Source organism: Phodopus roborovskii, unplaced genomic scaffold (assembly GCF_943737965.1).
Source record: "Phodopus roborovskii unplaced genomic scaffold, PHOROB, whole genome shotgun sequence".
NCBI classification, from domain to species: domain Eukaryota; kingdom Metazoa; phylum Chordata; class Mammalia; order Rodentia; family Cricetidae; genus Phodopus; species Phodopus roborovskii.
The window spans coordinates 5707832-5852010 of record NW_026126689.1 but is presented as its reverse complement, the minus strand read 5'-3'; the positions used below and the strand labels follow the sequence as shown (position 1 = coordinate 5852010).

Here is a 144179-nt window from a genome sequence, read left to right as displayed (position 1 = left end):
GAGGTCAGGTAATAGAGAAAAGGGTTTGCTACTGTGCCTGGCCCAGTGTGAGAGAATTCCCTTGGTGTCATGCCTCGCGCGCGCGCGCGTGTGTGTGTGTGTGTGTGTGTGTGTGTGTGTGTGTGTGTGTGTGTGAGAGAGAGAGAGAGAGAGAGAGAGAGAGCAATCAGGAGGAAGGTTTGGAATGTGTGTGGGTGTCCCAAAGGCCAGAGGAGGGTGTGGTGTGTGGTGTCCTCCTCCATCAGGCTCCACATTTCCCCTTTGAGGCAGGGTCTCTCCCTGAACCCGGAGCTCACATTTTTCCCATTTTGTTTTTGTTTTTGGCCAGGGTAGCTGCCAACAAGTCCCAGTGAGCTCGCGTCTCTGCCTTCCCCAAACAGGGACACGCCCACCCCCCACCCCACCCCCCCGCCGCCCGCTTTCTTTTCTCAGCATGAACCAGGCAGTTTTTCTTCTCTCCCATCAGAGCCTTGTAGCAAAGAGTGGTAAGCAGCCAAAAGTCCACGCGCTCCCGCTGTCAGCCGTCAGTTGGGAGATGAGGGAGAACTCCGTGGTTAGTTCCCATGAGAAGCCGGATGTCACCCAAGGCACAAACCTCTGGACATCACCCTCACGTCTTCCCGTTTCTAGCAAGCATGTTTTTGCCCTGAGCACTGTTGCCTGTCATGTCACTATGTGTCCCGCTGGAGAGCACACAGGCCTAGGCCGGTCCTCTCTGCCACACCGCGTGGCTCCGCTGGCCAGCACCGCCTCCTTTTCCAGCCCTCCGGGTCAGCATCCAACCCAAGCTTCTGCTACAGCGCCTCCTAGTGGAAGGTGCAGGCCGCGCAGCCAATTAGTACACACGGGTAAAAAAACCGTATACCCAGAGTCAATAACGGTCAAGACAGCTGGTTAGCTGTTCTCTGGAAAGCTGGTGTGGGGAGAAGAAACTTGTACAGAAGGGTGAGAAGGACCAGGGGCAGGGAAACTCTTTGACACACTCTTTATCATGGCTCGTCCCACCTGGAGACCACATGTACCCAGGAGACTCTGAGCCTGTGGAAACACCCGGGAGAGCCTTGTCTACTCTTCCTTCCTTGGGCACCTGCCCCTTTGCTCCTTAGGAGGTCACCTCCTCAGGCCTGTCCTCTTCCCACGGCCAGGACCATCCTTGGCTCTGTCTCTCTCGGTGTTAGCAGAATTCCTCGCCAAAAAAAAAAAAAAAAAAAAAAAAAAAAAGCGTGGTACAGGCTTTTAACCTCAGCACTTAGGAAGCAGAGGCAGGCGAACCTCTGTGAATTTGAAGGCAGCCTGGTCTATATAGCTAGGTCTAAGACAGCCAAGGTTGTTACACAGAGAAATCCTGTTGGCTTTGAGTCCAATGCTGGCCTACATTCAGAGAAAAAGATATATATGGAAAAATTAATTTACTCAAAATTTTGGCTAGAACTGGGGATTCTCTCCCTCCCCCTTGTTTCTGGCTATCTTCTCTGCTCTAGTCTTCATATTTTGGAGGAACAGGGAGGCAAGAATCCTCAGGAAAGAGTTTAATAACACAAGGACATGAGTTAGCACTGGACTCAGAGAAGCAAGCCCTATCATCTTGTCCTCCCCCAGCTAAAGCTCACCCGGCACCCAGACCTCAGCTTTGAGGTAACACTGTGTCCCCAGAGGTCACACCTGGCTAGGAGAGAGCACTTCTGGAAAACCCTAGTATCTGATGGCTTCTTACATTGCCCAGGTCACTAATCAATGTAAAAGGGGCTGGGTGGCGTTACGTGTTCACTGCCAGGCTGGCGATGTGGCCTGAGGTGAGTCCGCCCTTCCCTCTTCTCAGCCCTGCCCAGATGGGGTCAGATGGGTCCTTGGGAACGCCAACTCTATCTGCAGCCTCCTCAGGTTGAATTCTGCGTTTCCCTTCAGTAGGTGTCAGGTGGTATGAATGCTCAGAGCTTGCCTGGAAGGGAGGTTCCCAAACTAGCTTCTCATTTAGGTGAAGAGATGATCAGCCAGAAGTTAGCTAGGTGGCTGCTCTACCAAGGCAAAGCCATCACAGCTGGAATGCCATGGCTACTGGGCAGGGTTCCTGTTGTTGTTGGATTTTGTTTTGTTTTAATATTTTTATTTGTGTGTGCACGTACATGCCTGCAGGTACCTACGGAGGTCAAAAGGGGCCGTCGGGGTTACAGGCCTTTGGAAGACATCAGACATGGGTCCTTTGAAAGAGAAGCAAGTGCTGAGCCATTTATCCGGCTTTTGATTTGTTTTTGAGAGCAGGTATCACACTGTAGCCCAGGCTAGCCTGAAACTCATGATAGTCCCCTTGCCTCCAGCCTCCCCTGAGTACTGGAATGAAGGCAGGAGTCACCAGGTTCGGCCTGCCCAGGTCTCAGCAGATAGGCACAGGCCTCCAGGTCAGCTGAACTAGTGGGAATAGCTCATGTGGGGTGTCGTGATCTCAGAGACAGGTGCACCCAATCCTCCCCAAACAGAGGAGAAGGGACTCTTGGTGTTAGCACGAGTTCAGAGCCTGGGGAGGGCCAGCAGGGTGCTTGAGCAAAACGGGAAGGTGGAACCGGAGCAGGAGACGCTCTCGAGAGAAGAGTGACAGGAAGGGGCAGAAAAGACAAGGAGCAGTGGGCCGAGCCAGCCTTCCCTAGGGCGCTCGGCTGACAAAGTCTTTCTCCTCTCTTGCGTGCTGAGATCTTTTTCCTGTGTTTGGGGGTGGCTGGCAATGTACATAAGTAACGTTCAAATGATGATGTATACTCGATACACATTAATATAATATACACACACCTTTAATATAAACACAAACCCTCACACACACCAGGCAAGTGCTCTGCTAATCCACAGCTCCTTCCCATAGCCAGGGTTTTTTCACCAAGCTCCAACTTTGTTAGGGGCCAACTGCAGGCCAGATTTACCACTAAGGACTTGGAGCGGGGTCAAAGGCTGACCTCAAACGTTTCTGGTTTTGTTTGTTTGTTTGCTTTTTTGGAGACAGGGTTTCTTTCTGTATTGCTTTGGAGCCTGTCCTGGAACTAGCTTTTGTAGACCAGGCTGGACTCGAACTCACAGAGATCCGCCTGCCTCTGCCTCCCAAGTGCTGGGATCAAAGGTGAGCGCTGCCAAAACCAAACAACAAAGGTTTGTGATTGTGGAAAAAGAAGAGATGGAAAAAGACAAATTCTAGCTTCTCATCAGCCAGTTTTTGAACATGCTGCCAGTTAAGCTGTTTTATTAATGTGGCCCAGAAAGACCTGTAGGACTGGGGATGTTTCTGATACTGTGGGGAAGCAGCTAAATATATCCTCCAGTTATAGGACCCCTCCCCAACACACACACACACACACACACACACACACACACACGAAATGCACACATACACTAACACACACACAACGCACACATGCACTAACACACACAAATCAGAGAATCATCCTGCCCGGAATGTCAAAATGTCAAAAATGCATACAGAAATTAGGGTAGAGAGCTGGTTCAGCATTTAAGAGCACTGGCTGCACCCACATGGCAGGCCACTGTACCCTCAGGCCCAGGGTTCCACGGGCCTCTTGATTTCCACCAGGTATACATGTGATGCATAGATATGCATGCAAGCAAAATACCCATACACATAAAATAAGAAAACAAACCTCCTCCTCCTTCTCCAGGGCATTGGATCTGCTCTGTCTCACATGTAAACATGTCCCATTGGAGACGCTGACATGATAGGTTCCCCTGCAAAGAGACATCTAGACAGGTCTGGAGTCCTAGGGGAAGCTTGGCTGCACTTCAAAGTGAGTAGTGCCACCTAGTGGAAGTAGAGTGAACTACGCCAGCAGGGACACTACCAAGAACTGGTAGTTGGTTGCCTTTTGCTTTTGAGCAATGGGCTGTTCACTCACCTTTGTCTGTAGGGAGGAAGCCAACCGCTAGGCGTTGTTGGGGGTGGTGGTAAAGGGAGAGGTGTTGTTGTAGATTTATCTCTGTTGCTGTGATAAGAAGCCCCTATGACTGACAATTTAGGGGAGGAATGGGTTATTTTGGTGTATAAATTTGCTTATTAAAAAAAATAATTTGAGACAGGGTCTCACTATGCAGCTCTGGCTGTCCTGAAACTCACTACGTAGATCAGGCTGACCCTGAACTCACAGAGATCCATCTACTTCTGCTTCCCAAGGGCTGGGATTAAAGGCGCACTCCACCATGCCTGACTATTTTGGTTTACATTTCAAGTTACCACCCATCATTTGAACGGATGTCAAGGCAGGAACTTAGTCACATCACGTGAACTTGCTCTCATCTGGCTTTCTCCTGTCTTATGTGGTCCAGGATCCCCTGCCTAGGGAACGGTGCCTCCCACAATGGGCTGGGTCCTTCCTACATCAGTTAACAGTCAAGACAGTCCATCACAGACATGACTACAGGCCAGCCTGCTCTAGGCAATCTTTCACTGGCTTTCTCACTAGGTGACTGCAGCTTGTGGAGATAAACCTCACAGCTTTGCAGGAGAGGAGATAGAAGATCCCTGTAGTTAGAGGCTGCGGCTGACTCCCGGGAAACTGAGTCCTCCAGACACAGCAAGAATGATGCACACAGGAGCGCAACGAGACAGCACACACAGGACCCACACATTCAAACCACACAAATCTGCAGCACTCAGGAGGGGAGTGGGCCCTGTACGGGCTCAGGCACTACGCTGCCCTGGTCAAGTGGCAGAATGAGTGTGCTCAGTCAGTGCCCAGGGTTCCAAGGCTCTTAGTCTGCACGCAGGTGCTAAGGACCACTTTAAAGGAAAGACCCCTGCCCCCTTAGACTCTCTTTCCTGCCGTTCCCCTAGGGCAGACAGGACTTTTCCTGTCTCCCTTTTCTGTCCCCTCTCTGGGTCTCTTTACCTCTTTTCTCTTTCCTTTTCCCTTCCCTCCCCTTTCTAATAAAACAGCTCTGCCTGGCATGTTTGTCCCTCCTCCTCACCTGCCATGGAACTCACCAAGGCACCCACAAGCTTTATCTTAACAGACACTAAGTCCCATCTCTAACCAAGAAGCTATTTGCAACTGATACCTACTGGGAAAGGGAAGATCAGGGTTTTGTGTTTGTTTTTTTGTTTTGTTTTGTTTGTTTATTTTGTTTTTCGAGATAGGGTTTCTCTGTGTAGCTTTGGAGCCTGTCCTGGGACTTGCTCTGTAGACCAGGCTGACCTCGAACTCACTGAGATGCGCCTGCCTCTGTCTCTCGAGTGCTGGGATTAAAATCATCAGCCACCACTGCCCGGTGTCTGTTTGATTTTCATTTTTTCTTTCTTTTTTTCTTTTTGAGAGAGAGCAGGATGAGTTGGGGGGGTGAAGTTGTGTGGGTAGGGAGGTGGGGAGGATCTGGGTGAGTTGGGGGAGAGGAAAGATTATGATAAAAATATATTGTATAAAAAAGTTTTTAGACATTTATTTTATGTATATGGTGTTCCATCTACATATAGAGCCTACAGGCCAGAATCATTTTCCCACTACAGATGGCCTTGAGCCGTGTGGTTGCTGGGAACTGAGCTCAGCACCTCTGGAAGAATTGCCCATGTTCCTAACCATTGAGCCGTCTCCCCAGCCCCTCCCCCAGCCCCAGTTTCTAAATTAAAAACTTTAAAAACAAAAATCATGGGCATGCTATGAGCTGGTTCTGAGTTGGATGCAGGGAGAGACCAGGGCAGCTGGCAATCTTAACAAGGTGAGCTTTCCTTGTAAGCCTGTAGCTGTCGCAGGGGTCGGCCAGAGTTCCACTGTGAGACATGGTCTGGGAAACTGTAGTGAGATAGTCCTTCTGTGGCACTGACCACGCCCATTGGGGGTGGAGCCATGGGCGGAAGTGACCTGGGGAAGGAGGTCTGGAGTGGGCCAGGAAAGGCGCTCTCTTTCTGGGGTCACGAACTGCACTTACGAGTTTCTCTCCTTAATCCTCCCCTTCTACAATTACACGTTCTCCTGATGGTTATGATACACACTAGGGTTTGAGACAGATGTCATAGGTAAACTTCTAGGAGGCCACAAAGGTGCCCACTCCCATGCCTTAGGCCCAGCACTTGGGAGACTGAGGAGGAATGGTTGCCTCAAGTTCAAGGCCATCTTGGCTCTATAGTGAGATCCAGACCAGCCTGGGTTATGGAGTAAGACTTTGTAACAGGGATAGTACTGCGAGATCTCCCACAATGCATCTTCCATGCCCGTTGTGTAACTCAGCAGAAACAGAACTACTTGCACTTTTATTTTAGATGATAAAAATGATGATGTTTGCTAATTAGGTATGGGGCTAAGCTTAGCACATACATATAGCTTGCCTTTTTTTTAAACCTCCTCCCCCCTCCAGACATGGTTTCTCTGGAGCTTTGGAGCCTGACCTGGAATTTACTCTGTAGACCAGGCTGGCTTCAAAATCACAGAGATCCACCCATCTTTGTCTCCTGAGTGCTAGGATTAAAGGCATGCACCGCTGCCACCACACAGCTAAAAAACTTTTTTGTTTGTTTTTTGAGACAGGGTTTTTCTGTATAATAACTCTGGCTGTCCTAGAACTCCCTTAGTAGACCAGGCTGGCCTTGAACTCACAGAGATCCACCTGCCTCTGCCTCCTGAGTGCTGGGATTAAAGGCATGCGCCACCACCGGACAACTCAGCTTGCTTTTTTTTTTTTTTTAAAAAAGAACTATTAGTTTATTTATGTGTATGGGTGTGTTGCCTGTATTCACAACTATGCATCACTCCCAGAGGTCAGTAGAGGATTTCCGGCCCCCTGGAGCTGGAGTTACACACAGTTGTGGGCAGCCCTGTGGGTGCTGGGAACTAATGTTCTTAACTGGTGAACTTTCCAGCAACCCCTGTCCCTTTTTGAGACAGGGTTTTACCATGTAGCCCTGACTAGCCTGGAGATCCCCATGTAGAACAGGCTGGCATCGAACTCTAATTCCTGCCTGCCTCTAACTCCTGCGTGCTGGGCTCCTATGTCTAGCCTCCTCCTCTCCTTCCTCTTCTTCTTCTTTTCATTTTAAGATTTTAAGATTTAGGTGAGGGGCTGGAGTGATGGCTCAGTGGGTAAGGACACTAAATTGCTCTTCCTCGGGTCCTGAGTTCAATTCCCACCAACCACATGGTGTCTCACAACCATCTGGCGCCCTCTTCTGGCCTGCAGGGACACATGCAGACTGAACACTGTGTATATATAATAAACCAATTTTTAACAACAAAAAATGTACGTGGTGTGTGTGTTTGTGCCCTCAGAAGCCAGGCGTGGGCGTTAGCTTGCCTGGAGTTGGAGTTACAGGGTTTTGAGAGTTGTTAGATGTGGGTATTGGGAACTGAACTCAGGCCCTCTGAAAGAACAATACACACTTTTCACTGCGTTATAGCTCCACCCCCCCACCTCTCCCACACCAAACCCCAGGGCTGTCTGACCGTCCTCTGGCTATTCAAGATTAAACACGCACGTACACACACATCAAAAGTCTTCCCTACTTTGGAGCTTTTTAAAATTTGGCCACTCTCCCTAGACCCCTATTCTACTCCACGGTACCCAACCTGCTCCTCATTGCTTCCACGGCCCTTGCTACATTTACTTTGATCACATTTATCTTACACGTGAGGGACACGACTTAAATAAACCGGGAGCCCCTTCCACCGTGTGGGTTCCACGGATCGAACTCAGTTGTCAGGCTTGACAGCAAGCACCGTTGGCCACCGAGGTATCTCACAGGGACGCGTGCCCGTGTAGGCTCCCCCTCCCCTCCCTGGAATTGGCCCAATGTGTCCTCCACCCAGAGTTCACAGTGATACCTAGCTGAATACAGATTATGATGGCCCAATAAATATTGGATTCAACTCGAGAGCGGGTGACGGGGTTCAGTAAGTACTAGTGAAATGTATACGCCATTCCCTAAGGTCTGAGCACCACGTCTAAGTCAGCCTAGCCCGGGATTCAAGAACCCGGGATGCACGCGAGCGGCTGAAGAGCCCGCAGGAGCCCCTGCAACCCATCGCGCGGTTTCCCACTTGCAGGCTTCTCACCACGGGAAAGCAGAGGTCGGGAGGCAAAAGCGGGTCTCAGAGGGTGCGACTGCGTTTTGCGTTAAATCCCTGCGGGGGCCCCGCGCGTCCCGGCCCGGGTTCGCGTCGCGGTCCCTTTAAGGAGCGTGTCCGGGGCGGAGAGGGCGGACGCAGGTGCCGGAAGCGGCGGGCGGCGGCGCGCTCTCCCGGGCTGGGGCCCCGGCTGCGGCTCGGGCTCGGCGCTGGCCCCGGAGCGGTTGGGTGCGCGGCCCGTGCGCCTGGGCCCCGCCGCCCGCTGCAGGCCGGCCACGGGTCCGGTCTCCACCGCCGGCGCCCTGCGACCTGGAGCCGGACGAGCCTGCGCGTGCTGACCGCACCGCACCCCGCTTAGGCGGCCGCCCACCCCCGCCTCGCCCGGAGCATCTCCGCGAATGGCTGGTCCTTAGGCAGAGCGCAAGCAGCCGAAGCCGGGCGCCGCGGAGCAAGCAGCCGAGGCCGGGCGCCGCGGAGGATGGCGACCCTCTGGCGCCTGTCCCTCCGGGTCTGCTTGCCACACTTCAGGTGCTTTGAGCTCAGGGAGGAACTCGGCCTTGCCAGGCCGCTGCGATGCTCTCGCAGTGCCAGACTATGCTGGTTTCTGCTGGGTACTCTGCCCAGATGTGTCTCAGCCCACGGGGATGCTGGAGAGGGGGCGCCTGGCAGCAGCTTGTGCCGGAGAAAGAGCCGCTGGAGCGACCTGGCTGACAACGGACGGGAGGGAGAGCCCCAAGCCGGGCCTCTGGGCCGCGTCTTCCTGGGCCTCCGCCTAGGGCTCCGCGCTGGCGTCCTCTTGGCCAAGTTCTTCCCCCTGCTCTTGTTGTACCCTCTCACCTACCTGGCTCCCGGCCTCTCCACCCTCTGGTTCCATCTGCTTTTGAAAGCCACGGAGACCTCAGGCCCAACATACATCAAATTGGGCCAATGGGCCAGCACCCGGCACGATCTCTTTTCAGAGGCTTTCTGTGCCCAGTTCTCCAAACTGCATGTCCAGGTGGCCCCCCACCCCTGGGCCCACACGGAGAGCTTACTCCAGCAGGCCTTTGGGGAGGATTGGGGCAGCCTCCTCTCTTTTGATACGCAGGAGCCTGTGGGCTCAGGTTGTGTGGCGCAAGTGTACAAAGCGTTCGCCAGCACTACCTTGCTGGAGAAGGACAGACTCTGGAGACTTGGGGGACCCTCTGTCCCACAGCTGTCCTCAGCAACCCAGGCAGTCCGGATGCAGAGAGCGCCCTTTGCGAAGGAGTGTAAGCCTTCGGAAAACCTTGCCGACGAAGCGTTTCTAGCAAAGCTGCTTTTCCCTAACCCCGTTAGATCAGAAGTGGGCACATCTCAGGTTCCTGGCCGTCCGCCTAAGTCAGACCACCTCATCCCCGTGGCAGTGAAGGTGAGTGCTCTCCGAAACCCAGTCTGGTGCGCCTTACCTTACATGTCCGTAATGAGCTGTGCTGGTGTAGGACCCAAGTGAGATGTGAAATGCATTGACATTGCATACAAACATACCCCTTATTCATGCGGGCTACAAGTGATTTCTTGCAATATCTTTAGTGAAACTTTGCTATGGCAAAAACCCGAGGTTAGGTTTGGAATTTTTCACTTGGATTAAGTCAGTCCTTAAAAAGTTTCAGATTTTGAAGCTTGTTGAGTTATGAATTAGGGCTGCTCACTCAACCTCAGCCAATGCCTGTTAAATGCAGGCTGTTTCATTTCTTTCTCTGTCTTTGTGTGTGTGTTAGTGAAGATCGAACTCAGGGTGGAATCTTCAGGTTTTGTTCACACATGCTAGGCCACTGAGCTATATTGTGCTGCTCTGCTCTTTTCCGATGGAGACGAGGCCTTGCTAAGAGACGAGGCCTTGCTAAGTTAGTTGCCCCAGACAGGTCTTGAACCCATGATTCTCCCCTTCCCAGGTAGAATAAGGGATCACAGGTGCTACTAGGCCTCCAGGCTCAAGTCCTCTCCCCCACCCTTTTGAGGTAGAGTCTTACTAAGTAACCCCCTTGGTGGTCCTGGATCTCTCTGTGGTAGACAGAAGAGATCTGCCTGCCTCTGCCTCCGGTGTGCTGGGATCCAGGGTGTGATCCTCCACAGCTCCGCCTGCTTTCATCCCTTGACTTTAGAGAGTTGTGGTATGAATAGTCCGAGGGAGGGGGAAACTATTTGGATTTTGCTACTTCTGGAGAAGAGGGGCCACCACCCAAGAGCATCGTGGGTATTGGGTTAGTTGGCTTTGTTTTGAGGGGAAGCACTCTGGTCCTTTTGAGGGTGGGAAATGCCGGTAGGGTAAAACGTTTTCTCCTGATTCCCTGTCTTGTCCGTGTTTCTTTCTGGCAGGTGTTACACCCTGGCCTGCTCACTCAGGTGTACATGGATTTACTGCTGATGAAGATGGGCAGCCACACCCTGGGGCTTCTCCCGGGAGTCAAATGGCTTAGCTTGCCTGAGATTGTGGAGGAATTTGAGAAGCTCATGGTCCAACAGGTGTGACTCCTTGTCTCAGTTGTAAATAGCACCTACCATAGTAGTTGCTTGTGAACAGGTAAATAGGTAGGTTATTTCCCAGTATGTCGTCCGGAACATGATCTGTTAGTCAGGGTGGGTAATGCTAGCCGAGGAGACAAAGAATGGCCCAGCGCCACACGGTCAGACTGCTTCCTGCTTATATTCAGGTGACCCCAGGGAAGAGGGACCTCTCCTTTGCAGTAGTTTTAGGACCCGTTCTTTACAAGATTGTCACTGCCGTTACACCTGAGAAACCAGAGCCTGTGCTGCCAGAGACCAGTGCATACAGACAAAAACTGGACCTTGACAGCTTTTGACTTTACATTTGTTTATTCTTGTGTGGGAACGTGGAGGTGGGTAGGCGTGTGCGCGTAGGTCAGAGGACGCTTCCGAGGAGTCGCTTCCCTCCACAGAGTGGGGCCTTGAGACTGGGATTAACCACAGCACCACATGTTTTCCACTGAGCCATTTCACTGGTCCAGAATGGAATAGTTAAGTTGCGCTTTGTTTAGAGAAGGCCGTAGGTTAGCTTCTTTAACAAAGGACCGGCCATACATGCTTTCTGCAGCTATCAGGCTTTATAGGTGGGCCGGGAGTGGGGAAACATTCTGGAATTCAGTCTAGCCCCTCTAGTCAGTCGGTTGGCTGTAGATTTGAGGCTCATGCTCTTCCTCATTCTCTGGGTATGTGAGCTGGGTGGTTCTAGAAACACCATCCATGTAGTGTCCACAGTTATCAACCTCATGCTTCCCCAGGGTCATCTGAGCAGAGTTGGGGAACACGGTATCTCATAGCAAGCAGATGACATGGGTACCTGTTACGCTGTGACTAACTGGACATAGAGATTCCTTTTTGCAATACAGATAGAATACAGGTATGTCTTGTGATACAGAATAAAAATGTCCTTATCCATCCCTCTTGACCCCTATTACCATCTCCAACATGGTCAGTGTGGAATGGAGCCTACGTGGAAGATGTAAGAGATTTTTATGGGCAGGCCAGGAAGTGGGAAGCATTTCTTCCAGCCTGCTAACCAGAACTCCATGGAACTCGGAGAGCTCTTAGGAAATGCAGTCTCCCTTTGTGCCTCAGGGCAAAATGAAACTAAATGGGCCACATTGACTCCCTCACCAGCAGAGGCTGACCTCCAGGGCGAGAAGACTCCTTATCTTTGTCCTGCTTTGTTTTTAGAGCTAATTGAGTAGATACATATCTCTTCCCTGCTGGGGACTCTTGAGGGCATTTGTGTAAGTAGCCAGACTTGGTAAACTTATGTTGAAGGTGCCTAAGTCTTCAAAAGTGTGCTGGCTCCCTACTGAGTGGCTTAGTTTTGGCCAGGGTTTCTGAAGCTATGTACCAAAACTTCATTTATATCTGCTGGTTGAAGATTTTTAAGTCCCAGAACCTCATTTTGATGTTTAGAAAGTATTTGGGTACCTAGCGTGGTGGCTTAGGCCTGTAATCCCAGCACTCAGGAGGTGGAGGCAGAGGGATGTCTGTAAGTTCAAGTCCAGCTGAATCCAAGTAAGTTCCAGGCAGCGAGGTCCTATTTCAAAAAACAAAAAACTGACAATTAAGAAAGTGTCTAGGCTGTTGAGATAACTAGAACATTAGTGAATTTTTACCAGGAGTTCCAAAGACTAAGCCTGGCGTCAAGAGAGATTCTGGTTCCTCGATGTCTTCCATGGTAGGAGGGGCTAGGGTCTCAGGCCTCTTGTATAAAGACAGTATAGAGTTGCAATTTCAGGACCTAATCACTCTGCAAAGTTCCACTTGGTTATCTATACCATTGTTGGCGGCTAGGATTCCAGGTAGGAATTTGTGGAGGACGGAGAGGTGTGTGTGTATGGAGGAGAGGCATGACATTCAGAGCTTGGCTTTCTGCCCTCGAATATTGCAAGTTTGGAGAAAAGGCAACTAAAACAGAAAATAGCTCCTAGTCTAACCACTGTCTTTTCATTTTGGCTTCACCTGCCTTCTGAGCTTCAGCTCCCATTAAAAGCCTGACAGGCAGACGTCAGGGTGGCCTGAAGCTCACACCCCCATATTTTACCCCTTTGCTATAACCGACCTCCCCAGGTAGCCCTGACTGACCGTTGCAGCACATTGCAGGCCAGGTGTGTGCGCCTAAGAGTCCGCGTCTGAGCGTTTGTGAAGTTACGTCACAGTTACTGCTCTCCCGGGGGGGGGGGGGTGGTGTCAGGCCGTATGGGATGGTAGAGGAAGGTAAACTGTGACCCACCTGGATGTCATTCTGAAGAGCAGGGATTCCAGGGCTGGAGAGCCGGCTCAGTGGTTAAGAGCACTGGCTGCTCTTGGAGAGGATCCACCCACAGGCGACCTGTGTAATTCCACCTTCTCTGTGGGCGGCAGGCATGCATGTGGTGAACTTACATATATGCACACAAAATACTTATACATACAAAATAAACGGCCTGGAGTTCACAGAGATCTACCTGTCTCTGCCTCCCAAGTGTTGGGACTAAAAGGTGTGTACCACCACCATCTGGAGATTTTTTTTTTTTTTTTTTTTTTAAGAGTGTGGACGGCAGGCACCATTCACCTGACATGGATATAATCAGACAGATTAGGAGAAAAGTTGGGGAATCTATTACCGTTAAAATGGGGTCAGGCATTCAGCTGTGCAGTTGCGCCAGCGCGTTGGGGGGCCACGGCCATGTGGGCATGGCTGTAACCCATTGATCATAGCGGAAAGAGAAGGCAAGGCAGCTTGGCTTATTGGGCGCTGGGGCACTAAAAGGAGCTATAAGGTCAGATGGGCATCCATTGGCTGCTGGGAAGGGGGCCCAGATCCTACCAGGGGATCCGATGTCTGCCTTAGTGGATGTTTCCGCCCTTTGGGCAGCTTCGAGCTAGCTGGTGTGTCTCCTCTGAGGTCCCTGGTGGCCGGGGACGCTGGTGAGGACAGAGGGAAGGGAACCTTGCTGACCGGGTCCCCTGGGTTCTTAGAGGTGCTCCCCATGCCCACACTGACTCCTCTTTCCTCTCCGTCTCTGCAGACAGACCTGCGTTATGAAGCGCGGAATCTAGAACACTTTCAGCACAACTTCGAGAACATGGCGTCTGTGAAGTTCCCTACCCCGCTGCACCCCCTCGTTTCTCGGGACATACTGGTGGAAACATACGAAGTAAGGACTGGCCATTCCCACAGGGGCTTCGTGCTGGAGAGAGGGTATGGTTTGTGTCTGTAAAACTGGGAGAGGACGGAGAACATTAGAGGGCTTGGCCAGTAGGTGCAAGGCCCTGGGGTCCTTTCCTGGCACTTCAAAAAGCCAACCTGCCATACACACAAACTCTGGGAAAAGCCGGAGGAAGAGATGGAGTGGAGCGGAGCGGTCTGGAGAGCCGCAGGCAGCCTCAGACTTGTTAGAACTGAAAACCCACTTGGCTGACTTGTCCGCCGGTAACCTCATGGCACTGTCCCAGGAGTAAGTGACACATTGAATGAAAACACATGTGACACCCAGGACGTGCTCGGCAAGCTGTCCCTTAGACCTGTCTCACTAGGAAATGGTAATGACATCCAAGGACCTACTTCCTAGCCGGGTCCTCTGAGCCTGTTAGGCTCTGGGCTTTTTTTCTACGCTCCATCTCAGTGGGGCCTTGACACACTGAACCAGGTGTTGACTCGCTGGTTGCTCATTCTCCTTTTTCTGCTCCACTTACCCATGGCTGGGGTCGCAGGCTTGCACCGCCATCATGCCTCGCTCTTGGCTCCCTCTCAGCATCTGCTCCCGCCTTTGCCCGTGGCCTCTCACATCCTTTTCCTGTTAGTGGCAGAGTCAATGGCTGCAAGCCGTTGGGCACTTCTTTTGAGAAGTACATGGAGGGAATAGGAATAGATTAAAAGCAGTGTGTCAGTGACGGGTTTGTGGGGTCCTAGGTGAGCAGCAGGATTGGAGCTGTGCCCCTGCTGTCTTTAAGGAGAGTGTCCCAGTGTCCAGTTACCAGCAGGCAGGAACCCCCGCACACCTGAAGAGGAAGATCGCACAGCTGGGCATCAACATGCTTCTGAAGATGGTGAGCTTGGGGTCCCGGGCGTTGAGGTTCACTCACCACTTGAAAGTGCTGAGACCCATCTGGGTGCCAAGGCTCAGGTCACGAGCAGAGCCGGGAGCTGCAGGTGGAGAGCCTCCGCCTCCCGAGTTCTGGGATTGAAGGTGTGCGCCACCACACCTGCCCCAATTTTTAGTTAGTGTACATGAGTATGCCATGTGGTGTGTGTATGGGAGTCAAAGGACAGACAATTTGTAGGAGTCAGTTCTCTCTGTCCATCAGGTAGATAGATCCTGTGGGTCAAACTCTAGTGGTCAGGCTTGGTGGCAAGCACCTTTACGTACTGAACCATCTCTCTGGCCCCTTAATGGATTTTAAAAGCCACTCTTCAATCCTGGTGCGGGCAGTGGAAAAACGTGAGGCAGAGAGATGAGCTAGTCACGGCCACAGACCTCAGTGTGGAGTTAGGCTGGAGGGATGAGGCGAGGCCGGGGGGTGGGTACTGTTGGGCAGGGGCCCAGAGGCAAATAGGAGTTTCTTTTTTTCTCTTCTGAGGCAGGGTCTCATTTAGCCAGGACTGGGCTTGAACTCGCTATGTAGCCGATCCTACTTTCTCCACCTCCCAGATTCTGGGACTACAGGGCTGCGGCCCAAGTGTAATGCCTCACTGGGCCGATGTCGATTCTGTAATATATTTGGGCCCTCATCTCGGAAGCCCTCGGCGAGCTTTTCTATCTGGCGCCTGGACATCAAGATGAGTGGAGATGAGTAGCAGGCAGTGGCCTCATCAAGAGGCCTGTGTCTTCCTCCAGGCTGCAGCCGGGGTCTCAGTGGCACCTTTAGCCACCAGGGAATGCCTGCTCTGCGTGGTGACACACCTAGCTGTTAGAAACGGGCCTGGGATGTATCTGGTGTGTAAAAAAAAGGCTATGGATGCTCCCAAACACTTGGGGCATATAGGACGGACAGCACAATGCATTGGGAAGCCTGGGGAAGTGAGTGTAGGGGCATCCAGGGTTTGTTGCCTCCTGGCGGGGGTGGGGGAGTGTCAAGAGCTGAGGTGAGGTGGATGCCAGCGAGATGGGGAGGTTTGAAACTGCTGCTGTGGAGCGTGGAAGGGCTGCCCAGGGTATGGAAGCCAAGCTGTCAGACACTTCAGGCATGGGAGGCAGGCGTTTGAGCTGTGTGTGGTCTGCCCAGGTGGGGACAGGGCGGGACAGTTGGGGCAGCACCTTGAGCCTCTGCCCTTGTAATTCTAGCTCTCTAGTGGTGGAGGCAGGAGTATCTTTCAGACGTTGAGGGCCAGGCTGTGCCATAAAATTAAAACCCAAACCAAACAAAAGGAACCCAAACCAAGCCTCTGACTTGGCCAGATTCCTGTCTGGCGGTGGGGCCTTTGTGGGATGGCCACCTCTTCAGCTTGGCCCTGGCAGCCCGCTGTCCCCTAAAACTTTCTGCAGGGGCCCCGGTGGCCCTAGGGTGGCAGGGCTGGCCCAGACCTGACTAGTGCAGTCTCTTCCAGATATTTGTGGATAACTTCGTGCACGGAGACCTTCACCCCGGGAACATCCTGGTCCAGGGTGCTGATGGATTGTCCCCAAGCCTGGAGACTCACCAGCAGCAGGTGAACGTCAGCGACACACTGGTGGCTTCCACGGCACCTGCCCTGTGCCCACTGCGCCTGGTGCTGTTGGATGCTGGCATTGTGGCAGAGTTGCAGGCTTCAGACCTGAGGAATTTCCGGGCAGTTTTCCTGGCTGTAGCCCTGGGGCAGGTGAGACCAACTGGAGTTGGCCCTATTTATTGCTTTTGTGTGTGATGTGTGTGTGGGGTGCAGGTAAGCATAGGCACAGTGTGCAGGGATGGGTGGAGGACATGCTCAGGGCCCTGGGGAGGCGGCTCTGCCCTTTAGCCCTGCTTTCCAGGGACTGAACTCGGGCGGGGCCTCACTCAGGCTTATGCGGCAAGCACCCTTAGCCGCCGAGCTGCTCACTGGCTACACTAGCTTTTTGATCAAACAGTGAGTGTCTCTTTGCTGCAAAGGATAGGAAGGATCTGCAGCATAGAGAGCGTGGAGTCTGTGGTGTGGGGACATCAGTGGCTTCCCCCACACACTCTGGGGCTTCAATTATAGAGAACGCCAACTTTGGCAGTCCAAACGAAGTGGACGGACTGTGTTACGTGGGGTCCAGATGAGGCCTCATAGAAAAGAGGATAGGACGACTCTTGTGACTGCACGGGGAGAGGGGTCTCCTGTGACAAATGCTGAAAAGGGGCCTTTTTATTTGCTTGTTTTTTTGAAACAGGGTCTCAGGGTCTCATTTTATAGCCCTGGCTGGCATGGAAATTGCTATGTAGGCTAGCAGGCTGGTCTGGAAGTCACAGAGACTTCTGCCTCTGCCTCCCGGGTGCTGGGATTAAAGACGTGCAACGCCCGCCCACCCTGAGATGCCGCCCTTGCTTAGCTTTTTGAAGGCGCTCGCTGACGATAGCTGTGGCCTGAACCCAGGGTGAGGTGTGCCACCTGCTTAAACACGGGGATGCAGTGTAGGCGGGGGCCATCTTCCTCTGTCCAGATTGGTGTGAGGGACAAGAGTCACAGCCACGGCAGGGAGAGCTTGGTTGTTGCAGCCACACTGTGGGAGGTGAGGGAGGGAGGGGCTGAGTGCCCCTGGAGACTGTGGGCACTTTGATTGGAGGGGTCTCATGGGCCAGAGAAAAGGCTTCATCACAGGCACTGGGACAGCTCAGCCCCTCCAGCCTAGCTTACCGGAACTTAAGCATCAGAACTCTTTCCTGACTGGAAGTAACCGGTGTGGCCCGGGCGGGGCTGCTGGCTGCCAGTCTTCGGCCTGCTAGCCAGCCCCTAGCGGATAGTAGCCGCTGCAAAGCCACAAGAACGGGGTGGTAGAAAAAGCAGGCGAGAGCACGCGGGGTCTCGCTCTGTCCCAGCAAGCCACTCTTCCGTGCGCCTTCCAGGGTCACAAAGTAGCCGAGCTCATCCTGCACCATGCCCGGGCCAATGAGTGCGAGGATGTGGAGAGGTTCAAAGCTGAGATGGCTACCCTGGTGACCCAGGCCAGGAAGAACACCCTCACACTGGAGAAGGTAGGCAGGCACCGCGGGCATTGGCACAGCTGCGCTTAGTGGAGTGCCCTCTTTGTGGGAAGCTCGCAGAGAGCAGGTATTTTGGGGTTGGCCTCGAGACAGGTCTGTGTATCCCGGGCTGTCCTGGGATTCACTCTGTAGACCAGGCTGGCCTGGAACTCGTAGGTCCGCCTGCCTCTGCCTCCCAAGTACTGGGATGAAAGGCGTGGACCACCACCACCTGGCAGGTTTTAAGGCAGGTTAAAAAAAAGAATCTTTCCTTGTTCTCACATCTTGAGAAACTCAAAGGGCCGACTGACATCACAGGCTCCTTGCTGGCAGAGCCCCTGCTTTAATTAGCAGGGTTGCAGCTGCAGCATGCAGGGGAGGCAGCATCCCAGAGATGTCCCTTGTGTGGCCTGACCCAGAGCCCATGGTGCACTCAGCCTCTGCTAATGCGCCTGTCTGTGTCAAGTTGATGGCCTACATTAGCGGGACTGGCCATGCAGAGTGACTGACTGGTTTTATGCAGACGATCAGGGATCTCACGCACACACCCAGGCGTGGAGTTGCGCCTGCACCAGGCAAGCCTCTGTGTGCTGTTGAGCTACGCCCTAGTCTTTACTTGGGAACAAGTAAGGAGGATGGGGTGGACGTGGCCCTGTGGCTTCTGGTGCAGGCATCTGTGACCTGTATGGGGGTGGGCCTGTATTGTCAAAGGCCTTTTGAGTGTGAGCAGGGGCCAGTGGAGCAGTGGGAAGGGCAGGGCCCTGAAGGGGAAGAAACGCTCCTGGGATTCCACTGGGTTTTTCTGTTTTCCAGCTTCACGTTTCCAGCCTCCTCTCCAGTGTTTTTAAGCTTCTGATGACCCACAAGGTGAGATGCCGTTAGTGTTGGGAAGGGGTGGGTAGGACGCAGGGCAGTGCAGTGGGTAGGCCTGCTTTTCCGAAGCTGCTTTTGCATATCGATTGTAGATTTCTAATCTCGTGACGCAGGCCCAGTGGGTTCGTGGATCTGTCAGTCTGTGTAGTCAGTGCTGTTACCCTTACATAGAGAAAAATGTATTTAAAGACTTGGAAAGGGGTCCAGCCAGACAGCCAGATGTCCCCTGCCTTGCTGTCCCTGGCTTGTGTTAGTGGTGCTTAGGTGGGGTGCCACCAGGAGCCCCAGTGTATCCCCCCGACTGGGGAGAGGGTAGGTAGTACACAGTAGAATCTCATGGGCAGCACAGGAGAGGTCAGGGGTCAGTGACATGGTTGTCCAGGATGCTCAGCTGAATCCCGAGGCCAGGGGAGAACTGCTGTTTTCTGTTCCAGGTAAAGCTCGAGAGCAACTTTGCCTCCATTGTGTTCGCCATCATGGTGCTGGAGGGGCTCGGCCGCTCGCTGGACCCCAAGCTGGACGTCCTGGAGGCAGCAAAGCCCTTTCTCCTCCAAGGGGGAGGGTTCCTGTGACTATGGCGGCGGGCACACGGCGAAGGCAGGTCCTCAGGTCCGTCCTTTGGCAGCTGTGACGTCTAAAGATGGGTTGTGTGGCAGAAACACCCGGAGACCTAGCTTCAGGATCTGTTGAAGAAACTTTGGGTTATTTAGGGTTAAAGGGAGGGAAGCTAGAACTGGTGCCAGAGAGACCATTCCAGGACAAATGTCCTGCAGAAGACGACAAAATACACATACTTATTTTGTTTTTCTGTGTTCCTCCCCACTTAAAAAAAGTGTGTGTGCGTGAGCGTATGCGTGCGCGCAGATGCCAACCGAGGTCCGGAGGGCATTGAATAACCCTCTGTAGTTTTAGGCAGTTGTGGGCATGGGTGTTGGGAACTGAACTTGGGACCTCTGGAAGAGAAGGAAGTGCTCCTAACCACTGAGCTCAGGGCCCTTCTTTCTTTCATTTTAAAATTACCCTTACTTGTGTAAGAGGGAGGGCTGTGGGGGAGTGTGACGGTCAGCTCACGCGCTACAGCATCTGTGTGTGGGTGTACGTGCACGCGCACCCGTGTGCATAGATCTTAGAGCCACAGGGTTTCTAGGGATTGGACTAAGTGCAAGCTGTCCTCAAGCACCTTTGCTGGCCTGCTTTTCTTAACTCTACTCTCTGGTTAGGTGGTTCCTGTTGGTGGCCTCACCTTTGACATAGGTTAGAAAATGACACGAAACCCTGTAGACATCTAAAATTTCTTTTTGGTTTTGAAAATGATGTTTACAGCTGGGTGGTGCACACCTTTAATTCCTGTGATTGGGAGACAGAGGCAGACAGATCTCAGAGTGAGTCCAGGACAGCCAAGACTACACAGGGAAACCCTGTTTTATCCCTGCCCACTCCCCCCAAGAAGAAATAAGTAAAAAGGAAAATGATGTATACATTTGGAAAAAGAAGTTGAAGCTTCACATACAGACACACACACCTTCCACACAACTCATTTTTAAATTTTATATGGGCACTGTCAATAGTGGGAAACTTTTGAAGGCACAGTTTGCAATTTGGGCACATTTTATCAGGTTATCTTCTTGACAATTTTTAACATTTGCCAATTTCTTCCATAACTTATTTTCCCAAGTTTAGAATAAAATAGTGAGGTGGACAGTGGTGACGCACACCTTCAGTCCCAGTGCTTGGGGGCAGGCGTGTATAGGGAGGTTTTCTCCGTCTTCCTCCGTCGATCTTGGTCCCTCTGGACCACCTGGTCCCACAGCCGCTTAATGAAATAACCACTCTGAGACTTAGTATCAGTCACAATGGTTTGGCCAATGGCTCAGGCTTCTTACTGGCTAGCTCTCTCTTAATTATTAACCCATTTCTATCAATCCCTGGCCTCTTAACTCCGCAGCTGCCACACTGCACTGCGTCTCTCCTTTGTTTTTCTTTCCCCTGCCTCTTGTTCACAATTTCTGCCGAGCTAAGCTCTGCCTTTCCATTGGCCAAAACAGCTTTATTCATCAACCAATAAGAGCAACACATATTTGCAGCGTACAGAAGGACCTGCCACATATCAGCAGGTATCTGAGGCCAGCCCGGCCTACAGAGTGAGTTCCAGGGCATCCAAGACTACACAGAGAAACCCTCCTGTCTTGAAAAAAAACTAAAACACCCCCTTCCAAAACAACAACAACAATAAAACCCCAAAACAAAAAGCAACTCCCCTCAAAAAACAAACAAGAAACCAAAACTAACAAAAAAAAAAAAAAAAAAAAACAACAACAACAAAAAACAAAAAAAACAAAAAAACAAAAAAACCAGAGGCTTGTGGTATAGCTCAGTGGTTGAGGCTTACCTACCACATATGTGGTTCTAGGTTCAATCCTCAGCAACCCCCACCCCCCTAAGGGATGGCTGAAGAGCCAACAACTTCCTTTCTTTTTTGTCGGGGAGGGGATGTAGCAAGCCTTTAGGAAGTGAGATTAACTGGAAGTTATATTACCTGTTTTCCCCCCTCAAACACCCCCACAATACTTTTCATACCAGGAAAGGAGAAGGTAAAGAGGGAATAAATTTTTCCTGAAAAGCAGGGATGAGCCTGAGAGCATCTTAAAGGCCTTGTGCAGATGAAGGGCTTTGGTGCCTTGTTCTGGGTCACAAGGTTGATATAGCTGGGGTTTGGACTCCAGATTTCAGCCTCCCGATTTCTAAGCTCTTTTAGAATTTGTTTTCACTGTGTGTGTGATGTGTGTATGTGAGTGTGGAGATCAGAGGATAATGTCAGGAGTGGGTTCTTCCCGTGTTCTGAGGAGGACCCAGCCCAGGTCACCAGGCATGGTCAACCCATTTCCACAGGGAGCATCTCACTGGCCCTCTATGGCCTTCTAGAAATGTAAGCTGTGCTTGTTCTGGGGCCTTGCCTAGAGCTAGACAGCTGTATAGTTTGGGAAGTGAGCTTTCCAGAAAGGCCTGGCAACTTCTGCCCTTTCCATTCACGGACTGGGGTCTCTTCATGTTTGTACACATTGTTAGGAGTGGAAGACGGTAGCCCACAGAAAACCATGCCATCGAATATAAACTAGAAAGTCTTCCAAAGAGAGAATTCTGCAGGTTCGGGGTTCAACCCAAGGCTCGTCTTCGTTTAGCAGACACAGTTTGCCGCTCAAAAGCTAGCATTGGGGAGTCAAGAGTTAGTGGGAAAGAGTGGGGTTTAGAGCATGCTGGGGCCATTTTCTTCAAAGCTTCAGCTTTGGGGAGCTTATCCAGGGTGTGGTCTCCGTTTCTTCCCTGTGGAGACCACCCCAGTCAGTCAACTTCCTGATTAGTTCCTGTGTTTTCTTAAAGAGAGCGAGAGAGCGCTTATATGTACAGGCATGTGAGTGAGTACAGGCACCCATGGAGGCCAGAAGTGGGTATTATCCCTTGGAGCTGGAGTTACCTGTGGCTGTGAGCCATGTGATGTGGGTGCTGAGAACTGAAATCAGATCCCCAGGGAAAGCAGAACAGGCTCATAAGCACTGAGCCATCTCTCCAGCTCTCCTGGATTTTCTTAATACAGCTTATCATCTACAAGTTAAACCCCATAGCAATTTGCACGGTTTGTTTGGTTTATGCACAGAACTAAAACTAAGGAAGGGCACTGACTACTCCTGATGTTCTAGGCTCCTTAAAGCTAAAGAAATACTATTTATATTTGGTAAAGCCAGTGAGGTAGCTTAGCTGGTTCAGTGAGTAAAGGTATGTGCTGCCAAGCCTGCTAGCCCTAGTTCAGTCTCGGGGACCTACCTGACGAAGGAGAACCAGCTTCTGTGGGTTTCCCCTGACCATGTGTGTACCGTGGCTTATTCATACTCATATACACAACAACACACATAGAAATAATAATGTAAGCCTGGGTCCCACATGGTGGAAGAGAATCACCTCCTGAAAGTTGTCCTCTGACCTCCACATGCATGCCACGGTACATGTGTACCCCACACATGACAATACACACACACACACACAATAAGTGATAAAATTTTTTTAGCATACCTCTTTATGTCCTCAGTAGGTCTTGCTTGATTGCCACCCAATATTTGGAGGCTTGGTGGGAAGAAGTCAGGTTTATTCAGGGTCTTGCAATTATGAGTTCTGTTTGGATTTAACTCCTAGGACAGGTTTCTTGTTACATAAAAGGGCAAAGAGCCCCATATGTTGGCACAGAAAGCAAGTTATTAATCATATACAATCCTGTCATGTCACTAAATTCAGTGACACGGTCTATCCTTGGTAAGTATCTATCACATACTTGACTATTTTTTTTTTCTATTTTTTAAGTCAGGGTTTCTCTGTGTAGCTCTGTAGACCAGGCTGGCCTCGAACTCACAGAGATGTGGCTGCCTCTGCCTCCCGAGTGCTGGGATTAAAGCTTGTACCACCACCCAGCCCCATACGTGACTCTTGAATATGGCTGGAACACCACAGTGATTCTCCAAAGTGTTATTTTGGCAGGCTAATGTTACAACTTAAAACTGCTGTTCTGCAAACAAGGGGAGAGACCTTGCTGGAAACAATATTCTCAGTATCAGAAAAACCAAAGCCAGAAAACAAAACAAAGCCAGAAACCCTATAAAACAAACAAACAAACAAACAAAAACGCCCAAACCAAAAACAGCCCACTAGAACATATCAACAGTAACCCTGCAAGGCAATGTCTTTTTGTAACCTAAACTGGCCTTGCATGCACCCTAGGGCAGGTGATGTCTGTGTCTCATCCCAGGGGGGAGAGGTCAATCTCACAGTCTGCCATGGTTGGATAATTCCCAAGAGCTGCAAAGAAAGGAGAGACCGGGTCAGTAGCTGTTATCAAGTTCCCAGGATGAAGGGCCTTTGTGTAAACAGAGGTTTCCAGGTGATTGAGTATTACAAGGTGGAGATTTTTGGCATATTGGCCCTTTGTGTGCTAGCCACCTTTTATAGAAAACAAAACAACAAACCCGGTTTCTCACAGCCTCACCAATGTGGGGGTGAATCAGAGGACTGGAGTCTACCCGGGCGTGAGCAAGGGCGATGCAGGCAGGGGCAGGAGTATTATTTTGTAACAGCAAATGGAGCCTTTCTTTCTTGACGGAAGTCTAGAGTGAAAGAAAAAGTTAACGTTGTTTGGAACGGTGACTGCAGACCGTCCTGTCAGACTTAGTGAAGCATGCAGGGTTGGGCTCCTCGCGTGCTGCTGCAGCCAGCGCCAGTGGTGTGCGCGCCGGGACCCAGCACCGGGGCTGCACGCATGCATGCGTGCATGCATGCCCGCCCGCCCGCCGGGGTCACAGGCGGCAGCGTGGCTCAGAAAGGGCCGGCTCAGGCCTCCCGCGCGGGGCCCACGGCGGGCAAGAACCCGCACGCGGGGAGCCAGCGCACGGAGCAGCGGCCAGGCCAGCCCAGCGCGAGCCGGCCAGGGCTCCGCCGCGTGTCCCTGGCGGCGCTCCGTCGGCCTGCGCCGTGACGTCACGGGGCGGGGCTCGGGGACGCGACGCACCCGGTGGCGGAGGCGGAGGTCGCTCGCTCGGTCCCGGCTCGCGGCGGGCATGTCTGCGCTGACCCGGCTGGCTCCTCTCGGCCGCGTGGGCGGCCGCCTGCTGCGGGGCTGCCGCGCGCGGGCGGCTGGCGACGGCGGAGTCCGCCGGTGAGTGCCGGGCGGGCGGGCGGGCGGGCGCGGGCGGGCGGGCGGCTCCCACGGCCGGGGCCGCCGTCTCCTTGAGGCCGACGCGGGCAGCCGCATGCGCACTCCGCCGCCCCGCCCGCCCCGCCCCGCCCCGCCCCGCCCGCGGGCACGGCGTGCGGGGTTAGGTGCGTAGGGTGTACACAGTGGGGACCTGTTATGTGCGCCGTGAGCACGCTGCCTGCCTCTGCCTCCCCAGTGCTGGGATCCCTGTTTAACGTCCGTCTTTAAACCCCGTATGGGATGCCGTTTCTTACTCATTCTGCCTTCTGCACCGGAGACTTGTAAAACGCATAGAAAGTCTTACTTATTTTGTTGTATTGAACTTTTTTTGTTTTCTTCCTTTTATTTTATTTTATTTTATTTTTTTTTGGCTGACCTCTGTATCACTGCAGGTGTTGAGAGTTCTTTTGAGGTCTTAATTCTCTAATCCTCTTGAGGGAGGATGCCTCAAATTCAAGCTCACGCTAAATCCTTAGCTTGGATTCCCCTCACCTCCCGATTAGGGAGCTGAGAGTCCCCACCCAGCCCTCGGCTTGGGTTTTTGAGCAACACAGGCCCAACCCAGGTAGAGTTTGTGTGCACACCGACCTGAGGGTCTGAGATTGGCCTCTGGTGACATTCCCGTTTCTTTCCCGAGTGTTTATTGCTCTTTCACCTTGACTCAGAGGTCCAATGGTGAGACCACGTGTCTTGGGTGGGAGCCTCAGTCTCCTAGCTGTCTGTCTGCCTGGACTCCCGGAGAATGCCAGCTTCAGTAATTGGTTCCCAGGCATTTCTGCTTGCAAGCAGATCTCTTGAGTTTGAGGACAGTCTGGTCTGCAGAGCGAGTTCCAGGACAGCAGCGCTACACGGAGAAACCCAGTCTCGATAAACAAACGGAACAAAAAGTATTATGTGCCACAATTTGCCAATAAGTGCCTAAGTGAGTCCCCCACACCCTGTTGGTTATTTTATATTCGGATTTACCGTTGCAGGTTTTTGGCTTTGTTTGAGTTATTAGAGTTTTAAAAAGGATTTTCTCAAATTCACGTTTCCACATGGTGGTTTGTCTTGCAGCCCAGGCTGACTTTAATCTCTGTTTGTACATGATGTTGAACTGATCTCCCTGCCCCTAATCCCCAAGTGCTAGATGACAGGCCTGTGCTGAGGTGCTTGGCCTCTGTGTGATCACCTTTGGATAAAGATTGCACTAGAGCCTAGGATGAAGTACATCACTAAATGGAGCAGGACTTCTCATTTCCTTTTGGGGGTAGGGTAAATTAGTGGCCTACTGCTACTTGAGGTTCACAGCCCTTCATACAGACCTTTTGGGTGGCACCCGTAGTCATCAGTTTCTGGTGTCTCATGGTAACTGCCCACGTGTCAACTCAGCCAGTGTCCCTGCTTGCCGTGTTTAAAGCAAGCTACACGGAAAGGCAGTTTGAGGGGCAGGAGCTGGTCAGTCTGTTCCCTGGTGTGGGTGAGAAGTGCTAGCTTCAGTTTAAAAGATGCAGCTGCAGTCGTGGATGACTCTGCTCTGGACACTTCAAAAGTCATTTTTCCCCTTGCTCTTTCTCCTAGTGCTAGCGGTGGCGTGCACATTCCCCCCAAGTACAGGGAGTTTCCCCAGCTTACCCGAAATCAGGTGATCCAGGGTGAGTTCTTAAGCTCACTCATGTGGTTCTGGATTCTTTGGCGCTTTTGGCATGACTCGGACGCTGTGCTGGTAAGTTCTGGAGAATGGTGCTAGTCCTGATTTGAGAGCTGGGGAGGGAGATGGTATGGCTAGCTAGCTTAGGATGCTCCGCTTCTGTCCTCCCTGAACCCTGTGCCCTTGCTTCTCAGGCCACGGAGCTGCTTGGGCTGCACGTTTCCTGCTGGAAGCAGCTGTATTTTACTGTCATCAGGGTTATTAGGCTGTAGGTAGATGATGATACTGCACCCAGGTGTCTCCAGACTGCCTCCACTTGAGGCTCCCAAATCTGACAGTAGTAGTAAAGGGTTTTTAAGCAATTTTGTTTATAACCAGGACTGTGAGGTTTTGATAAGGAGTTACATGGGATCTGTGGCCTCCCCTCCTTCCCACTCCTCATCCTAAACATACTCCATGGCTTCGGCTGCCACCTTAGAAGTTTCAGGCCACTGCGTGTAATGAGCAGATTGACGTAAGCTGAGCCAGTGAAGGTTAAGGAACAATCCGTCTCCTGGGTGGCTGTAGTAACCACCGCTCTGTTTATTATTTCGGAATTTATGTTGGAACTTAGTCTGCTGCATTTATCAGCACAGACTCTTGACTTTGTTTCCTTTTCACTGGTTGTCACCAGGGCCACTTTTCATACCCAGATCCTTCGCAGTGGACAGATGAAGAACTGGGCATCCCTCCTGATGATGAGGACTGAAAAAGTGTAAGCTCAAGTCTGTGCAAGCAGGTATGCTTTTCTCTTGAAAAGGGTATTCAGTCAGAGCTCAAAAAAAAAAAAAAAAAAAAAAAAAAGCCAGTTGAATAATAGGATAAATAAGATCATGGATTTAGATTAATAAATGTAAGAGTTTTAAAATTTACCTATTTTCTTTTCCTACAGGAGCAAGGTGAGAAGTTTCAAGAAATTACAGCCTTCATATTTAAAGTTGCAAATAAAGTGGTTTGCAAGAATGAGTAACTGAGTTATTATTCTGTCCTTTATTCTATTCCCTGCTTGTTGGGCTAAGTGGTTTGTGCTTTCAGCTAATTCTCTTTAGTCCTCTATGAAGTGGGTAGGTGTTATCTGTTTGAGGCTATGAAGGACAAGATAGTGTCTTGCTCAGCATCATACACCGGTGAGTGGTAGGCTGTGTCCGCTCAGCATCATACACCGGTGAGTGGTAGGCTGTGTCCGCTCAGCATCATACACCGGTGAGTGGTAGGCTGTGTCCGCTCAGCATCATACACCGGTGAGTGGTAGGCTGTGTCCGCTCAGCATCATACACCGGTGAGTGGTAGGCTGTGTCCGCTCAGCATCACACACCGGTGAGTGGTAGGCTGTGTCCGCTCAGCATCATACACCGGTGAGTGGTAGGCTGTGTCCGCTCAGCATCATACACCGGTGAGTGGTAGGCTGTGTCCGCTCAGCATCATACACCGGTGAGTGGTAGGCTGTGTCCGCTCAGCATCATACACCGGTGAGTGGTAGGCTGTGTCCGCTCAGCATCATACACCGGTGAGTGGTAGGCTGTGTCCGCTCAGCATCACACACCGGTGAGTGGTAGGCTGTGTCCGCTCAGCATCATACACCGGTGAGTGGTAGGGTATGTCCGCTCAGCATCATACACCGGTGAGTGGTAGGCTGTGTCCGCTCAGCATCATACACCGGTGAGTGGTAGGCTGTGTCCGCTCAGCATCATACACCGGTGAGTGGTAGGCTGTGTCCGCTCAGCATCATACACCGGTGAGTGGTAGGCTGTGTCCGCTCAGCATCACACACCGGTGAGTGGTAGGCTGTGTCCGCTCAGCATCATACACCGGTGAGTGGTAGGGTATGTCCGCTCAGCATCATACACCGGTGAGTGGTAGGCTGTGTCCGCTCAGCATCATACACCGGTGAGTGGTAGGCTGTGTCCGCTCAGCATCATACACCGGTGAGTGGTAGGCTGTGTCCGCTCAGCATCATACACCGGTGAGTGGTAGGCTGTGTCCGCTCAGCATCATACACCGGTGAGTGGTAGGCTGTGTCCGCTCAGCATCACACACCGGTGAGTGGTAGGCTGTGTCCGCTCAGCATCACACACCGGTGAGTGGTAGGCTGTGTCCGCTCAGCATCACACACCGGTGAGTGGTAGGCTGTGTCCGCTCAGCATCATACACCGGTGAGTGGTAGGCTGTGTCCGCTCCGGCTTATGCGTTAACTCACACGTACCATGTCTCCTCCTTGGCTCATGCCTTAGTTGCACGTGTATTGACAGGTGGTGTGAGCATATAGCTGTTGCAGCTTGGTTGTTGTTGCAGAGGTTAGGGATCAGCAGAGTCCATTGTTTCCAGATCTCCTGCAGGACTCACAAACCACGCCCGACTAGGAGTTTCTTAGGACAGGCATAAGATTTTCTACTTTTCCAAAATTTTGTTCCAGGCTATCCCACTTCTGTGGCACTGGAGCAGGCACGAGGCCAGAGTTCCCTGCACCTAGAGAAAAGTCTCCTGTAACACAGCCTGAGGACTTTGTTCTTGGGAGTACAGGGACAAGAGGGAGGTATTGGGAGCTACACACCCGTAACCCTAGTGTTGAGAGTAAGAGCAGGGGACTGTAAGTCACACACCCGTAACCCTAGTGTTGAGAGTAAGAGCAGGGGACTAAGTCACACACCCGTAACCCTAGTGTTGAGAGTAAGAGCAGGGGACTGTAAGTCACACACCCGTAACCCTAGTGTTGAGAGTAAGAGCAGGGGACTAAGTCACACACCCGTAACCCTAGTGTTGAGAGTAAGAGCAGGGGACTGTAAGTCACACACCCGTAACCCTAGTGTTGAGAGTAAGAGCAGGGGACTAAGTCACACACCCGTAACCCTAGTGTTGAGAGTTGGAGACAGCGTGGATACAGAGTGAGAACTATCTTAAAATCATAGACAAAAGGACTTTAAGAAGGAATGACAGACAGGTGGTAAGTCGGTACTCATGGCAGAGATTTGCTCAGAGCTGTGGAAGAAGTGCAGGTTGTTTTGTTTTTTTGAGATGGGGTTTCTCTGTGTAACAGCCCTGATGTCCTGAACTCATCTGTAGACCAGGCTGGCCTTGACCTGACTCGCCTCTGCCTCCTGCGTGCTGGGATTAAAGGACTGAGCCACCACTACTTTGCCAAAACTATGCTCTACAACAAGCTGGCTCTTCTGCTCCCCCCACCCCCATCATGCCACCTGCAGGATACAAGTGTGTCCTGTCCAGGAAATGTCAGTAGTCCCCGTTTTCTGCTGTCTTCAGTGACTTACCTAGTAGGTAAAGACAGCAAGTGCAATTATCTGGTGAGCATCCTTGTCTAAGTGAATTCACTGTGGGAGTTAACACCCACTTCCCTTTAGGGTCAGCACAGCCATTGTGTACTGACCTGGGTTCTGGCTGCACAGACTCAGTGAGGCAAGTCCTTCAGATCATGGGTTGGGAGGTCTCTTAGTATATGACACTAATTTTTTGAGCCTGGGGGATTAGATATAACCCAGACAGTAACATAGTGACCATAGCCCTTTCAGAAGAGGTGGCTTGGGAAAGCTTTGTAAAAGCATTTTGAAATATAAGTAAAACATCCATAATTCCAGGACACATTTTATGGAAAACTTTCATGTGTGATACAGTTGGAAAGTAAAGCAGCAATAACTTGTAATCAGGAATGGTTATTTAGAAAACAATATAACTTTTTTCTTCAGTTGACAAAATTATAGTCCAGAGAAAGCTAAGTCCTCAGAGCATCTTTAGGTTAGACAGGTGCTCAGGGTAGAAAGGTCAGAAACCTCTCATAAAGCCTACATTCATACTGTCCTTAGAGGGTTTTCAGGGGTGGCGTTTTAAAGCCATCATCTTTTTTTTTTTTTTTTTTTTTTTTTCCTGGAGACTATATGGTAGTTTGATATATATTTTGTCTGAAGGTATTTCAGTTGTTTTTCAAAATAAAGGAGATTGTGAAATTAGAAGCACAAGCCAACCCATCTAGGAAACCACTGAAACTGAGTTCAGTGTCATGTGTCTGTTGACAGAATCTGTCACTGTAGAAACTGGATGACAGAAAGTTGTGTCACATTTTTTTGTTTTGTTTCTGAGATGATTTGTACACATCAATTTGTATTTGTGTGTGTGTCTGTTTTGGAGACAGGGCTTCTCTGTGCAGCCCTGGCTGTCCTTGAACTCAGCAATCTGCCTACCTCTGCCTCCCAAGTGATGAGATCAAAGGTATGTGCCGCCACCACCACTTAAAATCTTAAATTATACTTTCAGATATGTAGTTACACAGAGAACAGTCACTTTAAGCCAGAGAAGCAGAAGGTCTCACAACATTGTCAAATATTGAGGGTCATGACCAAAATTTAACAAAAAGACGTATTACCAATTGGCTAGACCATGCAGGAGTCTGGCCAACTAACTTACACCCATCAGAAGGATCAATATTTTGAAAATATATTGTAGCCTGGCCTATCAGTAGCCAGTGATGATTACTACTGAATGTGAACGCTAGAAAAATAACCTTACGGTTTCTCCATGCAGCCAGTCTTTATTATGGCAGTATTCACATATGCACATCAATTACATAGCACTTTTTTTGGCCTTTTTTTTTTATAATACATAATTTTTAAATAACTTTACACAAATAAATTTCTTCAATTTGATTTTCAGCTATCTTTTATTTAATTCTCCATGCTTTCTATCCAAACTGAACAATATTTTCCATTATACAAATTTACATGAGAAAAACTCCAAAGTACAAATGAAGGGACCTGAGCAGGAAATAACTAAAGTAATAGGAAGTGGGTATAGAGAAAGGAAAAAAAAATTCAAGCAAACATTGAGGAGTAAGGGGTAAAAGGGAGACATCATCCATCTGATTGAAAATAAATGTCTTTTTCTTGTGAATTGAAAAATAAGCTTTAAAAATAGTTACTCCATTATAATTTTTGCAAAGCAGGTATAGAGAGGTCTGTGGATAATGAAAAAGTCCCCGCCTTTTCACTGGGCACACCCCAGACTTCAGAGAACCTTTTCAATGCTTGAGTGGAACCGAAGTGATGACAGGAACCCAAACCTTTGGCAGTTGCAGACGAGGAGGGGTGTGAGGTGCCACAGGTTTGGGTGGTGAAACAGGAGCCGTGACTCACCGCGGTTCATGCAGCACCTCCCTCTCTCCCTTATTGGAGACTTGTCCTCAGACCAATGACTGTTTAGGGTGAGGCTTGGTAGATGACTAGGGTTGTCTCCTTTCTTTTTCCCGGTCTATGGTCACAGAGTGGTCTATTTCATAGACTCCCAGGGAGGATGAATGATGAAGTCATCCCCGATGAGTTAGCTGCTTGACTACCTCAGGAGAGGCAAGTGTTGTAGAAGCAACAAAGGGGTTACCATCAATTCTGCTACTGGGACACCTTGAAATAAGGTGACGTGGAAACCAAACCAACGCTCTATTGTGGAACGACAAAGGAAATGACCCAAAATGTTTCTAAATAAAGGAAGAGTAGTACAGCACACACACACACATACCTGGTATGTAAACGAACACCACATGAAGATAAATAAGACATCAAGGTTAGCCACATATTGGTAGTTAACACAAATAAAAAGGCGTAGGTTCACAAGGCTGGTTTTAGTCAGCAATGGAACGTAAAGTATTAATGTATTAGAAAGGAATGATTTAAAAAGTTCACAGCTTAGATAAGAAGCACACTTATTGCACTCTGACACTGTATTTCAGGTGACTATCTAGTTCATCTCCCCCACCTTTAGTTTTTCCCTAAGTCCCAGATTTACGTGTCACCCTGCCTTATTTTGGTCCATTTTCTTCCATTTGTGCCTAGTCTGAGAGCTTTGTTTGCTTATGCCAGTTTGCAGTTTCTTCCTAAGTAACTCACAGCCCAGCCAAACACGCATGGCTTCAAAAGTCTTAAAACAACAGTGATTTACAAGGCAAAAATAGGACTAAGTAACTCGTTCATAATCGCCATTCCAGCTCTGTAAACACACCCTTCACAAGTTTCCCCTGTGTACACTGTAGATAGGAACCAGCAATCATGGGTGCTGGATAATGTACTCAGCCTGCCAGGAAAAGCAATGATTTGCACAAAACATTTTTTGATACTAACAAGAATAAATACATTTCAGTTCTGTTTTCAAAGAGCACTTCAATCTACAGAATTCTTTACAAAAAAAAAATGCACCACAAAAACAACACACTGGCTGTTGTCCTCATGCACAACTGGTCCTATCACTGCAGTTAGAAAAGGGAGTAAAAGCCAACAGTTTGTGATACCGAGTAACCAATAAAGGGACAGTTGGAGTTCGGGAGACTGAACTAAAGGACCCACCCTTACCGCTTTATTAGGTGTCAGAGAGAGGGGGGGAGAAGGGGAGAGAGGGGGAGAGATTTAACTGTTAATATTTTACATACTAGGAAATGTGGCTCAGTGGGTGAACCCTGCCTAGTGCATACCAGACCCTCACTGCAAACCCCAGGGGAAAGAAAAAACAACAAAAACTAGGACTTCAGATTCTACCTCAAAAACATTTCATAGGAACGGTTAATATTTCCTTTCAAATGACAAAAATTTCTGAATTTCAATTTAAATGTCCCTATCCACATGGCAGTAGAAATAAGTTATCTGAAACTATTACAGTTATTGTTTGGTATACTGATAGAATAAACATCTGGCCAGCATCTTTAACTCTACCAGAGCTAGCAGTATGAACTACACACACACTGACCATTTCAGTCTCTTCTGACATCAGTAAAAACTCGTCTTGGAATCTGAGTGAAACAGCTAAAGGACAGTAGGAAAAACATCGAATTTCTTGGCAATAGTGAGGAAGAGGATTCAAGAGCCACAGCATGAAGTGTCCGGTCTACACGCACTGGCCAAGTCTTTCACTATTCCGATGTCCCTTTGCGAAAGACACCTGCAGAAACAGCCCGTTCACCATGCACCAGAGCAGCCAGCAGCGCTAGCCAGCCTACTCTGCAAACAGTGCACACTTCAAGCTCTGCACACTCAGTGTCAAGGCTGGCAGCCTTTCCCTGGAAACGCTGTGTTCTTCTCACTGACTTAGTACACGATTGCTGCCCAGCATACACTACCTCCAAACTAAACTACAGCAGGGTCTTAAAATGCCAAACATTGCATATAAAAGGTCCATGCTTTCAAGAGCCTATGGGAGTAGAAAAAGTTTCTCTAGAAATGTCACTGAACTGTATTTTCAACCTAGTTGCTCTATGTGGTAAATATTTCTGGCTATACTAGGGATTATACGCTTTAAAAAAATAATTTTGTTCATTGAAAATTTACCATTTTCTCACTTTTTTAAATGTGGTTTTGGCTATAAACTCTTTAGTGCATTTATCTTCGCAATCTAAATTGCACTCTAAAAAATATTAACACAGCTGAGTTAAACCCAGACTGGCTGTTCTCTTCATAAATCACTGATTTCTGCTAAAATGTTAGCTTTTTTTTTTTTTATTGCATCGTGAAGGCACAGTAAGATCATTTGGCAAAAGGTCAAGGTATTTTTCTAGAGCCGCCCTACACTGTCCCACTCCTGTAAGCTACCTGGCTGTTTCTGCTCACAGTGAACTTCCCATCTCTGGCTATGGTTTTAAAAATAGCTGACTGGTTGACATCTGCTGGTCAAGGTGCTGATATTATAGCACTAACGATGCCAACTTGGACAAAGAAGAGAATCTTATGAAAAGGGTACCCTCCCACCCTCTGAGCTGGGCAGTCTCTTTAGGTGACTGTCTGTGCATGTGACAAAGCTGTGGCCCACTCACTATGAAGGTGTACTGTTTTGCCAAACCTACTACTGAAAAGTAGAATTTTATCACGGTTAGCAAAGTGTTATCATAACTATTTAACTTCATGTGACTTAAGGTTAAGATTCTGAAATATATTAAACAGACTCTGGCACCTATTCCAACAACAACAGATACTCTGAGCTACACCTTTAAAGAAAAGATTTAAACAGTGTCACTGCTTAAATGTATAATGCCCTTTAGGACATAAAAGTTAAAATCTTCTATCACCTTCATGTTCTACAGCTCCTGACTTTTCATACTTTAAAATAAATAAGTATTCATTACCTCTTTCAGAGGAGGTAGTTTTTAAAGAGATCACCTGATCCCTGCACTGTGTTTCCAACTAAAGCTAGACGCTGAGGTTTGCAAGAGGCGGGAGGTGGATGTGCGGTGAGGGCAGGTGTGATCTGAAGAGGGACACACAGCAGCTCTGACGGCGCCTGACAAGTACAAGACAGTACGTGCTAAGAGAAGTTGTGGCTGCACCAAGACTGAGAAGTATTTACAGGGTTTCTGGTTGACAGTGCTGAAATCTTGAATTACATCTTTACATAATGCTTTCTGCCGTACCAGCATAAATCTAGCACATACTTATATCAGAGTGTCTTTCAGGGTGCCTCATCATGCCCTCTGAGACTTCACATATGCTTCAGAGATGGGCTGTTCAGGAGCCAGACTCTGACAGGTAAACAGGATCCTCGCTGAAGATGCATGTAAGTACAAACGATCACACTGGACATTCAATTCACAAACCCCTTCTATGACCTACATTTTGAGGTTACTAACATCTCAGCGGCAGAAGTTTGGGACCTTAGCTTAGTGGTGAAGAGTCCATCAGGAATAAATACTACATATTTAAAAACAATTCTACATAGTCGTTCTCAAACTTTTCCAAGACTTGACTCTTAACCTAAACAGAACAGACCTCAAGAGACGCTACACTTCACGACCGACAGCTACAGCCTTACAGGACGAGTAAAGCAGCCACACTCGCCTACGCAACTACTCATAAAGTGCTCTGCACAAACAAGGACTTCCTTGTATTCTCTTAGGAGCTCAACAAGATTATCTGCAGTCTAAGCATAAAAAAATAAAGAAAAAAAACTCCACAAAGGAAACCTTTTTTATGTTGTTTGTAAACAAGAAGAAAAAACTATTTGATAGAAAATAAGGAAGGTTTAAATATTTCTATATTCTCTATTTAAAAAAAAAAATCTCTCAATACCCTGAGCCTGGCTTCTGGGCACAGCTTCATTTAATATCTACGCTATTTTCCCTTTTCAGGGAAGATCCCACTCAAACGCTAAGTTCCCTCCTTGAGGTTGCTGAGGCTGCTGCCCTCTTCCAGCAAGGAGGCGGAGGCAATGCCTGGGAGGCTCTAACTCCTCAGCAGGACCTAAATGTGCATCAATGGCCACAGCCCAGCTCTTTCCAGCTAACCCTGCGCAAAGGGAACAAAGCCATACTAAAAAGCATTTAAAAGGGAAGCAAAGCCTTTCCAAACGTGGTGGCACGTCACATGCAAAGGCTATTGTCCCTATCAGAGAGAGTCATTTTCATCTCAGTTTCTATGATTTCTAAGACATTGCTCTACTCACGCAAGACTTAAAAATGTATTGCTGTTAACCGATAACTTCAGAATATTTTCCAATGTATTGGGAATTCATAAAAATTTCAGTAGGTCTTTCTTTGATGACATATTTTAGCAAAAAATCATCTATTTTGAGTGGGCTCAAATATATAGTGGGACCAGTTATGCTTTGAAATTTGAAAATAATTAAAAGTTCCATTTTATTTTAGATTTTATAGCATATTTTTCAAGTTCTTGGCTATAGCATAGTTGCTAAGCACAACTCTTTCCATTTGCATTTCTAGATTCAAGATTCCTGGGTAAGAGAGGCACTGGCCATAAAACATGTAGTCCCTTTCTTTACTACTACGGCGATTTTTTTATTACCCTTAAATAAAGGCCAAGGGAAGTTGTAAATAGGTTATACTTTTGATCTGTGCAAAGGCAAGATTTAGGGTTGTATAAAAACAACTTATGACAGGCCTCATACCTTCCTGCAACTCCAATTCTATGTTCTATGTCTATCTAGGGAACTCAGCTATTAAATTACCCAACCTTTTGAAGACCAGGCTTGGGAAAAAAAGGAAGAAGGAGATGGAGATGCCACCATTTTTATTTTAGGTTGCATATTATAGGTAGAAGAGCAGAAGGAGGATGTAGTGTAGGCATTAAGTTGGAAGAAACAAGGGATTGTTAGCAAAGATGTTAGTGTGGATCCAGCAAGTACCATTATTTTAAAAAGTATAAATAACTGTCATTATGCTAAAACTCCCCATAATTTTAGGTAAAGAAAAGGATAATAATCATTCTTTAAAAGCTGCTTACAATTAACAAAAAATATAATTTTCAGGATATATATATTCTGGTGGGAAGTATTCTTTTATTCCAATTAAACCTGAAAATTATTTTTTTTAAAAAATAAAAGTAGAAGAAACTTAGAAATTAAAACATGTACCTTACATTTAAATTACACCAATTTCTCACATTCAAAACTGTCAGTAAGCAGTTTTGTAGGCTTTTAATTAGATGCTGTCCATGACATTTTGTGTCCTGGACAAGGTGGCCACATAAGTATTTGGTGACTGGAAGAGCTGAGAGGAAGAAATGGACTGTATTTTCCTGAGAATTTGCTACACTGTGGAGGGAAACAAGCCCCCAACCTCACCTCCATTGCTGGACCCAACGAGAAAAGAAGGCAATGTGTGCCAGCAGTGCCCCGCCCGCGTGGTTAGGCAGAGCCCCGCCCGAGTGGGAGGGAGGCGAGGGAGGAGATGCAGCGCCCCCTGTCTGCCCACCGGTGTCTGCTCACCTCTCACCCTCCAGGACTGAGCAGGTGCCACACAAGGGCATGCAGCATTCACTCCATCCCTCAGGAACTAACGGCAGTGGGTAGGGAAAGCAAGCGCTCCACAACATAACCCACAACAGGAACAACGCTTGCTGACTGAAACTGCCCCATCACAGGATCAGCACAGGCTGATCTGCTTAGAGGGGCAGAGTCGACTGGCAGACTTTCCATAGCAAATTTCCCAAGCTGCAGCAGCAAATTCTTTCCGTCATGCCTGACCACCAAAAGGGCAGAATTCAGGGTCTCTCCTCTTTCTTCCTGGGAATGGGCAGGCTTGTATGCAGGTGATATTTGTGTTGAAGAAGAAACACGGGCAGCAGAGAATTCTGGTTCCTAAAATATCTTCCCTCTTTTGTTGAATAGGAAATTCCACTCTGTTCCACACGAGCTTATGCATTGAAAATTTTGTATCTTTAAAAAAAGGATTTGAGGAACAGACTGTGTTTTGATGTTAACAAACTGTGTGAACACAAGACTTAAGAAATGAAGAGTAGATGCTGGCATGATGGGGTGGCTACTTGAAGGCTGCAAATTCTCCTGTAGAGGGAGGACAAGAGCTGATTTTACAGAGTTATCTCAAAAGAACTTCAGACAGTAAAGCCTCATTTTAACTTCACTGAAAGGTGGCTAGTTAAATATATTACAAACTCTGCCAGGCAGTTCAAACCTCAAGCCACTGGTTCCACAAAAGAATGCAAGTGTGTGTGCATGGCATGTGAGGAGCAGCTAAACTGCATCAAGAAAACAAAGGCTGCAAGAGTTTCACAGCATGCAGTTCACGCCTCAGATTCACAGTGCAGCAGGCGGGCCTCAGACACAAGAGCGCCCACCCTGCCCGGCTCTAATCACTGCCTGCGACCTTGCCTTCCTCATGCTGGGATTACAGGAATACCATTTCTCTCAGCTCTGGACTATAGCCACTCTTCATCAAAGGTTCGTTTTAATGAGTAACCAACCAAGGCACTGTTAAGCCTAAAGACAAAGAAGCTACGCATACTGGTTCATACTGTTACCCCAGTGCTTGGCAGATAGTGGTAAGAGAATCTGAAGTTCCAGGCCAGCCAGGGCTGAACAAGGAATATGTTTTTTTTTTTTTTTTTTTTTTTTTTTTTTTCAAGACAGGGTTTCTCTGTACTGTTCTGGAACTAGCTTTGTAGACCAAGCTGGCCTCGAACTTACAGAGAGCCGCCTGCCTCTGCCTCCCAAGTGCTGGGATTAAAGGCAGGCGCCACCAATGCCCGGCTAAAGAATCTGTTTCATAGATGAACAAGTTGGGGTTCAGAATGCTCAGGAAACTTGTCCAAAATCACACAACTTAAAAATTAAAAAAGGCCTAGAAAACAACGTTAGGGTATAATCTTTTATGCATGACAAGACAAACAAAATGGCACCACTAACAACAAAACAAAAACACACAAAGGGAAATTGATTCTAGTGCTTGCTGTTTCTCTATGCTACCTCTACATTTCGCCTCTCATATTTTAATATGCGTGGGTGTCTATGGGTAGGTAGGACATGAGTTCCTGAGCAGCCTGAGAGCTTAGGAAGGCCAATGCTGCTGATAAAGAAAGGAGAAGAGAATCGGGAGAATGGCAGGGAGGAAAGGATGGAGTGTGAGCCAGGAAGATGAAGACGGTAGAGTACTGGTCATGGCAGTGCTGAGCAGAAAGACAGTGGATGGGAAAAGGACCCACTAGTAAAACAGGTAAGCTGGGAGATTATAGAGAGAGCTCCACCAAAAAAAAAAACCTTCCATATACCGTTTCATACGCTCAAAATATTTGCACACCCTATGGACCAAGTAAATTCTGCGAAAACTTTGTTAGCTACAGGCAATGACATCTATCAATAAACTCATCTGCATGTCATTGGAGGATTCAGACTTGGATTGTTTGAACTCATTTCCTTTCCTCATGCTGGTTCTCAAACTCTACCACTGACTATATCCAAGTCCTAGGTTTTGTGAGACAGGGCTGTGATGTATAGCCCAGGCCTGCCTGGAACTTGTCGTGATACTGATTTCATTGTGCTGGCTTTTTTTTTTTTTTTTTTTTTTTTTTGTAATATGAGAAATGTTCTTTTATATTTAGGATCCTGCATCAGTATATAAAATGATGGCATCTCAACTTATTCAAATGAGGGACAAAAAACAATCTATAATAATAGGCAGTTTCCTTATTATGAAATAAAACAATGTAAGGAAAATATCTGTGGTACTTACAAACTCAATTATCATCAAAGTTTTCCCAATTATCTGCTTTATTGTTTTTAAAGGAGGGTGACATGTATGCAAATATGGTCTGTCTGTTGAACGGTTATTTTTCTTTGGGTTGTATTTAAGCATTATCACAAGTCTGAACCGAGTAATTGAGTATCAATAGGCTTTGGCCACTAGGTGTCTATGAAGTAGAGATGGCAGGTTTTTTAGGAGACCACTTGATTCTACTTTTTTGCTTTTAGATTCTCTCCAAATCATGGGAAAATAATACTCCATCATGGTTACATTTTACTCATTTTCTATGCGTAAAAATGTAAACATTAGAAGTACTTCACACTGGAATGCAGGAAGAAGAGAGTCAGGCTTGCATCAGGGTATTGTGGGTCAAAGGATGGTGACATACATCAAAAGGTGAGCACGACCTAACAGTAACTGCAGAAACCCATTACTTGGTTGCTTGGCAACCAATTATATAAAAACCAGATTCTCAGAACTTTGCAAAATTTCTTTTGGGGAAGGGAGTAAGAATAAAGGGCAGGGCATTTGCAAGGAACTCTGACTTTTACACATTTATAAATATCATCTAAAAAAGAACCTTAATTTGTACTCTCCAGTAAAAAATCCAAAGTCAAGTCATATTACCTATGTTAAACGCGCTACTGACTGTTATTTCTGGCTACTCATATCCAAAATTAAAAGAAATTATTTATTGCTTCAAAAAAATAAAGGAGTTCTATACTTTCTAAACCATAGTAAAAAGAAATAGTTATAGGGAAAAGAATAAAATCCAAGATTACTTGGTTCTATAATCTATCGAGTTTGCACAGCTGATAGAGGCTAGCCTACTGTGTTCTTCCCACCTGAGAACGAACACAAAGGGAGAAGCCTTCCTCCGGGTGTCGCATGACAAGGGACAGTTAATAACGGAAGTTGCATGAGCAAACTGAGAGAGAAGCCTAGTGTTTAACAGCAGGAGTAACCAAGGCTGGGAAGTGAAGCCCCTGGAAGAGACACTGCAAATGTGTAGCAGTCTTTGGTATTTTAACCCACTGACACTGGAAATTTCATGTCCACTATGATCTTAAGGATTTGGAAAGCAATTCCTAAATTTTTAAACACAAACATTCTTTGGCTCGCCTGTACATACATAACAGTATCCTAGTTAATTTAGATGTCAGGAAAAGTGTCCGTTTGTTTGTGTTGCTACCTCATTTTAAGGTCTTACTCATCGGGTTTGTTTCAGTGGGCTGCAAACGCACCGTATCCCCCTGCTTGGATGGGCGTCTTAGGAGAAGCACAAGCATACAGGCTAAAGTCTTCCGTTTGGAAACCAGCCCGATTCAAGGAGGGTTCTGATGCACTGCGGTGGATTTTTGGCAATGAGCGGGCCAGCAGCTCAATAGAGGCAAGAATCTGTAAGAAAGAAGGCAGGGGCAGGGAAGGGGACGCACAGTAAAAACAAGAAACAAGAAAAAGCAGAATTAACAGTCTGGGTGGTATAATGACATTTTCACCTGAGACTTTACATTGTTTTCAGTATGACCAATGAACAAAGGGAAACTCGCATTTCCCCACAAACACAAAAGTCAGAAGCTAGCACAGTAACACAGGTTTCTAAACACACACCTGAATGACCAAAGTCACTCAGTGTTTGCTTGTATTTCAGGTCATCCGCCATCCTTGAAATGGTAAGTAAAAATTTAGAATTACAAACCTGAAACTCTGGCTCTAGGGGATCCAATACCACCTTCTCTCCTCCTTGGGAACTCCCACAAATGTCACCCACGCACCCACGCACCCACGCACGCATGCTAGACGCGGCAGTGTACACCACTCCTTTAGTCCCAGCACACCTTGAGGCAGAGGCAGGTGGATATGTCTGAGTTTTAGTCCACCACAGGCTACATAGTGAGTACCAGGTCATGACACCCTGGAGTATCATGAAATAAGATCCCATTATAGTATACAGTTATTTTAAGAATATAATATAAAAATAATAAAATTAATAACAATATCAATATAATAAAAATATGAATATATAATATAAACTTTCTACGCCGGACAGAAAACTTAGAATCTATTTTAGCATCAAGAAAACTCCGGGTCAAAAGTGTCCATAGAATTTTTGAAGTAAATTGTCAGAGACAACATGGTATATGATGCAGAAGCATCACATATGCTGAGGATAAAACAGGATCCAAGTGTGTTAATTACACAAACAGTCTCGGGAAATGAAGTCAACACCATTCCTTTTGTCTATTTCTTTTCATTGTTTATAAACTTGTAATTGCTATTTTTGAAATGAAAGCCCTCTAGAGGTCTTTAACTATTTTAAAATATGAAAGGATGCCAAGATCAAAATGTTTGAGAACTAGGGCTGGAGTGGTGGCTCACAGCTGTTACAGCTCTGCATCTGGGGAGCTGACCTTCTCCAGGCGCAGACGGTACCAGGCACACAAGTGGCTCGTACACAAAGTGAGGTAAAATAAGCCTTGAGCGTTTGAGGACTGCTGGACAAAGGCAAAGTCCTGCTGAGGAGCTGGGACCCCAAGCTCGGCCCGGCCTTCAGGAAGTCACCGCCCGTCTGCTGACCCGGATGTGCACAGGGGACCAACTCAGAGTCCAGACTGTGCCCTCCCTCATGCTAAACGTCGGCTTATGAAGGTTAGTTGGTGCCCTGGGGTGACATGCAGGTTCTCTTACTTGGGGAAAGAGTGGTCTCTCGTCTCTTTTCTTTTTGAGGCATTCGGCCATCAACCTCTTCATGGCTTTTGGACAGTTACTCCGTACCTTACTGAGATCTGGGGATAGATATCCTCGTCCCACCATAAAAATTATCTGAATGGAAATAGGCAAATCATACACTCTTATTAATAAACATATCAGCAATGAGAATGGCATTTGTATTCTCCTATATGTACATTAAACTTTGATAAGCGAAAATAAAAAACGATGCTGGTATCTGGTCTCCTAACCCAGCACAGACTGTGGCAAAGCCCTTCTAATACCTCCTGGTTTTTCCTTGTGTCCCCTCTTATCTAGTGCTGTTCACCAGCGGTAAAAGATTACGGAACACTGTTTACTATTGGGCACTGTGCTTGCTAGGCCCTTTACCCAAGTGCACAGGGAACAACAGTTAGGCACTTTGTAGCAGCCATTTGGCAACTGCAGTTAAGGGCTTTTGTTGTGGCGAGTCTGGGGCCACTGACCTAGCCACCATCAGAAGTACCCTCCAAAGAGAGGAGGTCAGGGCGCCTGAAGCCAAGTACTACAAGGTAAAAAGGCTTTTGAGGGTGGGTTGAGCTAGGGTATTTGAGGGTGAGCACAGCTACTTATTACTTGAGTAATACTTCTCAGTACTCAGCTCTCTGAAAAGAACAAGGAGAAGATTAACACTAAGCCCTAACTCACTCAAAAACAAAGGCTGGCCCTGCACTGGCAGTGGGAGCAGGGTTCATGCCAGCACTTGAACTGGCTTTTGAAGCCCATTCTCTTTGCAGGGCCTTGGTCCTGCCTCAAAGTCATGGGAAGGAGGCCTGACCCTCTCTGAGGAGTGGATGGCAGTGGGGTGGGAGGAAGGAGGGAGGGGAACTGGGGTTGGTATGTAAAATGGCGTGCACTTTTCCTTCCTATGATTAGAGGTAGAGACGGGCTCAGAACCCCAACTCACTGGCCAGCCAGTCTAGCCTGATTACCTGGCTCCAAACCAACAAGTGATCCTGTCTCAACATACAAGGTGAACAGCACCTGAGGGATTGTACCCAAGACTGCCTCTGGCCCCCACACACCAGCCCCCATGCACGTATCTGTTAAGCACGTGTGTGTGTGTGTGTGTGTGTGTGTGTGTGTGTGTGTGTGTGTGTGTGTGTTTGTAATCCCAGTACTGGAGAGCAGAGCCAAGAGAGTCAGGTGTAAGGTCAGGCTGGGCTACACAGCCAGACCTTATTTCTAAAATTAACAAATAAAAAGTCAAAACTACTTACATTCAATAAAAATCTTTACCTTTTATGTGATAAAATTTATCAGTTATACATTAAAAACCATAACAATGGCAGAATTCAGCATTTAAAAATAACCCACCAGAGCTTAAAGTCATCAGAAAAAAATTTAGAACTCCAAATTTAACTTACATTCATATTTTTTATTGCAGATGTATAATACATAATAAAAAAAGCTTAAAGGCTTAAAAGCATGTTATATCAGGACAGAATTCCATAAGGGGTTAGAGAACACTACAAATAGCTCAAAGAGGAAAAAAAGGAACCATGTCAATGTAGAGCTTTCCTATATTTAAACAGGGGCTAGTTTTTAGATTTTACTGGATACATTTCAACAGTATGTAAAACAAAAAAACAAACAAACAAACAAACAAACCAAAAAATCCGCCTGCCTGTCTCCTGAGTGCTGGGATTAAAGGCGTGTATAATCATTCCTCAGCTGAGTATCTTTTAATTTTAGCCAAGTTACACTAAAACAGACATCCTTTGCAATTACTTAGCATATAAAAAAATAAATAAAAAAATTTAGATGCCAACTTAAAAATGTGCACAGAGGTATAATTTTTCAAAATTCTTTCAGAAGGATGTGAAGGAAAAACTGAAGACAATTCACATTTATATGCCCACATACATTAGCTGGGGTAAAGCATAAAGCAAGTGTTGGTTTGCTACTAGATGGAGAGCGGAACGAGGCAAAAACAGCAAGTAAGAGAAAGGACAACCCTGGGCATAACCTGTGGGGAGAAGCCACAGAGCACAAAGGTGACAGGGCCTTGTTCTCAGGGTCTGAGACAAACTCAGAGCTCCTGGCATCTGCTCCTCTGTACTACCAGGGGACATGCGTGCTGCCCATCGTCAATGTCATTCCCTTGCACTGCCTCTGTTTCTGAGTCCCGTTATAGCCCACAGAGCTCTGCATGCAGTACAGATTAGTAACATTAAAAACTTGCGTAGAAATGAGTGTTGTGGAGAACGCAGGTAATCCTAGTACTCTGGGGGTGGAGACAGGAGAAGTTCAAGGCTTAATGGCAAGACAAGATACTTGTTTCTTGAGATTTCACTGATAGAACCGGGCACGGTACCACCAGAGAGACTGTGCTGCCTGAGGAGTCTCACAGACGGGCCCACGTAGAGAAAACCCTGAGGTACGTAGCCAGTGGCCCCAAGTGAGCTTCTAGCTGATGGCATTGACTTGGCAGGTACGTGAATGAGTTACATGGTAAACAGGCATTTTAATACTTACTCAGGTTATTCAAGTCCATACCATATGAAACAGATGTCAATTCTGAGATCAGCTCAAATCACGAATCTTTATTAAAGAATTTTTAGTCTTCATGTTTACATGTATCATACTTTTACCTGCATGGATATCTGGGCCTCGTGTGTGTGCAGTAACCCTCAGCGTGCAGAAAAGCGTTCCCGGGAGTGGTTACAGGTGGTTCTGAGTGGCCATGTGAGGCTGGGAACTGAACCAGACTCATCTGGAAGAGTGGCCAGCCAGGCTCTCAACCACCAAACCATCATCTCCAACACCTCGTATCTGTTTGCTTTTACACAGGGTCTTAGTGTGTAGTCTTGGCTGACCTAAGACTGTGTAGACCAGTCCTAGGACTAAGGGCCTTGCCTTACTTTATTTTTTAAAATGTATGTGTCTGTGTGTATGCCAAGTAAACGAGGATACCCACAGAGGGTAAAGGGAGCTCAAGTTACAGCAGCCATGAACAGTCCTCGGGAAGAAGACAAATGTTCTTGACTTCTAAGCTGTCTCTCTAGCCCTTTAATTTGTTTTAAACCATGTGCCAGGTGGTGGTGGCACACACCTTTAATCCCAGCACTCTGGAGGCAGAGGCAGACAGATCTCTGTGAGTTCGAGGCCAGCATGGTCTACAGAGCAAGTTCCTGGACAGCCTCCAAAACAATACAGAGAAACCCGGTCTCTGGAAAAAAAAAAAAAAAAAAAAAATACCCAAAATAAAAAAAGAAACCCAACCTCTCCCCCCCAAAAAACAAAAAACCCAAACAAAACAAAAACCCCAAAACACCACTATATTTTGGGTGATTTATTATGCAGCAACAGTAACTGCAATATACTTATAAAGTGTAAGAATTTATGCCTCAAGAAAAAAAGCCATGCGGGTATAGTCTATACATGCAGCTTAGGCGAGTACAGCATCAACAGAGAAACCCAGTAGGAGAGGAAGGAAACAGCAGATAGACTGATAAAACGCAAACAAATGGGTGCAGAGACCTGGGTTTGGTTCCCAGCACCTACGGTGGCTCACATCCATCCGTTACTCTAGTTCCAGGGTATCTCATGCCGTTTTCTGACCTTCTTGGATACCACATGGTGCCCATATGTACATGCGGTCAAAATATTCATACACAAAATAAAAAACAAACAAACAAAAAAAAAACCAGTCCCTTTTCCTTTTTCTGCTTTTTTGAGATGGGGTTTCTCTGTGTAGCTCTGGCTGCCCTGGAGCTCACACCACAGGCCAGACTGGCTTTAACTCAGAGATCTGTCTGTCTGCCTCTGCCTCCTGAGTGCCGGAAGCAAAGGTGTGAGCAACAACTTTTTGACCTAAATTTATTTTTGTTTTTGTTTTTTTTTTTTGAGACAGGATTTCTCTGTGTAGCCCTATGAAGTGATCAATCTCAATCTCTTTCTGTCTGTCTTACACACACACACACACACACACACACACACAGAGTTCCCCCATACTTTTCTGTAAAGTAACGCAGAGATGGTTATCCCTTAGAGTCAAAAGACCTATTTTAATACATAATCTGATTTTTATTTATTTTTGAGCCTGTGTGTTTTTGTGTGGTGAATGCACATATGCATGCCGGTGAGAGATTGATGTTGGGTGTTCCCTCATTTGATTTCTGCCTTAATTTTTGAGATAGGGTCTCTTATTGAACCTGGAGATCATTTATGATCTTGCTAGCCTGGCTGGCCAATAAACTCCAGGGATCCTTCTGTCTGTCTCCCAGAGCTAGGATTATAGCCACCTGTCAACATGTAAAGATTTCTGCATGAGTGTTGGAGATCAGAATACAGATTCTTCTTTTTTTTAATTTTTAAAAAAGATTTATTTATTATGTATAGTGTTCTGCCTGCATGTGCCTACTGCACTCCAGCAGAGGGCACCAGACCTCATTACAGATGGCTGTGAGCCACCACGTGGTTGCTGGGAACTGAACTCAGGACCTCTGCAAGAACAGCCAGTGCTCTTAACCTCTGAGCCACCTCTCCAGCCCCTGAATACAGATTCTTATGCTTGCTTGGTAAACACTTCACTGACTAAGCCATCTTCCAGACCCTATGACCTTTAGGACTGAAGTTCTTTAACTCAATCCCCTACATTCATAATTGATTAAAAACAAAACAAAAACCTTAAAATAAGATGATACAGGTCTTGAGCCCAAGGTCTGGCACTGTCTCAATATCTCCCTACCGGAACTTCACACTGAGTTTGCATGCAAAACACCCCCCCCCCAAACTACAGAAGGGCGAACGTGCAGGTGAACAGACCTACACTGTTTACTACAGTACCGCACAGTAAAAAAGCACGTAATTCGTAAATTCTCATGAACAGCAGAATGAAATCTCTGAGCTTGTGAGCCCTTAACAAACCATTACATAGAGTACAGATAGCTTAGAACACACTTTCTTTTTTTTCCATTTGCAAATCATGTCTCTTGAGTGAAGAATACACTAATGATAGTTAAACTCTGCATTTGAAAAACAGTTTTTAAAACCAGCAAATATTTGAGTACAGATTTCTTTATATAAAAACAAAGTGTTTATATACAAGTAACAACAAAACATAAAAGGCCACTCACTCAACTAGTAGTCTCTATGGAGATGAAAAATCTAATGCTAGAACTACTAATATGTCTACAAAAAAACAAAAAAAACAAAAAAAAAAAAAAAAAAAAAACAAAAACAAGCAAAACCAAAAAAACCTCACAAAAACAAAAAAAAAAAAAAACAAGTGGTGACTGATGGAACAATCTAGAATCTCATATGGGGTCCAGGATTGCAAAGTAGTATAGTTTTCTTTGGAAAACCAATAGGAAGTTCTCAAAAAATTAAGTAAGCATCCTTTTACCATTAGAATATACCTTTTTTCATACCATATCATAGCTAAAGTCAGATTATCAGTGGGGGGGGGAGCGGGAGGAGAGGAGGGAGGGGGAACTAGAACTGGAATGTAAAAAGAATAAAAAGTAACATCTGCGGGCTGTGACGTAGAGCGTGTGCTTAACGTACACAAGACCCCATGCTCAACCCCAAGTGCCAATAAATAAATACTTATGAAAATAAATGAATCAGCCGGGCATTGGTGGCGCACGCTGGTCCCAGCACTGGGGAGGCAGAGGCAGGGGTATCTCTGTGAGTCTGAGGCCAGCCTGGTCTTAGTAGCTTACAGTGGGACACAGGAGCAAAGCTTTGTGAGGTGTTGCATGACACTGGCTGGCATCTTTCAGAAGGGACAGAGAATGGGAATGAGAGCATAGGAAAAGAAGAAACTTACCCTCCTGCTAGAACTTTCATTATGGAGAAGACACACCCCTCTGTTGTGGGGTGTGTGTGTGAGTGCACAAGCGTGTGCATGCTCTTGGGTGTACTGGCCTGGATACATGCTGAAGCCAGAAGCGGGAATCAGGACGGCGTCCTCAATCACTCCTCAGAGTGAACATGGGACTTCTGTTCCCACTCCAGCACTGAGGTGACGGCCACGGCCACAGCTTGTTTTTAAGTAAGTGTGCGGGCTTCTGAACCCAGCCCCTCTTGCTTATATAGCAAACAGCTCCAATGAGCCTCTCCCCAGCCCCTCTCCAATGAGCCTCTCCTCTCCCCAGCCCCTCTCCAATGAGCCTCTCCCCAATGAGCCTCTCCAATGAGCCTCTCCAATGAGCCTCTCCTCTCCCCAGCCCCTCTCCAATGAGCCTCTCCCCAATGAGCCTCTCCAATGAGCCTCTCCTCTCCCCAGCCCCTCTCCAATGAGCCCCTCTCCAATGAGCCTCTCCTCTCCCCAGCCCCTCTCCAATGAGCCTCTCCTCTCCCCAGCCCCTCTCCAATGAGCCTCTCCTCTCCCCAGCCCCTCTCCAATGAGCCTCTCCTCTCCCCAGCCCCTCTCCAATGAGCCCCTCTCCAATGAGCCTCTCCCCAATGAGCCTCTCTCCAATGAGCCTCTCCGCTCCCCAGCCCCTCTCCAATGAGCCTCTCCTCTCCCCAGCCCCTCTCTAATGAGCCTCTCCCCAGCCCCTCTCCAATGAGCCTCTCTCCAGCCCCTCATGCTTTTTTTTTTTTTTTTTTAATGTTTTAAACAACAGCTTAATACTTCTGAAAGAACTGGATACAAATATGTTCATAGCTGAGCCCTTGCTCTGACAGTACAAACTGAGACACAATCAAAAGATAAAAGTATACCGGGGACCACAGAAAAGTTCATTCTTTCATCAAAAGTCAGGCTGGCTTGGAACTCTAGACCAGCCTGATCTCAAACTCACAGAGAGATACCCCAGCTCTGTGACTGAGCGCTGGGATTAAAAGCATACACCACCACAGGCTCCAGAGCTCATTCTGTTAGGTCTGCTATAACCAAGAACCAGGCATTAACTCTATTGTTCTACCTGTAATTTCTAGTCACAAAACTGGGGATTTCACATTTCAAGCAAAAGCCTTATAACTGTCAAAAGCACACAACATTTTCTAAAGAGCTCTATCATTCATGTTTGCCTCCATCCCCAGATGTCCTTCCTACAAAGAACCGAAGCCTTAAGAGAAACACTAAAATAAGCCCCAGAGATGATAAATATTTACCTGATCCCTGTTGTTAATGTTCGAGTAAGGTAGCTGGCCAGTCATTAGTTCGTACAGAACAATCCCAAATGCATAAACATCTGACTGAAAGCTATATGGGTTTTTATCTTGCATTCTGATTACTTCTGGTGCCTGTTAAGTAAGAAAGGAAAATTCCAGTTTATTCCTAAGTTCAGCTGAATAAAGACTGAAATACAAACTATGATAATTCCTAGAGCAGCACCTTGTTTAGAGAAACCATCTACTATGTAATTCTCCTATGAATGGTCAAAGAAATAAAAGCCAACTAAGAAAAAGGAGGAAAACCCTGCTTCATAAAATCTGAAAGGTGGTTTCAGAGCCAATGTCCTTGAGGTGTTACTAGGATTTTATAATTTTACCAACAATCCTCTTTCTGAACAAATGTCATCGCTGCCATCTAACCATTTCTCAAGACTATCCTATCAGAGTTCTCGAGACTCTCCTATTAGGGTTAGTCTCCACCTCTTATTTTTGATTAACAAAGAAATACTAGAGCTGCACTTATAAAAAGCTTGGGAGTAGGCACAAACAACTAATGTCCTTCCAAGTTACATCATAAATGTGTGGTATAAAAAATGCTGGTGGCGGTGCATGCCTTTAATCCCAGCACTTGGGCAGACGGAATTCCAGGACAGCCAGGACTGTTACACAGGGAAAATGCCGTCTCAAGAAACCAAGCAAAACAAACAAACAAACCGAAAAAGCTTTACTTACAAGAGTAACATATAACAGGCTGACTTATTAGAAAATTATACCAAGAAATTTAAATGGCAAATAAATTATAGGGCAAATCATATTTACCAAATTTAAACAAGCATTCTACTGTACACTCAGTTTCTTATTGTATGAAACACAATCATAGGTGAAGAAATAGTGGGTTTCTCCTTTCACCTTGCATCTCTTATATGGTTTTGTTAGAAAGGAGTTGAAGAGGCGGTAAATATTATTAATGAAACTGTAAAAATAGCTGATGGACAAAGTTCCTGGTCTTGGCAAGGCACGTATCTCCTGGAGAATAACAGAACTCAACCCCAGCGGCAGTCAGAACTGGCTGTGGGGCCCGCTTCACTATGCTCCCACAGCAGTCTGCGGCCCAGCAGACGGGGCATCTGTGCAGAAGCTGCAGGACAATGTTTTCTCTCTTTGCTGTTGTCAAACATTTTGTTGGCAGCTGCTCTGGAATTGGAGTTTACAGATAGTTGTGAGTTGCTCTGAGGGGGCTGGGAATTAAACCCAAGTCCTCTGAAAGAATAGCGGGAGCTCTTAAGGACTGAACACGCTCCCCATATTCCTTCTGTGAAGGCAGGAACCACCTGGAAAGATTTATTCAACAATGACGTAATGACGTGCATTGTCAGCTACTGGCTCTCTTTAAAATTCAGTATGGCAGAATAAAAGATAAACTCATTGATCCGGGTACCAACAAAAAAAGTAATCGGAATTAAATAGAAACATCTTATATAACTATACAAACCATTAAGAAAAGAACAAACCTAGACTGGACCTAGGACAACTCTTGCTAAGTGCGTCGCTGAAGCGTGTGGTGATCTCTTTTAAATTTTTGCTTGGATAATTTCAGAAGCAAAAATGTTTCTCCCCTTCTCCTTGATGCCTGAAAGTTGCCTGAAAGCCAGGGTACAACCACCAAATAAACTCTTCTAATAAATTAAAACAGTTAATCATATACCAAAGAATTTTGAAAAGAAACTTAGCTAACTGTAATACGGAATCTAAGAAAGGCTCTTGTCGTTGACTAGTCTGTCTAACATTTCGGGTGATGAGACTAGAGGCCGATTAAGGAACTGAAGGGATTGGCCAGAGCACAGCTCCCCTGACTCTCCCATTCTGCTAACTCCATTACCAATCCAAGAAAACAACTCAATGGAACCCTGCACATAGCTCTACAGACTTAGCCACTACTTTGCAGAATCTGCTTCAGTCTGTTCTGGGAATTTAGGCAAATAGACTTTGAAAGCCCTCCTGATTTTTCAGTTTCTAAGAAGGTGACCCAAAAGTATTAGGGCAGATTTATTTACTCAAAGATTAAAACCACACAAAGATATTTAGAACACCTTCATTCCACTTAGAGCTGATGTTTCAAAAGTCTCTGGACTCAGGATTGCTTTTATTCAAATATTATCAAAGGTCCTACAAAGTGTACCTCTAAATATCTAAGATATTAAAACTCGACTATTGAATTATTTACTAATCCACTTACATATAAATAAATGATCACGTATTAGCAGAGAATACCCACTTTTAATGAAAGCTAACTATATTTTCAAAATCTAAGTTTAGTGACAATAGTGTAACAACTCTTTCTAGTGTCTGGCTTAACAACAGCTGGCTGGAATCTTATGTGCTTCTACATCCAGCAGAAGGACAGGAGGAAAACTGGTCTCACAAAGGGAAGAACTTACGGACCTTCTGAAAGGTCACCAGGGACCACTGTGGTTCCCTGAATGTTCCTTGAAATGACGCTTCAACAGCCTGCTGCAGTAACTTGTTCCCAGCTTCCAGACTCTCTTCTGTACAAAGTAGAAAGAAGGAGAGACAGACCTGTGCAGACAGCACAAAGCTGACTAAAAATATCCCGTCTTTTTCTTTTGTCTCTCCTCTTCTAACTGCCCCACGATCATAAAGTTTTTTCTAGGGCGAAGAAGGTCTATTCCCAATTTAGGCTCAAACAGAAGTGTAAAGCAGCCATTTTGTTAAGAATAGGTCTCTTAAGACATGCTTTAAACAGAAGAAGAGAGAAGAGAGAAGCATCATCATCATCATCATCAGCAGCAGCAGCAGGGCATACTGATCATTTAAACATAAAGTTGTTGCTTTCTCTTTTTATTTTTAGACAGGGTCTCACCTAACTCTGGCTGGCCTTGAACTCACAGAGATCCACCTGCCTCTACCTCCAGAGTGCTGGGACTGAAGGGTATGCACGACCAAACCCGACAAAGTATTTTCAATAACATTAAACATATACGAATTTTGTTTAAAATATACTGAAACTTAAAAAAAAATACTGAAACCAGCTTTGCAATACTTTTTTTTAAAAGACAATAAAAAAGGCTAAAGACTATATAAAAAATAAAGTGTTTTTCAGTTTTCCTTTTTTGGAGACAAAGTCTCATCATGTAGCTTTTCTGTCCTGGAACTATGTACACCAGGCTGGCCTCAAACTCACAGATATCCATCCACCTGCCTCCTGAGTGCTGGGATTAAAGGCATATACCACTCTGCCTGACTTACTGTACTGATTTTTGTGAATAGTGGGAACTGTAAAAATACTGTAGTTAAGATCTTCAGTGACTTTCTAGTAACTCGCCACTAGTTTAGGATTAAAGAACGAGATCAATTGAGAAATAGCCTCAATTCTTACCATCCACAAAATAGATCCAGACAACTGTTCAAACTGATGGGACCCACTCCATCGAGATTTCACTGTGGCTAGACCAAAATCACCTATTTTTACCGTGAGGTCTTCATGAAGAAATATATCTGAGGTGTAGTAAGTAAAGGAAAAAAATAGATCTCATTTTCCTCCTAAAGAAAGTGTTTTGAAGATTTCAGGTAATGGAGTAAGTTTCTATAACTCTGTAGAAAAGTTTTCTTTTTAAAATATAGTAATTCATAATTTCCCCTAAAGTCAACAAGCATATTTTAAACAAGAATTAGTTGTCTTCAGCTTTTATGACAAGCTTTTAAGATTTCTCAGGCTTGAAATATGTGAACATAAGGTTATGATGCTTTTTTAAGCCTATAGGAGATCTGGAACTTTCTAATTTGAGCTGGCCCAGATCTCCTTTAACACTGCTGGGGAAGCTGCACGGGTCCTTTATTAGAATAAGGATGACATCAGGAAGGATCTGTCTGGGCTCAGAGAAAAAAAGAAAAATTGTTTTTCTCGTGTCACCGTTACATAATTTTGAACCTTCAGTTTCGTATCTGTTACTACTCAGCAAGATTGGATGAGTTAAAACGGTAGCCACAAAATATCCACTTCATAGGGCACATAAAATGTAAGCAAGCAAGACACAAAGTCCTACTATACTAAAGACTTCCTACAGAGCCCAGTCATATAGAAACACCATCGGGTTGAACCCTGCTCTATTTTACTCCTATGCAAATTGAGTAATTTTCTTTATAGCGTATTACACTTAGCATGAAACTTTTTACATAACACGAAGACAAAATGCAGAAGAAAAAGTCGGGATGCTTTCAGACTTCGCAGACCAGTTTCAGGAAGGATACTATTACTCTTGAGGTCTCTGTGGATGATTGACTTGGCGTGTAAGTAACTGAAAAACAAAACATCAATTTAACCCGAGTAAGACTCTGAGTAGAACTCTGACCTCAAAATCTACATAACATATTTAGGGGTATACAGACTTAGAGTAATGATACAATTGAAATTGGTGTATTGTGATAACCTCTTTACATAATAATTGATTGTAAATTTAAGATTATAGAAATATACCACTATTATATACAGCCCAAATCCTGATGCATGAGGACTCTGCTTTATCTTGTTAGTTACAAACACAAACCTTTCACTCAGTCAAGCCCTGTTTGTCTAAGTCCCTTGAAATACACCTTGATATTTAATCCCTTCTCTTCCAATGTTTCCCTCCTGTATCTGTCCCCAAATCAGCTTTCAATCTATTTCCCACCTATTCCTACTCTAAGATGAACATTCTTACTTTAAAACAAAGGACCCAATGGAAAGTCATCTTTTACTGTTTAATTACGCAGCACTTAATGCAATAGCTTGATCTTTGTTTTGCTTTATTTTTCACGGTCTGTGCCTGCTTCCATTTACAATGCAAATTCCACTAGACAATGACAGTTTAGTGAAGACAACTAATTTTAAAGGAGACATGATATATTTGTAGAACATTAATACTAATAAGAAGGAAAATTTCTCATAATGACCACATTATATTGTTGTTGTTGTTGTTGTTATTGTCTTTTAGAGACAAGGTCTCACTATGCAGCTCTGGCTATGTAGTCCTGGAACTTACTACACAGATCAGGCTGGCCTTGAACTCACAGAGATCCACCTGCCTCCTAAGTGCTGGGACTAAAGGTGCATGGCGCCACACCTGCCAACATATTATTTTGAAGTCAGTAAGTCACCTATCCTCAGTTATCCTAAATTATCCTTAAAAACTACTTTAGTTTTAGATTTTATTTCTACTTCTTTCCAATCATAGAACAGGGCCTGTCAGATGTGCAGCATCAAATACATGCCTGTCAATCAGCTACAACAGATACAGGTCTTATTACTGGAGAATCAGAGATAAGGACTTCTGAAATCTAACAGTGACCACATTAAGTACTGACGTAAAATCAGAGTATACAATCAAAGTCATACATGAGCACTATTAGAAACAGAGCCATAATTAGTTCACACTGATCTTTATTAAATGCCCCTGTTTTCCCACAAGACATCAAGATCTGTACCTGCTCTTTTGAACACAAGTTTCATTTTAAATTAGTCTATCCAGGGTGACCCCTTCCCCCCATTACTCTCTCATTTCACGACAGTCTCTTCACAACACTCATTACAACCTAACGTGAGCTCGCCACGGCGCTGGGCGCTGGGCTCCTGCTATGCCGTTATCACCACTCTTACAGCAAATGCTGTAAGGAGAAGGTCATCATGGATCTCATTTGCTTTAAACCATGTGAAGGCTTATGTACAGTGTATGCACGTGTCTCTCTGCCAGCCACACCCATGCAGCTACAAGCTGCCCAGTGTGGGCTTGGGAACTGAACCTGGGTCTGCTTTGAAACATATGTAGTGCCACAGACAGAAAGGTAAGAGCAGGTGAAGATAAACTCGTCCCCGCCAAGAGCTTTTGTAGGATGGCAAGCTCTTAAGTGAGGAAAAGAAAAGGAGATGGAGTGACATTTCAAAGACTGGAAGCTAAAGCATTCCCGCTTTTGAGGAAGGGTCTTTCTCTTCAGCTCAAGTTTACTTTGAACTCAGAGCAATCTTGCTTCCGCTCCCCGAGGGCTGGAATTATAGACTCAAGCCACCATGCCTAGAAAAATATTTGCCTTCTATTCAGGAAGCTATTGTTTTTCTAAAGGGGCATGATGTATTCACTGAATTGCTTATGGCCAAAGAGAAATACGGACGTTTGCTTTGCTCATAATGTAGTGATCAGTGGTTACTAACTGCAGACTCCTAACTGGTCACAGTGCTGAGAATGACTGCTGGGGTCCAGCCATAAACAGGACACCTCCATCACCCCCACCAAGGGAGAAAAGAATGGAGTCTGGAGAACTGGAGCTCACGCTGTGTGGACACAGTCAGGGCATGACATGGCTGATTATCTGCACAGCATCTGCACCAGACTTGGTCCACACCGGCATCCTGTCATGGAGGTTGAGGGGTCACAGTCCCAACCACCCCAATAATAAATGAGAGGGTTATACAGAAATATGGAGACATGATGAAGAGAACGGTAGGAAAAGGTATAGCAACATTAGATGGATAGCATTAATCACTTCCAGAAATCGGACTGAAAGAAATACAGCAAGAAAAAAGTACATACAATTTAACTGAGGGTTGAAGAGAGAAAATTTAGGGTCAGGAACTCGGTAGTTTTGATCAAGATACATCTGACTGTTAACTTGTGACATACTGGTTACTAGAAGCTAGGTAGGTAAACCTAGCAATGCCCAAAGTTGTAACAGCTGCTTCAGGTTGACTGTGTAATTAATTCTCCATAGCACAAACTGCTTCCCTAATTTTTATCTAGTATTTTCTTTCTGTAACCAAAGTTACAAAAGAGTAGCACAGGTCTGTATAATGGAAGGCTAGAAGGAGAAGGGACTCTGCCCAGCTAGAAAAATGGGGTGAGAATCACACCCCAACCCTACACCACACGATACTTCAAATAATCACTGCACTAAGCAGTTCTACACACATCACTGCTAAAACATAGTTTACCAAGCTTGGACTGGTTACAATGGGAGGTGTCAGTAAGGGCACAGTTGCCTGGAGTAAGGAAGGGAACAACACTACACAAACTATACTCCGACATGACACAGAAGTGCGTCAGTTATTTAAGATAATTAAAACGGATTTCCTTTCTACTTTCTAAAGACATTTACCTAATTTAGTGCCTGCGTATGTTTGCCCACCACTGTATGTGTGGAGGTCAGAGGTCAGCATGGGAGTCAGCTCTCTTCTTCCACTACACTGGTACCAAGCGCTGAACTCAGGCGGTCAGGCTGGGCGGCAAGGGCCTTTACCCACTGAACAATCCTGGTGACACCTCTACTTTTTTAATGTCAGGAGAGCATTACAGTGTGTGTGTGTGTGCGCGCACACACACACAGTACTAGGAAATAGCAAACATGCTATCAATTAAATAAATACTACACTGTCTTGACAGTATTCTCTTGCCAGTCTTCCTTCCTGGGAGAAAGTGTGTGTTTACAGAATCTATTCATACGGTTGTAAAAGCACTTGATAAAATCTGTCTTTGTTCTGCATCTTTCAAAATCTTACACAAGATTTTTCAAGTCTTTGAGGAACAAGATATGCCAAACTTGATCTGACCAATAAAAACTAGGCTAAGAGTCATCTTTATCTCACTTGTGGTGGGCATAAAATTTATAACCAAGAGCCTATTAATTCTAGGAACCCTAGAATTAATTACAACCCTACAATAATTTTTCTTGAATTGCTTCCACAAAATACTTCCTTGGCCCCATATTTGTATATTCTCTTCTTTGTAGCTAGACAGGATTTTGTTTTGAGACATGGTCTAAAATTTTATCTTATTAGATTTGATTTTCAGTTGACACTCAAGACAGTAAGATCACAGCAACTTCAAGGCTAACCTAGGCTACATACATAAGTTCAGTCTGTGGTACAGTATGAAAACAGTTTCAAACAAACAGCAGTAACAACAAAAACATCCAAAACACATCAATTCCCCAAACCCAAACCAAACAAATTTCACTAAAGAGTTTTTTATTGATATTCTGAGACATGATTTTACTTCCTAAGCTGCTCTTGCACTTAAAACAATTCTGCCTCATGTCCTGAGTGCACTACCATGCTAGGTGATAGAAACAAAGCTTTAAAGATCAGAGTTCTAATAACTCATGTCAGCTCCTTTTTAATCCTTTTGATGGGCCGTACCCAGTAGCCCAGGCTGGCCAGGAACTCAGTATGTAGTTCAGGTTGGTCTCAGACCTGTGACGATTCTCCTGTCTCAATGTTCTTAGTGCTGAAGAAACAGGCATGGGTTGCCAGGCTTGGATATCAGTTACTTTTAAGAAGTAACTTTTAACAAGCTCATCACAGGCGCTGAAGACAGAGCTCAGCAGTTAAAAGCACTGGCTGATCTCCCAGGGGACTTAGATTTGATTCCCAGCACCCACCCTGAGGGACACAAGCACCGGTGGCTCCGGTTCCAGAGGACCCAACCCCTCTTCTGGCCTCTGTGGGCACTGTGCACATGTATTGCACTTACATATACACACGAAGACAAAGCACCTATACACACACAATAATAAACATAAGATGTAAAAAGGCTTATCATTTTCAAAGGAACGAAGTCAGAAATATTCTAGCCTGCTATCTTCAGGTACACAATCATCCATCCAGTTTTGACACCAAATAAATTTAGCTGCTTGTGGATCATTTCTTTAATACCACAAAAGACACTGATCAGATATTTTCCGTAAATTAAAATACTAAAATCACTTGGCTTAGAAACCAGTTTAATCAATTAGTCTATTTGGGAAAGTCCCTACTGGTCCATCTAAGTTTGTTAGTTTCTTGAATTTTCTAACTGTTTCTAAAACTCCAGTCCGGGCAAACTCAGATACCTGCATTTCAAGACCTCTTTTCCCTAACTGTGCATCATTCCACAAATATTCATTCGACTTGGAGCAGGGAACTGGAACGTCTCCTCTGACTCCCTGGCTCTCCGTGGAGTTTGGCTCTCCGTGGAGTTTGGCAGCTGTCTGATTGACAGATGTGACAGTGGCGACACAATGTCAGGCCAGTCATGTTTCCATGACGTCAACACAGAGAGAGAACAAGGCTGGAGAATGATGCTCTTCCTGCAAGCTCTGTACTTAGCAACAATTTACCATTTTAAACACAATTTATATTTCTAGTGGGTAGTTTGTGTATTTTTTAGTTGTGTTCTATAGTGGCCTAAATTCTATTTTTATTTTGATTAAATAAACAGTTGCTTTCACTTTTAAGGAATTTAATGAGGGGGTGGGAGACAGCTCAGCGATTAAAGAGCATCATTTGCACTTCTAGAGAACCTGAGTTCAACTCCCAGACTCTTGGGACTTACATTATCTGTACCTCCAGTTCCAGGGGCTCTGATGCCCCCTTTTAGGCTCTGCAGGCATGAGGTACCAACATGGCCACAGAAATACATAACATTCACGCATATTTAGGATTTATTGAGTTACTGGTATGTAAAATATAATGCACCAACTTTAATCGTGTGATTACTAACTAATGCAAGATAAGGAGCACCCTCAAAAGGTTTTTCATAGGAAGATGGTTCAGTGGGGAGAGAAGCCTGCTCCTGAGCCCGGCAGCTGGATCCCTTCTTCAGGAGAGACACGGTGAAAGGAGAGAACCATCTACCCCTCCTCCTCTGACTGCCACATAGCCAGGGACTATGCAAAGCTACCAAAAATGAGTAAATGCAATAAAAAATTAAAAGAAGAGTTCCTTCACTTTTGTAATTAAAACACATGCCCTTAGATATAAGTAACCACTGACAACTGTTTTCTTTCAGTATGGGTTAGTTTTGTTTTTAGTAGAACTTGAAGAGGTATTTATTTATTTTTGCTCAGCCCAAGGATTATGAAATCCACATGATGGGTGCATGTGTGATATGAATATAGCACAGCTTATCCATTTACTGGTTGGAATATGGGTTGTCTTGGTTTTGGTAATTGTGAATAAGCCTGTGTTATTGATTCCGGGTATTTCTTTCGGGTATTAGGCACGACTAGAGCTGCTAACACGCTAAGTTTAATGTTAGAAGAAATTATCACTGTTTCCCAAAATCTTACCAGTGTTGTAAAAGAAGTTCAGCTGAGCTGGGTGTTGGTGGTGCACACTTTTAATCCCAGCACTTGGGAGGCAGAGGCAGGCAGATCTCTGTGGGTTCAAGGCCAGCCTGGTCTACAGAGCGAGTTCTAGGGCAGCCTCCAAAGCAATACTGAGAAACCCTGTCTCGACAAGCACACAGTTTGATCTTGGTCTCACCGAGACCTGTGTGCTGCAGGGTCTGAAAGGAGCACTCTGGTGGGGATGAGGCTCCAGCACACTTCAGTCTGAATGTGTCTTCTCCTGATGCTAGCTGGCCAATGTCTGCATGTACTTATTAGTCATCCACATAACATCTTTAATAAAGTGTTCTGTACCCTACCTCCTCCAACCTTTTCCCAAGACAGGATCTTACTAGAGATGGACCTTGAACTCTTGATCCTCTTTCCTTGGTCTCTGAAGGTCAGGGATTACAAAAGGTGCCACCACACCCAGTTTCTCTGGCTTACTGAGTGCTATGTTGCTATTATTACTTTATGTGTGTGGGTGTTTTGCTTGCATGTATGTCTGTGAACCACATGTATGTCTGGTGTCTAAGGAAGCCAGGAGAGGGTTTCAGATACCCTGGACTGGGGTAAACAGCTGGTTGCTGCTTATAATTAAACCTGGGTCCTCTGGAAGAGCAGCCCGGGCTCTTAACTGTTGAACCACCTCTCCAGCCCCTATGCTTTATTACTTAATTTAACAGCTCTTTATGTACCTGGAAGGCTTTTCATCTGATACATTTTTAAACATTTTCTTCAAGACTGTAACTTGTCTTCATTTTCTTTTGTTCATCTCTCTTTCCCTGCCACACTAGGGACTGAAGGAAGAGAGGGCTTCACACAGGCTAAGCAGTGCCCCACCCATGAGTTCCATATCACCAGACAGTTTCATTTCCATAATAGTGTCTCTGGGGGAAAACTAATTTTAGATTTTCATGCACTTCAAGCCATTTCTTTCTTTACCTTTTGTGTTCTAAGAAATCACTGCTTATCTTTATACTACAAGGATTTTCTCTGTTGTGACTTGAAATATATTTTGTTTTTAATTCACTTCAAATAAATGTTTGTTTTGTGCCCTGTAACAGTTAATGGCTTAGTTTTTCTATATGAATGCCTACGGTTACAGCAACATTTGCTGAAGAACTGTCTTCATGGATTGCATCAACAATTTACTTTAAAAAAAAATCAAATGAACTATAATTTTCAGGCAAATGGACAGAACTAGAAAGACAGATATAGTGTGTACTCACTCATAAGTGGATACCAGATATAAAGCAAAAGATACCCAGCCTACAATCCATAACCCCAGAGAAGCTAGAACCCTCTTCCAGAAACAGACGAGAGCAGATGCAGAAATCTACAACTAACCAGTGGGCCAAGCTCCTGGAGTACAATCCACATGAGGGAGGAATGATAATATGAACAAAGGAGTCCAGACCATGATGGGGAAACCCACAGAGACAGCTGACCCGAGCCAGTGAGAGATCCCTGACTCGGGTCTGACAAATGGGGAACCTGCGTAAGACCAAACCAGACTCCCTTAATACAGGTGACAGTGGTGTGACTGGGACAGTGCATGAGGCCACTGGCAGTGGGTCCAAGATCTAACTCTAATGCACAGACTGACTTAGTGGAGCCCATTCTATGTGGAGATGCCTTACTCAGTCTAGACACAGGGGTGTGGGGTGGAGAGGTGCCTTGGTCCTGCCTCACGAGATGATGGGACAGATTTTTTTAAAAATTCCTTCCTAAAACAGGGAACCAGGTATCCCAGGCTGGCCTTGAACTCCTGACCCTGACTTCACTCTGAAGGACTGCGATTCTAAGTGTGTACTACCACAACTGGCATCAAATATCCGGACTATACATATTTAGCCACTACACTTACATATAAATGGTCAGATTAGCCTACCAATTTCTAAACTTAACCACTTCTGCTAAGTAGAACACTGGCCTGAACAGATGCTATGTAACTAAATATAGAATTTCCTATTATCGGTGGGAAAGCAGAAAGCACCATATTCTTTCATTTTTGTAATGTATACCGACCACCCACAAGCTGAAACACAAAACTAGAGGCACAATGCTTATTTACAAAATCAAGGGGACTGAATGGAGGAGAGGCTGGTCTTTCCAACAAATGCTGCTAAGGAGCTGGCTGTGCAGATAGGGAAAAGAAAGAGCCTCAGACACAGGGCATCTGAACAGAAGGATGCTTATAAAAAGTGGGCAGTTAGCAGCACAGCCTTTTATACATACATGGGAAATATTCTGACGTTTTCAGAATATTTCTTTATATAATCTGGTTGCATAACCTTTATGCTTCTTTGTTTGGCAGGTGACGGGACAGTAATTCTATCCACACAGAGACAAAAATGAAAGAGCAGACGTTAAATCACCAAAGAGACACTGGAGAGGGAAAGGGTCTGAGTACTCAGATCTGGGTTCAAACTCTGTGTTAATTTCCTTAGGAGCATTTTATAATCTAACTTCTTTTTCTTCTGTGTAGCCCTAGCTGTCTTGAAACTCACTCTGTAGACCAGGCTGGCCTTGAACTCTCAAGAGATCCACCTGCCTCTGCCTCTCGAGTGCTGGGATTAAAGACATGCACCACCATCATTCGGCTACAATATAGTTTTCAACTATTATTCTGTAACATGGAGATCATAATGTTTATTTTGATGTATTCCTAAGAATTACCTTACATGTTCAATGAAAACCCACTATGTAGTAACAACTATTCTTGCTTAGTCTTGGAGATAAAACAAGGTATTTAACACCATAGTACAGAAGATAGAAAATGAATCAGTAGTGTACCACTTGCAGTTAACTGTTCCGGGTGCAGAGGGCAGGGGATGCTGAGCTTCCGGAGGAGGGGGTTATGTTTAGGCTAAAACGGACCTCTTTTCATAGGGTATTGTGAGTTAAGACTCTAAGGAGGCAAGACAGTACATATCGTCACATACTGTTAGTTAAGGGAGGAGTGGAAACCAAGGTCAAGGTAGGAAGGGTAGAGCGCCATGGCAGACACAGGACCCATAAACAAAGAACAGCAAGAAGGCACGGTGTGGCTCTGGAGTCGGCTGGAAGGAAAGCACAGATCTGACAAGGGACAGAAAGGGTGGGGGAGGGGGAGGGGATGGAGAAGAGGCCTAGTGGTAGAAACTTTACTCTCCCTGCACACAACTGTGGTTTTCATTACGAGTGTAATGCGGACACCAAGAAGGGTTAACAACCGATCTATTTTAACAGGGCCAAATAAGCGACTGTGCTGAAACTGAATTGAGGTGCTCAAGGGTGGAAGCGATAAGGGCTTTGGATGCACCTTAAAGATGGGCACATTGAGTGCTGGGTGTGGTGGAGCACGCCCTGCTCTCCAGAGTGAGATGCAGGACAGCCAGGGCTACACAGAGAAACGCTGTCTCATAACACAGCAACAAAAAGCACATGCAATGAGAGCCGATAGCAGGTTGGTTGTGTGGCATGAAAAAAGCAGGGCTCAAGGGTCACTGTGTCACATGGGAGATAAGCATCACTGTACACACGAGCTCTCACTAGACAAGCCAAGCCCACATAATGAGCAGACAGGTGACCTCAAATGACACGAAGAAGCTGGAGTGGCACAGAACTCGGTAAAACTAATGAGATCCCAGAGGGGTAGATGATGAACCCGCTGAGGAGCAACTACTAAGACAATCAGAAAAATATGCTTTGGTGTAGATTTCTTCAACCTTATACACCTGTGAATCATTTGTAGATCATGTTAAAATGTAGATTCAATTCAGAAGATCTGAGGTAGTGCCTAAAATCCAGCATTTTTAAGGGTTCCCAGGCAGATGGTATCAGACCAGCCTGACTAACAAAGGACTGAGAATACGGTTAGGCAGAGAAGAATTCAGGACGGAATGAACGGCGGGCGCTGTTTATGACGGATGAAATAAACGGAAGAGCAAGACTCTAACTCCAGCTCTAGCAGCATGGAAGCCCAAGGAGCTGTTGCTTTTTCTTTTCGACAGGCAGGGTCTCACGGTGGCCCAGGTTGGGAATGGGAGTGTGGGCCGTCCCTTCCGGCTCGGCACACGCTCTTAGTGAGCCGGACAGCAAGAGCAAAGCCCAAAGGCTGCACCGGGTAGGCCAGCGCCTGGGGCAAGTTATATGTTCTTTCTACACACTGGCTATTGACGAGTAAGTGAGAAAGCACATATAAAAATGTCTGATACATTGTCAGTGCGTATATACACTGCTAAATCACAAATACTGTGTATTAGCAGTGAGTAAAAATATGCAGCAGAGCTGGGATCAGAATGCAAAATTTATTATTAATCAGTAATGATGTGCAAAGAGTAAAAAGGAAGGTAAATCCTGGTTCTATAGTTATGAGATAGTAACAAAACCACTGTGTACAGTAATAATATACACAGTTATGAAGGGCACAAAATATACATTAAACCATCAAAAGCAGTTATCTCTGGACGGTAGGTTATTTGTGTTTACATTGTTTCAAGTTTCAAATGATTTTCTATTATTTTGTAGCAAGTTTTGTTTGAAATTAAACAAAAGATAGTTTAAAATCACTCATATTCACCCTAAAAAAATCCTGTGAAGATTTTTACGTTTACTTCTGAAGTTTTCAGAGTTTATACAAACTCTCTCTTCCTTGCTGGGGCAACCACCAGTACAGTGGTACGTACATTCTATTCTAATTTTCATATACAACCCTTAAAAAACCCAAATCCAGAGCAGGTCTGCTGTCCGTACGTCTTTAATCCCAGCTCTAGTGGAACAGAGGCAGGAGGAACTCGGAAATTTGAACCACCTATAGTGAGCTCTAGGCCGGCGAGGGCTAAATAGTAAAACCCTACCTCAAAAAGGCAAAAACAAAACCCCAGACATGATATATACTTTAGTGGCTGGTGGCAGAACAGGGGGCATATTTACTTATACAAACTGGCATTCTTTGAATTACTTACACAAATTTATTCAAGTAATTTAAAAAAAATAAACTTATCTTAGTGTCTCCTTTTTGAATTATGCAATATAACACAGAGAAATGAATATTAAACTAAACAGCATGTAGTTTTTGAGGCAAGTTCTCACATATTACCAGCTTGGACTCTGAGCTTCCTGCCTCCGGCTCCCAAGTGGTTACAAGCTGCATGTGCCATTGCAATCAGCAGAACTGTGTAATACTTTAAAACTTTTTTTTTTTTTGGTTTTTCAAGACAGGGTTTCACTGTGTAGTCCTGTCTGTCCTGAAACTCACAGAGATCAGGTGCCTCCGCCTCCCAAGTGTGGGGATCACGCCCAGTATTTGTAAACTTCTTTTGCTGAAGACAACTCATATTCTAACAAACCATGTGACTCCTTGTGAATTTTAAATTAACACTTAAAGGTTAAAATAACTGGAAAGGGTACAGTTTCCAACATGCTACCAGTGTCAACAACTGAGCGTTTTGATATTCAGTGGCAATGATTGTTAGGCAGAACACTGCTTTGGCTGGCCAGGAGCACGCTGAGTGGAGTAGAGGATCCTCCTGCCTGGTTCCCCAGTGCGGGGCGACAGGCATGTGCCACCATGTCTGGATACAATTTTTTTTTTTTTTTTTAAAGAAAGTATCTTGTTTAATGAAAAGGTCTTTTAACTTTTTAATCTCCCGAAAGAAACAGACATATTTTCTCTTGGTGAGTGGTGCCCTCTCTTTCACTGGATCTGTCTCTAATCATCTGTCTGATGATTGGGAGACTAAGGGGGGACCAGTAAATGGTCTGGTAAGATTCCCTAGCAAATACTCATAGATTGTAGGACCAGTCAGGCTTGGCTGCCTAACATCTGGGAATCAAAAACAGAACAAGCTGGGCTGTATCTCAGTGGAAGGACACTTATTCTAGGGCTGATCCCTAACACTGTCCCCCCCCTCAAAAAAAACTGTGTGCAATGGGCAGCACAGGTGAGCACCATTTGGTAAGTATGCAGTCACCCAACGCCACTGGTTTGGGACGATGTCCAAGTCTTAGACAATAGCAGAATTCTGAGATACATACGCATTTCCAGTCTTTCAGCAGCTGCTCAGGGGCACTGGTTAGGAGGGGATTAACGAAACAGCTTCCCCAGTGCAGAGCTTCCAGTTTCTGAAACCAATCTCTGGATGTGTTGTAAATATGATGGTTTCCATTGGCAATTAATGATCCATTTTCCTGCTGCCTACTAACCCCCGTCATCAGTTCTGAACTTGCTACCCAAGTTTAAGACATGTTGCTACTATCTTTTTTTCTGTCAGTCTTATTAGTTTAGACTTCATAAAAACATTTCTTCATTGTAGTTTTAATGGGGTTGAAAAGAAGGAAGAAAAGAAAATCTGTCACTTTAACACAAAACCTAGTCATTTTAGTAAGTTTTTCATCTGTCAAAGACTTTAGAAACAAGAGTGTATTGGCTCATTTAAGCAGGCTATCTTTAAGAAGAGTAGTAGGCTGCAAGTACACAGAGAATCCCAAGCTGTAAGTAATGGGTGATGTCACCAATGTCTTGACAATTCTCCAGAGCCCTCCCCTACTGTCACTTTTGAAACCAATCCTGGCACTTAACTGCCTATCTTCTCAAAATAGTTATAAATACTAGTCTTTATCAAAAGTTCTTTTCTGTCACTCTTTCTCATTTATTTTTTAAACATTTCTGAGTCTGATATGAACAGAATTTGAATCAGCAAACTAATGGGTAATGCACAGTTTTGTGTAACCACACATGCATGTATGCCTGTCTGCCTTCCTTCTGTCATTTTACTGATAGGTATTGAATACCCAGCACAGGCTAGGCCCTATCCAGGCATCAGCTATAAATCAATAAAAAAAAAAAAAAAAAACAAAGCCCCTGCTCTTACCCAGTTAGTCTCTAGTGAGGCCCCAAAGGATTTTGAAAGGTCTACAGAATTAGGATACAGTGGTAAGGTGGGCTGAGGACATGGTAGTTCTATACATTGGTCATAGAAACAGTCTCAATTAAAAGGGTATGTAAAAACAGAGAACAGAAATAAAGGTATTTGTGGTAGAAATATTATTCCAAAGAAGGAGCAAATATAGAGAGGCTGAGCGGGGTGGGGCGGGGCGGGGCGGGGGTGGTTCGTGCTGTTCTGCCTACTGCACAAATGGCACAGAGTAGTGGGCAGAAAATGAATGAGCATTGTTTATCTCTGCTGAGTTTCTGCCAGGGTTTAGGACCTAGCCTCAGAATCCATAAGAAGGTACCAGTGAAATGCTTTCTTGTGTAAGAGTGGTGACTAAGACAGCGTGAGTAATAAAGCGTTCTGTTATTGCCTAGTCTTGAATGAGGGAAGGTGAAAACCTGAGGAATCAGATATGGTTTGGGGATCTGGCGTCACACTTATTTTCTGTAAATGATCTTGAGGGAAGAGTTGTAGGTGTCAAGACATATTCACTTTTACCCTTTTCTTCCAATTTTATAATGTAAAGGTAGTCTAAGTGATTATGGGAAAAACTAGTCTGAAATCTTAAAATAAAATAAATTTGCTAAATATGTGACCTAACAAGTTTACTTATACAAGTTACTTAAGCCTGTTTTCTTATCTGTAAAAGCAAAATTAAAGTATCTACTTTATAACATTTTAAATATTAAGTGACATACCAATATATACACACAGAAGCAATTTGCATACAAAGATATACTTTTAAACTATTTATAGAGCTTTCAAATTTATATTTTATTGTTTTCAGCTAAGTACTTCTTTGTTTTTCTGAGACAGAGTTTCTCTAGTTAGTTCTGGAACTCACAGAGATCCTCCTGCCTCTGCCTCTGGAATGCTGGGATTAAAGGCGTGTATTACCAAGCCTGGCCTCAGTTAAGTAACTTTTAAAATTTGCTTTGTGCTGGGCATTGGCTCTTGGGTTTGTGTATGCTGTTTAAATGCTATTACCAAACCACAGCTGAGGCCCTAAATTCAAGAGTATTATGCAAAAGTCGTTTAGAGCCAATTCTTTCTTCTTGTGTTGAGACAGGGTCTTTTTATGTAAACCTGGCTGCCCTGACACTCGCTCTGTAGACCAGGCTGGCCTTGAACTCACAGAGATCCACCTGCTTCTGCTTCCTGAGTGCTGGGATTAAAGGAGTGAGCCAGTACACCTGCCCCCATTTAATTTTAACCCGTATCTTTTGAATTACAAAGCAAAACGCAGTAGACATACATGTTTCAACTTGATGTCCTCAAGTAGGATCAGAATGTAGATATTTAAACTGGGTATTTTGCAGCAGAAAATATAGGCATGGAAGAGAAAATGATTTGAAAGCACAGATAATAGCCACATTTTTTCCATTAGCTAGTAATGGCTTCTGTAGCGGTGGTGTTTGTTTGTTTGTTTGTTGGGGGAGGGTTCTGCTTTTCTGTATTCCCACTGTTCACACACTCATCGAGTGCTGATCATCATTTGCAGTTGCAAAGCTCTTATCAAATACTACATTCCTCGAATAAAGGCTGAGCTAGAGAAATATTATGCTTTTAATAAGCTAGTGCTAGCTATTAGTATCCTTGCACAGAAACGTAAAATGCAGCCCATAAGAAGGATTAAGGACCTTAAAGTATCTTTACGTGGTTTTTAAAAGTGATATATGACGATTTAACAGAACTGAACTTACTCCATGCCCTGTGCAGTCTGCCGTGCAATATCTATAAGTTTGATCATCTCAAATTTGGTCTCAATGATGTGGAGATGGTGATACAGGCTGGAACCCTCACACCACTGGGTAACAATAGCCAGCTGTGGCTTTGTTGAATAGCCCATGAAAAGTAGGATATTCACATGGCGTGTTTTCCTGTAAAAAAGAAACGTGAGAGCCAAGTCAGTCTACCAATGATATGCTCTCAATAAAAAGTACTAGGAACAAAATGAGGTCAACTTAATAGTTAATCTAGTCCAACCTACGATTATATCAGAAATAAATTATTTAAACGTATTGACTGAAGAAGCAGAGGCTGCTTTATTTTAAGTGGTTCTAAACATGTTAGGAAGTTTTCTTAGGTGAAAGCAAAATCATTTCCCTCTACCCTCCACAACTAACTTCCTTGTTCTGCTCTCTGCAATACAGAAGTGACTATGCACCCTCTTGAATACAATAGCCTTCTCTGTATTGAAATCTTAGTTTTGCTAATATTCCCCTCACAGAAAATTGTAACTCCAGAATCTTCCCTATGTATGTCTTCTTATCATGGATTTACTCTCATGTGTATATACCTCAAGTCCTAGAGCCAAGGACTAATACAATTTTAAATATGTTCTGAGACATTTACAATTTTTAGAGTATTACTTTCCCAAATGGGACTATTATTATACATGGTCAGATACTTTGTTTCCATTGATTCTTCCAGGAACAAGCATTCTATACACACTACTAAATGTGTGTACAGCACAGCAGGAAAACAATGTAAACACAGCCCGCAAGGAGACACATACGATTCTCTCCCTGAAGTGGCCCCGCCCACCCGCCCGCAGGAAGCAGTGGCCACAGCTCACCTGAGTACTCCTACTTCGTTTTTGAAGGCCTGTAACTGCTGAGGAGTGGGTGCTGTCACATTCAACATTTTCACCGCCACGTCACCTGAAAGAAAATTGTCACTCTAAATTTCAAATTATAAAATGTGAATGAATGTCTTTCTTTTTTCCGCTTTTTGACATAGGGTTTCTCTGTGTAGCCCTGGCTGTCCTGGAATTCATTCTGTAGAGCAGGCTGGCCTCGAACTCACAGAGATCAACCTGCCTCTGCCTCTTGATGGGATTAAAGGCGTGTGCCACCATGGTCGGGCTTAAAGTTAACTCTTACACACTGCTAGGAGATGTGTAAACTGGTAAAATCAATTGGCAGCACTGATAGAGTATCTATAAAACTGTAAGTATGCATATGGTGTAGTTCTATAATTCTCTCCTAGGCATATAGCCAGTAAAAATATACACATATGTTCTTCAAAAGGCATACACTAAAAATATACATTGCAGCATCATTCAAAATAGCACCAAACTGGAAACTACCCAAATGCACATTATACAGCAGATGGGAGAAATCACATTACAGTCACATAACGGAATACCACAGAGAGGATGACTGACACACAGACTCCCAACAACACTGATGTGCCTTACAATATTGCAAAAAAGGAGCCAAACAAAAAAAGATGACACATTATACTCTACTGAAGTCAGGACGTTATCTTTGCAGGGGAAGTGAGTGAAGAGGGCATGCCAGGACCTTCTAGAAGGCTGTAAATGTTATGCTTACTAATCATAAATGTATTCACTTGATGAGTTTCAATTATCTGAACACACACACACACATACACAAATATATAAAACCACTCTATGTCTTTTTTTTAACTATCAAAGTAATATAGTATTTATTCTATCAGCTACACCACCTAATACTGCTGAATACTTTAATGCTTCAGGAAACACCTGGTTTTCAAGTCTATTCTCCTTTTCCATCATTACCATACCCCTGGGAAGTATACTTTCCCATGGATCAACCTCTTCACTACTGCCCAATGACTTGCTTAGGCTCAATGTACAGTCCCCCAAATTTTTCATATTTCCCCATTAGCAAGAAGGAAATAAGCAGGATTATAATCACAATCTACAGTAGTCAACTCAAAAACTGTTCATTTGGAAAGTTGTGATTTCTACCTTTTGATTTTGCAATCTTAGAAAACTAGTAAGGATGAACGATTTTTATGTTTACTCGTGACTGATAATAACCATAAGTTATCAAAAGGAATACTTTTAAAAGGAAAATGAACTTTGACGATCTTCATCTTTACTGACAGCAACCTTGACTACTGCGAAGCCAGTTTTTAATGTTCCCCCATTTTTGTTAGAAACCTTTAAGGGCTTCTGCATTTGATGGGAACAGTTTAATGATGCAAACTGAATAATTCTGACTTTGTATCTGGTTTTGAGACAGTCTCTTGTAGCGCTCAAGTTGGCCTTGAACCTTCTACAGTTAAGGATGCCCTTGAACTCCTAATGCTCATGCTTCTACAGCCTAAGTGCTGGGAATATAGGTGTTTATCATAATGCCTGGCTGGTGCCCCCTCCTTGTGCTAATGCCACCACATTACATACATACCATGCCACTTTCCCTTGTAGACAGTTCCAAACGATCCAGATCCAATCCTTTGTCCCACTGTAATCTGGCCATCGGGAATCTCCCAATCATCACTCGAATCTCGTCTACCGAGTGTTTTCTCAAAAAATATAGTGCAAAGGTCAACCAAGGCAAAAAAAAAAAAAAAAAGAAAATCCTTATGTTTCATGCTAAATATATTACTGCCTCACAGGAAGTTAGGAAGAGAGCAAGGAAAGAAAATAACAAAATGCCACCATGTTGAAGAAGCACAAGTTACAATCTTGACTCAAAATACAAAATTAAATTTAAGATGGGTCAATATTAGGGCGGAAAATTACTTAAAAAAAAACAGAAATAACTGGTGCTGGAGAGATAATTCGGAAGTTAGGAGCAGTAGCTATTTTTCTAGAGGCCTGGGTTTGAGTCCCAGCACCCAAATGGCAGCTCACAACCACCCTAACTCCAGTTCTCGGGGACCCACCGCACTCTCCTGGCTCCCTTTAGGACTGGGCATATACATGTTACACTTATACATTCAGTCAAATACCCACATACACAAAATAATGAAGTACTAACTTAAAAAATTCAAAATAATAAATTTACTGTGTGTAGAAATACATATTGTTGTGATGGGAGATGTCCTTCTGTATGCTGTGAATATATGTTTCTCTTATTGGTTAAAGAATAAAAGCTGTTTTGGCCAATGGATAGTCAGGAACTATAGGGCTACCAGACGAGGAGAATTCTGGGAGATGAGGGAGAGAGTGAGTCGGTAGAGAGATTCCATGAAACTACCAGGGTGATAGACACCCAGGCATTTTCCAGTATGATAAGGGATAAGGTCACACGGTCACACGGAGATACACAGATTAATAGTTATGGGGTAGTAACTAAGAGAGAGATAGCCAATACGAAGCTTGAACCACAGGCCAAACAGTTTATAACTAATATAAGCTTCTTTGTGTTTATTTGTGACTAAACAGCTGAGGGACCAGGCAGGATGAAACTTCTGTCTACATTGTTATTCTTAAAATCAAGATAAAGTGGCTTTGTAACTATTTGGAGGACTACAGAAGTAAGATAACAAGTATATATCTGTGACTAGTTTTGGCTTCAAATCCCTAAAACTTTATGTTAACATGTCATGTTAACTGTTGGTGCTAGATTTCCTTACATAACTGACTTGGTCATCAAAAAGATAAAAAGAAATCAACATACCAATTCTTTGGTAAGGTAAAAATAGCAGAAAATTAATTTTCAAATATGAAAGAATGTCATTTGGTAGGTATCTGAATTCTGAACATATAAGCTTAATCATGCTTTCTGAATACTTGTTTATACTCGTCCTCCTTATTTATAAATAGAACATCATTTTCTTTTCAAAGTGACCTCTTAAAAATTTGATTAGAAATGGGAGCAAACAAATCAGTTTTGTATGACTATACTTCATGCAAAGAAAACTATTAACTCAAATTTACATCACACAGTCCTATTATATCTAAACGGCAAAATTATATTTGGCTATGATTATAGGAAAAACGCATCACATGTCCTTACCATTCGATTTCTATCTTCTGAGGATGATGATTTCCTTTCCCGCTGAGGTCCTGGAGATTTTTGTAAGGCTTTCACGTTAGTGAGTGAGCCAGGTAATGAGGCAGGTGGGGTGGCAGACAGCCCCGTAGTTGACCCTAAATTAGAGGAAGTGGAAATTATCCACATTAAGTAGGAGAAAGCATGTTCACTTAACAGGGGCAGGAAGTGGGGAGGCCTAGATTTTAAAATGCAGTGCATGTTTAAACACTGGCCTTTTACAAAGGGCAGGCCAAAAGGGACACTGTTGGTGATTAGTACTATAATCGCTTTTTGTTTTCTGGCCAATTTAATGACTGTTAAGATAGATACTAATTAACAAGTCCAGAAAAACCAATCTCTAAACCAAGGCACATTTTCTACAATTTACTACCAAGTTCCAGTGCCTTTGATAAAAAATAAAGCATCAAAACCAAGCATAGGCATGGTACTGCACACCTTTAATCCCAGCACTCGGAGGCAGAGGCAGCGGGATCTCTGTGAGTTCAAGGCCAGCCTGCTCTACAGAGCGAGTTCCAGGACAGCCAGGGCCACATAATACAGAGACTCTGTCTCAAAAAAACAAGAAAAAACTAACAAAACAAAATTCCAACAACGGAATGAATGCAAAACTCTACAAAACAAACTATTTTGTATTATTTCAATAGCCTTGATATTTCAAAAACACATAAACTTCAAAACGGAAACATTTTTAATGGCCTTACAAATTAGCTCTAAATTTATATATGATCTTAAACACTAGCTCTGGTATTTAAGAGATGGTGGGCCATGCCAGTGGTCCCTAGAATTTTTTTCTATTAAATACAGATTGTTGCCTTTACTGCAAAGTTAAGATAATAAAAGCTAAGCAGGTGTCTTTTTTTTTTTTTTTTAAAGTTATTATTATTTAGTTTTGTTTGTCTGTTTTGCTCATGTGTGTTATGTGGATGCTCTGACTGTCTGTGTACCATTTGTCTGCTTGGTGCCTTTGGAGGACAGAAGAGGGCTGGGAACTGAACCCAAATCCTCTAGAAGAACAGCCAGTGCTCCTAACCTCTGAGCCATTTCTCCAGGGCCCGGCTTTCTTTCTTTTTGGAAAAAAAAATTATTTATTTCTGTTTATTTTATGTACACTGGTGTTTCACCTGCCTGTGCATCTATGTGAAGGTGTTGGAACTCCTGGAACTGGAGTTACAGGCAGGTGTGAGCTGCCATGTGGGTGCTGGGAATTGAACCCTGATCCTCTGGAAGAGCAACCAGTGCTCTTAACTGCTGAGCCATCTCTCCAGCCCTGTTCAACAGGCTTTCAAGAGTTCCTGAAAAACTTGATATTACAAAGGTGAGCAAATAAATGCTATGGCATCCCAGCTGTATTTCAGATATATAGCAACATTTTATAAGGCACGTGAACTTTGTAGTAGGCCCAGTTAGCAGAATCACATGTGGTACATAAGCCACGAGTTTAGAGCAGTGCTCAGCAAAGTACATAGTGAAAACAGGCCTGATATTTCCAGGTAGATTCCCATACACAGTAGCAAAAATCTCCAAGAAATTATAAAGTATACTAATCTGAAGGGTAAAAACAGTCATGCTCTTTCAAACAGCAAGTATGCCAACAACTGTATTAAAAGGCTAAATCTGAACAGATATTTTATAACCATCACATCACATTATAGCACTGTGTGAAAATTCTATTATTGCATATGCAATTTTCTAAAACAAAATGGTGTCTGGAATTTCTCCTAACTAGAACACAATATGTCTTATAGAAAACACTGATAATGTCCAACATTACAAAGCACTGATAACTTGCCCGTGCCTCGAGCAGAGCTCTTATTTATTGTATTAGTTACATTACATCACTGAGTTCTGAATGACATGTACTGCATCTACGGAACAGCTAAGCTGACGGGAAACTCTAAAGCACGATCATTAGATTAAGTATAGGTCACTAAGTATTATTGAGACAGTAAATATAACTGTAAGAATATTTAAAATAAGGTATCCAAATTTTATCTTAAATTTAAAAGTTAATTTAACAATAATTAAAATGTGACAGGTAAAATAGGAGACTACAATTATATCATTAACTTTCCTTACAGGACAGCATAATTTAACATATATAGATTCAATTTTTCTGAACTTATGTTTATAGATTAGTCACAATATATTACATATAAGGGGAAGAATAGAGAACAAAAAATTACTTATATTACAAAATCTCAAAGAAAAAAAAACCTGTCAGAAGTGTCATAAAAGTCTCAGTGACTCTCTCCTCCTGCCTCTGCTTGTCAAGTGCTAAGGTCACAGGTATGAGCCAATAGGCCCAGCATAAAAACCTTTTCATAGAGGTTTCCATTTACATCTTAAAAAATATTAATGTTACTTCATCAAAGATAACATCTAATGGACTAAAGTAAAAGGAATCCTACCCACGTTTCCCAGAATTTAAGAAATTATTAAGACCAAACAGAAATAAGACAACAATAAGCAAGATGGAAATCCCAACTCAGAATTTTCTTGCTTTTAAAAATTTGTAATGGACAGCATACAGAAAGCTTGCAGGAGTGAGTATGTGTGAAAAGCACATTCAGAGCATTCCAGCCAGGCCAAGCAGAAATTTAGTACTTAAACTCTCACACGTACAAACACACGCTGTGAGGGCGAGGCACAAACAATCTGTGCTTGGGAGAAAACAAGAAAGAAGAGCCCAACTACCTCTGAACACTGGGCCAGGCTCAAAATCAAACACTATTTCACTGGGGACAGAGTGTAGGAGGGGGCTGGGAGTCCGGGATTGGCATTTCCGAAGACAGCGCATCAGCTGGTTCAAGGGGGCTGTTAGAAGAGAAAGAGAGGAGCAGGCAAACACAGGAAGACAGACACACAGAAGAAATGAAAGGAGTCATGGGGATAAATCAGATGAACTGAAGCCTGCTTCACAAAACAATTCTGGACGCTTTTTAAAAATCTGCTTATATTTTCATAAAAACCCCAATGAATTTCTTTAAAGTGACTCATAACAAGGACAGAAATGCCACGTGGTTTTAGGTACTAAGCAGGCTGTTTTACTAAATTAACTGTGAAGTTAACATGATGGAAACATTTAAATGCTGGATGTATTGGGCAAAATTAGCGGCCATAGCTATTAAGACATATGAAAGTCAAACTGGCAGCGACATTAACTGGCAGGCTCATGGAATAACAAACAACAAAAACTCTTGAGTAAGTATGTGATCCAGTTGATACTAAGTACATAATTCATGCTTGTTATTTGATACCCTCACCGGAGTACAGAAACGCTACAGTGTTTGGCTTACACAGCATTTATTCAGTATAAACTCTGAGTCTGGGGTTGGACCTATTCTGAAGATGCAGGTCAGGTCACAGTGAAGAACCCAGCTCCAGGCACGGTGTGCAGCTAATGCACTCTTTTTAGTAAGACAGAAGGCAGCCGAGAAGGTAAACACAGGGACTCTTGCATGAAAACGTCAAGACAGTCTCAAATGCCATCTCTTAGAAAATATACAAGCTACATTATTACAGAGTTTTCTTGCTTTGTTTTTTGAGAGAGTCTGGCTATGTAGACTTAGGCTAGCCTCAAACTCGTGTTCCTCCTGCCTCAGCTAGGGTCACAGGCATATGCTATCATACTGGGAGGCTGGATGGAAATTCTGTAAGAGATCTTAATGTAATTTCTCACGTGTATATTTTCTTTACCAATAAGGATTACTGAACTTTTCCATTATGGGTCATTCTTTGAAATAAATGTACATTTCAAATAGTTCTAGAAAGCTGATGAGAAGCGCTTGATGAAGTCGGAGAAACTGAGATGTGGCAGACAACCCAAAGAGTGATTTAGAATGATTTAACCTGATTCTTCTAAACTCCTCCAAGTATTATTTGGTGGCGGCCAAAAGAAAATTAGGAATTCCAGATTTGGAATCAGCAGGAATTTAAAAGTGGATAAAATAATTAAGGCTCTCTCTTTGGTAGTGTATTTTAAAATTGTGAATGGTACATCTAAGACTTTCTTTTACATCTTCTCATTTTCTCTATGTGCTATGGATGCTTTTAAACTCTGCCAGCAATAAATAATAACGACTTAAAAAAAAAAAAAAAAAAAAAAACAGCACTAAAACCCATTTGGTTTTCTCTACACATTTTTCTCTGTGTCTGTTTCATGAAAAAAAGCAACTATAAAGGAGACAAGCAGCAAAGCAATTGCATTTTTGCCTTTAAAAAAAAAATAAAAACACAAAGATCTAAAATCACTACTTACCTCCATCACCACGAAACCCTTGGTCTCTAATCAAATCCTACAAACAAATAGTAAAATACATTTATTCAAAGCACACAGTAAAAAAAAGTCACAACAACAAATGAACTTTCCACTATGCATTAGCAGAAGGGTTAATTCAAAACAATACCTGTCTTATAAATTATTTCACAAGACAAAGGCAATTAGCTACTGTTTATGATAAACACTAAACGTTGAAGCACTTGCCAGCCTAGCCCTACACGAAAGGATTATTAGTCCTGACCAAATGCTGAAATCCATTTCAGGCCACTCAGTGGCTCCATCAATCAGAAGAAAATCCTACTGGCACATATTAAGAGCCATAAAAATGTTCATACCCTTTGATCCTGCAATTCCACTTCTGGGAATTTTTCCTAAGGAAATAATTCAGAAGAAAAAATGATATGCACAAAGATGTTTAGTGCAGCATTATCCATCACACCAAAAATCAGAAATAATTATTTTCCTGATAGGCATTCTGACATATACGGTTATGGTGTATCAATTTAATGAGTAGTACACAGTTACCAAAACAATTATGAAACTTAAAATATGAAACATGTTCACATGTAATAAAAAAATCAAAGTACATTAAATACTATCATAAAAATGTGGATGTACAACATTAAATAGGAAGGGGGGAAATCAAAACAGCTCAAATACGAATTTTTTTTTACATTGCTCTCTATTATTTTAAATACAGCTTCTACAAGAATGTCAGTAGCAGGGGAAATTGCATATGTAATGAAATTTGGATCCCAGTCTGCAGAACTTGGATTAGTTTACTCAGATTAACTTAAGTGAGAAGGATCGAATGGCCCCAAATGTCTCTAAAAAGGTTACTTTCAAATAGGTACCATTTGCAAACAGGCTTACTGAGTAAAACAAGGAGTAAATTCCTTTTTTTTGGGGGGGGGGTTTGAGACAGGGTTTCTCTGTAGCTTTGGAGCCTGTCCTAGAACTCACTCTGTAGACCAGGCTGGTCTTGAACTCACAGAGGTCTGCCTGCCTCTGCTTCCCGAGTGCTGGGACTAAAGGCGTTTGCCACCAACACCCAGCAAAGAGTAAATTCTTTACTAGTGTATTAGTATCATGTTCAATGTACTATACAAAACCTTAAACACTGTCAACAGAATAATTAATAAATCACCATAACTTCAAACAGTGACCAAGGTGTTGGGGTTGTCTGGCTACCGTAACAAAAATCTTGCTGGTTTCACTACCTTTTGGTGATTTTGAGAGTTTACAAATACACTGTAAGATGTAGACACATGGAAAATGAGTAACAGTGTAAGAATAAGAGATAGATGAGTTTGTTGCTGACTCAGTACCACCGAGTGTGGTGATGACAAGACTTTTAGTGATGTATCTGAAGACTAAGATGACACTGCCTGCAGCAGCTAGATCTGAGACTGGTGGCCATGGCACTAGGGTTTTGGCATCGGTGATGCAGCTGAAGAACCCTGATCTGGGGCTGTGAGGAAGACTGGCAAGCAGAAGAGCAAGGGGCTTTCTAGACAGAAGGCCCCAGGGGAAAGAGGCTCCGCCTCTTCAGTTCACCCACTCTAGCCTGGAGCTCCCTGCAGCTGTGGCCAAATGTGGCTTTTCTTCCCTTAGAAGCGAGTACCAGTCCCGACCTAAGACCACACGTTCAACCTCACTGTTCCCTTAATCTCTTCTCAGCCCGCGGATTCAGCATCACAGAAGAAACAAACACCCAAGGACTCTCTGAACACGTGCACAGTAGCCCCTGCCACAATGTGTGACGTCACTCGCTCCCCTCTCCCTCCCCCTCTCCCTCCCTCTCCAGGGTGTCATAAAGCACAGGCTGCCGGCTGACTTCAATTCTCTCTCCTTACGTACTGTGGTGGTTTGAAGGAGTATGGTTCCCACAGGCTCATAGGTTTGAATGCTTAGCTACCTGGGACTGTAACGCCTGCGAGGATTAGGCTGGAGCAGGTGTGGCCTTGCTGGAGGAGGCATGTCACAGGGAGGTTTCAAAAGCCAATGCCAGGCTCAGTTTGGCTGTCTATCTCTGTCCACAGATCAAATATAGAACTCTCAACTACTGTCCAGGGCCTGCCTGCACGCCACCATACCCCCACCATGATGATAATGGAGCACACCTCTGAAACTGTAAGCAAGCCCCTAATAAAATGCTTTCTTTTGTAAGCGTTGCTTTGGTCATGGCTCTCTGACTAAGCCATGGATCATACACACCCCCACTCCAACCACATCTGAACATGGGGTGCATGCTTTTAACCCTGGCACTCAGGAGGCAGAGGCAGAGGCAGGCTGAACTTGAGTTTGAGAACAAAATGATTTACACAGAAGTTCCAGGCCAGCCAGGGATACATCTCAAACAAAATGAAGCAAAACAAGGGGAAAAAAAAAAAAAATCAAATTAATACTAGCCCTAGGGTTAAGAAATTTGTTCTATTTCATGCAGTGTGTAAAGAGATATATCTACTTTTAATTTATCACAGCCCCTGCAAGACATCATTTTTACGTCCAAGAAATTTTATCAAATATCCTCTCCTTACTACCTCAACCGCTTCTCATTAGCTTCTCTCTCTCCAGTTATAAAACTGCTGAGATCGCAGTTTAGAAGCAACTATCACTCAAGTTTGTGTCAAGCTTCAGTCCTCTTGCCATTCCTATGTAGCCAAGTTTCTCAAAACTGACACTCCATTTCCTCTCGGGCTTCTTCTGTTTGCCTCTGAAAGCAAAACAACTTTACAATTTCTATTTACTTGCTGATTTGTTTGAGATATGATCTCTCATTGGCCTAGAACTGCTGGGTAGACCAGGCTGGCTATGAACTCACAAATTCTGCCTGCTTCTGCCTCCCTAGTACTGGGATTAAGGTGAGCACCACCATGCCTAGCTGCAAAGACCTAAAAATGAATGGTGCTGGGTGATTGAGCCTAAGGAATACCCTCTACCATGGGTTCTGGGCATCAGTTGTCAAGCTTTTATAAAAAGTACAGCCCCCCCCCCCCCCAAAGACAGGATTTCTTTATGTAGCCTTTGCTGTCCTGGAACAAGCTCTGTAGGCCAGGCTGGGCTCTACCTCACAGAGATCCATATAATTAAAGGTGTGTACCATTACCACTCAGTATGTACCAGGTACTTTTATCAGCTGAAACTTGCCAGTCCCATATCCCTATGGTATTTAGTTGTCAAAAACAATGCTCATTTTAGCCCTTATCTCATTTGAATCTTCATGGTAAGTGGCATCCTTTCCATCAGCATTTTCTTATAAAGAGTTATTATTTATTTTATGTGTGAGTGTATACTTTTATGCCATAAGAGGTTATCAGATCTCACTAGAAATGGTTGTGAGACACCGTGTGGTTGCTGGGACTTGAACTCAGGACCTCTGGAAGAGCAGCCAGTGTTCTTAACTGCTTCCAATCAGGATTTTGGAAGCCCAATTGCTTGGTCTCTGCAGTACACTTGCAAAGAGCTCACAAAGGAATGGAGAAATGGTCTCTGCTACAATGCTAAGATTCACCAGGTTATGTTTTCTTTTTTTAACTTCAGGGTGTTTTTAACTCTTTCCAATTTAATTTACTTTTTGAGTAAAATAATTTATATTTATGGCTCTGACTGAAACACACACACTGATTTTCTTTAAGTTTTATCTCCATTTGAGGTCATAATATTCCCACAGTTATCCTAAAGTCTCTCTGGATAAAATACAAAAGTAATTTTTTAAAAAATAGGTTTCTATAAACCCTGCCCTGGTTTCTAGCCGTGTCCATATGCCAGAGAGTCAACTGTTATCTCTTACTTCTCTTTAACCTTTCTTTTCTACTGATATATAGTAGATACGTACAAGAAAATAGAGCCAGGTTTAAATGACTTCAGCCCATTTCAGTCATATATTAGTCATGTGATCATGGGTTGGCTTCTTAAACTCCTGTAAACTGAGTACCCTTCAGAATATGACAATCTGTTTCTCACGAGGATTTAAAGCACTTAGCATAGTGCCTGAGGCACAGGAAGTACTCAGCCATTTCCACGACTTCTAAAAACCCGCCACAGTCTCCACTCCCTCAGCCCTCAGCTCATTTGCTCTCCGTCCTGCCGCCACCGCTACGACTTGACGGCAACCCTTTATCGTCTCTTGCCTAAAACAGCAAACGCCACACTGTCTGCAGCTCTGCCCTTACATGGGTTAGAACTAAAGATGCTTCTGAAATATGGAGAGGGTTTCTCACACTCAACGTGTGGTTTTGGTGTCAGATGTTGTGCACCACCATCCTGACAAACCTAGTACTTAAGACGATGGGACAGGAAATAAGTTCAAGGCCACTCTGAGCTACTCAGTGAGCTGTAGTCCCCCTCCCAATGTGTTTCAGAGTTCCTATCACTACTTTAGAGTGATACATGAAATCAGCCAGTACTGACATTTCCTGCTTTCACTTTCCACCATCTGTCAGCCCTGTCCTCAACTCTGAAGTCCTCCCATGTAAAGGCAACTCTACAACCTTGCATATACTATTTCCTTAACAATTACCTTCTTTAAAAAAAAATCATCCCCCTACAGTGTACTTAATATATCCCTAGTCATTTACCTTCTACAGTGTAACTTCAAAGCTAACCCTTCACCGCTAAATATTCCTACATCCAACCAGGCAGAGTTCATCACATCCCTTCTGTGAACTAGAATCACACATTTTTCTGTGATTATTTGCATGCCTGATTCATGCACTAAACTGTGGTATCACAGAGGACAAAGATGGTATGTCAATTCATCCTAAATCCCCAATTGCTGAGCCCAGGGGCAAAGAGAAGTCTCTTTCCTCAGATAAAAAGTGACTGACCATGAGTAAAAATTTTACGCTACTAAAAGCTTTCAAACAAGGGAACACGAGATAAAAGTGTCACAAAACCAAACTCCGCCCTGGTGAGAGCTCCAGGATGGAGATGGGTGCAGAAAAGGTAATGGTAGGAATAAAAGCAGTACACTGTTCAGACGAAGGATATGGAATCAAATGGGGACATCACTAAGTCACAACAGCCGGAGACACACACAAAGAGGAAAATGGGTTATGGCTGTTACGTTATGAAAAGGACAAAACAGGAAGACAAAGCTATTCTTCAAATAGCTAAGTCCAAGATACCAGGACAACCACACAAGAAAAAACAAAAGGGAAGTTGTTAAAAAGATGCTTTTTTCAATTACACATGCAGATTACAACCTTGAACACACCAGGGCCACTCCTAGCCTTCAAATACACGTGGACTCCTGGCTTCCCAAGCTCCTTATCCCCTTTCTCCCCTCTCTTCCCACTCCCTGTGTACTGAGGTCTACACAGAGTCAGGGCGGCCTTAGTTTAAGCTGGCACCAGGAAAAAGCCACTTAATTGAACTTACTCTCCAAAATGTAGGGGGAGAAACATAATACAAAGTAGGAAGAAAGTCTGACTTTAGAACCATTTACTCATGATTTATCTTGGTAATTAAATTAAAATTTATAATAAAATAAAATTTAAATTACAGTTCCAACTACATGATTGGTAACATGAACATCGAATTGCTTGTTGGTTATAATGCCAAACTCATGACAGAACAAATATAAATTCTGAATGTCATTTTTATAACAATAATAATTGCACAAAAATCTTAGGGAGGACTTCATAAATTCACTGGAGGGCTTCTATTAATTCTATATTTAAATCATTTTAATTTAAAACTTTTTCAGAGATAACGTCAGACAAAAAATGAGAATTACTGTAACTTGGCAATAGTAAAGTACTTAATATTGTCATAAAATAAGATAGGGTTTCTGGATCTATAATTCATATGAACCTAGCTAGCACTTACATTATAAATGAAAGATGGCATTTACTTCCAATCTGTATTAAAAATATAACACAAAAACAAAGAAGCACACTTGAATTGTTAGGAGTTCTAGCAATGCTAATACTTACATCAATATTGACAGGTTCAATTGTGTTTATATGGACATTGGGAGCTGAGGAGGACCGGTCTCTCTGACCAAACTGATTTCGATGATCCTCGTCTGCTGGTCGGAAGGGCTGTGGGATTGGAATGGATTTTGAAGGAGATGGAGTGGTGAGGATTTGGGGCCTGGAAAAATCAAGTCATTGGAAAATAAGATTTGGAGCAATTGTATAGATAATAATACTTAAAATGAAAGTTATAAGATTTTTGTATTTAATATGATAGTCTTTGAAAAAATCAAAATTCCAGAGGAATCTATAAACGGCTAGAAATCACCTGTGGTTAATCAGTAGAAGCAGTCCTTATCCTTTAAGTTATATACAGAAATAAAATGCTCCAGGCAGAGACTAGCTGAATAAACCATGCTGTTTCTTAAATACTCTTTCTCATAATCTGAGAAATTTAAGGAAGAACTTGGGAAGTTACAGGTAGTTTTGAGAATATACCTGTATATTTCAGGACCCCAAAGATATAGCTGCTGCTTAATGCCAGAGCTGAACAAAATTCCTACAATATCTAAAAATAACTTTCAAAACTTTGGAAGGTAATATAGTGCCAATTATCTTTCATATCAAAGAGTTTTTTTTCTCCATGTCTAATTGTTAACACCAGAGATGAAAATATCATACAGTATGAAACCCTGAAGCAAATATGGGCCGTGTGGTTTGGAGGTGCACACGGAAGCCAGAGGCTGGCGTTACGTATCTGCCTTTGAGACAGGGTCTTTTCACTGAACTCAGAATTTACAATTGGTTAGACTGGCTGGCCAGCAAACTCCAAAAATCTTCTTGTCTCTGTCTTCCAGCACTGGGGTCGCAGGTTCAAAGAGCCACAGCCCAGCTTTCTAAACGGGCTCTGGGTATCCAAACTCATGTCCTCAAGCTTGCATGGAATGGAAAGCTCGTTAGCTACTGAGCCATCTTCCCAGCCCTAAAATTACTTTTGATTAAAATATCCTAATGGGTTACAGAGTGACATGGGGGGGGGGGGGGAGAGGCAGATAATAGAATCTAGGCTGGCCTAAAAGAGCCTGGGATGAGGCACACTGAGAATCTGAAACTAGAGTATAAGCACTTATAAAGCCACCAGACCCCTCAGGAAAAAATTCTCAGGAGTAGAGAAGTGATTACCACTTGCAGGGGATACAAGGAAGCTCTGACTAAACTTCATCTGGACCATGGATGCTCCGACATGGACCAGCTCTTCTCACTGATCACCATTTTGCCACATTTGTAAAAACTCACCAGCTCTATTTAATCACTACTAGATTAGAAAGACAATGTGGAGATAACAAAATGACAGTCAGAAAGGGGAATTAGAAAAGAATGGTAAAGAAGATATAAAAGGAGAGGCCAGTGAGCTCAGAGAGTGGATAAAATGGAAAGTGGGGTTGGTCCTTGGGAAGGGGCCCTGACTTCCCAAAGCTGTCTTCTGACTTCTATACACGTGCCTGCCTTGGTGTAAACATCAACACCCACACATATTAAATATAATAAAAATTTTAAAGTAAAGGTAGGCTGGAAAGATGGCTCAGAGGTTAAGAGCACACTGGCTGATCTTCCAAAGGTCCTCAGTTCAATTCCCAGCAACCACTCAGCGGATCACAACCATCTGCAATGAGATCTGGTGCCCTCTTCTGGCATGGAGGCAAACATACAGGCAGAAACTCAGGACTAAAAACTGAGACAGCCTGAATTAACCAGTACTGTATAGAATAGTTTGATTAATATAACAGGTGACTTAGCATAGACAGGCAATAAATACTTCCGGAAATGTACTGAGTTAAGCCTATGACAGAAATAGATACTGGATAACAAGCTAGAACTCTGCATACAAAAGACAGTGATCCAGAAACAATGAGAAACAAAACCCTGCATTTAATCTGGTAAAAGGAAGTGTGCTACATAAAATCAATGTGAGAAAGTGACACCATCTGCAGGGTGAAGGTGTGCCTTGGTTCAAAGTTAACTTGTCTAACCTTGAAGGCAAGTACAGGATAATTATGAAAAATACTTCATTATCATACGCCAATGTATTCAAATATCCATACAAAGTCTTAATTCAATGCTTAACAAAAAAATCTAATAATAATTTGGCTTCTCATTAATATCTTCCCAATGAAGACTGCAGGCCCATCCAGCACAAGTCTGGTTTGGGTAACAGGTATATTCTCATTTATTCTCATTGATTTTGTTTACTTTAAACCAGTACATTTCCAACCAGCAATTTTTGGAAAATTGCTAAAACTGCATTTGTATACTGTGCAATCTTTCTTTGGAGCAGGGTTAATTTATAACCACCTATAAAGGACCTTGGCTAACCACTAGTTGACTTTCTCCCAGTGACATAGCTTTTTACTGACCCTGTCACAAACCTTTTTAAAGTTAAAAGTAACAGAATTTTAATTCTAACACTCTTTAGAAAATTACTAATAGTTTAGATTTCAGTTTTAGGCTGGACTAAATGTTTTTGAAGCAAAGTGACTTTCTATTCAATGATATACAAAAAGGAAGTAATTATCTCTTACTCTGTATTTTAAACTGGGCAATGTGTTAATTTTTCAAAATTTCTTGTTATATTCATACTTGTTTCAGGACTACTAATAAACACAATATTGTGATACTGAACGTAAATGACATGACGGCTATTCTTGATTATTAATTTGACTATGTCTGGAATTAACTAGAACCCAAGCATCTGAGCACACCTGTGTGAGATCGTTTTCTTAATTAAATCACTTGAAGTGGGAAGATCCACCTTCAGTCCGGGCCACGGCATCTGCTGGCAGGCTCTCTGCCTGCCCTCACTCTCACTAGCAAGGCCAGTCCATCACCAGCACTGGAGCCTACTTCTCCAGGATTCTGGGACATACTGAAGACAGCAGAGCCATCCAGACTCAACACCTCCTGATGGCTGCACCTTCCATTAGGAGACAGTCACTGATGAACTAAGCTGGACCATAGCCTATAAGCCATTCTAACAAATCAATATATAATATATGCATAAAATCTATGAACATACATATATCTAGACAGACAGACACACACACACAGAGTTCATTTTATAAGCTCTGTTCCCCTAGAGAACCCTAATTAATACAACTGACTTCTATCTTTACAAAGATAATTTTACATGCTGATATAAAAGCATTAGGAAATTAACTTGTAGATAAGTTTTTCTCTTTGTTTCTTTTTCTTTTCTTTTTTCTCTTTTTTCTTAATTTTAAAACAGCATTCCTTTACTGGAAGGGTATCTTTACCCTTCAGACCCTTCAGAGAGGCCAAGCTAATTTCATTATGTTCTACAATTCTGTTCACAGAACTGGGACCTGCCACTAGAAAAGCATCACAGGTCTATAGATGCTGTCGGGTGAAATTGCCACAGCCAAACAACATTTTGATTCAATTGCCTACAAAAACATACAAATAGAGCCAACAGAGAGAGCTGTTAAAATCTGACAAAACTACAGGTGGTTGCGTTTCCTAGTGATATAAAAACCTAATACACGCGTGTGCGTGCAGGTGTGCACGTGGAGCAGAGTCTCTGTTACTGCTGCGCTGTGCTGACCTCTGCTGAGACTGTAGAGTGCTGGGATTTCCACCACACTCAGCCTCTGTCAAATTTACACAGTCATGCTTATCTACTGAAGAGCCATCTCATCTCACACACATCCCCAATTCCGTATGGGGGTGGGGAGATGTATGCACGCCAGAACAAACTCAAAGCAGGGCATCCGGTGGCCCTGTCTATTACTTCCTGCCTTATTTGCAGAATGGTCTCTCCTTGATCTGGAACTCAAACTCTTTCAACTTAGATTGCAAGCCAGCAAGTCTCAGCCCCTTTTGCTGGCATTACAGGAGTGAGTGTGAGTGTGTGTGTGTGTGTGTGTGTGTGTGTGTGTGTAACCATGCCTGGGCTGTTAGGGTGCTAGGATCTGAGCTCTGGTCTTCATTCTCGTGCAGCTTAACTGCCGAGTCAATCCCTAGCCTCTCTACCTCCTTTGTGAGACAGCTGTCTAACCCTTGCTCAGGACGGTCCTGAACTTGAACTTCTCATTCTCTTCCTCTAGCTGTCCCAAGTGCCAGGGTTATACAACCAGCATGCCCAGCGTCCGTGGTGCTGAGAATAAAATTCAAGGCTTTCTCTGTGCTTGGCAAGCACTATACTGACTGAGCTATATACCTATCCTCCAATTTATTTTTAAGACTAGACCTTGTTCTAGTGTAGGCTGACCTCAAATTAATCTTCCTGCCTCAGCCTCCCAAGTACTGAGATTATAGAAATGAGCCACTACTCCTGGAAATATAAATGAATTTGGTAATTTTTTAACCTGTGAGACCTTAGGAAGGTTAGCTTCATAAAAATTGCAGGCCTATTAAAAGTGCCAACTTATTGTTATCATTCCTTAAGGTATAATCTAGAGAAATATAGGTCAGCCAGATGGCTGTGTGAGTGATTGTCTTGAAAGCCTAAAATCCTCCGTTTGACCCCTGGTTCCACAGTGGAAGGAGAGAACTAACTCCAGAAAGTTGTCCCCGATGTCTACACATGCACCATGGCATATCACACTTGCACAAACACCCACACATCACCACCCTCACAACAAACAAGTATACAAACAGGGGGAAAACTAAAACAGGCACGTATAACTAAACACTTCTGAAACACTCCAGGTCAGAATGTTACCTGCCATATCCTTTTTAAAACTTACAGACTTTCAGGCACATAATAAATAATCTTGCCTTAAATACAATGGGAAAAGATTAACAGGCTATGCAAAAAGTATTCAAGAGCCAACTTAAATAACCATCTATTTCCTACTATGAATGCAGTGCCTTGAAGGTATTTTTAAAGTAAGCCCTTGCTTTCCTCCTAAACTGACAGCACTAACCCTGCTCTGCTTTCGCCCCTTATTAATGTCCTTCCTTTCTGCATATTGCCTCCCCTGAAGTTCTGGTCTTCATCCTTTCTTCCCCTGTCTATCTGTACTTCACTGCTAAGTGAATTTTTCTTTTAAAATAATTTTTATCACATTGGTAACTTGTTTGAAAAACCTTTATTCTCTTATGTCATCATATCTCAAGTAAATACTAGCATAAATGTCAAGATTCTGTATTACCTGGTCACACAAATGCCATTTTTCTCTTCCAGTTTTTTTTTTTTTTTTTTTTTGTTATTTAAAATTATGGTCTCACTATGTAGCAAAGGTTAGGTTCAAACTCACCAAATTTCTGCTTTAGCCTACTAAGTACTACTAAGGGATTCTAGAAGCATGTACCACAGCAAGCTCACATAAGCTACTTCTAAATTTAGATAAGCTTTTTGACTAACTCTGAAATCTGCTTTCTTCTCTGGACCCTAATAATGGCTTTGATACCCTATGTTCATTTAGCTTCTAGCAATGTTTTAAAGATCAGTTTAAAACTCATCTCCATTAAGCATTCTTGAGTATATAGTATTTTCTTGCATTCTATAAATATTAAATGTTTTATCAAAGTTTAATATACTTTGTTATTATTTATACTCTTAAAAAATATCATCAGCTTGTTTATTAATTTTGTTTAAAGCAGAAGTCATAACATTACCTGATAAAATGGTAAATAAAAGACAGAGTGTAAAAATTTTATGTTGATTTTTTTCACAACTGATCTTAAAAATATAGTCTATACCAGCTTTAAAACCATTGATTGACTGACAGATTGTTTTTGTCTGTTTTCAGTTTTTCGAGATAATTTACTGTGCAGACCAGGTCAGGTCAGCCTCCAACTCAGAGAGATCTGCCTGCTTTTGCCTCATGAGTGTTGAGAGTAAAGGTGTAACCACCATACCTGGCTTTTCATCCCATTCTGTACCAAATGCATGTAAATGCTTGAATGCATAAAACATATTACTGGGGGAAAAGAAAATATCCATAATTTAACCGTTGTAGTGTTGGAAAGGTTTACAATTACCCAAAAGATCCAAAGGAAGGCAGTTCAAATAGCACGTCATTAAACAGCAGGAATCAAATCATACCCAATAGAGTCTGAGGGGGGTGCAGAAGGAGATCCAGATGTAAGGGTAGTCTCTGCTAAGGAAGCCTCCTCCTGTGTTACTGGGTGATGCTCAAAGAACTTGGAGACAAACAGCAAACTGTGAGGTAAAAACAAAACAAAACAAAACAAACCTAACTTGTGCAAAACCCAGAAGCTTTAATAAACAAAAACACAGAGGTAATGGGAAAACATGAGATCAAGCTTTATGTTTGCAAACACCTGTTAAAATTCAACTAAGTATATCTTTTGTCTAAAATATTACATTGTACTTTCAAGGGCAAGCTCAGATCTAAAACTAATTGTTCTTTTCAGTCAATTTCTATATATTACAGGGGGGAAATCATGCTCTGAGGTTTAAGTTAGATTACTCTTTTTGTTTTACTGAGACGGATTCACTGTGTTTCCCTGGAACTCACTGTGTAGGCCAGGCTGGCCTTGAACTCAGAGAGATCTGCCTGCCTCTGTCTCCAGAGTGCTGCTAAGTTGGATGTGTTATTATTTACTTAAAAGTCCAATTCCATCTCAGCAGCAAAAAAAAAGAGTTACAGAAAGAGATTACAATAGACTACACATATTAGACGTACTGTAGAATAAAGAAAAACACAATTTTAGAAAGAAATAAAGGGTATATAATTGCTCTTTTAAACAAGGGGGAAAGGGTAAAGGTGAAGCAGACAGACAGGACAGGTGAGCTGGAGTGAGGGAAGAATGTCAGCTTAACTGGTAAAATGGATGACAGAGTCAGACTCGACTGAAGCACTCTCTCATCCCATCCCGCCCAGACTATCCAAAGGTGGTTTCTAAGGACCAGTGCTTGCTACTAAGAGAGCAAGAAACGCAAACTTCATGTGCAGCAGACCCAATGCTGCTTCATCTGAGACAGGAGTGCCTGCACCCTGTGTCACTTTCTGTCAGACTCTAAACTTTCTGCAACAACTGCATTAGGCAGAACATGCCTCCCTGGCTACTAGGTACACTAGCTTCACAGTATGAAGTTAACTGTAAGTAGCAGCAAAGAGGTTCTCTGTGGATTACTTACTCAAGCTGGTCATAATTAACACACATCAGTGGAACCTCTGTACTACAGCGCTGGTGAAACTTATAACCACACGTCTGACAGCGGAACCCCTGGAAAAGCAGCTTTCGACAAAAGTCACAAAATGCTAAGGTGAAAAAAGTTTTCCGGACCTGCAAAGTGAAAAACCATAAAGGGTTTCAAATATTGCAAGAAGCCACTTATAAACCAACACAGCCACTCTCTTAACTTAAAACAACACTTTCAAAAATAGACTTCAATCATAAAAGTCACATACCAAAATATATTATTAAAAGCCAGGGGATCTGAAACACTATTTCATCCTAATATCCAATTTAAAAACTCAGAAATCAAGGTGATACAACAAATAAAGGAACTGAGTACCCTGATGTGTTATCCAATCCCAATAGGTGAGAACAAGCAACATTTAAAGGGGCTCAGGCATGAAATTCTCAACAAAATCTAAAAAACTGAATTAAAAAGATAACTGAGTTCAAGCTGGAAACATCAAAAAGAAAAAGAAGAGGAAGAAAAACCAAGACTGAGTTCTCTGTGGCTTTGGAGCCTGTCCTGGAACTCACGCTGTAGACCAGGCTGGCCTGGAACTCACAGAGATCCGCCTGCCTCTGCCTCCCAAGAACTGAGATCAATAATTATGAACTGAACCTTTAAAGTTTAGCTCTGAAATTTCAGTAACTGGAAAGGAAACTTTCCCCCTCAAACTTATCCCACAGTCTTATGATACCTCTGGAAGAATGTCTGACATGAACTTATTTTTAGTTTATGCTTTCAGATAACTTCTTCATATAAAAAAATAAACTAATGTTCAAAACTCTTGAAAGAACTATCAATGACTTTTAATGTACCACATGGATCAAAGAAACAGCACTATCGTAAGGGGACTCTTTCCAAAGGGAGGAATTGTATAAAATGTGTATGTGGTACAGTAACAGGCAGAAAAATATGTAACAGAAAATCTCTGAACATTGCTTATTTCAGAGTGTTGACAGCAAGGATGATGTCATTCTTTGTTGTGTATTTTCAATCATCTCAGTTTACAGTTTTTAAAAACACAACCAATAAGTAATAAATATATTTTATATCATGATCCTGTGTATACATGAATCTATAACCTCAAACATAACTTAGAATCTTACATACGTTACTACATAGAAACAATACATTTCATGATACATTTGATCTTCACACCAAATTACTTTTCTCTTTATGTTTAAATGGTTTTTGTGACAGAAGCAGATCTTGGACTTTCAACCAGCCTCTTGCTTCTGCCTCCTAAGTACCCGGATTCCAATTATGGAAAACCACACCTGTTCTGAAACTATTTCTTTTTTTTGAGACAGGGCCATACTTATGTAGACCAGGCTGCCCCCGAATTCCCAGTAATCTGCTGTCTCTGCCTCCCAGTGCTAGGACCAAAGGTGTATGCCACCATGCCCAGGTCAAAACTCCATTTTCAAAAAATATTTATTTAATGAACAATTACTCAAAACTATGCACTGGCACACAATCCACTCTGGCCTTTCAAGAGCCTTTATACAGCAAGGTCTGTTTTCTCTGGTTTCCCATCACCTGAGAAAGCATGTGGAAAAACACCAGAAGTTTGTTTATAGCTTTCCTCCTTTCCACTTGCTTGTTACTGTACAGACGTGACAATACCTCCTTTGCTATTTATTTACATATCAAATAACTGCCAAACTAAGCATGTTTAGTACTGCTACCATTATTTCAGAAAAGAAAACACACATACAAATATACAAAACCCTGAACTTTTAGCCAACCACTCAAACCCTTACTCATTGACAGTTTGTTCTGTCATGAGTTCCTGAATACCCTTCATTTGCCTACATAGTGTTTTCTTCCTGCTATTTACACATATCCTCTATGGCTATCTGGTTGGTTTTATATACACATACATACAAATATGCATGTGTGCAGGGAAGACAGCAGAACTTCCAAAGGATTAATAGAAAGCGGGTATGCATCTGAGTGTGAATTTTAAGCAGACCATGTCTGTAAAGACGTTTGTGAACAAAGGTGGACCTAAAAAGATCTATTATGTCTTCTGGGCTATTGCTCTTGCTCAGTGTAGGATCTAAGCATATCTGAAGATGTACTGTAAGGGTGGTGATTAGGAGTCTGTTCTATGCTGGTAACAAGCTTAAGCTTGGTTTTACCAAATGCAAAACACACTAAGAGAGTTCAGTGTAAGGAATATGGTTTTTCCTCCAGCCGCCAGTCTCATTACAGTTCAGTACCCAACTATTCTACTCTACCGTCATTACCTGATTCTTCAGACATGTGTGTGCCAAAATTTGGCAGTCTAACTTGGCACATAGTATTTTGTAAATATAAAACTCTGTATTTGCATTAATAGAGGAAAGGTACCAGATTTCCATTTTTATAGGCCACTAGACAATCATTACAAGAATAATGCTAGTACTAAAACAGATTAACACTCACAAGTCCTACTGATGAGAAAATTAAAAATGAGCACTACCATATAGCATGAGCCCAGTTTTCCCTCAAGAAAGAGAACGGGCAGTAATGAAGAGAAAAACAAGTAAGCCTGGGATTGCCACCATGCACTTGTGTATACGGAAACCATACAAAGACCTACCCACCTATACACACGCTGACTTCTAAGAAAATTTCACTTTACTACATAGACTTTTACATTATACAATTTTTGTTCTTTTTTTAATTTTATGTGTATTAGGGTTTTGCCTGTGTGATTATCTGTGTCTGTCAGATCCCCTGGAACTGGAAGAATAGACAGGTGTGAGCTGCTGTGTGGGTGCTGGGAGTTGAACCTGGGTCCCCTGAAAGAGCAGCCAGTGCTCCTAACTACAAATCCATCTCCCCAGCCTTTAATTTTTCTTCTTTTAAGAGACTTATTACATATTTATTAAGTTACAAAGAATAAACTTAAAATAGAACTCTTTAAACACATGATTTTAAAGAACAGAACTTAGATAAATTATCAATCACAAAATTATTTATCTCTATTTCGTATTCCCCAAATTAAAAATCATACAAAAGAAACTGGCCATCTCTGAGAGTCTGGAATGAAAAGGCACCTACAAAGTTGTGTGTTGTGAGTGGGACGTTCTCCAGAACTTCCACATGGAGCTCTTCTCCCGTAAGCCAGGAAATATCGGTGTCCCAGCCAATGGGCTTCTTCTCTCTGAAAAACATGTAGGCAAACCTGTCTTGACTTTTTAATTTTTTTAAGATTTATTTATTTTATGTTTGAGTGCTCTATCTACATGTACAACTATATGTCAGAGGAGGGCATCAGATCCCACTATAAATGGTTGTGAGTCCCAGGTGTTTGCTGGGAATAGAACTCAGGGACTCTGGAAGAGCACAGTGTTCTTAACCTCTGAGCCATCTCTCCAGCTCTTTCTTGATTACTGTACCCCAAAATAGTTATAAACATTACGCTGAAGATATGAACATGGTTACAGAGGAGGTAATATTAAGGAGGTTTGGCTCTTTGGTACAGTGTAAATAGATTCATTCACTCTTTTAAGTAAGTTCTAGAAAAACCTACAATAACCAAAACCAGATTGTTTGTTCCTGGGGCTTAAAAATCAATCAATCAATTAATCAATCAATCAACCAACCAACCAACCAACCAACCAATCAATCACAAAGTCAGGTGATTGTGACACGAGCCTTTAATCCCAGCAATCAGGAGTCAGAGACAGGTGGATCTCTTTGAGTTTGTGGCCAGCAGGGCCAAGAATAGCTAAGGCTACACAGAGATAGTTTCGAAAAACCAAAACCAAAATAATCAACCAAACAAATAAAAAAGCTGCCCAAAATACACAGGTGTTGTCTTAGCTACTAACTAATTCAGAGAAAGAGCATTCAAGGAACAATATGCCTCAAAAATGTAGATTCAAAGCATAAACATCTTGGAACAAAATTACTTTATGAAAAATGCTTCAATATAAAATGTTAATTTTGGTAGACTTTTTGTGGAACTATGAGCTTGTATTTAGAGAGGAAGACTGTATAAAAGCACATCATCTAAACTAATCACATTCTAAAGTAGTGGTTGTCAGCCTCCCTAACGCTGCTACAATTTAACACAGTTCCAACCACAAAGTTAGTGTTGCCACTGTTCTGAATCATAATGTAAACATCCCCGTTTTCTGGTTTTAGGTAAGTCCTGTGAAAGGCCAATTCAACCCTCTAAAGGGGTTGTGACCCACAGGTTGAGAACCACTGTTCTATCTAATGGTTCACAAATTACAAAATCTAATGAAGGCATTTGCCACAGGAAGAAATAGTATGACCACATCAATTACCAATTCAAGATTTCTTTGAGTAGTATTAGCACAATTTTTAAAGATGATGTTCAAACTCTTTTAGTAAAAATATTTCCTTTCTTCTTTCCTAATGAATGTAGCTGTTTTGCCTGCATGTAAGTCTGTGCACCTTACACATGCCCGAGGAGACCACAAGAGGGTTCAGAACCCTTGGAAGCAGACGGCTGTGAGCTGCCCCGTGGGTGCTGGGAGTTGAACCCAGGTCCTCTGGAAGAGCGGCCAGTGCTCTCACTGAGCCAGCCCTAGATTTGGATAAAGACTACAAAAGAAACTCAAACTTTATGTCTTATTTCTGTTACACACACACACACACACACACACACACACACACACACACACACACACACACACACAGCACATACAGAGCATACCCATCTTGAATTCTGTAAACAGCGCAGCACTCTGGGATAAGACCTCTCATCATCAGCGCTTTCTTTAGGCTGTCTCGGACTGTAACTCCACATCTTGCCGGTACCTACGACATAAATGTGCATACAAGGTAAAAGGGAAGGAGGTTTTCTTTGCAATAATTTCCTCACAACTCAGTCATTCGTCTTGTAACATATTTAAAATATCACATGGATTCCCTGAGTCAGATATAGTATCATGTCTATAATTTACTTATTAGTGTAAGAAAATTTTATCAAGCAACTTATTTTACCAATTTAAAGAAAAATGACTTTAATCCCAGACACAGCAGGATTCCTTTGAGTTCCAGAACAGCCTGCTGGTCTACACAGTGAGTTCCAGGGCAGTCAAAGCCTGCCTCAAAAAAAAAAAAAAAAAAAAAAAAAAAAAAAAAAAAAAAGAAAAGAAGAAGAAAAAAAAAAAAAAAGGTGGGTGGGGGGGGGACTGGTAAGTATTTTATAAATTATATACAATATATATATAAAAACAGAAAATGCAATAGTATTTTCTACACTATATACAACACTTAGAGGTCATCGCTCAAAGTAAAATAAAAATTTCTGTTGTTTTTGAGACAGTGACTGTTATAGCCCAGGGTAGTCTGGAGCTCCAGATCTTCCTAAGTCCGCCTCCAACTGCTGTAAGCACAGTGCATGCTACCATGTCTAGCTGTAAAATCAGTTTAGACCAAATGTGAGAACTGTGTAAGTCTTCAGTTATATTAATGACCATTAAGAGACGCCTCGTTACTCTAAACAAAAGAAAATGTTTTAGGGTGTATGGGGTGGGGGCTGGAGAGGTCCCTCACTGGGCAGTGCTTTTGCTGCTCAAGCATGAGGGTCTGAGTGTGGGTCCTCAGTGCCGACTAAAAAGCTGAGTATGGATGGCAGTGTACACCTTTAACTCCTGTGTAGACCCTGGGGAAAGGGGTATCACTGGCCATCCGATCTAGCAGAAAGAGTATGTTCTAGGTCACAGAGAGACCCTGTCTGGAAAAACAAGATGAACAGTGATAAAGACACCTCCCATTCATCTCTGGTCTCTACAAGCTCATGCACTTGTGGACATACACACATTCATATATATATAATACTGTCACCTACCACCCACCCACCCACCCAGAGACACACAAGGGGTGTGAGGGAGAGAGGAGGCGCGCGCGCACGTGCACACACACACAACACATACACACGCACGCACCCACGCACACGCGCACACGCACGCACACACACGCCTTGATCTGATATTTGATGTTTAGTTCTCTAGTGTATCTGTCTGGGCACGTGCTCTTCTCTAATCTCAATAACCTTTCCTGGCAATAGATGATGTACATGTGTTAGTCAGCAGCTAGTCTCTCATGGAATTAATGGTCAAGGACTAAATACATGATCTCCTAAACAGTACTTGAGCTCTTTAAACTGAGATTGGACTTTGGTTGATAGATGTTCTTGTTTTTACTGTAGTTAAGTGTGTGTGCTGCCGGGCAATTGGTGGCACACACCTTTAGTCCCAGCACTCAGGAGGCAGGGGCAAGCGGATCTCTGTGAGTTTGAGGCCAGTGGTCTACAGAGTGAGTCCCAGGACAGCCAGGACTGTTACCCTGAGAAAGCCAGTCTCAAACAAACCAAAGGGTGGGCCAACTGAATGCATATTTCCTAGAACCCCGAGAAAATATATACTGATATATAAAGCAAATAATAGGCAGAGACACAGGTAACATTGGGAGCAGAGCACACGGCAGTAGTTAATGCTATTGCTTAACCCATCCCATGCCTCATCTACCCAGACAAATCTGAGAGACTAAAGGAAGGCAGTGGGAGACAGGGCTTAGTAGTTCTTACTAGGAAAAGTCAGGAAAGTGAGAGGGAAGGGTGTCTCAGGTAGTCTAAGATCAACTACTGCAGTGTCTTCAATCTCTTCAACTTACTTCCCAACTCTGAAAGTTTCTGAACATTTTACAACTTGTATGTTTGGGGTTAGGGTTGAGAGTTTAATCAAACTGAACGTTAAGCAGCTGAATTTAAATTCTGAAGGGGAACAATCTAGAAAGCTAAACTAGGTAGGATCTATGTAAGCATAGTTAAATGTGATCATCAAAACTATGGCCAAGTATGGTAGTGCACACCTTTAACACAGCACCTGGGAGGTAGAAACAGCATGGTCTCTCTCTGGAAGTTCCAGCCCAGCCAGGGTAACAGAGTGAGGCCCTATTTCAAGTTTGTCGTGAGGGCATGGGCCCTCATCATTGTAAGTATTCAGGAAGTAATTAGACTTACATGGGCAATCCTCATTATTTGTGGAGGATGTGTGTGTGCATTTGTCTACCCACTAGAAATTGTAAACCCTTTATTGCCTTTATGGATACATGAAGATCACTGAAAATCCTGTCACCCAGGTCATGTACCTAGCTAAGGCTGAAGGAAGCGACAGTTTTCCTGCACCTTTCTATTTTCAAAACATAAATCTGTGTGCTATTCAGTCTATTTACTGCTACGTTTTCTAAACTTTGGTGTTTTTCGTTTCAGATGGTTTCTGAGTGTAATACTGAAGTGCTGTTTAGAGCCTAAACCCAGTGAAGGCTGTATAGTGTCTGTCAGGGAAGGGGTGTGTGTGTGTGAGTGTGTGTGAGATACTTGTATAGTGTGTGAGTGTGTGTGTGAGATACTTGTATAGTGTGTGAGTGTGTGTGTGAGATACTTGTATAGTGTGTGTGTGAGATACTTGTATAGTGTGTGAGTGTATGTGAGAGATACTTGTATAGTGTGTGAGTGTATGTGAGAGATACTTGTATAGTGTGTGTGTGTGTGAGATACTTGTATAGTGTGTGAGTGTGTGTGTGTGTGTGAGTGTGTGAGGAGGAGAATCTCGGTGCCCAGGAGGCATGGGGAGGAAACAGGAGGTGCTTATGGGAAAGAGGTAAAGGCAAGTGATGGGACGTAGATTAATATAAATGGGGTAGTTTAAGTTATAAAAGCTAGTTGGGGCAAGCCTAAGCTATAGGCCAAGCTTTCATAATTGATAAGAAGTCTCCATGTAATTTTTTGGGAGCTGGCTGGTGGGACAGAAAGACTCCTTACATGTCTGTGTTGGGGAAACTTACTTTAGGCCTCAGCCATAGGGATGTTCAGCCCTGAGTTTGTGTTAGTGAGCCAGTAACAACATCTGAATTTTTGCTTGCCATAGGAATATTCACACCTAACCAAAATAGTTAGGTTTAAACTTTGTCATAAAAAACTGAAATAATCATTGACTAAGGATCTGTGAGAGTTCATTACTTTTTACACATTTAAACTCTTCCATAGAGCAAAGTTATTTTCAAAACTTCAAAGAGTCACTTTAAAATTTGGTTGGACATCAAAAATGTTTTGCACTGATTTATTTGATAGTGTAACTCATTTTTTTCCCCTTTTCTCTTTTCAAGATAGGGTTTCATGTAGTCCAGCTGGCCTCAAACTCATTATGTACCAAGAATGAGCCTGCATTCCAGTCCTCCGGTTTCCCAACATTTCAACTTACAGATGTCACTGACATCATGGGCTTGGTAGGGCAAAGGCAAGCTTGTGGTTTATAGAAACACAATACAGAGAGCCCTTAAATAAACTAGCATAGAATACATATGCAAACCAATATGTAGATTTGTACACAACTTTAAATATATAGTTTATGATGGCTAGTTTTATGCCAAACTAACACAAGCTATAATCACCTGACAAAAGGGAACCAAAAAAAAAAAAAAAAAAAAAGCTTCTATAAGACTGTAAATAAACTGTAGAAGGCTCAGAGGTTAAGGGCACTGGCTGCTCTTGCAGAGGTCCCAGGTTCAGTTCTCAGCACTTACACAATGGCTAACAGCTGCTTGTTAATCTTGTTCTAGGGGATCTAATACTCTCTTCTGACCTCAACAGGACCAGGCACACACATGATGAACAGACATACATGCAAAGCAGAATATTCATCCACTTAAAGTAAAACAAAATGTATACATGTGTGATATGTAGAAATGACACACACACTGCTCTGCAGGCAAGCCTGCAGAGCATTTTATGAATTAGAGATTAATGGGGGAGGCGCCATCCATGGGGCCATCCCTGGGCTGGTGGTCTTGGGTTCTGTAAAAAGCTGACTAAGCCGAGGAACAAGCCAGTAAGCAGCACCGTCCATGGCCTCCAGGTTCCTGCCCTGCTTGAGTTCCTGTCCTGACTTCCTTCAATAATGAATAGTGATGTGGAAATCAAAGTCAAATAACTCTCTCCTCTCTAAGTTGCTTTTGGTCATAGTGTTTCATCATAGCAATAGTAACCCTAACTAAGACAGGGCTTTTGATTTTATGACAATTCTTCTTGATTTGAATCTTTTTCAGCTTTGTTTGACCAATCGTATTGTTTTTAAGTAAGACTGTGGAATATATACTACACTTACAATATGGTCTTATTAAATTAAGAAGAGAACCTCTCTCTCTATACTCCAAACACTTCACAGAGTCAAGACAATGTTAGAATTAAAGAGTTTCCTGGGCAAACTGAATTTAACTTGCAAAGACCCAGAGCCAACAGAATGGATTTACAAAGCTGGGATCTTTTACTACTATATTGTGGTCCTAATCAAATCAAAACTGGTCAATCAGCTAAAAAAAACTTACCTAAGGACAAAAGAAACCCTTTCACTGTTAGGAAGGCTTAGAATTTTTGAGAAACCAATATTATTCTTTCTGCTTACAAAAAAGGTACACCTTAAGGTTTTGTTTCACTGTGATCAAAAATTTAGAGGGAGGATATTTCCTAGGGCTGTACCATTTATTCTACCAAATAATATCCTTTCATTCTCAACACTTCTTTAAGTCTACTTATTTATACCAGTAAGAATTTAAGTTTTTACTATTATTTTCCTGCCATGCAAATGGCTAAAATCAGAACAACTTTGCCTTATCTTCCTCTATTCCACAAACATTCTTACTAAACACATACACTAAGACATGGTTTTATTTTAAAATTACACTTACTTATTTATGCTTTTTTATTTTTGCATGGTGTGTGTGTGTGTGTGAGCATGTGTGTGTATGAGTGTGTGTGAGTGTGTGAGTGAGCGTATGAGTGTGTGTGAGCGTGTGTGAGTGTGAGCGTGTGTGTGTATGAGTGTGTGTGAGTGTGTGAGTGAGCGTATGAGTGTGTGTGTGAGCGTGTGTGAGTGTGAGCGTGTGTGTTCTTGCGCATGTGCAATTCAGAGGAATACTTTAGGGAGTTGCTTCTTTCCTTTCATCAAGAGAATACAAAAATTAAACTCAGTTCACCAGACTTGTAGCAAGCGGCTTTACCCACAGAGCCATCTCACCAGCCCAGGAAATGATTTCAAAGCATTCAATCTTGACTTATTCTTTATTTTGTCATTCATTTATGTTAGATACAGCTGGGATTAATACCAACTACATAGGCATTTGTGGTCCTTAATCTCAAGGTGTGGTAAATCCAAAGATTTGCTTTTTTAGAAAGCAAGTGTAGAACATATACTAAGAATTAGACGGTACTCTACTCATTAAGTAAATTTTAAAAAAAAGGTAAGTTGTGTTACTAAAATTAATTTAGTAATTTCAGGAACTAGAGAGATGGCTCAGCAGTTAAGGGGACCTGTCGCTCTTCCATGGGACCTGGGTTCTGTTCCCAGAATTTTTACAGTGACCCACTACAACCTGTGTCTGCAGTTTCATTAGAACAAACACCTTCTCTCCACCTTGGCCTCTTGCATACACATGGTGCAATGAACTCTTGCAGGCTCACATATACAAATTAATAAAAATAGTATTTAAAGGAACCTTTGCATTACATGTGCATTCCCTGTCTCCAGGAATTGTTCTTAGTCCTATATAAAGGTACTTCTATTTTAACACTGTTTGCAATAATAATAATAATAATAATAACAACAATACCAGATATCTACCAGAGGAAGGATAAGAAAAAATAGAATAGCTGATAACAATTCAATGCAATGAATACAGTCGTTCCCCCTCTCCCGCCCCCCCACAGGGTTTCTCTGTAGTTTTGAAGCCTGTCCTGGAACTCACTCTGCAGACCAGGCTGGCCTCGAACTCATTAAAATTTGTTTTTAATTAACAAATATAAATGCACAGCTTGAAGTCCAAATTTTGAATAAAATCCTGGACATTTCATACGTATGGTACTATCCTACTTTATCATTTAAAAAAACAAATGTGACTAAATGTACACAACATTTATCAAAAGGGTTATTTTTAGTAGGGAGCAAGATGTTCAACAGGAGAATGTGATTGACAAGAAAATGTATTTTGGGTATGGAGAATATAAAACAAATATTAATAATTTATTTGTTGTAGCTCACTAGGAGCTATTTAATATATTGTTCTTAATATTTTCCTCAATATTTACAACTTTCCAAATATCTAAAAATAGAAAACCCACAAACAACCTATTGTTTTTCTTTTGTTGAGAGAGACTCTCATGTGGTTGAGGATATAAAGTTTATGACTGGCATTCTACAATTCTATAAACGTTTTGTAGGATTTGCCTGTAGAACGGAGATTTGTAGATTTTAATTGGGAAGCTGAAGGCATTCTCTTGACTAATGCTTGCTGTGAGTGTGAGGGTGCCACACTGGGCGGCGGTCTGCATGGGATGGGAAAGCAGGCTGAGAGGCAATGGGAGCATGGTAGCAAACAGGGCTTCTCCATGGCCTCGGCTTCCATCCCTGTCCCAGTTCCTTCAACCGTGGCCGGGAAGTGTGAGCCAACAAACCCTTTCCTCTGCCAGGCATGGTACCGAACACCTATGGAGGCTGTCCTAGAACTCGCTCTGTAGACCAGGCTGGCCTCAAACGCAGAGATTGTCTGCCTGACTCTGCTTCCCAGTGTGCTGGGATTAAAGGCGTGTGTCACCACCTCCTGGCTCACATCTAGAATGCAATTAACATTCAGGAGGTTGAGGCAGCAGGATTAGCCTGAATTAAAGATGAGATTCTGTTTCAAAAACACCCAAAGGGCTGGGGAGAGAGCTCAGTAAAGTGTTTACCACACAGGCATGACGACCTGAACTTTGAGAGCTCAGTAAAAAGGCTAGATGTGACCCAGGAATGGCGGCACGCCTTTAACCCCAGCACTCAGGATGCTGAGTGCTAGTGTAAGATCCGCGGAGGGCGTGGTCCCTCATGCCCCAACTCAGGAAAGGCGCCCCCCATAAATCACTCAAGAGAAGCGGTCTTGATGCAAAAGCATGAGGCATTTTATATTCCAGTGCTCTGGGTTCCACAGCCACATTCAACATGGAAGTAGGGGACTGGGAACCCTGGGTACAGGGTTCAGACAGCTTTTATAGGGTTACAACAAAGCAATCTTATAGCATCCAATGTGGACCAATGAAATTAATTTGAACTATCCAAGCCCGCGCTTAGCCCAGGAAGTCTGCTTTCGCTAGGGCTTCTGGGTGGTGTCACAAGGCTCATTTCTTGTTCATACACTCACAGGTGCTGTCGTAAAACTGCCCTGTCGTAAATAAACTGGATGTGGTGGCATGTGCGTGTAATCCCAGCTCTGAGAAGGCAAGGAACAGTAGATCTTTAGGTCTTGCTGGCCATCTAGATTACTATCTATGGTAAGTTCCAGACCAACGAGAGATCCTATCTCTAGGTATCCTGAAAAAAGTATATATTCTTTAATTGTTATGCTCATGGCCTACCCGTATATGATATTAAGAATGACATTCAGGCTGGGTGTGGTGGCTCATGCCTTTAATCGTAGCACTCAGGAGGCAGTCAGGCAGATCTCTCTGTGAATTCACAGCAAATGAGTTCCAGAGCAGCCAAGGTGGTTAGAGGGAAATCCTGTCTCAAACAAATAAACAAGCAAGCAAGCAAGCAAGCAAAAAAGAATGACACTAGCTGGACATGCTGGGTACCCTTGTAATCACAGTACCCGAGGGGAGCAGAGGTAGAAAGAGCTCAAGTTCAAGATCAGCATAGGAAATGAAGGAAAAGCATTTTGAGACCCCATGTTAAAAAACAAACAAACAAACAAACAAACGCCTAACAACTATGTTTAAATACAGTACTTAATATTCTAACTATTTTGTGCTGGGATTATATGTGTCACTACTACATATGACCAAGAGTACATTTCAAAAGTTTACATAAATGGAATTACAAAGTATATTCCACTTTGTCTGCTTTCTTTTCTACAGCACACTTCTTGAGATTCTTCTATGGTGAATGCTGGACATATCGGTAGTTTCTCTTCTATTAAAATAATGTTCTTTGTACAGATATACCACAATTTCTTTTAAAATCCCTGGTTTTTTTTTTTTTTTTTTTTTTAGCTTTTTAAAATTTACTTTTGAGACAGGATCTCATTCTGTAGCTCTAGCTAGCCTTGAAGTTATACTACCTGGGTTTTCATCCCCAGAGCTGGGATTACAGGTATATTCCCCAAGGACCAGTTTAACAGTTTATCTGTTGATGGACATTTGGAATTTGGAGTTATGAGAAACAGAACATCAAAGCAACATTTACTTATAAATTCTTAATTTTCATGCTTGGATAAACACACCAGAGTAAACTGGTTGGGTCATGCATATAATTACCAAACTATTCCTTTTTAAATGCACTGAAGTATACACAGAACAAAGTCTATCTTAATTATTTTTAAATGTTAACTTCTCAGTGAGGTTAAAATTCATGCCATTGTGCAACCAATACCCTAAACCCTTTTCATACTGTTTTTCAGACATCTATTTTTAACTCTCGTGTCTATGGATGTTTTGCCTCCATGTAAGTCTGTGTATCACACGCACAGTGCTTACAGAAGCCAGAAGAAAGCACTGGGTACCTGGGAACTGGTTACAGATGGCTGTGGCTGCCACACGGGGGCTGGGATTAGAGCCAGGGTCCTCTGCAAGAGCAGTCAGTTTGTAACTATGGAGCATCTCTCCAGCCCTAATGCTTTCCACTTTCTAAGAAGGCAGATGGGGACAAGATGGCTGTCCATAAACTTTTTGTAACACGGGATGTTTCAGAGGTAGAATTTCTATTTACAAATAATTTTATACCATGTTTCCCCTTTTAGGGAGGCATCAACACAAAGATATTACTCAGGAAGAATGGGAAGAGCAATTTTAATTAATCTATATATGTCAAAAAGGAAGAAGGGTTAGAGAACTGAAACAATTCTCTAAGGAAGATCAAAATCTCTCCAAATGCAGGAAGCGGGCAATTCTGCTAGCTCTCAATCTGATCATTAACACAGAAATTCTGTATAGTAGCATTTAATCTCTTTATAGTAACATTTTTAAAAATCAAAAGATATTGTGGAATACTGAAAAATACCAATTGTACCTTGAATTTCTGTTGTTTCACAGGGAAAACAAAGCAATGTTTCTTTGATTTCAGCTGACTTGGAACTTTTTGTTAACTTTGTATTAAAATCAACCATATAAAGCTGGAGAAACGCCTCACTGGCTGCTCTTCTAGAAGTCAGAGTTCAGCTCCCATACCACATGACTCACAACTAAACTGCCTGTAACTTCAGTCCCTAGGGGCCTAAGGCCTTCTTGGCACTCTGTGGACACCCACATTCAAGTGCACATACCCACACAGACATACACACACAGAGGCATAAAAAATAACAATGTACATTTTATTTGAAAACCTACATATACATTAAGAACTTACTGGGCTGAGTTATAGAAATGTTATTTACTAAGGCTGACATTTGCTCTACTTGAAGACTTCAGATCATCTATAATAACTCAGCAGATCTCACAGCTTTAAATGTTTCTTACAAGTTATCTGATGATACTTGGTTTTGTGGGTTCCTCCCCCTCCCCAGACGGAGACAGGGTTTCTCTGTGTAGCCCTGGCCGCCATCCTGGAACTCACTCTGTAGACCAGGCTGGCCTTGAACTCAGAGAGCCACCTGCCTCTGCCTCTCAGTGCTGGGATTAAAGGCGTGCACCACCACTGGTGCAATACTAGTAACAACAATTTTTACAAAGTTGTACAAACAAGAGAAATAGTAAGTGCACTGAAAGTTAACTTCTGAGAACTTAGAACAGAGATTACTCAGATGAAAGAATCTTACCTGATAAAAGCTTAAATCAAGAAATTCTGATCACCTCTTAAAAAAAAAAAAAATAAAAGCTTTTGAGTGTTTTGCCTGCCAGTTTGAAAAGGCACCATATGCAGGTCTGGCATTCTTGGAGGCCAAAAGAGGGCATTAACCCCCCCCCAATGGAATTACAATACAGATGGTGTGGTTCAACACATACATGCAGGGAACTAAAACTCAGGCCCTCTGAAGGAGCAGGCAGTGCGCTTAACTACTGAGCCATTGCTCCAGCCTCCTAATAGACTCCTAACTGGTACTTACATTTAAGTGCCATTGAAGTTTGATGGATGGCCAGGTGTGGTGGCACAAACCTTTAATTCCAGCACTTGAGAGGCAGAGGCAGGCAGATGGGTTAGTTGGAGGCCAGCTATGCAGAACAGTGTGCTCTGGACCAGCCAAGGCTACATAGTGAAACCATGTCTAAAAAAAGAAAGCAAATAATTAAATAAAATTTAAAAAGAACCCTGACTGGGGCTGGTGGCGCACGCCTTTAATCCCAACACCCGGGAGGCAGAGGCAGACAGATCTCTGACTTTGAAGTCAGCAAGGTCTACAAAGCAGAGTTCCAGGGCAGCCAAGGCTACACAGAGAAACTCTGTCTCAAAACAAACAAAAAAACAAACAAACAAACAAACAAAAACCCCAGCAAATAAAAAGCAAAAGAAGGAAAGAAAAAGAGAAATCTCGTAACTATGTAGGCTTTGGCACAAAACAATCATGTCTTTTCTATCGTTGTTTGAAATGGGTGGTTCCACTTGCAAGGCTCTCAACACTCGGTGATAATGTTCAACACAAAGAAATGGCTAAAAGATTGCAATAAACCCTGACTCACCACCGTCCTCTGTTTGTTGGGCAGGAAGACTCTAACGATGGGTCTCTGCGGTGACTTGGGGTTGTTTCGTGACACGTCTGTGGGAGTCTGAAAAACTGAAAGCGATGAAGGTAGCATTGAAAGGCTAGAGGAGGAGGAGGACGTAACGGTGTCCATGGACGCTGAGCTAGAAACAGAGAACTCAGTCCCATTCCCCAGGGACTCCAACAGCTGCTGCTCTCTTTGCTGGAGGGCATCTAGCTTGCTGGTGTATTCTTCATAGGCCTATAAAATAAAGCACACTCACATAGAACAGTTTCCTCTGACATTCACAAAAGAGACATGACTTCAGTCTTTGTTCATAACTTCTTTATAATCTAAAACAGGGTTTTAAGCTACAAATTACAAAGTAATACTGAAAGTACTATGGACACTCTTCCTTTTCAAGGGAAAAATGTTATAGGACATTAGTTTACTATATTGGGAAACTTGGCCTACATATGTTGTTTCTACATGCTCCTTAAATGTTAATTTAAAAACCAGTAATTCCCAACTTTCTGGTCAAAGAGTAATTTATTTTCCAAACCACAAGTTTAGCAGAAGACTATGTATAAAGTATTACATAGGTTAGGTCAAGGATAGATGTCTCTTCTTCTATATAATTCTATTTTCTAGAAAAGTTGCAGGCACAGCAAGGTTAATAGGCATTGGCAATAAACAATCATTGCTATACTTTTTTGAAATGGATGATTCCATTTGTATGACTCTGAATATGATGTGGTAATATGTATATGAGCATGCACGCATGAACTCACACAGAAAGTAAAGGAAATGGTTATCAGAGTGAGGTTAAAATTCCAAAATGAGCTACACAGAACCACAGTGCCAGATCACACTGGTCTCTGTCTCTATCAAACCTTGCTGGGGCTTAGATGGTTTGTGGCTACTATCTTCTTTCTGAAACAGATAGAGTTATCCGTTAAAATGGTTTGTTTTTTAAAGAACCCTGTCTCATTAGAGATTCCTAACTACCTCCTTCCCCATCAAATACCATTTAGCAAGTAAGAAATTATTTGATACTCTGCAATCACAGGAGACTCTGGGCCACTAACAGAATAGCCTAATAAATATTCCATTTGACAAAGGCTACAATATATAAAATACCAAATTCTAAGAATAGAATGATACCGAAAGTAAAGTCATGATTAACTGGAATAGAAAGGTTCACAGTTCTTTCAGACAGTGGAAACCCTTTAGCCCATAGTCTACTATTGTTCTCTACCATTCTAAGTAGATGTAGCTCATTCAACAAACATTTATGAAACTCTACAAGGGAGAATCAAAGTTTTCATGTGGCACTTTCCATTTCTCACGGAGTTCGCCTGGCTAGAAGATGGCAGGTCAAAGTGTGAGCTGAGCGAGCCTCAGGGCGTGAGTCTGACCCCTGGAGCCCACAATGGAAGGGAGGAACCCACCCCTGAAAGTTGGCTTCTCATCTCCACACGCATGTGCATGTACTGCACGTTGAGTGCATCATGACACACACACTAAATCAGAACTTTAAAAAGTTTACTACTGGGCTATGGAGAAAGAGATGGAAGTATTTCTATTTGTGTATTATGCATAAGAAATAGCATCCCTGATAAGAGATGAGAATGTGGAGTGAGGCAGGGCTTAGAAAGTCACTTATAAGGATGGAAGAAATAGGGAGGCCAGAGTACAGAAGAACTTTATAGCGAAGTAAGAAGGTAGGGTATCTTTAAGATACTGGGGGAAAGCTGGGTGGCGGTGGTGCAGGTCTTTAATCCCAGCACTCGGGACGCAGAGGCAGGCGGATCTCTGAGTGCAAGGCCAGCCTGGTCTACAGAGTGAGCTCCAGGACAGCCGGCTATGCAGAGAGAAACCTGTCTCAAAAAGTAAAACAATAACAACAACAAAAAAACAAAAACAAAAACAAAGAAAAAGACATTGGAGGGAAAGTATGGTTGAATGTTATGTAATATGCAGGAAACAGAAGAGACTGACATATGGCTGTAAAATTTAAATGAAAAATAGGGACACAGGGAAACAAGACTAGAGAGATTGGCAAGGGACAAGATTTAGTTTGTTTTGTCCTATTCATCCAGTGTGTTAGTTCTTGTTTTATCTTGTTTTATCTTATTTTATTAGTATCCCTTTGGAAGATTTTTCCAACAGGAAACAGGAAGGGGATGTGGATGGGAGGGGAAATGGGGAGGGTCTAGGAGGAGTGGAGAGCGGGAAATCATAATCAGGGTACTATATGAGGAATACATCTATTTTCAATAAAAGGAAAACATTGAAAATAGGAAGCAGGCTGGGCACACCCTGGAGGGCAAGCCAGCCATTGAGCAGCGCTCGCTTTTGGTCTCTGCACCAGCTCCTGCCTCCATATTTGCTCCCATTGCGTCCTTGCCTTGGCTCCCCTGACCTGTGACTAGGGTTACCGTAAGCCAAACGAACACTCACCTCTCTGAGTTGCTTTGCTCGTGGCATTTCCTCACAGCTACGCTAATCCTAATTGTCAAATCTGACTACTCTTCTAATATCCCTGTCCTAGAAATGTCTGTATCTTGTCTCTAAAGGCATTTATTTCTGTTTTGTCCGCAAGACTCATAGACACTCATTCCATATACTTTACAAAAGATTAACTGATGCCAGGATCACCGTCTGGAACGTTCTCACCCCTGAATGAACCCTATTCCACCTTGACTTTATATCTCACTAGCACATCAACACACTCGGGTCAACACTGACACCTCTAACCCTTCCTAGACTTGGGTCTTTCCTGCACTCTTTCCCGTGCGTTATAAATTATTATTCCAGCATCGCCATCAATTGCATATCTGACTATCTAATTCTTGTTCTTTCTTGACTAGTTTGCTAAATTCCAATTTTTGTAAAATCCTATTATTCAACCATTCCCAGTTCCTCTTCAACTGCTACCCCATCAAGATCTACCCCCTTTCTGTCTCCTATTAGAAAACAAACTGGCTTCTAAGGGATAATATAAAATATGACAATAACAATAACAATATGGGCTCATATTATGGTCCATTGCTAGAGAAAATAATAAAACCAGGCTACCTGTTAGTATTATGTATTCACATACATATGTACAAACAACAACAATAACAAAAACCTTAAAATTATCTGAATATTTAAAAAATAGAATCTGACATTCTTTATAAGATTTACTCTTTTTCTATTTTTTCCTGAATCCCCAAATCTCCTAACATTTAATTCATTTTGAAAATAACATTGTGTTCAAATTTATTCTCAAGATCAAAGGTATCAAGCGAGCACTAGGCTACAAAGAGTTCAAAGCCAGCCTATGCAAGCTTAGGTGAGCCCTGTCTCAAAGCTAAGATGAAAGGAGGGCACAGCCCCTCCTGTACCGCAGCTCCCGCTAGCGGAAGGCACCCTTGCAGCACCGGGCAGATAGGCGCCCTGATGATGAGTGGATGTGCGTGGGGAGGTGACCTGCAGGAGCCAAGGCCTCGCGGAAGCTTGGAGTCTGGGCAGCCAACTGTGGCCATATTAGTCTCTGAGGGCTATGCCGTCGCAGGGGTGATGGGGGACGTCCTTCTGTATATGTGTGTCTCTTATCGGTTGATGAATAAAACACTGTTGGCCAATGAGGCAGGAAGATGGGCAGGGTGAGGAGACGAGGAGAATTCTGGGAAAGGTGGGCAGAGGGAGCTGGACAAAGACAGCTGCCACATTAAGGACCGGACAGAAGACGCACCAGGTGTCCTCCGGTAAGATTAATAGAAATGGGTTAATAACTGAGACAGAGTTAGACAACCAGCCAACAGTTTTATAACTAATGCAGCATCTGTGTGCTCATTTGGGGGAAGTGGCCGTGAGACCAACCTGGTGGCAAAGAAAACCCAGCAACACAGGAACCATTCAGGCCTGAGTGGCCTATGCTGCCACCAAAGGTCGTGGTCTGGTCCATGGCCCTACCTGCAGCAGGTCCTGAGACGATGTCTGTTGCTCTTGTTACCACCAAGGGCTGGCGAATGCCTGGGGTCTGGGCTGCCACTGGAGGAGGTGACACCTGGGCCTGAGCTGCAGCCTAGGGCCGTGTCTGGGTCTGTGGCCCAATTACCAGCCAGGGTCTGGTCAGCCACCTGAGGCCAGGTTGGTGTCTGAGGGCCATGCTGCCGCCAGGGCTGTACTGATCTGCACGGCCTGTTCCATCACTGGGGCTATGGTGGCCCTGCTGCAGCTGGGGTCTGTGCTGATCTCTGTGGACCATGTTATCACAGAGCCGTATGAACCATGTGTGCTAAAATCTGAGGGGCATGCTGAGCGGGTACTGCCCTTCACTGGCCTTGGGAAAGCTAAATATGTTTCTAATTATATTCTCTAAAATAACCAGTGTTCCTAGAAAACATTTTTATACATTGCCCTCAAAATTGCTACAAAAAGGTAGTAAAAACTCACCTCCAAGTATATTGATGGTGGATTGTGCTCGCCACCAAATTTGTCCAACAGGGCCTCTATATGTTCCTGGGTCAGTTTAATCATTTGCTTGATATTCCATACCTAAGGAAAAAAATAAAGGAATTTAAATAAAGATCGCTAAACAAGTAATTAGCAATATTTTAAAGTAGAAATAGAAATGTAGCAACTATTAATAAACTATCAAGGTTTTAGAATTTAGAGGAGTTTTATAATAATTAATAATTAACTTAACCTTTTTCCTATACTAGTACTATATCCCCACCTATAAATAGAGATTCAGATAATACCGGTATAGTCGGAATGAACAGTCAAAATTGGCAACTACTATATTAGGTGAAATAAGCCAGACTCAGAAATACAAATAACACATTTTCTATACTGTGGAACCTACACTTAAAATTCTACAAGTAAGTATGAAAATCTAGTTTCCTCTTCCCCCAAATTTGGGGTTCTCCACCAGAAAGGAAAAGCCTTTTAGGGTTTGTTAGTGTGTTGGTTAATCTTCAGTGTGAACTTGACTGAATTTATATTATTATTTTTATGAAAGAATACAGGAGTTTGAACCAACACTGGCTAACTAAGTTGTGTTGAACCTGATTTCCTTCTTGCCTGACTTGGATTATTACACTGCAGGGGCCTCCAACCTTAACCTCTGGACCACACAGCACAGGAGGAGGAACCCACGTCTCAGAGTCGCCCTCTGACCTCCATGAACAAGCACCATGGCAGCCAGGCACCTGTACTCACTCACACACGCACACACACAAATAATAAACTGTTTTTTAAAAGCACGTGGTTCAATGGTGAGGGCACTTTCCCCCAAGCCTAACCGCCTGAGTTCAATCCCCAGCACTCACTCCTGCGGTGGAAGGAAGGACAGAACCAGGTCCTGCAAGGGGTCCTCTGACCTCCACTCTTGTCACAGCGTGCCTGTGCCATTCCCCACCGCCACCACAGCATCAGCATCAGCATCAGCATGAATGTAGGAGCACACTCACGCGAGGGTGACTCCAATTGTGACTGCCATGATTCTCGCTAGTCAAAGATACGCGGCACTCACTCAGCAGAGCCCACAGTAAGACCCCATTGAGAAGAGAGGCCTAGGCCTACAGGACTACAGGACAAGGAGTGGTAACTTTAAGACTCAGGACAAGGAGTGGTAACTTTAAGACTCAACAACGTCCACCAAGTGAGGGATGAGAAAAGGAGGCTTGAGAGGTGAAGAGTCAAAGTGTATGCTTAGGGGTTTAATGTATTTTATAAATTCTAAAATAGTATTTTAGAATGTGAATATTATAAATATGCTATTATGGGCTGGAGAGATGGCTCAGGTTAAGCGTTCTTTCGGAGGACCCAGGTTTAGTTCTCAGCATCCACATGATGGCTCACAACCATCCACACATATACATGCAGGCAAATTACTCATATACATAAAATAAAGTAAAATTTAAAGAAAGAGGTATCTGGCTCATTTACTACAGATGGCTTCTTATCTTCCAAAAAACAGTTTTTTTTCAGATTTTGTAATTCTAATATTCAAGTCTCTCCGGTTATCTATTTAACTTGCTCTGGACACTCTAATAACAAGGAGGTGCTAAGAATATTGTACCAAACATATTATATCAACTTTATGCAGAGGTTACCTCATACCAGACACTGATTATGTCCTTGTCTCTATTAGTTCATTCCACTACTAACACCTCCTCCCAACAATTCACTAAGTGCCTTGGTTTTAGTCCTTGACTCATGAAATACACATTCTAGCCGTGCAGTCAAGCATTAAACAAACACAGCATGCCAGACTGTGATTTAAAGACACGCTAACAAGCAACAGCAAAGGAAGAGCAGCCATCCAGTTCAGAACGCGTATCTGAAAGAGAAAGCCAGTACAAGATGCAAAGGCATCAGGGTAGAGGCGAGAACGGATGGCGTCAGTGCCCCGATTAATGGCTCTCTAACGGCACACCTTCTGGTCTGCAGCTCTGCAAGCCTTCTGTCTACTCTGACTCTGGGCTGCTTTACGTGACTTGGCTACTCTTGTGATGCCTGGCAGTATGGCATTACTGAACGTGGCCCAGCACAGGTTGAGATGTAAATGTGAACTGCCTGCTGTCTTGCACAACTGAACTTTGCTTGTTCTTTCGCCTCCGATCTGCTCAGCTCTAAGAGCGTGCACGCCTCGGCTAGCCTACTAGCACCATGTTGTGCTATTCTAGAATAGCCAGCTATTTGGAACCACCAACTGGACAGATACATGATTTGACCCAGCCAACATTAGTGTAGTCCATGACAGCATGCTTTCACAACGGAAAATTACTAGGCTTTAGGGTGGTTTATTAATAGAAAATACATTGTACAGGGTATGCAACAGAACATATAAAAAGTACACACGGATGATTCTAACAGCAATATTCCTAATAGTCAAAATGTGAAGACAAGATGAACATGGTTATACATGCCTGTAACCCCAACATTTGGAGATACCAGCCTCAGGAATATAACAAGTTCAAGGACAGACCGGGCTACATGAGGCCCTATCTTAACAGAAGCAGGGGAGGCTGAGGAAGCGTCTCAATTGGTAAAATGCTCACCACACAAGCCTGAGGGCCTGAGCTCGTCCCCAGTGACAGCCGCCTACATTTCACCTGCCGGCAAACGCGGAACGTGTAGTACATCCATTCAAACAGAACTAACGTCATGTCAAGTAAAGGAGATAAAACATCAATATATAAATGCGTACTCGAACATAGACTAACCGTGAAAATGTTGAACTGAGAGTAAAACAGCTGAATAGTTTAATTGGTTGACCAGGAATGGAAGGACTAGGGGGGTTAAGGGAGGATGGCTAAGAGTTTCAGGGAGATCAAAATATTTGACAGCTAATTTTGGTGATGGTGAGAAAGTTGAGGAGCCATCCTTCCTTCACAACTCATTGCCCTGGCTCCAGAAAGAGTAAAATATAATTCAGTCTTGAAATAAATTCTGAGTACGGGTAATCAAATTATTAAGTACAAATAAAAGAAATTAAAACCTTAGCAGATGGTAACTCTCACTGAAACATGGCATACCCAATTCATGTCATTTAAACAGATGTGACAAAAAAGGAAGAGAAAAACAGTCAGAAAATAAAGGAACAAGATATTACATAAAGTGAATGTTAACAGATAACCAAAGGCTTTTCTTGCCAGGAGTATAGGAGCAAATATAGGCTGGGCAGGAAGCAGAGGCAGGCAATCTCAATGAGTTCGAGGCCAGCCTGGTCTACAGAGTGAGTTCCAGGACAGCCAGGGCTACTTTACACAGAGAAACCTTGTCTTGAAAAATAAAAAATAAAAAAATAAAAAGAAGGAAGGAGGGAGGGAGGGAGGGAGGGAGGACATACAGATACTGAGTATTTGAATGGCATCTCTTCACAATAATTACACAAACCTGCCACAAAGGAAATTTTTTGACATTGACAGAAAAAATTATTCTGCAATTTGTTATAAAGTCTAATTCTATTATCGTTTAAGGTAATTTGCTTAGTTTAAAAAAAAAAAACAAAACATGAAACTAAGGCTGGTGACTTTCCAGTGGAATACTTGTTGTATTCAGCCTGACTAGCTGAATTTCATCCCAGGATCCATGTCAGGAAAGGCTCCTCTCTCCATCTACCACTCCTATGGCAAGACGGAGGTAAGATGGGAGAAATGGCTACAAGCTTGTATGTAGAGGCATTGGCAGAAACAGAGAACTACCTCAAAAACAAGGAGGCAAGAGGGAGCTGAGTCCCACAAAGTGGTCTCCACACGCACATGTACATACTCACACACAAACACTAATATATTTTTTAAATGGACACTAGTAATTTTTTTATGTAAAATTTTTAGATGTGCATGCTTTTTGAGATGTATTTTTAAAAGAAATTTAAAAGTAGAAACAAGGCAGACTTCATGGTTCATGCCTTCGGTCCTAGTTAGGGTGGGAAGATAGTTTGAGCCCAGGAATTTAGGATTGCCTTTAGCAACCCGGGGAAGAGACCCGTCTCAAAAATTAAAATGAGTAAGATAAAATAAAATTAAGATACTTTAAAGCTTTTCAAAGGAAAAAGAACTCAATTCCATACTTAACATTTTGAGGGACCCATCTTTGTAACTAACTGTACTAACAGCCTTACTGCAGAGTGACACACAGCTCCTAGGTTCCAGACAATCTGGTTACCTGAAGTTTGCACAGGCTCCCATCTCCAAGCCTTTAGAAGCCTCTTTGCTTTAGGTGAGTCGGGAGAGCACTTCTGCTGTGATTTCCAAGTACTCTCCTGTCTGAAGCTAAAGCAAAAGATAATTTGTGATTCACTGTAAATTTAAATTATTCCCTAGTCAGATTAACCTTGTTTAACTTATGAAACATAAAGTGTCTTCTTTATTTTTTCCTAGCAAGTAACTCTGTAAATCAAAATTACTGCCTTTTCTTTCTTTCAAAAAAAAAAAAAAAAAAAAAAAACTTAATAAATTTATTGTTGATACAAATCACAATTCCAAGGACCTCTTAGCTTTTGCCACAAAATATCTGTATCTACTCAAGATCTGTAGGTAAATGTTTCAAGTATTTCTACCTGGAGAGAACAGCCTGAAAGAGAGATGGTAATTTCTACTGCCACAATGGCCTCCATCACAGACATATCACTAGAGATTCAGGGGTGTCTCCTACATTCCTCAAAATGCAGACTGCAAACCCACAAAATCAGCAGCTACGTCTTCCCAGTTTTGTTACTTAGCTGTTTGTCCTTGGAGAAGTGACTTAGTCCTCACATCATCCAGTTCCACTGTCCCTTCTCCCCAAATTTTTGACTTCTTACTACATGAACAACACAAACTTCATAGAACTGATTTGAAGGATTCTCAGTAATCTGACAAAAAATAAATAATAAAGTGAAAAACAACTGAATAAAGTAATCTGATTAATAATAAAATGAAGTCTTCACATTGTCACTATAAAACATTTCTGTATATTAAAAGATTTCTGAGCTGGACATTGGTGGTGCACACCTTTAGTCCCAGCCCTTGGGAGGCAGAGGCAGGCGGATCTCTGTGAGTTCAAAACCAGTCTGGTCTCCAAGAGCAAGTTCCAGTCCCAGGACAGCCTCCAAAGCTACACAGGGAAACCCTGTCTCCAAAAAAAAACCAGCAAAAAAGATTTTTATACCTTTAAGTTCCTGATGATGACATGCATTTATTCACCCAATATCTATTAATAATTCTCTACAATGTACTCAGGCTTGTGCTAAGAATTGTGTATACTGTAGTGAAAAAAAAATCTCAGAATTCACAGGTTTGTCCTAAATAGTTTGTCTTTTTCCTAAGTCTAAAAATTCTCACTTCTTTCATTATTCCTTAATAATTTAGCAATTTCTCATTCTCTTCACTGGATTTTCAAAATGCTACTTTTCAGTGTTTTACAAATTGAGTTTTTTTTTTTTTTTTTTTTTTTTCACTCAGCTATGGATTTTAAAAAATCACCTGGTTGCTTTTTCAAACCTGTGGGTAGCAGGGCCCCATGCTGAATGAAAAGCCAGAACTGCCAGGAACAAGACCTGATATTCATACTTTTTGAAAGGTTTTTCAGTCAAACTGAAACGTAACTCTAAAAATCTGCCACATACATCTGCATAAAATGAAGCAGGCTTTAATTTTGTCTCATTAAAAGGATTCTGGTGATGCCTACCATGCATGAGACCCTAGGTTCAATCCCTCAAAGACGTGTATGTGATGGTTAAACTTGATACACCATGGAATCAAGATCTGGGCATGCTGTGCAGGATTTTCTAGATCAGGTTGAGGTGGGAAGACTAAACTTAAATGTGGGTGGCGCCGTTCCATGGTCTGGGCTCGTGGACTGAATAAAGGGAGGGGGGGGGGCTAGTATTCCTGGTCTGAGCTTCCTGACTACAGGACGCAATGAGGCCAGCTGTCTCTAGTACTTCCCCCAGGCTGTCGGCCCCAGTGATGTAGCACAAACCATGGCCAACACCAGCCCTTCCTTGTTTCCTTCTGAGTTATTTGCCTCTGTGGTTGTTTTTGTTTTTAAACAGAGTCACTCTACACAGTCCAGGCTGTGAGTCTGAGGCCACATAAGTGAGTCCCAGGACAGCCAGCGAAAACTATCATTAATTCCATCTTGTTTAACTTTTTTTTTTTAAATGTGTGTATTATGTTCCCAAGGTAGGTGTGGGTGCCCATGGGGCATAAACATATGTGGTGGTCGAAGAACTGTGCCTTCTGCCTTTGTGAGATGTGCTCACTGTCTCACACCTCTCTAACTGGCCTAGCCTTTGCCTCTCCAGAGGTCATCCACCTAATCTCTGCTCCCATCTTGCCATTTTAGGATTACAAGCCTGCACCACCACATCTGGCTGAAAATAAATAAATAAAAACAAACAGAGCAAACTTAGGTTCTAGGGATTCAAAGTCAGTGGTTGGGTTTTGAACATTTTATAATGAGAATCATGTTGTCACATGGTTTTATAACTTGCTTCTAATATCTGACTAATACATTTGTGAGATCCGTAAGTACAGACACAAGAAATGTCTAAGATGTCCGTATCTTTCTGTTGTAATTTCTATTTTTCTGGGTTAAATGTAATTGTGTCACTCCCCCTTCCCTCTCCTCCCTCCAACCGCTCTTGTGTACTTCCAAAGCCTATACTCTTCTTTCAGACCCATAGCCTTTTTTCCTGATTTTTATTTCTAATCTATTTGAACTAGCTTTGCATTCTGTAACTGGACATATAATAAACCACTGATAATTTATAATTATGTATTTATTCTCCTAATGAATATCTGAATTTTTATATTGGGGTGAGTATTAATAAGCATTTTAAATACATGCTTCCTAGTTCACACATTCTCACATTTCTTTAGGGAAAAGGTTGAATGACGGCAAAGCACGATTCTGTGCTTGGAATCGGAATCAGCATCAGCACTAGCATCAGCATCAGCTGGTAACTTAAAGCAAATTATCAGACTCCACCTAACTCCTCCTTATCAGAATCTGTAGGAGTGGAATGGAGTCCACCAGTTTTAACAAGCCCTACAGGCAATTCTTATGCACGTTCAGGCTTGCAAACAGCTGCAGTTTTCAATCGTCTATAGGCAATATTCCTTGCTGTAGGCACCCAATTACTTTCTAATTAACACTATCACCAGAAATGAAAGAAATCCTACCTTCCCACATTATCACCACACCTGATATTGTCAGATGTCTTCATTCCTACCAATCTAGTCTATACAAAATGGTCTCTTACTGTTTTTTCTAATTGTACCTGAAGTTAACATTCCAAATGTTTTACTGGACATTTCCTCCCATCTTTCTATCTTATCTACCTACTATTACGTTTTCTTTTGTTAGTTTTTGTTTTGTAACCAGAAGAGATGTAAAGACCATTTTTCATTTTTAATTTATGTATGTAGTATATGCAGAGGGTGTTTATGCAGAGCTCCAGTTGTGTGTGTTCTATTCTCTCCACCTTACTTTCTGAGACAGTCTCTCACGACCCTGCAGCTCTTTGTCTCAGCTACCCTGGCTGGCTACCAAGCTCCTGGGACCCATCTGTCCCCCCACCCCTGGAATATCGGCGTTACAGAGCTAAACTCACTCACAGCAAGTACTTTAGCCACCAAATCACTCCCCAGACTCTTCTCTTTTTCTTTTTCAATGCCGTAGGGTAAGGGAGCATCCACACTCTTTTCAGTTCTACCTGCCAAGGGCTAGGACTACAGGCTTCCCTCACTTTTCCTGACTACATTTACCACTTTTTCTTTTTTCCAAGAACACTGCTTATTTTCTAGTCAAGATAATATTAAGTAATAATTAAATTACCAAAGTTGCTCCTTTCATTAACCTTTTAAACAGTCGAACAAGAGTTGGCTGAGCAGTTGAGAGTGGCGACTTTAAGAGAACCCAGTTTAGATTCCCAGCACCCAAGTGGCAGCTCACAACCATCTGTAACTCCAATACCATGACATCCAGCTCCCTCTTCTGGCCTCCAAAGGTACCAGGCAAGCCTGTGGTGCACAGTCATATATGCAGACAAAACACCCACACATAAAATAAATAAGCCACCAAATATATAAATAGGTAGGTAAATAAATTAGGCAAACAAGTAAGCAAGTAAGTGAATAGAACAAGAGCTGTATGTGGTTAGGAGGTAAAGGCAGAAAGTTTTACACAAGTTCTAGGCCAGCCAGAGCTACAAAGCATGACCCTGTCTCAAAACTGGGAAACAAAGCAACAAATGGCCGAAAAGAAACTCTCAGGCCTTACTTAAGCCCTCTTCTTTTTTCTCCTTGGTGCTCAGAGCATTTGATTTCCTCGCCAGCTCTGATGATATCCAGTATCATTTCCACCACTGGGCAGCAGACATACCCTCTAGTGGAGACAATTTGGCTGACAAAATGTAGGACGCCCTCAGTCACGCTGTATGCCTCCTAGAGAACAGGCTCGAGTCCACACATTCTCAAATGATGGAGGAACTTAGTAAATGCTCAAGTCTCTCTGCAACTCATCCAAAGCCACCCCTCCCAGCTTCATAAAGGCTGTCCAGGAGCACAAGAAACACACTTAAAATGTTTAAGCAAGTTAGCATACAAAGGAATTGCTTTCACTGAGCCAGGGTCTGACATGCCCCGAATCCCCCAGTAGCTAAGGATGACCCTGAACTACTAGCCCTCCTAAGTTTTGTCTGTTCCTGTTTTAGGTATTGAAGATCGAACACAAGCCTCACACATGTTAAGAAAGCACTCTACAAGTGGGCATTGCATCCCCCGTCTTGTTTACTCACCTCTCTTCCCGGCCCCCATCCCCAGTGGCTGACTCCCCTCATCCCCAGAAGTCCCTGCACCCGCGCTCACGGTTCCCGATGTGTTGTCCCACTTTAGCCTTATAAACTCTGTGTGTATTTCTTCATGCCAATCCATTCATCATATGGCGAATCCCCCAAAATGTTCCTGATGACCCACCCCCTGCACAATCTCGTCCCCTTGAGTACAGGCTTAGAGTTATTAGTCTGTTTCTAACAGAACATAGCAGACGTGGTAGGCTGCCGTGCCCAAGATTAAGCCCTAAGAAGACAGTGACTTTCATTTTAGGCTGTTGCTTTCACTCTCCCTGAAAAGTCAGTTGTCCTGCCATGAAGAGGTCCAGGTGAGTCACCTGGAAGCGGGTCTCCTAAAGCCTGCTGTGTCCTATGAGGGAACCTGGGACAAGACCTTCCCTGGGCCGAGGCTTGAAATGATTGCATCCTTGTCAATTCTGGCCTTGTGAGATCGTTCAGTCAGAAATATGCTAGCTAAGTTGCTAATTCCTGACCCACAGAAACATGACCGGTTTGCTTTTTTTGGAAATACAAGGGGCTACTAAATTTTGGAAGAATTAATTATAATATAGGTGAGTTACAACTATTTTACTCATCTTGTAGTTTGTCTTCTAGTCTCTTAATAAGGTGGAGGTTATTTCTGCGAGCGTGTGTGTGTGTGTGTGTGTGTGTGTGTGTGTGTGTGTGTGCCATGTATAGATGACTGTTCACATGTCTGTAGGCCTGAGGTTGACCTCAGGAGTCTTTATCAATTGAACTCAGAGCTCACCAACACTGCTCACCTAGTTAGCCATCTTGTTTTGGAGAGTCCACATCAAACTTACAGATGAACTTACAGGCAAACTGCCATGTCCGTTATGCATTTATGTGGGTGATGGGGATCTACGTCCTGGCCCTCAAGCTTGTGATTGATGGGGGAGGGCCCAGGCCATGGTGGGTGATTCCATCCCTAGGCTGGCAGGCCTGGGTTCTATAAGCAAGCTATTCTATAAGCAAGCTACCACTGTTCCTGCCCTGTTTGAATTCTTGTCCTGGCTTCCTTCCATGATGGACTACAATGTAAGCCAAATAAACCCTTTCCTCCTTTTGGTCATGGTATTTCATCATAGCAACAGTAACCCTAATTAACACAAACAAGGCTGTCAAATTCCACAGAAAACTTTAGCTTTCCACTTGGATTTCAATAAATGCATCAAATCAAAAATTTTAATATTTTTACTACTCAGGCTTCTAATTCACCTTAGTAAGTAGTATATCTCATTTTAATGTCTTCCTTATAAAGACCATATAAACACACCTTAAACATTTAAAATTCACTTTATATGAGTCTCCTTTATATTAGTGTTTGTCGGAGGCAGAAGGAAGATGTTGGAGGAAGAAATCACAGCCCTAAGAAAAGAGGATGAGGAGTCTCTTCATCATGGACAGTTTGTATCGTGATTATAATGATGGCCACACCAGCCTACACCATAATATGTACAGCAAAATGGCTCAGAGGGTAAAGGCATGTGCTAAGCCTGAGCACGTGAGTCTGATTCCTGGGATGTACATGGGGGAAAGAAAGAAGCAATTCCTTGAAGTGGCCCTCCGGCTTCTCACATTCCCATGGGGACTGTGGCACAAGTGCCCCAAATCAGTAAATTTCAAAACAAAGAAACATGCACGCAAACACTTATGTGCATGTAAACAGTGGTGAACACTGAAAAGACTATAGTCTTATTAGCTGTTACTTTTTATTTTAATATTGTACTACATTTATATAAGAGGTCTGCTCTGACTTTATTCTGAAATATCCCCACGGGCTCATGTCTTGACTTGGCAGCACAATCACTGAGCCTTTAGGAAGTGTCCCCGGATGGCAGAAGTGGGTCAATGAACGTGTACCTTTACGGGTTATAGCAGCCCTGATACAAGTAAGTGCTCTCTGCTTCCTGTCTGATGCCATGTGAGCTAGTGGTTGCCACAGCTCCCACAACCAGACTGAGTTATTATTCCATGATGGCTTCCCTGTCTAGGATGGGCTGCAACTGAGAAAGCCTTCCTCTATTAATTTGTTCTGTCAGGAGTTTTGTCGCAGTGATACAAAAGCAACACAGAAAACAGTGAAACCTGAAGGTCTGTAACCTAATTATACAACAATTATCGATTCCCTGGGGTTGTATTATGAAACACATAGATGTCATTATTACAGGAGGTAAAGAAAGGGTACACAAGAATCTGTGTACTATTTCTACAGCTTTCTGTATGTCTACAATGATTTAAAATAGGCTTTAAAAATGTAATAAATAAGTAAAACTATGTTTTTTCCTAAGAATCTCTTCCATCTTCCATCCCCTTGCACAACTGTATTATGTGCTCATGCTAATTCTCCTTTCATCTGAGCATACTTGTTCATAATTCTTGGTTTACTTATCTACTTCTATCACTAAAATGAGGATAAAGATTATCATTCACTGGTATAATTCAGAATCTAGCATACAACCCAATACAAGGATCTCAATATGTAATTTCTGTACTTTAGAGGAATGAATACAAGTAACCAATAATTCTATACAGTACAAAAGAAAAGCCATTTACAGAGCACCCACTGTGAATGAGCACACTATGCTAAGTGCCTAGGAATAAACCACCCATTCTTTTCATACACTACTTTATAAAAATCTAAAGTGTTACATGGTATTCCTGGTATGAGTAGTGTATTGACAGCCCTTACTAACTATAGGCAGTCACAGCCTCACAATGATAGGAAGAATGCAAACCTCTGAAGAGGCAGTATCAACACCTTAATGCTAAGATGCCCAAACCAATTCAACTATGTGTCAAATGACAAACAATTCTTTCTACTCTACCAGCACATCCAAAAGGATTGGGCAAGCTTCATGGACAGAGAAGAACAGACTGCAGCCTTTCAGGAAACTAAAAATCGACAAAGTCAGTCACAGGAGAGCTCAGTATGTTCAGAACCCTAAAGTTATTATAGGTTTGTTCCAGAATAACACAGGAAGAACAACAAAAAGAGACAGGACTGTGATTATTAGATCAAGAAGGTTTTGGGAGTGAAGGGGAATAAATGTTATTTAATTTGTAACAACAGGGCGTTACTATGTTACTAATTACCTTAAGCTTTAATACCTTCAGACTGACCAGAAAGAAGGCATAATGAATCAAAAATAGAAGTAAACTAAGGGCAGGACAAAAATGAAGGGTTGTTGAAGAGGAAATAACAAGGGCTTAAACTAGAGTGATCTAGAGAAATAAAACAGAAACATCATGGCAGATGCTAAGTGAAAAGGATCTGGGTGCTTACTATATAGGGAAATCGGGAACCACAAAACAGAGATACTACTATGGAAGGATCCAGCATAAATCTAGTAAGTGAAGAGTTCACCAGGACAAAGGGGGATTCAATTTAAAAGCAAAGATAACTAATCCAGTTTTGGACTAACTTGCTGACTTCAAGCTGTCAGTGAAACACTCAGTTAACAATGCCTAAGAGATACAAAAATGCAGGCTGACACTCAGTACACTGCACAGGTAGCCTGGTGGTTAACAGAACAAAGGGTTAGAAATGAAGAGGCTGTCCAGAAGTAAGGTTTGAGTGAGTGCTTAGTCAGAGCAGGAAGTAAGTAGTCAGAGACAGAAACAGCAGCATCCCAGGCCCTGCCCAGCGTGTGGGACATCTCCAGTTCCATGGTTATAAAAAAAGAAAAGGCAGGAGCAAAATCATCCAGAGGTATTTTTAGTATGGAGTTGGGGTGACCTGAATACATATATATATGAAGGCAAACTACAAGTAACCAGTACTAAAGAGTATCTAAAGATGTACATGTGTGTCTACCTGTTAAATAATGAGGACAGAAATGTGAGATCAGAAAAGATTGTTCTGTGTTATTCCAGAAGACAAAATTAGGATATTAGCCCTAGACACATAAATTAAAGAGAGCACATTTGTGCTCCACATTTGGAGGTATCTTTATCAGCAGAAAGGAAAACTGTCTTACTATTAAAGATATTTCACTTGATACTGATGCTATGGGAAAAACCGAGACTAGCTTCAATTCTGATCTTCCATTAGGCAGAAACTCTCTAATCTACCTCTCCTCCAGGCTCTTGTGATCTCCACATCCTATAATCTTCTCTTTCCTCCCCCATCTTTTCTGATGCTAGGGCTGAATCCAGAACTTCATCTATGCTAGAGAAATGCTTTGCCACCTTTCCATCGCAAAAGATTTATCTATAGTGTATACAGTGTTCTGCCTGCATGCATGCCTGCAGGCCAGAAGAGGGTGCCACCAAATCTCTCACAGATGGTTGTGAGCCACCATGTGGTTGCTAGAAATTGAACTCATGACCTCTGGAGGAGCAGAGTGCTCTTAACCTCTGAGCCATCTCTCCAACTCACCTTTCCAATTCTTATGCTTTGTTTTTTTAATTTAACATTTTTGTTATCCTATAAAAAGAAGTACTCAGGCTGGTTAACCTGGTAGCCCTCTCCCAAATGAAGACTTAGACCACCGCCTGCATTTGTGTCCCTCCATTAACGTCGATTTCAGTGCACGTGCCCAGTTTGCCACAATGCTCTTTACTCCGCCCTGCACCTCAGCTTTTAACTAAGTACTTCATAATCCCTTTTCAAAAGGATGAAATTTTGCTGAACTACATTTTTATTTGAGCCTCTAGAATGGGCCGATTCTAAATTGGCAATTGCTTGTCCAGTTATTTCTTTAAAAAAAATTTTTTTTTGGACAGGTGGTGTTGGCACATGCCTTTAGTCCCACCGCTGGGGAGGCAGAGGCAGATGGATCTCTGTGAGTTCGAGGCAGCCTGGTCTATAGGGTAAGCTCTAGGCCAGCAAGGACTAGATAAAGAATCCCTGTTTTGAAAAACCCAAAATAAGTAAATTTCTTTTTGCCGTGACATTTTTTTTATTGTGTGTGAAGAAAGAGACACATGCTGCTGTGGCATGTGTGTGGAAGTCAGAGGACAAGTGGAGAATCAGTCTTTTCCTCCACGGAGTTCAGGCTGGTGGAAAGTGCCTTTATTTCATTTGCAGGGCCACTCCACGGGCTCCAGAGTTGCTTCTTTGAAGTACAACTTTTTCTACACTACTTTTAGGATTTTCTCCTTGTTGTTTTACTATGATTAGTCTGGGTACAGACTTGGGTTTTTCTTATACTGTTAAAAATTCGGTATACTTCTAAAATCTGTCAGATGTAAGAAGAAACTGCATCTAACAAAATTCCATTTACAAACTTCTCTTCAAATATTAACTTGGCAGTAGTTTACTCAGAGCACTGACCAAATGTGTTTGACGCCCCCTCTTCTTGTCTCCAGGTTCTCTTCAGTACTTTCAGCCTTTTAGAAAGACTGTAGGTTGTTTTTGATATAGTTCAGCTTCACCCTCTAGGCAACAGATTCTTCCTTCAACTAAGAATCACCTGTTGAGCTGTTCATGTTTTTGTTTGTTTTGTTGGGTTTACTTCTTTGTTTTCTGTTTTTACTGAGGCAGGGTTTCTGTAACAGCCCTGGTTGTCCTGAAACTCAATTTGGTTTTGTTTTATTTTTTCTTTGAGACAGGGTTTCTCTGTGCAGCCCTGGCTATTCTAGAACTCACTGTGTAGACCAGGCTGGCCTCAAACGCAGAGAGATCCGCATGCCTCTGCCTTCACAAGTGCTGGGATTAAAGTCATGAGCCACCATTGCCCCGCTAAATTTTAATGTATTTTACATACAGTAGTTTTCATCTCCAGAATTTCTATTTTTCTAAATCTCTTAAGTCACTTTTATGGTCTCTTCTTTCCTGTTTATCTTCATTTTTAAAATCAAGCATCAGCCCACCGGGCATTGGTGGAGCACGCCTTTAGTCCCAGCACTCGGATCTCTGTGAGTTCGAGGCCAGCCTGGTCTACAGAGCTAATTCCAGGACAGCTTCCAAAACCAGAGAAACCCTGTCTTAGCAAAGGAAAAAAAAAAAAAAAAAGATAATTGCCATACTTAGAATAGTACAGATCTGTTTGAGATATTTGTTCTTATTCCCTGGCATTTGAATGCTTAGTTATTAGTGTTTTCTTTTTAAAATGTTGTGAGGGGCAGCTGGGTATGGTGGTACCTGCCTTCAATATACACACAAAATGAAAACAAAACAGCAAAAACTGCCCTAAAAGTCAGTGTGAGGGAAAAACTGTGGCCACAAATTTGGTTTGTCTTCTAAGCTTTCCTTTTCCTTCCTGTTTCTGTCACCCATCCCTACAGTCTCCCTTTCTGAGATGTGGGACTTGACGATTTAGTTCTTCTTCAAAGACAGCCTAATGGCAGACCCTTAGGGTCCTATCAAAAAGACACTGCTTTTGACTTTCACTTAGTATGAGCTTCCGGTGTTGACTTTTGTACTCTTTGATTTATGAAATGCACTGACACAAAAAAGCTAAAATGTGCATAGTGCCTATCCACATTTGGTTTCTAATGCAACAGCAATATGGAGAGGAAAGGATTTACTTTGTTTGCACAGTATATAGTCCATCATCTGCGGAAGCCAAGGTAAGAACTCAAGACAAACCCTGGAGGCAGGAACTAAAGTACCGGCCACAGGGACGTGCTGCTCCCTGCCTTGCTCCTGGCTTGTTCAGTTTGCTTTCTTATATACTCCAGGACCGTCTGTCTAGGGATTGTACCCGAGTGGGCTGAGCCTCCCCATCACACATCAATCAAGAAAATGTCCTGTGTGCTCTTACCTGTGAGCCAATCCAATGGGAGCTCCTTCTCAGTTGCGTCTCCTCCTCCTCCTCACATGACCCTTGCCTGTGTCAAGTTGACAAAAACTAGCCAGCACACTGTCCTGAAGTCAAAAGCTACTCCATCTACTTACTTAGGGGGTTCTTGCATCTTCCTAGTTTTGGTTCAGCAGTTCCTTGCTATCTTTTCAGATCTGCAAACATTTGCACTTTTCTCCTTTTCTTTTAGAATAACATCCCTACCATGTGGTAGCACATGCCTGTACTCCCAGCACACAGGAGGAAGGAACAGTCCATTAGAGGCGTGCACTGGGACTGAAGATTTTGTTTTTAATTATGTATGTATGTCTGAGTGTGCATGCACATGGATGAAGGTGACCCTGGAATCGAATCCCCTGAAGCTAGTGGCTTTAAGTTGCTTGCACTGCTGCTAAATGAGCTTGGGTCCTCTGGAAGATACGGAGTGGGGGGCATGCACGCATGTGTTTAAATTGGGTTCTGGGGATCAAACTCAGGTTCTCAAGCCCTCAAATGACAAAGCTATTCTACTAACTCAAGAACTTTTTTTGCTTTGAGATAGGGAATTATCAGATAACCCAGGATAGATATGGAAACCATACTGCTCTTATTGATCGGCAAGAGAATAAGAAATTCAGGAGAAACCATAAAGCAATGTCTATAAATGAACAAAGGTCAAAATTAAAAATATGAATAAATGGCATCATTGAAGGCCTTGTACATACAGGTGCAGATGTCACAATAATTGCACCAGAATCGAGGCCTCCAAATTGGCCTCTTCGGGAGTTAAATGTTCAGCTTTTAGGGATTGGAACTTCACCTCAGGTAAAACAGAACACGAGACAGGTTGAATGCATAGGGCCAGAAGGACAGAGAGGAAAATTAAAGCCATACGTGGCTAACATAGCAATGAACTTATGGGGACATGGTTTGTTACAACCATGGAATACTCAGATTAACATTTCCCCTACTCACGGAAAGAAACCATAAATTAACGCATATTTCTGGAAAAATGATTGGGAAGTATTATAATGAAACAGTCACTGGCCATTCAGGTTGTACAAGAACAAGGCAAACAGCTGCTGATTTTTCAAAGGCACCAACAGCCCTACCTTTAAAATGTTGGACAGACAAACACGTACGGGTTAGGCAATGGCCTTTAACAATGGAGAAGCTGCGGGCACAGGAGCCGTATAATGAAGAGTCAACCAGCCCTTAGGATTCTTCATATTTGCTATTAAAAAGAAATCTGGAAATGGAGAATGGTAACAGATCTATGAGCTGTTAGTCAGTTGATTCGGCCAATGGGCTATCTACAGTCTGGAATTTCTGTCTTCTCTATTGCCTAAAGGATGGCCTCCTTTACAAGAAAGACAGAAAAATTTGCCTTCACAATGCCTACTTGTAATAATTCTCAGCCTGTTAAGAGGTATCAATGGAAGGTTCTCCCACAGGGAATGTTAAATAGCCCCACCATGTACCAGTACTTTTTAAGTCAGCTACTGGAAATAATACACAAACAATTTCCTCAATCTATAGTTTACCATTGTATGGATGATATTTTACTAGTTGACTCAAATGTAGATTCTTTAGAAAGATCATTTGAAGATACATATAAAATAGGTCTACAGAAAATTAGACCCCAAAAGGTGCAAATTAGGAGGGATCAATGGTTGACTCTTAATGACTTTCAAAGATTGCTAGAAGACATTTCCTGTCTAAGGCCCACTATTGGAGTAGAAAAACAATGAACTAATTGTTCAAAACCTTAGACAGCAACAGGAACTTAACTAGTTCAAGAGAATTATCTGAAGCTGAGGGAAAATCAGCTTTGCTGTAAGAGAAATTACAAGATGCACTTGTAGATCAGCTGGGCCCAAAGCTTGATTACATTCTGGTTATTTTATCATCTAAGCATTCCCCTACAGGAATATTAATGCAGAAGGAAGACATTATCTTAGAATGGATCTTTTTTATCATATAAACAGAGTACAAAAAATTAAAAATTTATGTGGAAAATATCTGAGTTGATTCCCTAAAGGAAAATTGAGACCTCATCAATTATGCCACAGAAATTATAGTACCTTTTACTAATGATGAAACTGACAAATTTTGGGAAGAAAGTGAACCTTGGCAAAGAGCTTGCAGTCATCTTTTGGGAGGTATTAACAACACGTATCTCCAAAGCAAGTGAATTTGATTCATAGAGAACTAACTGGACCCTTCCTCACACTGTAGAGGAAACACCATTATCTAGAGCCCCTATATTCTATAATGATGCAAATAAATCAGGAAAGACAGGTTACAAATCAGAAAATTTAAGTAAAGTGGCTCAAATCCCTTATGATTCTGTCCAAAAGTTAGAATTATATGTTATTTTCATGACATTAATGGATTTTATTGAACCTCTCAACATAGTTACTGAGTTTTGCATATTGAAACTGCTAAATTCATACAGGATGATACAGAATTAACATTATTGTTTTGTTGTTGCTGTTTTTACTTTTTTGAGATAGGGTTTCTCTGTGTAGCTTTGGAGCCTGTTCTGGAACTCACAGAGATCTGACTGCCTCTGCCTCCTGTGTGCTGGGATTAAAAGGTGTGGACCACAAATGCCCAGCCAGAATTGATTTTATTATTTATTCAGTTACAAGAAATAATTAGAAATAGGAATCATCCCATATATAAAACACATATGTGATCCTATACAGGTCTACCACACCCTCTAGTGCAAGGTAGTGATGAAATTGATCAACTGTTGATAGGAAATATGCTGGATGCCTCAGAATTTCATAAAATCATGTCAATCACTTGGCAACAAATCAAGGAAATTATGAAATGTTCTACTTGTTCTTCATACAACCAAACTCCACTACTAGCAGGAATTAATCCAAAGGTGTGCTGTCCAAATTGGATAAGCAGGACACGAAAGAGAGTGACTGCCAAACCTTGCTAAAACAAGGCAGGGTGGTCCTTCAAAAATCTTCCTTCACAGAAGTCTGTCAGATATGCTAGGCCTGCAGGGCAAAGATGCATGCCCCATCATGGCAGAGGAAGTCTGGGTGACTGTCCAGGCAGCCAGCTGTTTTGGAAGTCATTTGTTTGTATTTCCTGCTTACTGAAGCAATAGTTTTTTTCTCAGGTCTCTGATGGAGTTTATAGTTATAGTTATATAAGACTTTATAGTTATAGTTTTCCTTGTTACCAGATTCAGAAAAGAACTTCACTAAAGAAATGCAAAGTGTATAAGGTTGAGAAACATAAAAAGATAGCTTTGGTAATACAAGTCATGCAGGAATGGAGATGGTTGGGTGGAGAGAGGAATATAGGCGGAAGGAAATGGAACTCACTCTCTTTTCAGTCTGAAGATTGCTTTCTTTTCAAGTCTGAGAATTTCATAGAGATAAGAGCTCTAGTGGCTGACTGCTCTGCTTCTCTGATCTTTCAGCTTTCAACCCCTAATATCTGAATATCTGACTCCAGATTTTTATTATTAAGAACAATTAGAACTGAGTTACACCCCGTTTTTGCTTTGTTTGTTTTTGTTTTGTTTTTTCCTCAAGACAGGGTTTCTTTGTGTAACAACTCTTACCTGTCCTGGAACTAGCTCTGTAGAGCAGGCTGGCCTTTAACTTCCAGCTGCCACTTCCTGCAGAGTGCTGGGATTAAAAGCATGTGAAACCACTACCCAGCTGTTTGTTTTTTGAAGACACTGTCTCTCTATGTAGCCCTGATTGTGGAGGCTGGTCTGGAACTCAAAGAAATCCACTTGCCTCTGCCTTCTGAGTGCTGAGATTAAAGGTGTTTACCACCCCAGCTGGCATAGAAATTTTCTTTAAAAATAAATAAATAAATAAATAAATAAATAAATAAATATCACTTAGTTCTCTCAAAATTTAGCTTACATCCACGGCAGAAGAGTTACAGATACTTCATGTAGTAACTAACTTATGTTCTCGTTCCCAATAATTATTAGAGTCAAAATGAGAGTGATCATAGCAGATGTCAGTGTCTTGTCAAGTCACAGCCAACTGTGCAGACGTAAAGTTAGGAGGCCACAATGCCATCGCACTTCTCTCTTTCCTACCTGCCACAGTCCAGTTCGCTGTCCCCTTGTAAGACTAATTCCTCCATCTTTTAATCCATTTTGTGCTCTAACAAAATACTCAAGACTGGGTGATTTATAAGGTAAAAAGGGTTATTGACAATTCTGAATGATGGGGGGTTCAAACCGCATAGTTCCAGAGCACAGTATGGCCGTCCATTTACATCACAACTGCTGTAGTACCCAAAAGACGAATGAACTCAAATGCAATGGCCTATGTCTTAGTTTTTAATAGCAGTAGGTAGTTCAACAGGTTATCAGTACTCTATATCCCCACATTCCTTCAGGAACTTAGGCTGATGGACAACTGATCATTTATAACATGGGTTAGGAGGAAAGTATCACAGCTATCAGAAAAACAAAGCAGAATGGAGGATATTTTACGTGCCAGATCTAGCGCTGGTACATGTAACTGGCACTTAATCCTACACTCACACCTGCCTAACTACAGAAATGTTACCTTTCTGTGTCTGAAAAGGAAAATAAAATATGGCTATCATAAGCAGTATCATAAGCAGTATCATAAGCAGTATTTTAATTTCAGCCTCCAGAGTCCTAAACCCACCTACTTATTCAACACCGTAGAGGGCACTGCTCTGTCTCTAACTCCGCCCCTACGACGAGTCCCTGACCAGGCCCTTGCTCTGCTCCTTGACAGCCCTCTTGTTCATACTTGACATTCAATCAGCACGTCCAGGACCAGGGTGAGGCTCACTGGGTTTAATCAGCAGCACTGCTGTTGGGGGCAGGGTGAGACACATGAGGTTTGACCTACCTTCAAGCCACCCCTAACCTTGACCCCTTCCCTGCTCTTCTGCTCCACTCTGGTAACTGTAGCCCTTCCTGCATGGCTCTCTTGCTTCTACCGCGTCCCTTACAGTCTACTCTTTACACTATGACCAAAGTGTCCCTATTAAGATATGAGGAGGCCTGGGGACATACCCCAGTTCAGACCGCCAGCACCCAGGTGAGAGGCTGGGCCTGACAGCGTGCTCCTAGTTAAAGAGACATAGCTAAGAGGATCCCTGAAGCTTGCCAGCTCAGACAGTGTAGAGAAACGAGTAAGTCCCAGGGTCACTAAGAGACCTTCAGAAACTGAGGAAGCCAGTTGTGCACAACACATGGACAAGTAAACACACACAACCCTGTGAGATCAGGTCTGTCAGCTTGGGCTACTGAAACCCTCAATAGGGCTTTCCTTTGCCTTCCAAATGTAAATGGCCTTCACAATGGCCTTTGGCCATGCCCAAGCCCGCTGGAATTTCATCTCCTACTGACTTTCAATTCTTTTGAGTTACTCCAGCAACTCTGGCCTCTTGCTACTTCTTAAACAAGCCCGGTACATTCCTCACCTAAGTTTGTTCTACAAGGAACACATTCTCATTCTGTAGTTTCTGACCGCTTGAAGCTTTTGTCTAAAAGACACCTGCTAAACTGAGGCCTATCCTGTTCTCTGTCTTACATTTCAGCCTACCTGCCCCCAGCCCTACTCTGCTCTCCTTGAGATTTTTCACAGAATGTATCACCTTCAAACACACTACATGATTTCCGTCCTGTAGCCAGACATGATGGTGTGACAAGCCCCTGCACCCCAGAGGCTGAGGCAGGCTGATCTTAAGCTCAAGGTGAGCTTGCATTACAAAGCACTTGTTCTAAGATAGCCTTAATTACAGACTAAGACTCCACTTAAAATGTTTTTAAAGAGTTAGCTCATTGAGTAAGAACTTTTGTTTCTCTTACAGAGACACAGGTTTCGTTCCCAGACCCACATGATGGGATCCTAGTCCCAAGGGATCCAACACTATCTTCTGATCCATGCTGGCTAGCATCAGGTGTATACATGGTGTACATATACATGTAGACAAAACACACACATAAAACAGATCAAAAATAATTTGTTTTTTTTTTTTCACTTTGTTTTTGACATGAGGTCTTGTAGAGTGACAACTGATCTCTAACTGTCTAAAGTTGCCAAGAGTAGCTCCCACCTCCTGATCATCAGGACTGACCACAGGCATGTGTTACCATGGCCAACCTACGGATTTCCCTTTGGTCTACTTATGGTTTATTTGTTCTTACAACTCCCAACACGTACTTCTCTATCAGGACATAGACTACAAAACCATACATTTTTGTTCTGAAACACATTCCTAATCTCATAGGTTACTACACAACATGCTATAGGCACTCAAGTATTAACTGAATATATGAATACCTATTATTCTATGAAATAACTCAATGCAAAAGCCAGCAATGTAGTTTCAGCTGCTCGCAAAGCTAACAGTGACCATAGTTTAAAGATGCTAGAGCAAAGCCATGTTTGCCCCTTCCCCGTAAAGCCATGGCATGGCCCTCATCCTGTCCCACCGATCACCTTTCCCTTGAACTGTTAACACAAAAAATCAACACGGTGCTACTTCATGTGGGTCCCACAGTAGTTTCTAGACAACATTAACAGAATATATAGTCAATGTTCAGTTTTAGGTCAAGCATAAGGACTGTCACAATTTCATAACTAGAACTTAGGTTAACTCTGTCACTGGATTTCTTTTTAAACAAATATACAACAAAGATTTCTGCAAGAAAACCCTCAAGTATACTTACCTTTTGTCTTGCAAATCAGCAGAAAAAATAACAGTGCTATAATTTTGTGATGGTTTTTACATATTCATCACCTCATTTTATTCTCATACCAGTCCTCTAAGCCCCTAAGTTCTGAGGTGTGGGGAAGGGTCAGGTCAGCAAGAAGCTTTCAGTGAATGAATTATGTATTCATATAATCAAAGTTATTTGCAATTGTGCAATTTTCTGGACATGCACAGAGCCCTAGGTTCACCTCCACCTCATCCCCCACCTCTGCAGTAACAAACAGAAGCCCAAAACAATTTATTAAGTTACTTGGAAGTAATTAAAATAGTACTTTTGTTTGAGACAGGGTCACCCTAAAGCCCTGGCTTTAGGAACTTGCCATGTAGACCAGGAGGCCTCAAACTCACAGAGATCTGCCTGTCCCTTGAGATTGATGGTATGCACCCCCCCCCCACACACACACACCCAGGGCGAGAGAAAGGGTTTCTCTGTGTAGTCCTAGCTGTCCTGGAACTCACTGTGAACCAGGCTGGCCTTGAACTCACAGAAATCGGCCTGCCTCTGCCTCTGCCTCTGCCTACTGAGTGCTGGGATTAAAGGCACATGCTTTTTCACCAGCCTGTGCAATAGTGCTTTTAACACCCACCATCAAACAAAAGTTATAAAGACAATTATTTGGCATTCATAAAGAACAGGACATTTTAAAATGGATAGTAAAGTCTGCTTATACACTGTCAGAAGCTGTGCTATCGCTGTGCTACCCAGAGCTCCTATAGGGTCCCAGGGGCTCGCTGGTCAGCCAGGGTAGCTCTGGAGCGATTGGAAAATCATCATCTTCCCCAAATGTGCTGTCAGTAACTATAGTTGCATCGTAAGAAGGAAATAAGGATTTATTTACTATCACTGAGCTTCCAGAGAAATAAAGCCAGCTGAGTTCACAACAATTTCACATTTTGTGTAAGGGCATTCTCAGGGCCCAAGAAGGAATGTTAAAATTACTGGGCATCAATTTCTTGATATTAGGCCATCAACAGTCCTGATACTGGAACTAACAATAATATTTTTGGGTTTTGTTTTTTTTTTTTTTTTTAAAGGCCATAAAGAGCAAAAATAACTGTAGAGGGAGAAAGGAACAACTGTTTAAAGTTAAGTATAAACTCCTACCTATCATGGCTCATTAAGTATGATAGTAAATTAGATTAGTGAACACTAAAAACAAAAACCGCCTTCCAGAACAGTCAATGCATCCATGTAATATTTAAAGAATGTGAATCAATGAGAATGAATGTCGTGTTATACTAACATGAAGTTATCTCTAACACTAAGATAAAGAAAGCACAGCATGACCTCAAAAACCAGAAACGTTCCCAAACAGGCCCACTTATTTTGAATCCAGAAGTTCTATAATTATTTATAATTAGGGCTTTACAGAAGAATCAACACAGGTGAACTAGGCAAGGGGAAAGAATAAAGGACTGCAAACAATTTAACCTCCGAGGAAGACAAAATCCCGTAAGAGCTGCCGACAAAAAGGCTTATCTATCGCAACAGGCGTTTGACATAGGAGCGCAAACGGGAGCAAGCAAGATTTTTAAAAGAAAGGGACTGTGACATGAGGTTCGCTAAGTACTCACCTAAATTACTAAGTTGTCAGCGAAACAACACACTTGTACAGCTCTGAAGGGGAGAGCGATTCTACAGCTGGAGACGAAGGGGAAAGAGGCAGCAGCCCAGCCCACCGTGGGACTTGCAGGTTAGCACCAACACCAAAGCAGAGCATGGCTAACACTGCCTTTCCCCTGGTCACTCCGAGAACGAGGCCTTCCAGGCCTTCCGGCTGCTATTAGACCTACTCATCCCACCAGCAAAACCGGGAGAGGAAAGCAAGGCAAGTCTGACTACTATAGTTGGTGTGCTACTACACTTTTTCTGGCCTCCAAACACAATTAAGTCAAATCTGCAATTATGTTTAAGACATTCCTTTTGGTCCACTTACAACAGATTGCCAGCAACTGATACAAGTTATTTATGTATTTATTTATTTTAAATAAGAGGGTGAATGGATGCCTAAACAAGTGTTAAGTCAGGAAAAAGGGGAGGGTTCAGGAAAGGAGCAACACAGAAATACTGAAGACAGACAGCTACTTTATAGCTTCCCCTCCAAAAAATCTTTACATATATCTAAACAAGTATTAATAACAACAGCTAAAACTCCGTGTACACATATACCTTCATACCTTACTGAGAATACCACTTCTCAAAGGTGTGATGGTTGCCACTTAACCTGGCAGGTTCACAAAGACGTATTTAATACAGTGGATCTCCCTAGCCAATGCATTATTATAATTACACAGCTTAGCCAAGACTGGCTAAGAGATCCTGAAAGCAGAAAATAACACTATTCTAACTGTATTGCAGTTTTAAGAAACTCTCTAGAAACAGCATGAAAGGAGCAGGTAGTAAATATCACACCCTGGTATCATACATTTAAATAATACATGTATTTATTTTAACAAGCTGGTAATATTATACCACCTACCATGTCATGCCATATGGTCTCAGGAGAAAAAAAGTACCACCAAGGAAATATAAATGGTCAGAAATAAATGCTTAATAGCAAAATTATACATGCACACTTAATAAGCATTTAGTTAAGTTCTTGTCACTTATCAGAACATTTTATTTTGAGCACCTATAAAATAATACAAATACTGGCCATGAAATCTGTTCATTCTCCAACATAATTTTATATACCACTGTCTACATTCCATGTTAAAGATGTATGATAACATCAGATTTTTTAAAGAATAACTTAATGTTCAACCAAGTTATTAGTTAAATTATTTACCTAGGGACACATAAGTTTTGCTGAACTATTGTATTATAAAAGTTACAAATCTATGTATCTATATATATATATGTATACATATACATATATATTAACAAGTATTAAAAAGACTAGTTGTAATACATGCAAATGTTTATAGCAATTATACAAAAAGTTTGTACTTTTTTAAAATAATGGACAGACATTCCCTTTGCAATCAGCTTTTGGCGGCTGAAATTTCTGACAAACTTTTTTAAAACCCAGGTAAGATAAGAACTTAGAATAAGATATGTCATTACATACATGTACAATTTTCCATCTTTGCATGTACTCATTAACAGTATCCCTTTAAATTCACACAAAGAAGGCAGTTCAATTAAGAGACCACAAGATATTTGAGTTTCCTCTCAATGTCAACTTTCACACTCTTTCTTGCTGGGTACAGGGGTGCACACATGTAACCCCAGCTCCTAAGAGGTGTGGCAGAGGACCATGAGTCCCACAGCCTCAGACACATGCTGAGTTCCTGAAAAGCCTGGGCTGCATGACACTATTTCCTGGAAGAATCTAGTTTATTATGTATCATATTTGTATCTGTAGTCAACAGAGATCCACTTTTTAATCATAATCTTTCCCAGCCAAACATATTTATCATCTTTTACACAAGACAACTATTCATCAGCAAACATTAAACCCTGGGAGGGGGGCAATAGGAAACATCTGTCTTTTAACTAAATAAATTAAGAATACAGTTTGAGGAAACACGACCAAACTTGCAGTTAGTTTGTTATTGGCAATTTAATTTAATTTCATCTAGCCTACATATTCTCAAGCACTGGTACATGAGAAATGCCCAGAAAGTTCCAAATAGAAACTAGTAGCGCTAACACTCACTACTTCAGGAAGGGGGGGGGAAGGTGAGATAATCTAGCTCCCTCAAGTACATAACAGTCTTCCATAAAGACATGGAACTGTCCTAATAACTCTGAAACAAAGTTCTCAAATTAGTGTTACAGCAGAGAATTGTAATTGTATAACTACTCCTACCCATTAACTCACTCAAGCTTCTACCATACTCTTCAAACGTCTTTACAATTGGAGAAAGCCATGCAGGCCCTGCAGAGTGAAGTGAATTGGCCCAGAGGCACCTGTGCCTACTAAGACAAAGGCATATCCGATTCCTGGAGAAAACAGACAGCAGATGCGACCCCTAACATTTCTCCATTAAAAACAATGTGTCCTAAAAATAAATTTCCATGTCAACGGAACAAAGTTGTTTATAAATAAGAAGGAATGTGGAGGCGTGGGGAAGACAAGAGGAAGCTTCGGCAAGTTTAGTACCAAAGCCAGGAAACAAGACAGAATGAATGGTAACTAGGGATAAGGGAAGCAGCGTGAACTAGGAAATGGATGGAGGGCCAGCGTTATCCCTGGACTCTAAGAAGCTAGGGGAAATAAAGACACCAAGTGGACACTGCCTGAACAAGTTAAAACTGGAAGTTGGAGTTATTTCAAATTAACAAACAAGAAAAGCCAGCCAGTGGTAGCACAAGCCTTTAGTCCCAGGATTCCCGAGGCTGGGCAAATGGATCTCTTTGAGTTCGAGGCCAGCCTGGTCTACAGAGGAAGTTCCAAGACAGCCAGGGGTACACAGAGAAACCCTGTCTCAAAATGTCAGTAAGAGAAGGGAGGAGAGAGGGAGGGGGAGGGAAGGAAAGAGGGAGGGATTTAGGCTAGCTCAAATGATTGGTAGTGAGCACCTTTTGGGCAGGGATGGCATAAACGGATGGAAACCATTATTTGTGAACAGACTGCTAATGATATATCAAGAGCAGAGGATGGGTTTCCCAATGAATACAATGAATCAGGAAAAAGAACACTGCAGGGATAAGGGAGGGGATAGTGCGAGAACTGGGAAGCACACTAACCAACTGTTTGTAAAATATGGTATTGTTTATGTGATACAATGCTCAGACAGTAAATGTAGTAAGTTTTACATATGGGGGGGGGAGGGAGAACATTAACCAATCTGACCATGTAATGTGCTGAATGATGCAAGGACGGGTTAAGAGAAGCAATACTAAACACAGGTAAACATGAAAGAGGAAAAAAAGGTTCAATTAAACCCACTAAAAACAAAAATCACCAAGGACGTCACTAAAGAGGTGTGAAGGAACCCCGAAAGACTAACCCAAATCGCCAACGGCCGGCCGGCCGTGTGTAAGGGAGCAAGGACGCAAGGGAAACCTGCAGGAATCTTGACAGCTTTGGGGTGCAGGGAGAGAGTAGCTTGCAAAGTGTCCAGCAGGATTTGTGAAGGTAACAGTAGATAACCAGGTGATGGAGCAGGTGCCATGGGATGGAGGGGCCTCAGAGGACCAGGGCAGAGAAGCGCACAAATGCTCCTCCAGCAAGCTCAGGTGAGAAAGAAGCTAGTCGGTACGGCTGGGAAGTGAGCCGGGGTGGTGGGTGAGGATGGAGCGGAGGTCAGGGGTCGGCGTGGGAACACAGACAAACGTTATTATTATTATTATTATTCGGGGACCAGAGACCCGGACAGGAAAAGCTTCGGAAACATTTAAAATTTGGGGCTGAAAAAGTAAAGGCTATACCAAAATCAGCTCCCCCCACCCACCGGGGGGCAAATCCGATCCCGAGAAATGGCCCCCAACAAGCAGCAAAGCGGGCACGGGAGAAGGGCCTGGAAGGGGAGACGGAGAGCGGGGAGATGCGCTCCGTCATGCCCACGACGCGGCAGTGTGCAGGGCCGGGCCGGGCCGGGCCGGGCCGGGGGGCTCGGGCGCCGCGCGGGCCGCTCAGCCCCATCCCCGCCGCCCGGCCGGCCAAGAGGACCCACGCGTGCCGGCCGCGGGGCTGCGAACCCGGCCAGGCTTGACCTTCCTTCCCCGCCAGCCGGGACTGTGGGCCCCGTGCAAGGCTGCAGGGCTGCCCGCGCCGCCCCAAGCCCACGCGGGCGGGGGCCGTGCAGCCCCGGGGCCGCCGTGCGTGCAGAGTGCGGGGCGGGCAGCCCGAGCCCCGGCCCCGCTGCCCCCGGCCCCGCTCACCCCGCTCCCCCCCGGCCCCGCTCCCCCCGGCCCCGCTGCCCCCGGCCCCGCTCACCCCGCTCCCCCCCGGCCCCGCTGCCCCCGGCCCCGCTCCCCCCGGCCCCGCTCCCCCCGGCCCCGCTCCCCCCGGCCCCGCTCCCCCCGGCCCCGCTCACCCCGCTCCCCCCGGCCCCGCTGCCCCCGGCCCCGCTCCCCCCGGCCCCGCTCCCCCCGGCCCCGCTCACCCCGCTCCCCCCCGGCCCCGCTCCCCCCGCTCCCCCCGGCCCCGCTCCCCCCGGCCCCGCTGCCCCCGGCCCCGCTCACCCCGGCCCCGCTCACCCCGCTCCCCCCGGCCCCGCTCACCTCTTCGGGGATGGCCGGGTCGGAAGCTGACGAGGCCGCGGCGCCGGCGCCGGCCTCGGGCTCCACGTCCCCATTGAACAGAGCCTGGCCCTGCTCGGCGCCGCCGCCGCCGCCGTTACCGCCGCCGCCGCCGCCGCCGCTCAGCGCCGCCATCTTCGAAGCGCAAGCCGGGCCGAGCGGCCGCCGCGGGGCGGGGAGGGGGAAGGGAGGCGCAGGGCGGGCGGAGGCGGGCGCGGGGGCCGGGGCCGGGGCCGGGGGCGGAGCGGCCCGGGCGGAGGCGGCTCAGGAACCCGCCGGCGGCCCCGGCTGCAGCCTCAGGGACCGGGGCCGGGGAGGAGCGGCAGCAGGGAGGAGGGGGACGGCACGGAGGGGCGGAGACGGCGGGCGGTCGCCGCGGCAACGGCGTCACCGCGCGTCACCGCCGTGACGTCACCGCGCGTGACGTCACCGGGAGCGCCCTCGCGCCCCCGCCCCCGCCGCCGCCCCCGCCGCCGCCAGGGGAGGTTCCTTCTGCGGCAGCCGCCCGCGCGCTCGCACGTCCACCCCATCCCCATCCCCACCTCCATCCCCCATCCCCATCCCCACCTCCATCCCCCATCCCCATCCCCATCCCATCCCTCATCCTCATCCCCATCCCTCATCCTCATCCCCATCCCCCATCTCCACCTCCATCCCCCATCCCCATCCCTCATCCCCATCCCCCATCCCCATCCCTCATCCCCATCCCCCATCCCCATCCCTCATCCTCATCCCCATCCCTCATCCCCATCCCCCATCCCCATCCCTCATCCTCATCCCTCATCCCCATCCCCATCCCTCATCCCCATCCCCCATCCCTCATCCCCCATCCCTCATCCCCATCCCCATCCCCCCATCTCCACCTCCATCCCCCATCCCCCATCCCTCATCCCCCATCCCTCATCCCCCATCCCCATCCCCCATCCCCATCTCCCATCCCCATCCCCATCCCTCATCCCCATCCCCCATCCCTCATCCCCCATCCCTCATCCCCATCCCTCATCCCCCATCCCCATCCCCCATCCTCATCCTCATCCCCATCCCCCATCTCCACCTCCATCCCCCATCCGCATCTCCCATCCCCCATCCTCCATCCCTCATCCCCATCTCCACCTCCATCCTCCATCCCTCATCCCCATCCCCCATCCCCATCCCCCCATCTCCACCTCCATCCCCCATCCCCATCCCTCATCCCCATCCCCCATCCCTCATCCCCCCATCCCCATCCCCATCCCTCATCCCCATCCCCATCCCTCATCCCCATCCTCATCCCCATCCCCATCCCTCATTCCCATCCCCCATCCTCATCCCCATCCCCCACCCTCATCCCCATCCCCACCCCAGGCTGAGTCTCCATGGCTCCGGCTCCCTTCTCAGCCTGATCTGTCCTGTGCGATTTTACTAGAAGAGCGGTGGTGGTGTTTTAAGAGAAGCTAGAAATCCTAGAGGGAGGAAGGCGGCCGCCAAGCCCATGATGCTTGTCACTGCCGTTGCAAAGAAGCTCTGCGTGTCATAACAAGCAGTAAATAAATAAATAAATGATAATAATAATAATACACAAAAATAAAACACAAAAACAAATCAACAAAGCCTTACGCCCCAAGGTTGAAACATCAGCCAAGCCGAGTTTCGTAGAACCACGTCTTGCAGCAGCTGAATGCTCAGTATGGGATTTGTACCCTGTCCTGAAAGCACTTGATCAGTTCAAGTGGGTATAAATGAAAATCTAACACCTGGCTTTCAGTCTATTTGTTGCCTAGTTTCATTCACTTAGCATCAACCGCTCGTTTCATGCACCAGGGCCTGATAAAAGCACACGGCATTCTAGACATCTTAAGCTTCAGACCTTTTTTATTTCAAAGAAAATCATCCAAAATGCTTCATAGACTGTGGTCCAAGGTTTCTCCAAAAACTATATCCAATTTATTGTTTAAAATACATTTAACCAAAAGCAGGGGATAATTCAGAGAGGATGTGTGTTAACAGAAACACGAGTGAAAAGCAGAAGTTACCAATACTGTGCAGTTAATTGCCAAAGTAACTCGCCGAGGCCGTGGAAGATTGAGCTGATTTGCCTGTGTGCATGTGTGTGCACTTCTATTAATGATAGCAGTGGGGGGGGCAGCCACCCTATCCTCCTTATTGTGTTTGAGGTGCTTTGAGATTAGAAAGCATCTGAAACAGGATGCCTGTGAATCTGGTCCAGTCTCCATCATCAACCTAGGAGCTGGCGCTTCTGTTTCAAGGTAAGAGGTACATGTGTGGCTGCTTGGTGAACCAAAACATTAAGTTCTGGTCTGTTGAAAAACATACCACCAATCAAATAACCATTCTGCTTGCCAATGTCATTATGGTACATTCTCTTCCAAGTAGGGAAGTTCCCTTGAGAGCTACTTCAAGTCAGAAGATGGTTTGACAGATATGAGTAATAAAAGAGACTTAAAAAAAAAAAGCTGGGGGGTGGTGGTGTGGCAGGAACACATGCCTTTAGGCAGATCTCAGAGTTCAAGGTCAGCCTGGTCTACAGAGCAAGTTTCAGGAGGGTGTGGTGTGTGTGTGTGTGTGTGTGTGTGTGTGTGTGTGTGTGTGTGTGTGTAGGGGGTCATAGGGCAATGTTATCAAAGCTGTGCTAGTTTAAGGCACCCAAACAACAAAACAAAACAAACAAACAAAAAACAGGAACACATAATGAGTAAGTACGAAAATAGGGCCAACAGCCAGGCAAGGGGCCCTTCCCCCTTGGTTTTGTCCGAAACACAACTGCCGGGCTTTGGGTTGTTAGTTTTAGCCCCCAACTGTCCTAGTTTACTTTTAAAAGTTATTCCCTAAAAAAATGTCATTATAGCACTTTAAATATTTATTATGCGTATAATGCTCTGCATGTATGCCTGCACACCAGCAGAGGGCACCGGATCTCATTACAGACAGTTGTGAGCCACCCTGTGGGTGCCGGGAATTGAACTCAGGACCTCTGGAAGAGCAGCCAGTGCTCTTAACCCCCGAGCCGTCTCTCCCGCTTCATATCACTTCTTTATAACATCCAAACTTCTAAGACATTTTCAGTGGCTACATATTAAACAATATCCACATCAGCATCAATTTATTTACAGTGACCGTGTCTTACAAGCATGTCTCTTCACAGGATGGCTGACTGCACCCATCTAGTATGGACTGGCCCAGATTTTTTTTGGCATCATTCCCTTGTGTGCTTCTTTAGGCCTGGGGATCTGTGTGCCTGCTGTGAGTGTGTGTGTGTGTGTGTGTGTGTGTGTGTGTGTGTTTGTCCCTCGACCTCAATAAATGCCTCTCTTCCCTGCTGACACTGTGTGCTCCTGTTTGCTGTGTTCCGGTTTCCTCCGCTCCCGTCAATCCCCTGCCTCACGATGCTTTGACTGGCAAAGAACACAAACCAAGTCAAGATCCTGCCTTGTGACTTCGGCACACAGGATCTGGCTTTCGCTCAGGTTTCCTCTATTACTGTCCCCTCCCACTGGACTTTGCATCTGGTACAGATGGGCACAGGCATCTTTAGCTCCCACACACGCCAAGAATGTACACGCTGGATCATCGTGGTGACCTGGTAGATTAACTCTGACTCTTGCCCCTCACTCCTCACCCCTGTTGTCAGCCTGAAGCTCCTAAGAGCAACCCCTGCTCCAGGCCTCTAACAGCCTTAGGGCGACCTTTGAGAAGGGGGGTGGTTGAGGAGGTAGAGTCCTATGCCGGATAAGGAGAAGGGCCACGACTAGGTTATGAAGACTTTTGAACTTCCAAGCTACTTCCTCACCCTCCAGACCTGAGACTAAAGTATAGTGGCTTAAAACAAAGCCCTTGTGGGCTTTTCTCCTGCCTGTGGGCCCCTGCTGGCTGGCTCAATGAGCTCAAGGCCACGTCAGGATAGGTTTACACAACAGCTATGGGCCAATCAGCCACGGAGTCTTTCTTCAAACTGACCAGCCCTAAATTAGGGAAGGAAAACCAGGGCGGAAGCCAGGCCTGAAGAAGACACAAGACTTTTCAGTTTTCCAAGTCCCCTGTCTTTGTGCAGGGTCTTCTTTTCTGTGAGCAAACCTCCAAGCCCCGCATCATGGCCTCTGCCACGGTAGCTTTCCAGGTCTCTCCTTGACTTCCTCCTGACTTAGATTCCCTGGATGCAGGACTGGAACCTACAAACGTATAAATAAACCTCTCCTCTCCAGGCTCCTTTTGGTAATGGTGTTTATCACAACAACGGGAAGCAAAGCAGGACACCTTGCCTTCAAATCTAGGTATCTGGGACTTGGAGCATTTAGAAGTCCCACAGTTGAGAAGAAGCAGAAGAAACAGCTGGGGTGGTGATACTTGTCTGTATTTCAGTTCCTGGCAGGCAGAGGCAGATGGATCTCTGAGTTTGAGGCCAGCTCAAGAGGGAGTTCAGGGCAGCCATGGCTACACAGAGAAATCCCTGTCTCAAAAAAACTAAAGGGGGGGGGGGAGGCTGAAAATTCTTTGATACAACTTCCATCGAAATGTAGAATTCATATGCCCTCTGTCTGATTTTGAACCAAACTCGGTGACGGCCTTGTATTACACACACACCAGAAGTGAAGCTGTGTGACTTTGGGAACTAGACCCTAGACCTTAAAGTATGAAACAGCTTTCAACTTGCTTACTGAGACAGAAGGCAGTTGAGGCCATGTGAGTCTGACTACACTCGAGTGGGTGAGTGGGCACACTAAGAGGAAGCTCAGGGTGCATGGAGAGTGTGGTTGGGTGTGGACACTTAGCTGTCATTCCAGCTTAACTATCAGCCTTGTTCGTAAACCGGAGCATTCCAGCCCTCAACCATGAAGACACCCCCAGGCACTGAGTCTTGCTCTGCTGAAGCCCAGACAAGCAGCAAAGAGATAATCCACCTTTGGTTTGCTTTGTCTGAGTTTTGAGGGTGGTTTCGCACTTTGCAAAAGGCGAAACTGTGGTATTTGAGCTTCACAGTGCTATAGCATCATCATGGGCAAGCTTGAATCCTGTGTTGTGTTTGTTTGATATAGCTCATTTATATTGTTTCATCGTTGTTAGATGGCCAACTTAGAAGGAGATGATGATGATGATTATCATTTTATGGATTGAAAAACAAGACAAAACCGGGTATAATGGCATGTAATCCTAGCACTCAGGAAGCTGAGGCAGGAGGATGGTTAGTTTGAGTTATAAAGTGAGAACATAACTAAAATATAGTAACAACAAAACAATACAAATAAACCATACAAAAACAAACAAAAAATACAGAAGAATTTAAGCTTTTGCCTTGTGAAATTATATAGCTAAAGTATTGATATACTGACACTAAAAATTGTGAACTTTGAACAACAAAGTTTATGCTTTCTACGTTGTTTCTCTTCTGGATAGAGTGCAACATTTCTGTTTGTTTCTTTGTTTTTTGTTTTGTTTTGTTTTGAGAGGGTCTAACTATGTGAGCATGGCTGGCATCGAACTTGCTGTCTACCAAGCTGGCCTCAAACTCTTAGGGATCTGCTGGAATTAAAGGCCTGAGCCACCATACGATGCCTGGCTCAGACTTGTTTTAAAACTGTCTTTCTTAGAATAAAACTTGTCTTTCTTAGAATAATGAGCTGGCTGCTGTGTACAACTGACTGTGCTCTGTCTGTTCCACTTAGTCCCCAAAAGATTCCGTTCAAGCACAGTTCTCTCTTCTTTATTGTGGGGAATTACCAAGATGTAGCTCAGGAGTCTGGTTGAGTAGACCCTCACTTTACCTGGACAAGTTCTGAGGTCTCACCACATGCAGAAGTCGGTGCACATGCTTTGTTACTGGACATGACCTGTCTGTGCACCTCCTCCCACACCTGGGTGCTGTCATATGTGAGTGGACAGGCTGAAGCTTCTAGCCCAAACAGCATCCCTGGAGTTTATAATGAGCCAAGCCAGAATGCGGTCTGAGCAGAAACAGAACACCTCCCTTCCTGTAGTATGCTGTGTGGACATCAATACTATCTTGCATTCTAAATTCTTACAGACCGTTTACTGAACAATTCTTGTACGTTTGTCTCAACCTCCCTGCACCCTTTTGTATTCACACATCCACAGGGAAATGGAACAGAAATGCAGTGCTTGAGTGAGCTCAACTACTGCTCCAGCTGATGACTGAAATAGGCTGAGCTCTGCTGTGTCTCATCCTCTCTTCTCCCTAGCCAGCCGGGACTTCCATCTTTAATCCTGCATTCGGTTAGACATCCGATAATCCTACAGGTCAGCAAGATCTGATTCGATATCAATATGTTCAACTCCCAAAAAAGAAGTAAGCAGCCCTCTGAAAGCCTGTAGAGTTTATTTTCTTTATGAAGTAACACCATTATTGTGGATAGCACATTCTTTGTCACCTAATCGTCAGCGTCTCTTAGAAGCTGAATCCTCATTTAACTGACTAGGCAACTTTTGCCCATGAAAACCTTGCTTCTAGGCTCATGAAATGTATTAGGGTACTGCGTTCTTAACATTTAACAAAAGGTATCTGTGCCATAATATCATTTTATCACAACGTCTTGCTCACACGACCCTTGGGTATG

At 43.5% G+C, this 144179-nt stretch overlaps 3 protein-coding genes across 5 annotated transcripts; 2 read left to right on the top strand and 1 right to left on the bottom strand.

Moving 5' to 3' along the window:
- The first annotated feature begins 8338 nt into the window (after positions 1 to 8338).
- Adck2 (aarF domain containing kinase 2) lies at positions 8339 to 19339 on the top strand. 3 transcript variants are annotated; one of them, XM_051174621.1, is made up of 8 exons: positions 8339 to 9432; positions 10380 to 10526; positions 13568 to 13696; positions 14493 to 14588; positions 16087 to 16188; positions 17544 to 17672; positions 18474 to 18527; positions 18968 to 19339. In XM_051174621.1, the coding sequence occupies exons 1-8, from the start codon at positions 8521 to 8523 to the stop codon at positions 19103 to 19105; spliced, it is 1707 nt and encodes a 568-aa protein (XP_051030578.1). In that variant the 5' UTR covers positions 8339 to 8520; the 3' UTR covers positions 19106 to 19339. The 3 variants fall into 3 exon arrangements, with proteins under 3 accessions (XP_051030578.1, XP_051030577.1, XP_051030576.1); XM_051174619.1 differs by having other exon boundaries at positions 8341 to 9432; positions 16087 to 16338; XM_051174620.1 differs by lacking the exon at positions 10380 to 10526 and having other exon boundaries at positions 8340 to 9432; positions 16087 to 16338.
- A 4776-nt stretch (positions 19340 to 24115) lies between these two features.
- Ndufb2 (NADH:ubiquinone oxidoreductase subunit B2) lies at positions 24116 to 26902 on the top strand. Its single transcript, XM_051174630.1, has 4 exons — positions 24116 to 24228; positions 25828 to 25972; positions 26571 to 26675; positions 26829 to 26902. Exons 1-3 carry the CDS (start codon positions 24131 to 24133, stop codon positions 26643 to 26645), a joined length of 318 nt encoding a protein of 105 aa, XP_051030587.1. The 5' UTR covers positions 24116 to 24130; the 3' UTR covers positions 26646 to 26675; positions 26829 to 26902.
- A 13228-nt stretch (positions 26903 to 40130) lies between these two features.
- Positions 40131 to 137762, bottom strand: Braf (B-Raf proto-oncogene, serine/threonine kinase). The gene is made up of 21 exons (XM_051174632.1): positions 137596 to 137762; positions 109047 to 109148; positions 104794 to 104861; positions 104598 to 104694; positions 93609 to 93712; positions 91982 to 92084; positions 88883 to 89031; positions 87824 to 87940; positions 81775 to 81934; positions 76171 to 76206; positions 75815 to 75851; positions 74251 to 74370; positions 71518 to 71651; positions 69961 to 70078; positions 68358 to 68442; positions 67483 to 67659; positions 52995 to 53041; positions 52123 to 52241; positions 48723 to 48854; positions 41595 to 41729; positions 40131 to 40304 (listed from the first exon to the last, which is right to left on the bottom strand). Exons 1-21 carry the CDS (start codon positions 137746 to 137748, stop codon positions 40131 to 40133), a joined length of 2367 nt encoding a protein of 788 aa, XP_051030589.1. The 5' UTR covers positions 137749 to 137762.
- Between the last annotated feature and the right edge of the window lie 6417 nt (positions 137763 to 144179).

Coding starts and splice junctions, on each gene's coding strand:
- Adck2 (XM_051174619.1), top strand. CDS start 8,521: ATGGCGACCCTCTGGCGCCTGTCCCTCCGGGTCTGCTTGCCACACTTC. Junction 10,527..13,567: donor AGAAGCTCATGGTCCAACAG/GTGTGACTCCTT, acceptor CCGTCTCTGCAG/ACAGACCTGCGTTATGAAGC. Junction 13,697..14,492: donor TACTGGTGGAAACATACGAA/GTAAGGACTGGC, acceptor GCTGTCTTTAAG/GAGAGTGTCCCAGTGTCCAG.
- Ndufb2 (XM_051174630.1), top strand. CDS start 24,131: ATGTCTGCGCTGACCCGGCTGGCTCCTCTCGGCCGCGTGGGCGGCCGC. Junction 24,229..25,827: donor GGCGACGGCGGAGTCCGCCG/GTGAGTGCCGGG, acceptor TCTTTCTCCTAG/TGCTAGCGGTGGCGTGCACA. Junction 25,973..26,570: donor ATGACTCGGACGCTGTGCTG/GTAAGTTCTGGA, acceptor GGTTGTCACCAG/GGCCACTTTTCATACCCAGA.
- Braf (XM_051174632.1), bottom strand. CDS start 137,748: ATGGCGGCGCTGAGCGGCGGCGGCGGCGGCGGCGGTAACGGCGGCGGC. Junction 109,149..137,595: donor ACCCGGCCATCCCCGAAGAG/GTGAGCGGGGCC, acceptor TTTTTTCCTTAG/GTATGGAATATCAAGCAAAT. Junction 89,032..91,981: donor CACTCACAACACACAACTTT/GTAGGTGCCTTT, acceptor TTCACTTTGCAG/GTCCGGAAAACTTTTTTCAC.